The following is a 144179-nucleotide window of genomic DNA, read 5'->3' on the forward strand; positions in this document are numbered from 1 at the left end:
GCAAGTTTGAGGATTGCAGAGCAGTATATCCAAGCCTTCAGTAATATTGCAAAGGAGGTGAAGCACAATTGTTGCATTATATTTGTGTCAGCTGTCATGTGTAAGTTGTTTGCTAACTTTGTTATTTTTTCCGTTTGCTTGTATCAATTTTGAAGGGCACAACACTGTTGCTTCCTACAAATGCTTCTGATCCTGCTAGCATGATGTCTCAAGCTCTTGCCGTATATAAAAACGTAGTGGGAAAGAATCTTGGCACTCAGCTTCCTGTGACCTCTCAATCCAAGTTGACCAAAAACACCAAGCAGAGTGATTCATCTGCAGTAAGCGGCGATGACAGCTCTCTTACTGTACATTCTGCTGATGATGATCATCTGAGTGATCCCATTTTCTCGCTGCAAAGCCACAAAAAGGATGACTGAATTTTCTTAGCTTTGTGGAGTAACTAGCCTTACATGCATCGAATTCCTGAGTAGATAATTTGGCAATGATAAAGAGTGCCTATTCTTTTGGCATAGAGCTCTGACTTGCATGCATCATTTTGGTGATAAACTCTTTTTTCCTGAGGATGGCTGCTGAGTTCCGGATGAGGCTTCTTGGTAAGTAGAAAAATGGTAAAAAATTGAAATGGAAAAAGTGGTAGTTAGTGGGCATTATACTTGATTGACTCTCCTTCAAATTTTGAAGGATGAAGCATTTCCAGAGGTTTATTGTTTTGGAGAACTTCAAAGCGTGTGGGAAACATGTGCTTTTCAGTCGCCACTTTTATATGCTGTTTTTACATACGTTCTTGTGGAGACTCAAACTAATGACAGTAAAATTTCATTGTTCAATAACTTGTTTTGTGCTCCAGGAGACGAACTCATCTTTTTTGAATAAATATAATACCATGAGACGAGCATCTGTTTGTTAAAGAACTCATGCTTTTCAAATGACTTGCGAGTTGGTATCCATCAAAAAGCAAGTATTCAAGAAAGATTATATTTGATGGTAACCTACTTACTACTACTAGAGTAGAGGGAAAATTGACCTTCAAACTAATCTGTATGGTGAAAAAGAATCATGTTATTAATCCCACGAGATTGATTTACAGAATGACCATGTGTTTTAATCCCCCTTGCCCTAAGCATGAACTTTGATAAGGTCTGCCTCATGGGTAACACTTTGAACTTTTTGACCTAGAAGGTTTGCCAATGGGCAAGCTGGGGTTTCAAGGTCAATGGGTGTAATTTCCTACGAGAAGTTGAATCGCTTATCAAGCACATTACCTACTTATTAGAACTGAGATAAACTAGAAAATATTAGCAACCAAAAGTAAGATGCACTGCTCTTCCAAAAGAAAAAGAAAAACAGCCAGTGGAAATACTGAAAATCATAACCCGATTCCCAACTCCTCTCAAGTCTTTGAAGCACCCTTCCCAAAACCAAAAACACAAGCAAAATGAATTTGCTTGACTATAATCCTCCCATTCAGATGCCTGATAATGATCTTGACACCACGTAGTCGTTATAAACTTAAAGAAAATGTTGGGAGTGAAATGAGATCACAATTGGAGTTGAAGTAGAGTTTTGGACTCACTCCTAAGACCTATGCACCAGTATGAATGTCAAAAAATCTACCCAAATCATCGCGATCAAAATGGAGAGGAAGGAGATGGTACAAGGATAGAAGGAAGGCTGAGATAAGGGATCATCAAAAGAGTTGCTATAAGGACAAAGGGAAGGTTGGAGATGAGTACAGGGTTATTCTAGCAGCTGTTATGGTAAGGGAGGTTGTTGGAGGTTGAGGACAGGTTGGGGAGAGAAAAGGGGATAAACCAAGGGGAGGAGGAGAATAAGGAGTAGCCCTAGGGGGTGAGGAAGTATTGGGCTCATGAAAATGGTCACTCTGTTCTTTGTTGCCAACTATCGCTACAAGTAACAGTAAGTCCGCCCAATTAGAGACAGAACGAGAATGGCATCAAGGGCAGAGTAAATCATGAATAACAGACATGTGAAAATGATAAACGAAACAGCAAATATACCTCCAATTTGGGTTCAATGCTTTGTTCCAAACAGACATTCATCATTTTCCAGAGATCTGGATTACATAAGTAGCTTGCTAAATATCACAAAAGTATTTGGTTTGAGCATTTCCCTAGCCAAACATTAGACTACAGTTTGACCTCACACATCAAACAGATCCAAAACAATAGAAAATTCCGGTGCAAAAAGACAGGCAGGTTCTTCAGAAACCTAGCAAGCCAATATCCCATACTTTCCTCAAAGGTTAAAGTCCAAACACACCTATCAGCCATAAGAACTTAAAAGGAGATGTAAAGCTACCGAAGACATGTAGACGACAATCTTATAGCCTCAAGAATCAACTCATCCATCTCCTCATCAAATTTCTCACATATTGAGAATCCTCTTCCTTTCCCTATATCACTGGGGCTCAGTTATATAAATCCTCTATATCTTTGGTCTCTGTTGGGACCAATTCATCTCTTTTATACATCACACATTCATTTCAGGCACTATAAAAGAATTATCGCAGGACTATTAAGGCAATTGGGACGGAAATTTCAAAAATCAAAGAGACAATGATAAGATATATCTAAATCTCCTAAAATTGTATAAAACCAACAAAAAAACAAGAACAAAGTTGAAATCATCTAGCCGTATATTCCCCTCACTACATACAGAAGATACAGGTATGTTATACAAAAAATCATCCTATCAAGTCTAACCCTAAATCAAGTAATCAACGAAACCTGATCGATCATAGCAGCCCAAACAGCCCGACGAAACCAAGTAACACAAGCCAAACAATGTGAATCAACAATAGCGCTTGACCCGTAACCGGAGCAGAACCTCCGTTTCCCACCTCGCAGATCCCTGATTTCACAACACGCACACCAGCACAATGTGCGTCGGGGCAACCACACCAGTACGTCACACCGTTAACGCCGCAGACCGGGTCGGGTCGGAAGCAATTAATAGTGCAGGATTCCGACGGAGACGGCGTCGTAGAGCAAATGTCTTGATTCACTTGTTCGGAAGGCAAAAGAAGCGGGATGATTTCATCTGAATGGACGGTGACCGGGAAGTAGACGACGGAGATGAGCAGGAACACGACTATAGGTTGAAAAGCAGAAATTCTAAGAAATTCCATGGTTGTTATATTTGATTAAATTTTTTTCCGGCGAGCCTTTCTTAGAATAGAGAAGAAAAGCTCGCCTTTCTCTTATAACAGAAAACCTAGTTGAAGAAATCGAAAACCCGAGAATTGAAATTTTGGGGATTTCCGATGATCAAAGGAAAGTATTTTTATTTTTTTGGAAGAGGAAACGAAAGGTAAATTTTCCTTTATTGTTACGACTCCGTTAAATTCGAAGTCTCTAGCGGTTGAAATTGTAGACACACTATTGGTTTGTATCCCACCTGTACTGTTGACCTACCAACAAAAAATAGAGGTCATTTTTAATTACTCGTTTTGTTCATTTTTTTTTGTCACGTTTTCTATTCATAAAAATAGTCAATTTAATTAATTTGTAAAATTAGATTAATGTGATAATAAAGTATTCCAAGTTTACAATTATTTTCATATTAAAATGATGACAAAAATACATTTTAAATTGATCACATTTTATAATAAGGGAAACGTAATAAATAAAAATAAATAAAGCAAGTCAAAGTATTGGGTTATTTTGAGAATGGACCTAACCCACCTAAAGTTAATATTCTTCTAATTTGTTTTTCCTTTTTTTTTTTTGGCTTATTTTCTAACGGCAGATTTGCTACTTTAGATTTCTTTTATTTGATGAGACAAATATTTGTAGCCATTGACAGGGTTGACCAGGCTGGATTATTTTTTTATGCTATATATTATTCTTTTATATTTTAATTATGGCAAAATTTTGAAAGTTAGCATGATTTATTATTTAGACATCTCAATTATATTTTGTACAATTTAAATACCAAAAGTAAGGTCGAATTGTATAATTTCAACAATTTTGTAATTTTCACTTCAAATGAGCGCATAAAATTTCAAAAAATAGATTTTTTTAATTTTTATTTCCTTTTTCTTAATTTCTTTTCTCTTTCTTCTCCACTTTATAAAACCCTCTTTAATGAACATTTTCATGTGATTTTCAATTTTTTGAGGTATTTATATCACATATAAATTACGGATTCAAAATTATAACCTTTTGTTTTAAAAATAACTGCAGCATAATTATTTTAAAAATAAGTAAACCTTTTGAATATGTAAAACTGGCATGAAAATAAATATAGAATATGAATTAAAACAAAATTGTCTAGTTGAAGTACATTTCAATACTATATAGCAATAATACAAATTACAAAATGTATTAAGAAATATTTTGAATCTAAACTCTACATAAAGGAAATTTCCATGAAGGACAATGAAGTTGATTAATAGGAGAAAAAAGAGATGTGAAATGTTAATTTCAAGTTTCAACTAAAGAAGAGGAAGTTAGAAAAGAAAAGCAAGAATTTAGAAAGGAGAACTTTGTTATGGAAGAATACTCTTGAATTGCTTTCAAATTTTGTGTTGGCTTACAAATGACTAAGACGACCCTTATTTATACTTGTGTGGGGATGGTTCCAAATATTACAAGATCTAGACTATTCTATGATTTACTACAAATATCTAACTCTCTAGAATATCTACACATTTCTTACATACATATACAAGAAAGTTCTAGTGTATCTTCTAGCAACTACTCTAGAATATCTAGATATTTCTTCAAGATAATTCTCTATGTTTTCTACACTAGGACGTTCCAGAGAAATCTATATTATTAAAAAAAAAATCAGCTTTTAACTTTTTTCACAATTAAGAATAAAGCTAGGAATGATGATGAGAAGTTTAGATATGAGAATAGAGATCAAAGAAATCACTTTTTTTATCCACAATACACAATACACATATCCTTGAATCACATGCTACTATCTCTTTTGATGGAACCGTTCTCACCTCCACGACTCAATTTGAATTCCATTAACAAGATCCTAATTACTTACTCTTTGCTCAATAGCTCTTGTCAGTCCAATACTGACCTTGGTATCCACAATGTCTAGAAGGCATTTCTATATTTACATAACATTTTTCTTTAGGTATACGTTTAATTTCACATTTATGAACAAAAAACAGCCTAGGCAAATGGAGAGATTAACTAATGTTTGTTTTTGCAGTGCATTTGGAGATGTTGCATTTTTCTCATCAAACGTCAATATTTGTTGTGTGTCAACAGCATGATTGGATGATTGTACATTGAATGACCGCAACTGAGAATTGTTTAATCGATCTGCTCCCATTAGTTACTTCCTCCATTTCAGTTTAAGTGTCAAAAATTTATTTAGTCCGTTTTTAAAAAAAAATGATAAGTTTCTAAATTTGAAAATATTTTAATTTGTACTTTCAATGAGAAATATTTGACAGTCATATATACAAATAATATGGAGTGGTGTATATGAGTGTATAATAAGAAGATAAAATTCAAAAATCTCATGAAATTATGTCATATATATTTCAAAAGTTTATTTTTCCTTCTTAGTGTACATGTGCATGTTTAGTATTTGTCATTCTCTTCATACTAGTATTAGTGTAGTTTTTGTTTTGATATCTCAATTATCGCATTATTTTTGTCATAATTTGAGCTGAGGATCTATCAAAAATAATCTCTCTATCTCCACGAGATAGTGATATAATATGCGTACAATTAATATATTATACCCTCTTCAGACTCCACTTATGTAATTTTAGTGAATATATTGTTATTATGTATGCATGTTTAATCTTTGCTGCATTAATTAGTCGAGGGAGTACTATTTTAAAAACATAGAGTAATATCCAATAAGATATGGGCACCGTCCATGTCCAAACAGAAAATGAAGTGGCAATTATTTTTTTTGTCGAAAAAAAGATATGGACATCGTATTTATCATATTATAAAGATGAAACAAGAAAGTTGTTATAACTTTGATCGATATCTGCCACTTAATTATTGCCATCTCAGCTTTCTCCGTCATGTTACAATGAAATAATATTCAACGCATATATTTGTAACGAACTTTACAACGTCGAGGCCTCCCACTTTCATTTCTTTACAAAATTGTCCACAAACAGGGTGCGCATGTTTCTACGATACACCAATAAATTAGGACATCCTTCCAATTTTTTCTATAAAACCTCTTCATTTCTTTTACTTCAATCATAATATTAAAAAAATAAATAAAAAACAAGCTTCTCTTTGATTCCTTTTAATAATTTTCTCAATCAAATTTTCTTGTCCATCTCCTTTTAGCTCGCTAAATCTCAGACAGTAGTCATGGGAGCCTGTGCGAGCAGACCTAAGGATTTGGATAAAGAGTTCGCCCCTATTCCTGCTGAGGAGCCTGCCACCCCCAAAAAGACCGAGCAGGAGACCCCTGCTCCTGAGGTATGTATTAATTTTCACATTATCATGTCACTTTCACCTTATAAGATAAGATTGCATTTCAAGAAACAATAAAATAAAATGGAACATTAAATGAGGATGTCATTATTTTGCTCTTAGTTGTATTGAAATAAAATTGAATCGAATAGAGCATAACGGGTAGAGAAATTAATGGACCCACTAAACTCTAGAGAAAATAAAAGTGTACTAGTTATAATTTGAAACTAGAAATTTGTTGGTTTTCAAAAGCTAAATTCGACGTTACTTTTAACACAAGAACTAATGTCCATAGTTGAAAGTGTCATATTATAGTGCGTGTCAATAAAAAATACATACCATTGCTCAATTAGGGTCCAAATTCACATGTTTAATTCAATTTATTTAGGATTGAGACGTACACTTTTATTATGAATGTAACATGTTTCAGTTCCCTTACGAAACTTTCGTTTATCTCAGGAGAAGAAGGATGGGGAGGAGACTAAAAAGGAAGAGCCATTGGTAGATGCGTCAGAAGCAGCACCAGAGGCTCCCAAGATTGAGGAAGTAACCGCTGCTGCGGCCACAGAGGAGGTGAAGCCGGCAAAGGAGGAGGAGAAGGCTGAGGAAGTCAAAGTTGAGGCTGTGAAGGAAAAGCCAGAAGAGGAGAAAAAGGAGGTTGAAGAGACCCCCAAAGCTGTTGCCCAATAAACAATAACAAAATATCATAATCCTTAATTTTCTTTTGCATCTAATTTTTGTTATGTCACATATTCAAATGTTTTGCTAGTTTTTTTAAATTTGTTGTGGCTCATGTAGTAAAAGAAACAAAAAAAAAATACTAAAAAATAAATAAGAGATTCTCCAAAGATGTTTGTTCTTTACTTTTTATTTGTTTGTCCAATTTACTGCTATGGATTTATAAGTTCATACATTTGAAAGAGTACTTAATTAGATTCAGTAATCATAGACATCACCCATTAAACATTCACTTTATGACAAAATCATAATTTAACTTCACGTTTCTTATTTTCCTTACTCAAGTTAAAACTGGTCCCGTTAATTATATGTTCAAGAAAATAGACTGTTTTTCACATCGAAATAATTAGAGAATATCAGCATTAACATATTTTATGTAATATTCTACGACAATATATACTTAGGAAAATTTTATAAGGTCTAAAGAGGGTGAAATGTACTACATTAGACCTTACCATTACCACGTAGAGATAGAAAAGTTTTTTGAAAGACCCTAGACACTAAGCGCAACAAATCCCGGACAATAAGAAAATATAGTGAATACTTCCTCCGTTGTTCAACAATGGTTGTCCACTATACTGTTTGGGATGTCCAACAATACTTGTCCACTTTATGAAATCAATGAATAGTTTCACACTTAGTTCCTAATTTACCCTTAGTATTAATTATAGTCATTTCTCTATTACATTTTTCAAGACATTATATTTATTATATTTTAATGATGATATAGCAAAATCATCCTTCTATTTATAGTTTTTTAAGAAGCGTGTAGAGTCAATAGTGGAAATTTTACGGGTTAAGCTCAACCCGCCCCGCACCACCCCATTGCCATCCCTATCCACTAATGGGAAAAATTCTGGTTATATTTGATTGGTTGCCTTTTTATTTCGGCTGATCGGGGTTGTAAAAGAAAAAAATCGATGATTTAGAGTTGCCCATAAAGATCGTGGCAGTGCTTAGAGTATTTAAAGGCAAATGCAATGTCAAAGTGGCAGAAGGAAATGGTGAAAACAACCACTTTGATCTTTGGGATGATAACAATTAAGTGCAATGGAATCGAAAAGGAAACCATGATAGTCTAAGTTCTATTTTCATTTTATCCTTTGAAACTTTTCAAATGATTTTTCATAAATGTAAGGATAAATAATTCACTTGTGATGATTTTGATATGCATTTTTAAAAAGTTTAAGAATAACATATTTGGTATGTTTATTACAAATTTGTTATTTTGGGACAAAGAAAATTATTATGACATAATTGTATTGCATAAAGATCATATGAATTTTGTTTTCAAGTTATAAGATGATATATATAAATTTCATTATTTGATGGATAATACCTATACTTGAAAGTTATTCGAATAATTTGAAATTAAGAGAAATGATAATTTTTGTTAGATCATTTTGTGTTCTTTAAAGATTCAAAACTTTATCTTCTAAATCAATACTAGTGTGTTATAGCATTGGAAGACAATAAACTTGACGACAAGATGATCTATTGATTGTAATTAGACGTCTAGATGAGTTACAAGAGATTATTTGAAACATTCAAAGTGTGGGGGTGCTTGGATTATGATTAATAGTCAATAATATTTGAAGAAGTTTAGTATATAAAGTATTTCTTCAATACCCACAAGATATATCTTTTATATATTTGACATGGTAGTTATATTTACAACTTGACAATTTTAGTGATAGTTAGTTGATTAAACTACTAATGTGATGATCAGGCTATAAGTCTTGACATAAATATTGTGTATTTTCATGAAGTAATATCACTTAAACTGTTGTGACTTTTCATCAAAAAAAGTATTTGTTATAAGATAACTTTTGTATAGATATGACCTTCATACATAAATGAATTGGTGTGTTGGTCTATAAATAATGATGAATCTTTTAGTGATAATGATAAAACTATATAAGTTGGATTTGTAACATGTATGAAGGTGCCCTAAGTTTTGCATCAAAATAGATTTAAATTTTATAGTGGAATAAGAATATATTTAGCATATAAATTCTTGAAAAGAAATGAAATGGTTGAAAAAAAATATGATTTTGATGAAATGTTGTGGCCACAACTGATGCAATCATTATAAGCTATCGAGACAATGATGGTATCTATGATATCCCAATGTGAAAGATTTGTTTATGATTTATATTAATCTTATATAATTTAGTTTCAAAAGATGCAGTATAAATGTGTGAAAGAATAAGGCTAAACTCTTTAAACTAAACACAAATAACGGGAACCCAACTTTGAGTTAGTATATACTCTAACAATACAAGTTCAACGGGTATTAACAAGTTACTTTGTGTTGCTAAAGCACAAATCTTCTCTTTTAAAGTTTTGATTCAAGTGTACTACATACTATTATTTGAGAAGTTGAGGAGTTGTTAAATGCTTGAAATAGCAGGGGATTAATGGCAAACACCATTGTGCAAACTATTACATGGAGGTTGAATTAATTCTTAATGAAATGTGTAAATGTTTATAGTAACAGGGACATAGTAGCTAATTTCACCTATATGTCTATTGAAGTGGTGCCACTTCAAGCAAGATCTAAAGGATTGATCTTGTAAATATTCATGAAATCAGGAGAGCACATGACCATAAACGTACTAAAGCAAATACTGGGATTTCTAAGCTATAAACAATATTATATGTGTGATATTTTTTATTTTTGACACAAGGAGTTGTGGTTCAAATCTTTTAAGATACCAATTACTTCGTCAGAATTTTAAAGTACTTGCACTAACAGAAAATTCAAATCTATTATAAGATACTCTATGGTATGCATTATATCGTGAGAAATATTACAAACTAGTGGAGTAATTGTTGGATATTTTGTAATATATAAATGTCTTAAATTGAATAGACACATTTGTTCATGAAAGAACATGACTGTTATAAAAAGTCATTTGTTCATGAAAGAACATGACATTTATGAAAAATCATATGTTCATAAAAGAACACGACTCTTATAAAAAGTCATATGTTCATGAAAGAACTTGACTCTTATAAAGAGTCATTTCTTAAGTTCTATAAATATAAGAACTCCCTAGAGTAGCCTAAGAAAAAATTATATGTATAAACAAAGGGCTTTGTTATATTCTTGTATAGAATTGTTCATATTTACTCCAATAAATATATATATATATATATATGGACAATAACTCTTTAAAAAAAGTAATTACACACTTCAAAGCCAACTCCTTCTTCAAATTATATTTCCTACTATTTTTTTTCTAACATAAAGTCTATACAATTTCGAGATACTAATTAGAAAACACAATCTTATCATTTCTTTGGGCAAAATATAAGACAAAAAGTACCATGCTAAAGCAAGAGGATAAATTCAACATTTCTAGAGCAAGTAAGAATATATAAAAAAAATTATTGCAAAAAATAATTAAACATACATTAGCAAATAGATTTCACAGTACTAGTATGCTAGAAAGTCTTTGATGCATAGGGTTACTGTTTAGGATAGGTGGATGTGGCGCAATAAATATATGAAGCTCAATCTATCTCATCAACTCATCATCACATCCATCAATAATTAATTTTTTCGAAACTTACGTATAATATCTTTTTTTGTCATAGGTAATCTCGTTGATACTGAACTTGACTTTTACACAATTGATACATTTTTGTTCTAATCATAGGTACAAATTGTGTAATAATCAAACCTATTATTAACAACACTAATTTTTTGTTTAATTTGTGTTCAAATCATTTGGTCAAAAGCTTATTCAGCTATCATTTTTCATACCTACTGTATATTATATTCGTACTAATTGTGTAATATCTTTTTATAAGCTATATTATTTTTAAGTTTACAACAAGATCTGGTAGAAATAATGTTATTAGGGTTATTTCAAATTAATAAATTAGCCATGAATATGTAATACATTACCTTAGATTTTATAATATAAAAAACATATAAATATTTGAGTATTTTATTTCAAGGTCTAAAATATTTTTATCATTAAAAAAAAATAATCTTTCTTTCCTTATTTGTTAGGTGAAATGGTCTAATGGACCCTTGTAGAGTTTGTATTATGGATCCTTCTACTTAAATTTTTGTCAACTGAACCCATTGAAACTTAATATTTTGAACCCTTTTCTCACATGGTGGATAGTGAGTGAAATACAATCCCTACATGTCAAATGCCATCTCATTTTTAACCACCACATAAGAAATAAAATGACAAAATCAAATTAAATCCCCAAAATTTTATCTGAAAATCTTTTTCTCTTTCTTTCACATTTCTCTTCTTTCTCCTTACTCATTCCAAAGGCTTTCACTACGAAAATGCAGTACTTGCAAGATCGACAGTGTGGTGGTGAAACTACCACTCGAAGATGGAGAGGGTAATTGGGCCACATTCGATTTTGAAAAAGCAGTGATGGCCCGAACCACTGTGACACTCACTCTAAAACCCTAAAAGTCACGAACAATCAGTTCTCGTTCAAATTACTCAACCCTCAGATTCTTTTCGTTCATTCCTCCATGTTTGTTTTCCTTCCCTTCTTTGCAATTTTGGATCAATTTAACTTTTTAGTTTTTTATAATTTATTCATTTAAGAAAGGATTTTGTGTTCCGTAGATTTGTAGAAATTGGTGTGGTTGACGGCTCCGACGATGTTGAGTTCGGATGAAACAGGATACTTGTTAAAGAGTAGGATCGATAAGTCCATTTATTTGTTTGGAACAATGAAAGAAATTTGTTACTTGGGGAGATTCTTCTGTAGAGTAATAAAGATTGAATTTGTTCAAGAAATAATGAGTCTTTTGAAGAAGATGAAAGGCAACAATGAAACAATGAAAAAATGGAGAAAGAATTTGGACATAAATATTTGAAGATTAGTAGAAAAGCCCCAAAAAAACTTATATTTGTTCAACAATGGTAAATGAATATGGGGAAGAAGATGAGTCTTAATTAGGTCAAAAAATGACATTTTCTATCTCTTTTGAAGACCTCACGCTCATAAAATATGTGTATCACACACACTTTGAACAAAAATGTCACATAGGATGACGGGTCAAAAAAAAGTTTGAAATACTAAGTTTCAATAGGTTTAGGGGTTCAGTTGGTAAATGATTAAGTAAAAGGGTTCAGAATACAAACTCATACAAGTATAAGGGTTCTTCAGACCATTTCGCCTATTTTTTATAAAGATTTGTGGCTCATGTAGTAAAAGAACTTTTTTTTTTTAAAAAAATAATAATAAATAAGAGATACCAAAGATGTTTGTCCTTTTAAGTACTTCTTATTTGTCTGTCCAATTTAGTACTATGGATTTATAAGTTCATACATTTGAAAGAGTTAAGTAGATTCAGTAATTACAGATATCGCCCATTATGGCATTACATATTACTAATATACGTAACAAATAATTTTAATCATATATATATGATATATGATGTTTTGATAAAAAGGATTGGAATGAACCGCGATTTCCTTAGCTGTGTCCTTTGTCGGATGATACTTTGTTGTATATTCAATCAGAAATGAAATCCCAAGGCCAGTATCACACGTTGCCAAAGTGCACACTCTTCATCAAACTATATATTACACCCAACAATATGGACACTAAAATCAGATTATTGTATAATGTGTATTTTAATTTTTTAGGCATGTTCTTCGATTCATACCACCTAATTATTCTCCCCAATCTGTAGAGGAACCACTAACAAGATGATCGATCAGCCATACAGCGGTAACTTCGATCCTGGGCCTTGTATACAACGCCAGTCCCACTATGGGAGTTAGTCATGTCTTAGTGGGAGTTAGTCATGTCTGAAGTTGTCGGTAAATGGAAAAGCCTTATCCTATAAGAAAAAATGAATAGTGCTGAATTAGAACATTAAAGCAGGACTAAATTGGTCCTACCTGCTCCTAGGGCAGATCAATGGAAGAAGAGAAAAGTCTCGAAGGCGGAAAAGGATATGAAGGAGTGGAGTTTGTTCGAGAAATTTCATTTAATCATTTTATCTTTGTACTGATTCACGTCAACCCAATAATATAACAGTCGCGTTGTGTTCCTCATCAGCGCGGAACAAATTTGTAGAAACTGGTATACGCCAGAAGAATATTGAATTTACCAATGTGTATCGGTTTCTGCATATACTATAATGTTTGGAAGTCGATCTTTTAAGATAGCCGCCCAATGTATTACTAGACTCCAGGAAAGGAAATTGAACAAACAGTTTAAAGCCTATACAATTTGGAGATACTACATAAAAAACAATCTTATCATTTCCTCATTTCTAGAGCATGTAAGAATATTAAAAAATAATAATTAATTACTGGAGAACGAAGGCGATTAGACAAACATTAGCAAAGAAATTTCACTGTGGTTGATAGTCCACAATTTACAGAACAGTTCTTTAAACTCTACTATGGTAAATTATAAATTCTGTAAACTATTCCTTATTGGGGTAGTCCACTGTAGTACTAATGTCGCGGTTTGAAGTAATGGCGACTTCCTTAGTTGCTCCCTCTTCATCTTTGTTGTCATCCTTCACAGCTAATACTACAAGAGCTACCAGTAATGGGAAACTAATGGAGGTTAACGCCCAATTCGCGATAAGCTGGTTTATGAATGGGACATTATGTGAATCGACTTGCCAAGCAACGGCTCCACCTGCACTTTGTACTCCTTTATAGAAGCCACTATACCTGTGAATACAAATAAACAAATCCAATTTTAACCAATACTGATATTCAATTCTGTTTCTCGTAAGCATAAATTGAAATTGAAAATTTACCTGCTGAGAACCTCAGAATCATCTGCCAAGGCTCCTATAACCCAATAGACCATGCTCTGAAACATGGCATCGAGTAATCCATAACTAAAATACAACACGAATGGACCTGCAAATTTAGAACCATCCTTGAAATCCAGTAACACTATGTGATTAGGTACATCATCATGGGAATATGTAAGCTGTTTCGCGAATCCTCCGCCCCAAATTGCTGTTGAAAGCAGACCAACAACAATAATACCAACCAATCCCCTAGCCTTTCTGCTCTTAAAACTGTAGTCCATTATGGACCCGATTAACACCGAACCGATCATCTGTGCACCCCAATAGAACACATTGTTCAAACCCCTTGTCCTCAAATTGAACAACACCCCATTTACATTATTGAACTGATAGGTATAAAAGAAGTTACTAGCCCACGAGGCTGGAACCATCAACAGCATCTTCCAGTTGCCGAACAGTTTGAGAATTTGAATTAATTCCACAGACACACTCGAGTACTTAATATTAGTACACGAAGAACCATCGTTTCTAATGACCTTACTAGGATGCAAAATCGCTAAAGAAAGAAACGTTCCGATGACCATGAAGACCATAAATCCAATATATGTACCATCATTAACAGAGGCCGCGGTAGTTCTATTATAGTTGGACACAAACGGTATAAGACCACCAATAACACCACCCATGTTGAAAATACTCCAAAACATAGAGATATAAGTACCTTTCCTGTCATGTGGCGGGTACGATGTCATAATAGCTCCCTGGGCAGCCCAGAGTAGGCCGGCGCCAACACCAAGGAGGCCGCCGGCCACTACCACAAACGCTTGATGCTTGTGGTGATTGTAGTAAAGAAAAGAACCCGCATACAATATATAAGTTGAACACCCAACAAACAGAGTCTTTTTTGGACCTAAAATGTTGTAAATTCCACCACCCAATATCCCAAAAATAGCGAAAGCTGTGTAGAGTGCGGTGTTGGCGTTGTTAGACGCCGTGTGGTCGACTTGACCAGCACCACCCATTCCAGAGAGCGCATTGAACATCCCTGGACAACAAAAACATACTAATCCAATCAAACAAACCTGAACCAGTGGCGAATTGTACCTGAAAATTGAATTGTTTGGAGGTGAATTAGGTAACCCATTTCCATTTTCTTCATCTGCGTAAGAACCCATAACGCTTTGGCCTGTGATAGTCTCAAATTAAAACGGATCAAAGATGAGAAAAATGGATCCTCAAATTTGGGAATTTGGATTAATTGGGAACTTTGAAAGCAAGGATTAGATGAATTGAAAAACTTGCTGTTTTTGTTGGATGACAAGTTTAATTAACATTCTTTTTATAGTGTGTCATATTCATAAATCATACTACTAACTGCAGGTGTATTTCTTATTTAAAATTAACAACTGGGCCTCGGAACTCGGAAGGATTGATTTCGATGACAATTGGATAAAAATGGGTGCTTTGCTGGCTATATAGTTAATTACGGGTAGTTTAACGTTAACTCTTATAATTAAGTGTAGATAAAACAAATGGTCTCCAATTATCACGGCTAATTTGATTCCGTGTTTCACAATGGTCCCAACCCAGAAGTTCAAGATTCATTATTATTTTTTTGTTTTTTGTCGATGAGTAGCACGATTTTTTCTGAATATAATAATAGCTTTAAAATATCACCTTTGTCGGTATCCTCGTAAAGTAATAGGCAAGAAAATAATTAGAGAGCTATGGTTTGTAAATAGTCAATGTTTTTTTAAAATTATTTTTAAGATTGTTACATTAAGGCAGGCCTGCCAATCTGCATTGGGTCCTGGATTAGATACTAGTATAGTTTTTTATTGGATTAAGTTTTAGGTCATAAAAAAAGTGAGGAAATTCCTTTGAAGACAGAATATTTAATTTTAAGTGTGTAATACGATTTAAAACCAAGTGGATCATATGATAATAAAATGAGTAATGAATGAGAGAATTAGCTCATTTTTATGTTCGCTGCATTATTAAGATTCAAAGGAATCCTAAATGTTCCTTATAATTATAATTTTGAACTTCTTTAACCAAATATTTTACATACGAGATTTAGATTTAGCGTGACTGATTTTTATTGTAAATTTGAACTTAGAATTTTTCAAAAATAAAAGTTATATATTTAAAAACTTCATAGAAATATTATGTCATAATAAAAGTTGGAATAAAAATAAAGTCATAATAAAAAATATTTAAAAAAATATATTCAACTCTCCAAATAATAATAGCATCATATAGATACAAAATTAGGGAGTTTACCACGTCAACTACCCCTAGACTCCTCTCAATGAATAATTAGCTTTCACATTAATTTCGTATTATCTTTTGTTATTCATAGATTAGGACCTGAGAATTAGGACCAACTTAACTATCTTCCCTCTTTTGGCTATTAGGAATCTATAAATAAATCTATATAAAGCCAAATATGAAAACACTGATGTGGCACCTCTCAATGGCCTCTATTAGTATTTATCTATTTTATCATTTTTTTTTAGCTTTTATCTTATTTTTAATTACAAATTAAAAATGCATTCATGATATAAGAAAAATAAATTTAACTTCTATAATTAAAAACTTGTGTAACAACTAAATAAATTAAGATACATCATAAACATAATAATTAAGAAATTGTGTAATGGCTAAATAAATAATGGTACAATTAGGATACATCATAAACATAATTTCTTCAATAAAATTATTAACTAATATTAAAATTAAGTCATTGATTAATTAACTCAATGAAAATGGCAGTTGCTAGAATATGAATGTCAATTTTGCTATTTCAATATAATTGATTGACTAAAAATTTGTACTAATTACGGAAGTTTAATATTTTTTTTCTAATTGCAAAATTAATGAAAAGCTACCCACTTAATTCTTTTAATTACACTTCTTCTTCTCCCTCAATTGTAACTTATATCTCATTCAAACCCATTAAATCCCTTTAATTATTCCCCAATCATTCAACTTAACCATGCATATATTCTGCAATCTTTTTCCACAAATTCAAAACATGGGAAAAAGTAATCATAATGATATGTATTCTTCTTTTTCTGATTATGATTTCAAGGAAGCAAATATAGTTTTATGTCAATACTCAAATTGAGAATAATATTTGGCTTTATTTTATTTTTATTGTTGTTGTTTATTTTGATCATAAATATGTAAATGATATTTCTTTTTGTCAAAATATTACTATCTTATAAAGTTATTTATTTTTTCAATTTTGAAGGTTGTTTCTTCCTCTACAGCATGTTTGTTCACTTCATGAGGTTCCTACAAAGAGGAAGATGAAATTCTTAAACAAAGCAGCATCTACCTAGAGATAAAATTTGGTATTTGTCCGTAAAATTCTTGCTTAATTTTATTATGATACATTGTCTTATTAAAGTTTATACAAGTAAAATTCTAATAGTTCTTTGTTATATATCCATAAAAAATGAAATACTTGACTTGCTAATTTTACAAACTCCTATTTGAATATAATTTTCATGATATATCCATTTAATTTTTGGAAGATATGACTAAAATTAGATGAAAAAGATAAATAAAATTATCTTATTAATGCAAAAATAAGAAGAAGTTAACCTTTTATTTGTTTATTTTATATATATATATATAGACACAGACTCATTGAATAGTTATACATTTAATTTTAGTTTTACATTTTTATTCCTATTTATTCATTGAATTATTTTTAATTATCTAAATTTTAATAAGTTCCACCTATAATATATAATGAGAGATATACTATGAAAATTCTTATATAAATGATTGTACTTAAAAACAAAAATATATATGTTTTAAATAACCCAGATGTATATCTTGGTGTGTGAAATAATGCTAAAAACATGTTCTTTTAGTATTTTTCTTTCATATAAAAAAGAGTGGCATTTTCTAAATTCATTATTAAAGTAAGATATAACTTATAATACACAAGAAAATAGATAGAAGTGAAATCAATATATATTAAAAACAAGTGTATATTTTGATTTATTGCTTAATATTACAGTTTTTAAAATTTTGTATCAATCTAAAAATTACAAATAGAACAATTGATATAACAGTGTTATGATCGGAGTCCCTAGAAAAAAATGTAAAGTTATTTGTTGAAATTACAAAAATTAAAGCAACATATTTTTTTTTCATCTCATCTTATTTATTTTTTGTTAAATTTAAAATCTAAAATACTTTAGTGATATATTTTTTTGACCAAGAACTACAATTATTATTTTCTGGTCTCTATTTTTTCTTCATTTGTGTCTATTTTTTCTTCATTTGTGAGCACTTGAACTCACAAATATCCACAAATAATAATAAAGATAACCTTACTTTCCTAACAATCAAGAAGAAAAAAGTATGTTGATTAACATACTTTTCAAATAGATAGTTGGGTAGACAATTAATCTCTTCCCCAATCAATGTGAAACTTCAACCCACTCTAACAAATACAATTTCGATCAAATATATGTCCATCACCTAATGAAACTTATACTACACAAAAAGTAACAACATATTATCATGGTAGAGTGTCTAATATGAAATGAATATGATTCGCAACAAATGATAGCATATTCTTATCTTTAAGACTCATGGAAAAGGCAAACCAAGCAACGGATGAAGACGTTGAGTTTGTTAACCATTGTTTTTTCTCTTAATACACTATTTTATGAAGGAATCCTTACCAGATCACTATGAAACTTTACAATGACAAAAGAGACTTATTGATAACTAATACATTTGCATTTTCCTCTAGAAAACTTTCAATATGGGAAAGAGGTATGGATATACGAAAAGAACAATAGAAGACGTGGGAACAAAATATTGACAAGTGTTCGAAAGATTGTGCATTCATTTTATATTTTTCTCTTATGTTTTTAGTGATTAAGATCATAAAAATGATGTTGTGTTATTTATTGTAGTTACGTTCTCTCTATCATTTCTCTTTATTTTGTATATTATATAAATTTTTCATTGTTGTCAGTTTATAATTTATGGTTCAAAATAGTAATTTATGACTTTGTTGGGAGTCAACTAACTACTAATTAATACTGAATAAGTATATATTGACATCTTATTGTCTTTCTTAATCGCGCGAAGCGCGAACAAATTCACTAGTTACTAAATAAGTCCTAATCCTTTTCTTTATTTTCTTTTCTATTTGAGCCATCTTTTGTGATATTTTGGTAAATTTGTTATCTATAATTTTTATTTAATGCTTTAAATACCTTTGGAGAGTTAAGTCCTACTTAGTTATTTTCCCTTGTTTGTATACTATGAATTAAGTCCCATTTCTTTTTCATTTTTTCTATTTGTGATCTTTTGGTATATTTGTTACGTCTTTTAATGATCTGATTTTTTTTTGACAGTCAAGACCTACCTCCTATTTATTCATTTGTGCATCTTTTGTAGTAATGTTTTCTTAAATCTGTTGTGTAAATTTAACTCATATTTGGTAAATTCGTAAAGTTTTTTTTGTTCCGTGTTGAAATAGAACCTTAATTCATTACTTATTATTAGATTTTAGATTAGTTAGTGATTATATATATATTAGTATTAGATGAGATTTTACGAATATTTTATTACCTTGAACATTTTATAAAAGGTGTTAGATAAATAACGCCAAAAAAAAGTCAAGAGATCCATACACCACTAGTATTTATTGTTGTATTGACTTGTAGATAAATTTACCAAGCTCCAAAGTCGTTCACGTTATTCTTTTTTCCTTTTTAGTCGTTCAGATTATTCCACAAGTAAAATGAAAAAAGGGACAACTGAGATAATGAGATATATAAAGTCTATTTATTTTAAATTCTAATCAGTTAAACTAATTATATTCATAAACTTGGTGATCAATGTTTGTTTATAAAAATAGTGTATTATTACATAGGGATATAATAAGAGAAAATGAGTAAAAGAATTGCGAGACAATCAATTTTTTGCCAACAAAATGAAAATCTTGATAGTTACTAACTAGTTGAACTACTTCAGATATTTATGTTCAAACATTTGAAAGAAAATAAAAAAAGAGAGGAGGAAATTGAGGGAAGTGAAGGGATGGCTAATCAGAATGCTAAGCTTGCGTTTGGATATATTCCATATTATAATTTAAAATTATGATTTCAAATCTTGGATATGTGATTTGAAATCAACATTTTATATCCCAAATTCGTTCAAGAAAAATATGATTTGAAATTTTAAATCATGATTTCAAAAATTTCAAAATGCAAAACTTAATTCATTAGTTTATATTTTGTAAAAAATGAGGCCATCATTTTAAATTTTGCAAAAAATGACTTATGCTTGACGTGAGAAGAAATTGTTCGTATCATAAAAAAAAGATTATGGTATTAAAAAACAACTAGTTACTATCAGTGGTGGAGCCACCTTATAATTAGGGGTTCATCCGAACCCCCTTCCGCGGAAAATTATATTATATTTACATGGTTAAAATATTTTTTTAGGTATATATAGTAGATGTCGAACCCCCTTCAGCTATTTTATGTGTCTATTTCTTCATATTTTGAATCCCCTTATCGAAAATTCTGGCTCCGCCACTGATTATTATCATTGTTGACTAGTGAATCTTTATAAAATATTAAATATGTATCTGAAAGCTTGTAATCATAAGCATTTATTTATGAAAGGAACATGCAAGCTAGGCAATTTATCAACACGGCACCTTTGGATATTCCAACATCTTATTTATGAACTATGATATACTCATTTAGTAAGATTGTATAAGAATCGGAGAAATTACGAAGAAAAAAAATATAACTTAAAAAATCTCAATTACATATCTAAATACAAATTAATCTAATTTCATAACATGATTTCACGTCACATTCAGAACTACGTATTTTCCAATAGGTCTGGTAAACGTTGTTATCATTTTTAATTGCCACAACTGGCAAATTAAATTTGGTATACAAGAGAAAAGTTATCATGTCATTTTATCGAGAAGGGGATATATATTATTGTGATCAACGACAGAAATCTTCCAGATCAGGTTTTGAACATTTTGCTAGTGGCCGTATTAGGCCAAAACTGAAAAGCCAACTGCCAGCCGGCCGGCCGCTAAGAATTTTCCCCTTACCTCGATGATACGTTAATCAGGAATCGCTTGATAAATTATATAAAAACAATGCTAAATAAAATATATTAATAATGCTTGCACCTAGCAATAAGCATCACAAGAATGCCAGTCTGATGCTAATTAATACATATAACTGACTTTTAGTTGGTTCTAAAAATAAAAAAATAAAAAAATAAAAAAAGATTAATCATAGAGTACTAAATATTTGTTTATGACTCAATGCAGATATTCCTTATGTTTTAAACGCCTGCACCATTTATATTATGGGAATTCTATACAAATAGATTGACTGAGTTATGAATACATCATCTGTGTATTTTAAAATATTACACTCATATCTTTTATATTATGAAAATTGTATACAAATATAGTAAGTTAGTTATAAATTCGAGTCTTTTTAATTTTTGCAAAATGCAAGTTATCTAAGCACCAAGCCAAACATGTCTAGATTTTAGTCCAACTCATTGATTAAGATTTTAAAGTACCAAAATACCACTCTAAGTGGAAAGTAAAGAAATCTGCACACAAAAAAATGAGTTTAATTAGGGTAATTTAAGGGTAGATAATTTATGCCCACCTAAACTGAAAGTGATTATAAATGCTATAACAAAACTTCGTAAGGAAGTATCATGAGAACTCTATGAAAATTAAGTTATGTATCAACAAGCGAATCAAAAATTTACTGCCAATCACAAATTTCAAGTTTGACAAAAGATTTTTTATTTAATTTGACATGCCATGCGGGCTAGGTGTCATTATGTTAATAAAAAAATAATTCAGCCCTTGTTTATTAAAAAAAAAATCATTTACTCATATACTATTATGAAAATCCTACACAAACAAATTATGTGATTCCCTATACCAAAGGAAAGCATACTATCCCCTATATTTTTCGTAAGAAAGTATTGAAAGCCCGTATTATAATCGAGATTCAACGCTAAAATAAAAGATCATCCAACTAAATAAATAAATGAAAATTCAAAGCAGAGAAATAAAATGCAAATAAAAATAAAAATGAATACTTCTTTAAATAAGAAAATATTTATTATATTGTCTAGATAGCTTGATCACCTACTGTATCATCTCCATAGGACTTGTTTGGATATGATTTCAAATTATAATTTGAAATCATGTGGATTTGATGGGCTAAAAATGATATGGGCCGTGGGCTTAAACCATGATCTTCAAGGCCCAATTGGCGTGTCTCAATCTTACTGAAGTCTATCCCGTTTCCCGCAATCTCTCTCCCCGCCACTGGTGCTTTTGTCACTCTCTCTGCAAATCATCTGTTCGAATTATCCATTTTCAAATGCATAATGCTCCTTTCAGTCTCACTGCTTCCCAATTCATCATCGTCATTCGCCACCGTAGCATTTGCTTTCCCAAAAGTTCACGGCGTTTTCAGGCAGTCCATTCGATTTAAGGTCCATGGCTTCCTGAACAAACCACTGGAATCGAGCTCTGGACCGGCCTCCAATCAACCATCGGTAATTCTAGACAGTCTCAGGGTCCTCGAATGGGACAAATTATGCGATTCCGTCGCTGCCTTCGCCGGTACTTCCTTAGGCAAAGAAGCTCTCAAGGTTAACTCTTCGTGTACTTTCCTTTTTTTCACTTTTCCTTCTGTTTGATTGAAGAATGAACTAATTACTTTAGCTCATTATATGTGTGATTTTGTAAATGTGAATGTGTGTCTGTATATGCATGTGTATCGTATATGTATACGGTTGTGTATTTATGTGTATATACTTAAAAATACAGGATTCTCAAAGGAATTGTTGTGGTGCAGGAACAACTAGGTTATTTGAATCAAACATTTGAAGAGAGTCTCGGACTCTTAGAGGAAACCAATGCGGCTGTGGAGATGAATAAGTACGGTGCCATGGTGGATTTTAATGGCATTGATATTGAGCTGGTAGGTCCTTAACTTGGTTTATTGATCCTGTGGTGTGCTGGTTTTGTTTGAAACTTTAGTTTGCTTCTGTGTAAATCTAAATGAATAATCTGGGGAAACTCATTGTTGTTCAAGTTCCTGGTTAAATTGTGAGATGCAGAATGATGTTGTCTGTTTCTCTATCGTTGAAGGTTAAAACTGCCATACGGGTTGCACGCCGAGGTTTTCCTGTCAGTGGGACTGAAGCATTGAATGTTGTAGCACTACTGCAGTTTGTGGAAATGCTGCAGGCAAATGTCAAAGCTGCAGTCAAGCAAGATGCAGAATGGTATCAGCGCTTTATGCCTCTCACAGAAATGGTAATAAAATTCTGGTAACAATGAACTTTTCAGCAATCATATATGGTGCATTTGTTCCAATTATTTTCTATTTTTACTGCAGATTATGGAACTAACCATAAGCAGATCACTAGTGAGGTTCATACAACAACTAGTTGATGGAGATGGCTCTGTCAAGGATTCTGCGGTCTGTCCTCATCTTTTATGAACAGCTTTGATATTTCTGCAGTTTTAACTTTTATTTTAAGCTTCTCAGAGGCCGTAACACAAGTCACTTCCTTACATTTTCTTCTGCATCTTCTATACACATGCATTGACTCTACTATTTGCTGTAGTTATATTCTACTGTATGAGTCTTATTAATATTACTTTATGGTTTTAGAGCTCTGCCTTGAAACAATCTCGTGATCAAGTTCGCCTTCTTGAAAGAAAGGTAGACTTCATTCTTCCTCCTAATTGACTGTTCTTCAGCAAATTTGGTGGTTATTACTTTTCAGAAACTTCTTTCCCTAGAAAATATCTTCTATATATAATTTGTAATTTTTTATCAGCCAGTGTATATTTATGCTCTTTTCCTTCATCTGTTATTCGTCTGTTCATAGGTGTGATCGCGTTGGTCAGAGTAAATTTTAAAATCAAAGGCTAGTTTTTAACTTAATTATCATGTTGTGTGCATCCTCTTAAAATGATGGGCTGAACACTGTTATGTTGTTAATTCTTTAACTGTTACGAAAGAAAGTCAGTAAATCATGTGGTTGCATGTCTGAGCTGACTGCCTTAATATTTGACAGACAATGAAGACACTGAAGGTCATAAATCCGTTTTACCAACAGCCTGTAGGTTGTTACCAAGGCTTATACCTTTTCAAATCTAGAATCCCCTTATTCCAGTTTGAATTGTTATCGAATTCATACAACTTGGCAATATATTTGGCAAACATCCCAAGTTCCCAAATACTAGAAAAAACTAGCATTTGGAAATTTTTAAAAATTACCCCAAACTTTTATGTTTTGTAAGAAACACCCATCATTTATTAATTCCAACTAATATTTATCTACCTCCTCCGGAAAAGTTTGACTTATAAGTTGAGTGACAAGATTGAGAAAAAAAGAACAATTTGTTTTTAATGAGTTATAATTCCAACTGAATCAGTGACAAGTTTGAATATGCGATTAATGTATTGCTCTTGCCCATATTGTTATTTTGTTGTTGTTGATTGTTATCAATTATGTTATAAGGTTATTTTTTAACGGAACATGTTCATTATAAGATAATAATACAAATTTATGGGTATAAATCATATTTTTTGAAATAGTCAAATATTCTTGGGAAAATTTGTGACAAAACACATGGTGAAACTTCACGAAAACTTCACCCAAAAATAACTTACCAAGAATATTTGGAAATTTGTGGCCAAACTCTAGCTTAATACTTCCAAGGTTTTAATCTATTTTCTCTGCGTATGTAGTAGGCACGTTAATAAAGTTTTGTTGTTCTTTGACACGAGAACTTCTAGAAAATGACACAAGAACTGCAGGAATTATCTATTTGGATATCTTTAATTAAAGCAGCACTTCTTACAAATGTCAGGAACCATTTGCCTCTTTGTTGTATTTCTGTTAGGGGAATTCCCACATTGCTGGCTGGGTGTGAGATTGACTATGCTGTTGATGTGTCCTGCACCACACTCCCTGCTTGGACATTAACGCATTGCATTCTCTTGTATCTTCAGTTATACCAGTTGATGGAAAGCATAATCAGGAACGGCATGGAAGAAGCATCTGCTATGGTAATCTGTCCTTTGTCCTATTCATTAGTTTCCAACTGTACAACCTTAAGTCACTTTGATAACCAACTGGTTTTCCACATATTATTAAGAAACTTAAGCTCTGAATGTGGTAATGAAATAAAACAATTTCTCTACCTTTCTGGCTTTATCATAGCACCTTGTGAACCTGATATTCTTTCTCAGGAAGTGAGTGAAATTGATGGCAGATGGTGCATTAGATCAGGATTTAATCAGCGAACGAGCTTTGAGGGGCTACTGTTATCCAGGTGTGTTAATATCTTAAAATCTCCTACTTATTGGGGCTTATGTAAATAACTTTGTATAATGTTTGTACATTTTGTTTTATGTCATTTTCTGTCTCCATCTCGAAAGCTCTATATTGGTAATGAACTTGCTAAGCAGAAGTTTGTGACACCATAAATTAGGAAATGACAAGAATTACTGCTTTGAGTAAATTCCACAATTCATGAGAACTTATCAGAAGCTCTGCTGCTGAAATTGAGTTTGAATTGTTCATTTCTTTCCTGGAATTGGAACAGTTTTTTGGCTTAGTCATTCTACTTTTGTGGTTGATTTTTTTGAAAAATTAAAACAGGTGCTTATAAACAAGACATCTCAAAACCTTCTGGTATGGCATTATCAGAGTGACCAATTCATAAATAGTTCTAATCTTCTGAACTACTGTTTGATAGCTTGTAAGATTTTATTGCACAAAAACTGAATAAATCCCTTTTACAAGTTGAAGACAAACAATTAGGGAACTCTTGGAATGGCATTCAATCAGCTATATAAATTATGATGCTGTTAAAAAAAGTTCACAAATTTGATTGTCTTACGTTCTCCACAAGTGCACCAAAAATAGCATGATATTTCCAGTAGGGGATGCGATACTACTCTTTCATGATCTATTTCTTCCACTCCTAATAGTTGTGGGCTTACTCTTTTTCAAAAGGTAAGTACTATTGATGTAGAAAAAAGATTAAGCAACATAGAACTTGGGAAGCTCGGATTCGGTCAAGATTCGAACAACAATGAGCACGCAACGACTAGTATAAGGGGAGAAAGTTGACTTTGCCCTGACTTTCTTTACAAGTTTCTATGAACCATAACAGGGCCTCATAACCTCATTGATGTAAAAACAAACAGCTCTAAAAAAGTGCGGTGATTATATCCAAAATTGTTGTAGGATTACTTTCTGTAAGATGTGGCCTTGGGACTAACTGAACCCCAGAAGCTAGCTCATGAGGGAGAATTCTGCAAGTCTATTACTAGCGCATTTTCCAATTAATGTGGGACTGTGAATAAGCTATTGTTCCCCTTAGTTAAGCCTAATGTTATACAAGTTTGGTGAAAAGAAAAATATGCTGCTAGATCACCATGGATAAGCTTGACATTATTCAGGTCATTAATGCTTCACCTGTATAGTATTATTCATCACCTCTGAGCTTTCAGTGCTTCAGGTACTGGAAGTGTTGTCGAACCTCTCTCAGCAGTTCCATTGAATGATGCACTCCAGCAAGCTAAGGCATCTGTGTCAAAGGCTGAGGCTGATGTGCTCCTGAAGATAACACAGAAGGTTTGTTTAACTTATGCCCCCTCCCCCCCTTGTGTTGTCATACACGGAAATTAACCAGTTTTTTATTTCTACACAGATGCAAGAAGAAATTGATTACATTGAAAGCATTTTCAGCATGATGGTTAGGCTGGATGTGGTAACTTTCTTGTACCTCTGATTATTTCTTTTCTAATTTTGTTTTCTTTTAATATCTGTATGTTATTTAAAAGACAGGATCCATGTGTTTATTTTTACAATAGATGATAACCAAAATGAGCTTCGCATCGGCGGGAATAGATTTTGAAATGGGTTCATAAGGCTCTGGATCCTACACTACTAACAACTTCAGCTTAAGTGTGTTTATTAGCGAGAATGAGATCTAGTTGGGTGAACAAGTATGGAATACTATAAGTTGTTTAGTGGCTAGCGTTGGGGCACTCAAGAATGATCCTGTTATACCGTACTGATTGGAGTACTAATTGTTGGAGCAGACATGCTATGCCAATTGTGACTGTTGCCATTTCTTTATAAAATGTCATAATATGACTGCTAACATCTGAATAATTAAAAGTTCCCACAAATATTTATCGTTCCACTCTCTTTATCAAAAAAATATTTATTGTTCCGCTTTGTTCATATGTTAGTTTCTCCAACTCAGAGCCTTAACAATTTCAAAATTTGTTCGGCGTTTACCATCTGAGGCCTACTCTAGTTTAATGCTCTTTGATCTATTATGTCAAGTAGAACATTGTTCACAAGTTGACCATTTAGTGGGACTTATTTGATGTCACGTATATTAAGTGTTTATTTTATTTGGTTACTGATGTTCATTTTCATTGTCATTCCCATATCTACAGATCAACGCTAGAGCACGATACAGTCTTGCATTTGGAGGTGCTTGTCCAGATTTATTTTTGCAACAAGAACAGGATAGCTTTGTAGCTACTGATGCTTCATTAGACGCAAGAACCTCAGTGGCATTGCATCCTACACGGAAGAAATGGACAGTGTATCTGCCAAAAGCTTATCATCCTTTATTACTTCAAAAGCATCAGCAGGCTCTACAAAAGGCCATGAAAGATGTCAAGAATGCCAATGCGGTAAGTCACTCTCCATATCACATGCAGATGGAACACGGAAAGCTGTTAGATTCTCCTAGCATTTCAAAATCTCCCTCTTATAGCCTGTCTTTGAGATATGGACAGATTGCAACATAATCTGGTGGGTACTTGCACCAGGCAATCTCTCTTCAGGATGGTTTTTATTTTATCAGAGAAAAAAGATTATCCATAAGTTCCCTATATGAATCTCCTGCCATTTGAGTTGGAAGCTATAAGAGTGCCGAGACTACAGCCGAGTTCCATGAAATATATAAAATTTTCTATTAAAAGATTCAGTTATTTATCATAATTGTGTTTGTGCCGTTGGAGCTCTTTTTGGATTAAATTTGTTACTTGTATGAGTGGTTAAGATCTAGTAAGATCCTGTTGTTATTGCTTCCTCTTTTTTATTTTGTAATCTTTGCAAAAGGTTTTGTGGGTTTCACTTACCTGGTCAGCTCATATGCCTGGAAGTTGAATTACTACTATGTATGGGTGGGGTGTGGTTGTGGATTCTTTTAAGGGTGGGATATGGCTTTTTAGTAAGCCTGTTCAGTATCTATTCCAATTATTATCTTATAGAGCCACCTTACTACCTTCCTTGACCAATTAATGCAACCTGTGAAGTCGATAATGTCTGAGGGTGAGGTTCTCTATCTAAGTGGAAATGTTTTTGTATTCCTCTTCGTTTTATTCGTTTAATAGTTATTGGTTTGATAGAGAACTTTAAGTAAGTTTTGTTGGGACAATAAGTTGTTAGAAACTCTTTACTGCTCTCTTTTGGATGAAACAGTTACTGCTGCTGTTAACATCTGGGAATTTGTTTTTATAGGCCTCAGTAGAATTGTAAATCTAGAGATACCATGACAGTGCATCATAACAGCTTCTAGATGCCATGCTATGTTTGAATAGCCTTTCTTCTCTATTCTATCAGATGCTGGCTCCATTTGTTATATTCTCATAATAATTTTATGGATTCTCATCATCATGATAACTTTGGGGTAATATGCACTTAATTGAATTACTTTGAGTTCACTTAAAAATTCAGTTGGTCTTTTGTGTATAGGAAATTAGGAGGAGGAAGCAGCAGGGAGGAAATATTACTTTGAGAAAAGAAACCAATGTCAATTTACAGTCCTTGGAAGCAAAGGTAATTTTTTTAATGTGATAGCTGGCATTTGATGGTTTATGCAAAATTTCCATTGTAAATGAATGAAGTACTTTTAACCTGTTGACTTCAGGTTGCTAAGTTGAAAGAGGAACCACCTGTTCCTGTTGACATATATGTTGCTCACAACACTCGAGTTTTGGTTATAACTGGCCCCAATACTGGGGGTAAAACCATTTGCTTGAAGACTGTGGGTTTGGCTGCTTTGATGGCAAAATCCGGTCAGCACAAGTACTATATATTTATTTATTATACTTTGTTCATCAAGTCAACCCAGAAAATGAAAACTTTCCTTGTACCTCAATATATCTACTGGACATTATATATTAAAACATCAAAAGTCATCAGTTACCAGTATCCTATGCAAAGAGGTAATTTAGAACCTATCAAAAATTTGAAACATGCTTAAATTTACTTTCCTGACATCCTCATCCATCTTCGTTTCTATGCCTCAAGATTATCTATTGTTGAATTAGGATTCCCGCCAAATTATTATTATCAGCTTTTCCTGGCCATGTTTCTTGTTCCTCCATAAATCATATGCAACTTATACAAACACAAACTCATTCTCCATTAAGACTTGCAACTTCGCAAGTTTTTTTAAAACTTTTTTTGTGAAGATGGTGTCCAAGCCAACTAACACGCCTCGGCCTTTCCACTAAGTACATGCATCCTCCCACTAGTACAAGTTTTGGGTAACCTTGCTAACAAAAAGCTTAGGCAGATGGGAAGAAAAAAACATATGCTATTGGGATCCGACCTTGGTTTTCCATGATCTTCACCTACGCCTCGGCCGTATTTATATTTTGTTGGTAATTAGATGCTGCCCAGACCTATTTAAGATTGTGTTTGAGGTCTCCTCTTGGTTCAAATAGATTGAGGAAATTTGGACTTGGTATTCTTTCACTGCTACCCTGCCGGGCATTTGTTAATTGCTGTGTTATTCCCAACAAGCATATTGGTAGGTAGTATGCTTTCTAAGAACACGAACTCTAGGTTGTGCACAAAAGTACTTATATTTGTGTAATCTTATATTGAAGTGCATAACTTTTAATGTTAGACTAGATTTGCAGGTCTTTATGTGTTAGCATCAGAATCAGTGAAGATCCCTTGGTTTGATTTTGTATTTGCTGATATTGGTGATGAACAATCCTTATCCCAATCACTGTCTACCTTCTCGGGGCATCTGAAACAAATTAGTGTAAGTTAAATGAAGTTCCCTCTGAAATTTCTGGGCCTTTTTACTAGCCTGACATGATGTGGCCAAGTTGACTTTTCACTTCTTACACTTTTCCTTGATGATGAATAGTCGAAGCTATTTATAATCAAGAAATTATCTAGATTATAGTATAAAGGCTCTTGTTTAATTTAAATATCGACCACAATCCTGGTATATGGTTCCTCTAGTGTAGGATCTATATTGCAGCTCTCCAGGAGTAAAGCACATAAATTGTAATAATGCAAAGGAAGTGTCAGCATTAGCTTAAGTACACATGTTACATTACATCAACCTGCTATATTTTATCATGGAACTTTTTGTCAAATCTAGGGGGAAAGAGGAAGGATTTTATTTTGTTTGTTTGAACCTCAGGTAATTGTTAATTATAGACAGTCCCAAGTATGGATAACTGAGGAGGCTTCTGTAATATGTTAACATATGTCAAATTCACTTTTGAACATGAATAGAGAAATTAAACTTTTGCGTGTGTGCTACATTTCATATGGTCTATTAGGTGCTATATGAAAGAAAATTGAGAGGCTAAGTTGTTATCAAGTGAAGAAAAAGGGACAAAAGACATTTTAGGTATTGAAGATAACATTGTACCAAGTAGCAGCATAATAGGCCTTCCGGGCCATTTACGGATATGATAGAGGGACAGTTAATATTGCTGGCCATAGGATGGTGTGATAGGAGCAAAGCAAAAATTTATAGGATCAATATGCGCTAAATTATTCCATATATGAAATATTATACCTGCTATATTACATTGATTCTGGCAGAGATGCTTAGTATTTTGAAAGCAAAAGATTTTGACATGATGAATCTGCTGATTTAAGAGTCAGAATTGACAATGAAGAAAGTGAAGACCCAGTCAAGATAGTACGTCTGGAAGGTAGATTCATATTTGAAATGGTATGAGCTTAATCAAGGAAGGTGTATAGTCCTCCTTTTAGAAAAAGGGATGTTATAGAAATGAATAGGAAGAAACAAAGAGGAGGGTCCAAAGTTACAACAGATATAACTGTACTCCATCTGTTTTGAATTTCCCTTGCACAATTTTATATTTTGAGTTTCAAGATGATTAAACTTGTCAACATTTCCAATATGGTTGTTCAAGGACTTCTCTTTTTTAAGGTAAAGAACACTTCAGAAAGTTATAAATGATCAAACTGTTAATATCAGAATTCAAAATACTGAAAAGTATTTGATAACTTATGGGCATGTTAGTCCGTGAAAGGTATCTAGATTGGATGAACTGGGACAAAAGGTGAAAATATTAGGTAATAACTTCTGCTAAATAGTGAACATCCCTGGATAGAGCTACCAGAGAAAACAGATTATACGTTGACGCCATAAAGAAGATAATGCTTGGCTGAGTGGCATGTGATATTTAAGTTGTAACCATGCAGATTCGAACTGCCTAAGCATTATGTATTGCTACTGGGTATACTTACTGAATCAGTTGGTATAGTTATAAGATACATAATATTATAATAGGTTGTTTCTGCTTCCTAGGAATTCTTTAGCATCCTGCACATGATGCCTGTTGTACAGGCTATCAGCTACCTTGATGGACTGTTTTAGCGGAATTTGGCTTATCAGTACTTCAATGGTTTTATGAATTGCTAGATCTCTTCCCAATATTAGGTTATTTGTTGTCCATGATGCTTGACGATTTTGAAAATATTATCAGGAAATGCTCAACTCCCTTTTCAAATGCTCTTTTGGCTTTTCTTTTACTAAGATCTTCCTTTTCCCAAGGTCAATATTCAAACCAACCTTGTGAATATTTGAGGTTGAATATTTCATGTAAAATGAAGCATAAGGTTAAACTTATTGTTACCATTCTTTATCAAAGACGAATCCAATTCAGTGCATTTATCAATTAGTTGAACTCTTGAATGTGTCTCTAATGATATCATTGACAGTTATTCTCCAGCTACAGTTAATGTCTATGGCTTTAAGGTGTTCCTTTTAGATCCAAATGCAGAAATTTAATATGATTTCTTGTCCAAATCTGCAGAAAATCCGGTCTCACTCAACAGACATGTCACTCGTGCTATTAGATGAAGTATGTACTTCAGCAGTTGTTCATTTGTTCTTCCAGAGACGCATGCTATGAACAAGTGAAATTATGCATGACATGAATGGACATTTTCCTTCATAAAAACCATAGTGTGTATTCTTCATCTTGTAGGTAGGGGCAGGGACAAATCCTCTAGAAGGAGCTGCACTTGGGATGTCATTACTGGAATCTTTTGCACAATCTGGAACTTTGTTGACTATAGCTACAACACATCATGGAGAACTTAAAACCCTTAAATACAGGTGCTCAATGCTAAGATGGAACTTTTATATGAGACAAAAGGCTTACCTCCTCTAACATCATGGTGCTACAATGTACTTGACAGCAATCATGCATTTGAAAATGCATGTATGGAGTTCGATGAAATGAAGTTGAAACCAACTTATAGGATTCTTTGGGGAATACCAGGTTGTCCTTGTATCCATGTGGTAGTTTCTTGATTTGCTTGGAATTTCTTATATGACTGATCATAGGATGTCATGTTCCTTCTTGTGGCAAAAAGAAGAGAAGAAATGATACTTCTTGCTTTGTCTTAAAAAGAAAAAAGATACCTCTTTACTCCCAGATCAAATATTGCAGGGCACAATCTCAATGTCACTGAATATTCTTGAAATGCAGTTTTCCTATTTATCATACTTCTCAAGACCTTTACACTTTCAATCATTACCAGATATTCCTCAGATAACCTTTTTTTAGCTCATCATAGAGATAGTACCAAGTAATAGTGTAAAACCATGGTGTACTCCGTATCAATTTGTACACTATAATTTAGTAAATCACCATGAGTTTTGGGATTGCACAATTCTGTACAAAGTGCAGGCTGTCTATGATAAGTTGTTTATTCTGGTTCAAGTTTACCTTGCATTATCTGATACGCAAATTTCTTATTCCGTTTTCAAAAACTGGACCTACTCAGTAGTTGCGGAGTCGAGAGCTTTCTTGTTTCAGCGTTAATTTTTTTTATTGTTTCTTGTATTTTGGGCTCTAGCATGTGTTTTAAATATCTTCTTATGCAGTTTCCACATCTGCATAATTCAATTTGATAGATATTTGAACCGGGACTGGGTCAAGCGGATGTACTCATTATCCGGTTACCTTTTTACGTGACCGGGCGAAAGGGGCTGGGGTCCAATGACGAGAAATCAAGGATAATTGTATATTATTATCCATTGACAAATTTCAGAGGATATTCTCTCTAAAGATGGCACAATTCAAACTTACTATAGATAGTTTTTGATTCTTTGATGTCTTATCATCATGAGGTGATCGTATCATTGATTTTTTGTTAGCATCTCTGATTTTCAGACTTCTCCAACTGCAGGGAGGTCAAATGCAATCAATATAGCCGAAAGGCTCGGGATGCCTGATGTCATTGTGCACAAGGCTCGTGAACTTTATGGAGCTGCTAGTGCAGAAATCAATGAGGTACTTGCATATGATACCATTAACTTAGGTATTCAGGATGTTGATACTTGTAATTGATAAAAGATTTGCATGGCATGTTAATAGTTAGCCTTATATTGCTACTGAGCATCCTTATGGGAAGCCTCTTACCCCTTAGTATTGTCTAAAGTGAGTCTAATACCTCCTTGAAAATAAAGAACAAGTCTTGTGCTGGGTCATGTTTTGCATGCGAACCATGTGTCAGTTGCTGCTTTATTATATTTTTCACTGCTTTTCCTTCTTTTTCAGCAGCTTATTACACAATGAGTCCAAAGTAAGTGATCTTCTCTTTTACTGCCAAACCTTTCGCCACTGCCAAATTATTTACCACTCAAATTGGAAACAACTTTTAGCTATTTGGATTATCATATGATTTCAAAGGCAGATTAGCTTAAAGATCAAGCCAGAGTCGATCATTTCCTTATCTTGCTTCTTGGTTTCTTAATTTTTTTCAAAAATCAAACTAGATGCAAATTGAGTAGTTATTTTGTATCGTCAGTCTAAAGCTTTGACGGAACCAGAGTCACAGTTACCAGCATAACTGACTGTAATATGGGAACTGGAAAAAGCTCCTGCTTGGGGTTCCGAAACGTACTTAATGTCCTGATATTGGACCCAAAAACTGCCGTTATTTTTCTTGGCACCATAAAACCCAATACTTCAGATCCAAAAAGGATAGAGAACCCATCTCGTCGGAAAAAATGGCACCTGGCTAAAAAGAGTTGCTGCTGGCCAGCGTTTAAAAAGGAGATATATCAGACTGAAGGTGGAAGTGAAACGTGTTGTGTAGTGAAGAGAGTGAGGCGGTAAGGTAGAGGCTGTAATTTTGAAATGGTGGTCACTTCGAGTTTTTTTCTTAAAGAAAGCTGGTATGGGGAAGATGGAAAAAAATAAGAGAGTAAAGAATAAGAAATGATTTTTTTAAAAATAATTAATTTGTATAATATCCAATTGAAAAGCAACACATGTACTTTTTTTGTCCGCTTTTAGTGTTCTTTTTCCTTTCACGTGCGTATAGGAAGGGAAGACAATTTTTTGCCACGTTGATTCTCGGGGTGGTTAATACGTAATACTTAGAGCGGGGTGATAGGTCGCCCGTAAAGTTGAAGTGGGTAAATGACTTTTCTAGACAAGATGAATATAATTTCCTATTTTTATTCAATAGATTGCTTACCAAATCCTTGGATTTATTGCCACTTCATAGAAACATATACACCAAGAAATTTGCTGACCTGTAATTAGCTACTGTTGATTTTAGTTTCATGAGTAATTTCAATTGGTTATCGAAAACAAAAGTTCCTTTCTCTTCATATGCTCTTGATAGAATAATGCGCAAGAAAAGTATTTAATTCAAACACAATAATAAGTCATTATGACATCAAATTTGTGCATCTGAACATGCACGAATCTGATTTTCTTAAGCACTTTGATTTGTATTAATTAGCAGGTGCTTTTCTAAGCCTTTTTGCTAACATTGTACTGCAGGTTATACTTGACATGGAGAGATTTAAGCAGAACTTTCATGAGCAAGTTCGTGAGTCACAACGTCTTCTTAAGTGAGGATCCTATGTTACCTTTGCTGATTCCATATACCCTCAGTAATCACCAAAATAGATCTATCTTCCCTTATGCAGTAGTTTTGGTCGTTGAAACTGTTTCAATAGTGATTTTGTTCCATTATAGATCTCAATCTTCTCTCCGTTGATAGTTTAGCAAAGGGATCTGATCCAACCAAATCAAGAAGCAACAAGTTAAAAATGGAAATAAATAACAGCGCTCTATGGCTATCAAATGCCTCATCCTAGTTACTGAGATAGGCTAATACTAGTTGGCCTCTACCTGAACCTAAGATGCTAGAGAGAGAGAGTGTGTATGGATTGAAAAAAAGAAAAGAAAAGGAAAGATATGGGGTAGTAGAGGGTAGTTGAAATATGGTAACTACAGTAACTCTCACCTGCAAAAGAAGAGAAACAGTGACAAAAGTCTGGCTGGTCTGTGGTTATCAAAAAAAAGTCTGGCTGGTCTGCAGAAGCAGAGAGCAAATCATGAAAGTTATGGTAGTGGGAGGGAGCAGTAGTAATTGGAATGTTCAGACTGGTGGCTGTTTGATGGAACAGATTTCAAGTTGAGTTTGACTTATGATCTATGTTATATATGCTGATGGTGGCTGAAAAATTTAGTGAAAGCAGTTCTAATAAATACTATTACCAGAAATGCTCTTCATAAAAGAAATTACCAGAAGATTTCACATTTCATCTAGGGATTGTTTCTCCCTCGGCTGCCTTTTGCTCTTTTTTCTTGCAGTAAACTAACTATCAAAAATCTCATGTTGTGTGTATTTGTTCTCTGCCTTTTGGTTTAGGCTCACTAAAGGCCTCCATCACAAGTTGCTTATTGCCAGAAAAAATGTGAAAGAACACAGCATTAATCAAAGATTCAGAAAGGAACAGGAAATATCTGAAGCAGTTGCAGTAGCACGATCTTCCATTCAAAGGAGAGCACGACAATATCGTGCAATTTCTAGTCAACCATCCCAGAAATTATTGGGAAGTAATGGACACACATCAACTATGAAGAGTGAAGCTAAAGAGGAAAAAAGTGAAATTTCAGAAGCAACTCCTGCTGTGTTCCCCTCTCCCAGTACATCCAGGCTGCCTGTTTCAGGTAACATAATTTCTTTCTTCTTTCTTTTATGTGATGATCATTATTGCTTGTCAACGGACAATGGCTTGCTAGCATCTATTATATTTTCTTGTTTTACATGGATCAAAATATCCACTATTGGTTGCAATGATCTGTTTTGCCTATATACAGCCAAGAGGAGGAAACTTCCCAATGTTGGTGATTCAGTCCATGTTCCTTCGCTTAACAAGCAAGCTTTAGTCCTGAAAGTCGATCCTTCTAGAGAAGAGCTTTTAGTCCAAGCTGGTAACATGAAGCTTAAGCTTAAATTAACAGATGTATTGGCCTGAAAGGTGCCCGCACCAGGTAGGTTTTTCATATCTCCATCCTGCAGTGAGAAGTGTCCTTGGGAGTCTGGGACTGGCATTTGAAACCGCCTCCTGCCACCTGCAATTGGTATGACGGGACAGTTAAACTTGCTAAACGTGAAGTAGGAATGGTCGATTGGTATATTTCCTTACTATCACGTTTAATAATAAATAAGTGCAATGAGCTCGGGATATATCGTATAGCCTGAGCATATATCCAGTTACCGGGATGCATCTCATGCTATTTGACTAGGTACTCTCACAACTGAGATCTAGCATGCCCATAAGGAATTGTACTCGGTTTTCAGCTGCACCACTTTCACGGTGTTATGGCTTTTTAAGAGGATGCCTCGAAGAGAAGGGTCCATCAGAAAATATGCCCAATGTTGGCAAGCTAGCAATAATTTTCAGTTAAGTGCATGGGGTCATATGCAAGGCAGTGTATCAGGCCAAATACGACGTCTCTTTGAGCTCCGGGCTATACTAAAGTTATGGGGAACTTTTGATTGCTCCTCGTTCAGGTGTACTTGTATTTATTTGAGCTTGCTGGATTTGATTAAAGTCAACTACTAGATTCTGGATGACATCAGTTTATTTTTTTTTTTGAAATCAGTAACTTAGGATGACATCAGTTTATTTGAACTAGGTTGACTAGTTGCCTTGATTGGAGTGTACTTATTACTCTAGTAACTTCGTTGTGTACAAAAACGTACAGATTTTATACTTCTAAATGAAATTTAGATCTAGCTAATTACTTAGTCGCTCTTCCCTAGTTCCACCTTTAATATTCGACTGCAGCCTAAGAGTGTGAAGTCCTCACATGCAATACCTTCGTTCTTTTAAGGTTCATGTAAATGCCTGATATACAACTGTCATTATTAGTATTTAGGATTGCGGCCCGCCAGGCAAAACAAATTTTAAAAAATAAAAACCATAAGTTTATGTCCCTGCCCTGCATCTTCCATAATATGAGATTTGAAGCACATATTATTTCCAAGATTCTGACATTACATCAATAAACATAGAATGCGGAGGCTGCGTTGTTAGCAGGAGTACAGAAGAGATGGACCAAGGCTGCTTCCTTATTAGACATCGAGAAGTATTGAGGAATTCATTCTTTTTCTTCTTGCCAAGCTTAGTTCTTAAAAGAACAAAACATTATTGAAGATGGCATTACAAGGTACGAAAGCAGTTCAATGCAACTTGGATAGAATCTAAACTGCTCTCACTCTTTTTTACTACAACAAGCTAATAGTACACCCCACCCCCATTAATAGGATCATACTAAATACTGTACTGTGATTTGACATGAAGATACCTAAGCCAACAGTACCTAAACTACCTTGTCGTCAAGCAGTCTGCTGGTTGTTTTCATCAGCTGGTGCAACCCATCCAAAATCAGAACTTACATCCAAGAAATAAAGCATGATAACCAGGAAAATGCAGCAGAGAAACATAGGAATAGGTCCAAAGATCCACAAAAATAGTGGAAACGAAAAATAAAATGCACGTAGTCCAAGTGACCAGAAATAGCTGCCTCTATTCACTGTCCTCCCTACATACTCCGCCGTCGCACAATGCCTTGACGAATCCAATTTCTTGTAAGGCACGTTGATGAGTATGCTAGCATGACTATAATACCTAATCGATTGCACATTAAACAAAAACGCCACCATAAAACATACCAATATTGAAAAAAACTTAATTGACAAGCAAAACTCGCTCTTATCCCCATAAACATGAAAACCAACTGAACGACCACTGCTTCCGCCCGTCATTAAGACGGCAATGAGAGAACTAAGCATAATCGCCGTAGATGCTAAAAGCGTCGAAGCCATTATGTTGTTCCTTAGCGTCTGTACTGCTAGAACTCCATTCTGAGATGATTCCTGTTACATTCAATTGATTAATTATTTAGTTAATAAGAAAACTAGTCCGATCCTAATTAATTAATTACCTCCATCCTAGCAAGAACCCATAAGCGACGATTAATGGAATTGATGCCAATGACTGTGTGAGTTGGGTGTTTAAGAATGCGTTGAAGAAGCCATAAGTGATAAGCAACCATGATAAGTAGGCCTAATGGTACCAACACGTAATCCAAAATTTCTTTCTCCATTTTGAAATAGAGTGACGATTTGAAGTTAATGGTCAAAACTCCAATTGTGTATTAGGTCTATAAATTCTACTGCTCCCTACTCCGGCTTTCAAGGCAGGGAGAGGGGGAATTCGGTGGTGCATCGTAATCCCAGTAAAAATTAAAGACATCGTCAGCTAATCGTATATGTATATTACTAGCTTGTACACATTGATAATCTCTTACTCCCGTCCACCTTTACGATACTTGTTTAGTTTAGTATTTTTGTATCTATTTTATCCTTGTTATCAATTTCTAATACATTTTTCAAAGCATTAAATTTAATATATTCAAAATATTACTCTATTATTTATTGTTTCTTAAGGTGTGTGTCAAGTCAATATTGGACAGCTATTTTTGAACAGAGAGAATAATTAATTTTTCACTAAATTTTATTTAGATACTTGAGTTATATAGTACTCCCTTTGTTCCTATTTATGTATTGTCTTTATTAAAAATAGATGATCCTTAATATTTGTCATTTCACAAAAACAATGCATAAATGATATTATTCCTCTTATTTTACCCTTGAGAGTTATTAGTCTTGAAAATATGAATTTAACCAACATAGAAAAACTTAATAAATTAATTATGTTCATTTTTCGGAACATGACTTCAAGAGAATACTAACAAAAGGTACAATGGTAAACTTATATAGTTTCTTAAGGGGCGTAAATCTAAAGTTTAATCCTAAACTGCCGGAAAATTTGGCCAGAAATTTAAAAAATCTATAATATTTTTTTAATTTTAAAATATACTAATCTTTTCCATTTTTTAATTAAAAAATATTTAAGTTAAAAGGGTAAAAATGTTCAAAAAGATAAAATAGCATAAGTAAAATACCATTCTGGCCAAATTTTGATTAAATAAATGAGCACATGGTAAAAGTATTTTTATTAGAATTTTGAAAAGAAATGGTACGTTCTCATATGGCATTAACAATGACTACTTTAGAACATGCACAAAAAAAGTCCAAAATTTGATTTGAAAATATATAATAAAAATGTTTTATCATGTATATGTTCAAGTCCTTAATAGAAAAAGACTAATTTAAATGGTTATCGATGTATAGAGCCTACACGAAACCACAAGAGAACGTTGAGGTGAAAAGAAGAAAGCAGTATATTCTGATTTCTGGCATCTTTATTCTGAGGTAAGTGATTTTAAGAGATTATTATTTTTTGGATATCATTATATTGTCGCCAAAATGAGTAAATCAAAAACCCAACAGCATCACCTTTTACAAAAGTTTTTATACATTGTAATTGCCGAATACATGATTATTCATATTCAAAATAATTATTTCCCTCTTAACTGTTACTTGTCAAATTTGATTTGGCATATTGGAAAACAATTATTGATATAGGTACTTTGTCAAACTATCTCTATTAAATAATATTTTGTATTAAGTCTTGAAAAATGATTTAGAGAAAGAGTATTTAATATTAAGGGTAAAACATAAAAAAATATAATTGTCTTTTCTTGATTTTTCAAAAATGGCAAATAAAAATGAAAATATATTTTAAAAATAAAAGACAAGTAAGAGTAAACGGAGAAAGTAGAATCTGATTTAGTTCTAGCAACAGTAACAAGATTTACAAGCCATGGATAAATTAATACTCATAATATTCGTCACTCAAGTCACTTTTTCATCGGTAAATTAAATAAGCCTGAGTCAAGGTATATTTGGTCTTTTATGTCTTAACTAATTTTCAACCCGCTCATCTGAAATGTTTTCAACTAACATGCACACACATAAAAAGCACACCGGAACTTTCGAATGAGGATTCGATTCTCCACAATTTAAAATTCTTTTAAATATATAAATATTAATTTGAGATTATTTTAGAAATCAAGCAGTTTAATTCAACTTATATTGAATCAAAACTGCTCGATCTCTCACTCTCCCTCCTTATGCAGTCTGCTGCTGAGTCTCCTCATCAGTTGGTGTAACCCACCCAAAATCAGAACTCACATCCAGAAAATACAGCATAAAAACCAGGAAAACACAGGAGAGGAACATAGGTATAGGACCAAAGATCCACAAAAATAGTGGAAATGAAAAGTAAAAAGCACGCAATCCAAGTGACCAGAAATAGCTGCCTCTATTCACCGTCCTCCCTACATACTCCGCCGTAACACAATGTCTCGAATTCGAAGAGTCCAATTTCTTGTAAGGCACGTTGATGAGTATGCTAGCATGACTGCAATACCTGATCGATTGCACATTAAACAAAAACGCCACCATAAAACATACCAATATCGAAAAAAACTTAATTGACAAGCAAAACTCCGTCCTGTTTCCATAAATATGAGTACTTATAGATCCGCCGCCCTTGCTTCCACCGGTCACTAAAACGGCGATGAGCGAACTGAGCATAATCGCTGTAGACGCTAAAAGCGTTGAAGCCATTATGTTGTTCCTTAACGTCTGTACCGCTAAAACTCCATTTTTCGACGGATCCTGTTACATTCATCGATTGCATGCAACAATTAATTAGTTATGAAATTCATCGCTAAATTAATAATCCGTAGGGAACAGAATTACCTCCATCATAGCGCGAACCCAGAACTGACGATTGATTGAATTGATGCCGATGACGGTATGGGAAGGGTGTTTAAGGATGCGATGAAGAAGCCATAAGTGATAAGCAATCATGAAGATGAGGCCTACTGGTACCAACACATAATCCAAAACTTGTTTCTCCATTTCAATGGAGTTTCAATATTAATGTATCAGAGCTGCAAAAGTGAATGTGTTTTGGGGAAAATATATTGGTGTAGTCTGATTTTACACAGCTTGTCCCGTGCCCTTAAATGCAGGAAGGAGAGTCCAATTGTGACACGAGTCCTTCCCCGGGTCGAGTTGTTCGGTGGTGAACCGGTGTCTCGTAATTTGCGTTTATATTTGACTTGATATACTTATTAATAACATCATTAATAAGATTGAAAAGTTTACTATACTATCCTTCGATTACAGTAAATTCAAAACTTTGAAAAAAGTTATTGAGAAATAAATAACTCCATACTTAACAATAAGGGGAAATATGTATAAAATACATAGGTTGCGGTTAATTTTTGAACCTAAACAATAAGATATACATCTATTTTTAATAATAAGGTGAGGAAATAAAAATAAACAAAAACATTAGAAAAAGAGAAGGAAGGTTAAGAAAATTGTAGAAATTTCATTTTTATTACTTATATATTTGATAAAATTGAGGGGAAGGAAGCCTCCTATTGATGGAAGAAAATTTTGTTCAACAAGAAAAAAGTTGCGTTTTGCTACTTGCTAGATGCCTACATGTAACTATATTAATTAAAAAGAATATATAAAAAATAGCTATGTATAATTTAGTCATCTAGAGGGCCCAGGAGAAAGTGAGAAAACAAACAAAAAGTATATTCTTGGATCTCTATTTACGTACACTCAACTAATATATTTGGACTATTATTTTTTTCCATACATTTTGCTAGAAGAAGTTCGACTTGCTTAAACTTATTTCTGTATTAATTTATTTATGTTTTAACATGAAATTTAAGAAAATAAAGAAAAAAAATTAATTTTGTGGTATTAAATTAAAGTTAGGTTCAATGTATCAAAATGTCCTTTAATTTTATGGCCTAAAACATGTCATATGAAAAGTTGAAACTAATAAAATGTTGCCAACAAATAAAATAAGTCATTTTTTTTTAATCGAAAAATAGTATTTAAAGAAGTTGAACAAGTTATAATTATCGATATCGAATCATATAATTTGATATAATAATATCATACTTTTAAATATCGAAATTGAAATTACCAAAAATAAATAAATTAATAGATATCACAACATACCATATACCATGCTCACCTCTAAAAGAAGAATTGTGCAAACTCTGACGATATAAATAGTCTGCAAATCACATAGGGAATGTAACCTGCACTAGATAAACTCTATGCAATTAGTGGTGGACTCAGAATTTTCGTTCAAAGTTCGAAAAATAAAAGTATAAACGTGTAAATAAGCCAACAAAAACAAAATTCAAGAAAGTAGTATATAGTTCTAGTGGCGGATCCTTAATTTTTTTGGATTTAAAATCACTCTTTTAGCATGTTTTATAAAATAAAAAAACTAAAAAAACGTGAAAAACAGAACTGAAACTAAAAAAAAAAAAAACTGAAACTAAAAGGAAGTAGTAGTATATAGTTTTAAAGGCGGACCCTTGAATTTTTTTGGGTTTAAAACCACACTTTTAGCATGTTTTATAAAATAAAAACTAAAAAAAAGGGAACAAAATTTTTTTTATTTAAAAAAAAATAAAAAACTGAAACTAAGAAAGGAAAAAAGAAAAATTCGAAACCTTGACGTTAAGCTTAATATTAAGGGACGTGCCGCTATCAGTTTCTCTTTGTCATTAAGGGGGTTCAAAATATATATATCCACATAAATACAGAAATTTACCTTATATACAAGGTGTAATTTTTTACCGAGGGGGTTCGGGCCCCTGTATGCAACATGCTCGACTCAGAACGTATTGAGGAGGAATCGATCCTGGATCATCCATGTGACCATGTGAATGACCACCCTCCAAACCAACTAAGTTATCCCGAAGGACTATAACAATTCTGATTAACAATTAAACTTTTGTACGATTTCGAAAAATGATAAAAAATTAGATCAATTACGTTTATTAAAAAAAAGTAACAAAAACAAAAATATGATAGCAGAGGACTCTCAAACACATAGTAAATTCAACAAGTGTTAGCTGTTAACAAACAACTAATCTGTATTCCTAATATTTCCTCCGTCTGAAACTAATTAAAAAGAGGTATTTTATTGCTTTATAACATCTTCCCATTTAAATGATCACTCTAATAATATAGTAATTCGAGACGAAGAAAATATTAAACATTGGTAATAATATCCGCAAAATTAGTAAAGGAAGTTTCGTGTAGAAAACTGAACCATAAATCATATAATATAAATTATATGCAATACCCGCTGGGTGTCACTAACCATGGCTTAAAAGAAAATAAACCCAAGCCACTTTTGGCTAATAAAGCAAATTAGTATTGACTATGGTGTCTTAACTTTTTCTTTTCTTAATGCTCCCATTTTAACACCCCACTATTCAACAATGAAAAATGACCAATTCTTATGTCAGTTGTGTTATGCATTACTGGTGCTTTTTCCCATTCTATTTGCAAATTGATCATGAATGACGATAGGCTATTTGTATTATATTATAAAGTAAAGATAAAAAGAACCAACATGGAGAAAGTTCTCAGGTACTAATCTTAGATAGGGAGAAAATCTTGTTGAAAGTGTCACACATTAATGAGCCTTGCAGTTCACTAGAACAAATTTAGTCGGGGTTCCAATATGAACTTTAAACACCGAGTGAGAAATAAAAAAAAGTTAGATGAAAAGAAAGTGATGTATTTGAAGTAGGATTTTGGCTTATGACATAGAAGTTAACTTATAACTTTTTGATTTATTTTTGTTACTTTCGCTTAAAAATAAGCACTTAATAGCATTTTTTATTTTATTCAAATATTAATGAAATGATTAAAAACTATTCCAGCTTAAAAGCGCAAATCCTAATAGATTCTACTATAGTCACTACCCTCTATGATGCTCTCTCTCATATCTATACTAGAGAAAAAGTTGATAGCAATTAAAAGAAAATTTTGCAATTCAATAAAATGGAGGGGATACCAAGGAAGCATCAGAAGAAGATTCCGACAAGGACCAACAATCAATAATAATTACCAAGGAGGCATCGCAAAGAAGTGATTATTTTTTATAATTAAATTCATAATAAATTATTTTTAAATTTATAACTGCACTGAAAATTTTCTATTATATGTCTTAATTCTTAAATATGTTTATACAAATTTTCATTAATAAAATGTGAATGTTTGTGTGCAAGTTACAACGTTTACTTTCAAGTAACTAAAAACAACAAATAAGGAACTAAAGAAAGCTAGCCAAGCAAGGAAAAGGAGAAAAAGGAGTATTTTAGTCATACAAATACTTAAAAGAGGGAAAATGGAAAGAAAAAAGGGATGAAAAAAGTAAGCTCAGTTGCAATATGCATATATTATTAAGTATATACCATTAGTCAAAGACATTATGATTCCTAAAAAGTAGTAAAAAAAAAAAAATTAATGTCATTTGTTAGAGAAGAGTGATGAGCTAATTGAGTAAGAAATTTGTTTTACTCGATAAGATTCGCTTATTAATTGGACTTGTAAGTATGATATTTTGAAGTACTGAAATTACACTCACGAATATCATCGAAAATATTTGTATTTTAAATTTAACTAAACTCAGAGAATCTTTTATACATACATATATAAAAGATTTAGTTTCTCTTTTTCTGCAAAATCTTTTCTACGTTTTCGGGAATATTATCTCCTATATCCGTACTAAACACGAATAAATTTACTAATCTATATATAATATAAAGGAGAAACATAGACAAGGTGATGTGACACCCCTCTATGGCTCCATTCATATTTATCTTTTTTCTCCTTTTTTTGAGATTTTTTTCTTAATTCTTTTCATTAAATACTTTATTTATTAAATAAAAAAACTAATCATATTTACTATTCTAATTATATCTAATGAGTTACAAAAAATCTCCATCTATTCATATTCTCTACTTAAATAACATATCTCTTCAACTTATTCTTATGGATTATTCTATAAATTACAATCATCCATGGAGATGTTGAATATTCATTTTTCATTTTCTCAATCTTTCTTTCTATTAGTGTAGGTTTTTCTCATTCTTTCTTTCTATTAGTGTAATTTTTTTCTCATTCTTTCTTTCTAATAGTGTAGTTTTTTTCTCTTTTTAAAAAAAATAATATATTTTTCATCTTTTCTGAAATCATAGAAAAGATAGTGACATGATATGTTCTTTACTTTGATGAAGATCAAAGATATATTCTTCAAAGATTTATTATAAAGAGATGTTCACATTAATTTAGTTGAAGATCATCAAAATGAAGTTTAATTATGTTGAAAGATTCATCAAGAGAGATGATCATATTAGTATAAAGTTTGAATGTTTCAAATATTTTAAAGATTCATTAATGTATTGTTTTGATTTCAATATTCTAATATTTTGCCATGCTTGAAAGGTATATTATCTATGGTACATTTCTCATAGCTATTACATATTGTTGTACTTAAAAATCTATATATAATATAAGTTAGATGTTAGAGAAGTGAAGTTGCACCTCTCTTTGGCCAAAGATTCTATTTATCTTTTTTTCTCATTTCTTTTGACAATTTTTCATATTTATCTACTTACATATTATTGTACAAAAAATAAATATATCAATTACTACTCCTCTATTTATTGTTATACTTAAATGTCTGAAAAAATACTTACACTCATTATTATTCTTTGTTACAAAAAATTAAAATCTCAATATTTACCACTTTAATATTTCAAATTATTTGTCTCTTTTTTATTGTATTTTTTTTCCTCTTTCAATTTTGTTAAATTCCAAGAGAGAAGAAGTTCATTTGTTTGCTTTCCTAATAAAACTTAAACACCCAACAAATGTTGAATAGTACATGATTATTTTTTTTGGTCTTCATTGTTTTATTTTTTTCCTTCTTTTATTTATTTTAAAATTCTTATCTCCATAACTTATACCTGATTGAACTTTTACTTTAATTAATATTATTAACTCTTTTCTTTAAGTTTTCATATTCATAACCCCCAACTGTTTAATTTCAAAATTTAAGATACCTTATGATATTAATTTCTTCAATTTTGTCTATATAAATTCATATTTTTTGTTTCATTAAATTCCTACGCAAGATTATTATTTTTATTCCATATTTAAAATAGTGATATTCTATATTATTTTTGTAGTATCAAATTTATAATTTAGTTTGACTCCATGAAAAGGCTCTTGGATATGGATAAAAGGGGTGCTTGATAAAAGCTCAAAAATAATTGCATTGATTATCTTATTTTTTGTCATCTTTGTTTTTGTGATTAAGGACTTGACAAAATTGTGTTGTTATTTTTCTCTTTTTACTTACTTTTTCATATGTTCTCTCTCTCTATATTTTTTAATTTAGGTTCTTATAATTTTTTTAATTGTAGTAAATTATATTTTCATTTAGGCTCAAATTATTTATTTGTAATTTTGTCAGAACACAACTAACTACGCCAACAGACGTTACTGCTCAAAAGAAATGCATATTAAGTATTGAAATACGCAATTCTTAGATATTTCTTATGGTGAAGAACCATTTAAATTTGTTCATTTCTTCTACTTCTAAAGAATTACCAGAATTATCTAAGATATATACGAAAAATTAGCAATAGAGGTTTATTTAGATGATAATAAAAAATAGAGAAAAATAATTTTTTCGACAATAATGAATAAGAGAAAAAACAAGGACAAACAAATGATCAAATATCAAAGAAGAAATGAAATAGAAATATCTCTCTCTTTTTCCTCCTATTTTTAATTTCATCATTTATTTTTTCGAATTAAATGAAGATTCATCATATAGTAAATATATCATTTGACAAAAATAAGAAAAATATAAAGTCCTTAAATGTGTTTATCCAAATTTTATGTATTAACATCATAATATATGATTATTTTTTTTAATAAATTAGTCTTTTAATTTTGAAAAAATATTTGACAATAAAAATGTAATTCACTCAAGCTCTAATTCTACAAAATATTTGTATTGTGATTTTATCATTTTTCTTATTTTTATAATTAATTTTTTATTTCTTGTATCATAATTATTTTTTAAAATAAATTTACATATATATTTCTTAACTGCGCTTCGCGCGGCCAAATTCCTTAGTTAAATATAAACATCGTGCTCTTCTACGTTTTGCATTTAGTGGAGTTATTGGTGGTCATATGAATTGGCAGTCACCCATTAATAAATTACCCACTTTAGCGCCACCAAAACATTAAGGAACGCACATTTTTTACACAAAGTTCAATCCTTGAACACTACGCATGATGATTCCCTCTGGTCAATTAAAATTACAACAACAAACATTAATCAAAAGGATATTTGACTAAATTATTTTTCTAGTAATTAATTATTAAATGACTTTTTGAAATACCAAAGATAAAGTTGGGAAGAAAACACCCACTCCCTCTGTCCAACAATAGGGGAGGATAAAAGTAAAATAAACACAAAATGATAAATTATTTATTGATTTTATAAACTGAATAAATATTTTGAATCATGTTTCATTTTTCGGCGCTAAAATAACAGATTTGCTCATTCCCACTAAAGTTAGTATTAGATTCGGTTGTCTTGGGCTAAATCTTAATATCAGTCCATATAGGTCAAAGTCAACTAAAGTCTATTAGTGAAGCAAATTCAATGACTTGGTAAACACTCTCCAAGTCCTAAACAAGTTGTGTATGTAATAAAGAGAGAAGGAAAGAAAAAGAAGAAGCATGGTTTCGGTGCAAATTACATCCGTGTCGAAACAGAAGAACACATTTTGTAGTTGCTAGGAAATTATTACGAGGCGTTTGGTTACAGTATAAGAGGCATGTTATTTATGTATTATTATATTTGGTAAAAGTATTGTAGAACATTGAAAAGTCAAAATGACTATACTATGGTTGATAGGTTCCTAAGTATGGTATAAAAAATTTTCATGTATTAATTTTATACGGTGTTTAAATGCGTTTTTTTGTAATCCTACATAGTTAATACCTACATAACTTATGAAGGAATCTATGTATAAATTATGCAGGATAGAAGGTGAAAATGTTATGTGAGTATTAATTATACATGTATTAAAATGATATGTTACACATTTACACCTACTAATTTATTTAAATCTTTTGTATGAAAACTTTACATAACTATTCTACTTTCCCAACTATTTTTGTTTCTTACTTTCTTTTTGTATACAACCAACTTTTTATTTGTTTTCATTTAAAATCAAAATATAAATATTTTATTAATATTATAAATCGGAATGTATAACTTTGATAGCGCATATGCTGATTATATATTCTCATTATATATTACTAAATATGCCCACATATTTAATTATCATGTATTAATTTTTTTATTTAGAATGTGGATTTATATATAATTTACATATTTGGTATACTCAAATGTATAAACAACACATGCAGCATATTGATAGAAATTTACACAATATACAATAGGATAGTATAATGTACTTGAAATATATTAATAATATTTTATTTTTATAAGCTTTAAACATTAAAAAAAAAATCCTAGTTAACTATAGAGAAAATTCCTTTATTTTTTTTAGGAAGAATTTATACTATTTACTTGCTTATTTACTTGTAAATAATATATAATAATTTTTATTAAATTTAATATTCAATAGTTAATAATTCATATGATGTAATCTTTACATAACTATTAACTAATACCTACATAACTAAACCCCACTCTTAAACCCTACATAATTAAACCATGCATAAATCTAACCAGCAACCAAACAGCCCCTACCACCATAGAGAAGAAAGTGCAGCAACATACCAAGTATGATCCCACAAGTAGGTCTAAGAGGGTAGTGTGCGCAGACTTTATCCTTACAAGGTAGAGTAATAGCCTCTACAGCAAAGAAGAACCATCTAACAATTGTCAGTATGCAACCATATAACTAGTTCTTACAACACTAAATCAAAACACTAGGATACACACCCCAACAAAAAAAAAAAGTAGAATCACATGCAATTCTTCCAAATAACGAGAGGATGTAGAGAAAATTGAACCACCAATCCAAACATTCCTTTCAATCTGCAAATCATCCCAATAATTAAATAGCACAATCACACTGCATTGAGCTTTAATCTACACACAGCACATATGCATATGTTGCTTTTGAATGTAAAAGCAATTGCATATCACATTAGGAAAAACAACCTATTGTAACACCCGTGTCGGATCCTCCAAAAATGCACTAGTTTGGAGGATCTAACTGACCAAATGATTGACAATGTTTGTTTTTTTAAAATGAAATACATCATTTATGCCAGATATCAATGGCTTCAAAGTAGAACCATACATTTTAAGGAAACAAGCATACTAAAATTTTGCATGTTCAATACCCAGATAAAGCATGAGGGTCGTGGTGTATACTGACGACCCATGTGAAAGAGTCTAAACATGGTGAAGCTATGCTGAAAGAAGAGAATTAGGTGTAGTTGATGATTTGAAACAAGGGAAAAGAATCCTCAGAAACCTTTTTCAAATCACACACCCAACATTGGTTGGAGTGTCATTCGGCACTTGCAATATAAGCATTCATCATTGGATTCTAAATAAGTACAACTCTGTTCTAGTGGATTAACCCAACAATACATACAGTGAACTACTACAATTGTAAATGCCCAACGGATTCAAACTAGTAACTAGAAGAATCATCACCAACACTACTAGCAAAATGGCATTCTGCACCACAATAAAGCAGTCACAAACATAACATACGCAAGTGAAAGATTTCCTACTTTTGTTATTGATGGTGTTGTAAGAACCGTTCAGCTACAATACAGCATCATTACACTAAGAATGATTATGAACTCAACAAGATGCACTACCAACCTAAACAAAACAAATTTGATTACTCTAGTTTACCACTTACTTCCCCTCCGTGAAGCTCCCCCCCCCCAAGCTTCCCCACTTTGCTTTCTTAGTGATTGAACCAACAACCTCAAGCTTGGAGCCTGGAGGTGGAAGGTGCTTACCACTCGAGCTTGGAGCCTGGAGGTGGAAGGTGGAAGGTGGAAGGTGGAAGGTGCTTATCACACGAGCTTGTGGAGCCTGACACTGTAAAGCTTATCAAAGCATTTTCACTCATCTGTGTTTAATACCAAAATAACCTAAACTACAACAATATACCAGGTGTAATCACACAAAGTGGTGTCTAAACCGAATGGAACTAAAAGTAGAGAGCAGGAAATAAATAGTCTAGCATGATAATTACGGATTTAAGTGTAGTTGATGATTTGAAACAAGAGAAAAAAAAGAATCCTCAGAAACCTTTTTCAAATCAAACACTCAAACATTGATTGTAGTGTCATTCGGCACTTGCAATATAAGCATTCATCATTGGATTCTGAATAAGTACAACTGCACTGTTCTAGTGGAATCACACCAACAATATATACAGTGAACCAATACAATTGTAAGTCCCCAATTGTAACGCTATAAAGCAAGTGAAAGATTTCATACTTCTGTTAATTACAGCGTTGTAAGAACCGTTCAGCTACAATACAGCATCATTACACTACAAATGAACCCAATAAGATGCATGGCCAAACAAACTAAAACAATTTCGATTACAATTTTTAGACCAAATAGGATTAACAGGAGAGCCCAACCCAAAAGACTAGTTTGATAGTGGGAGAACCTATTTATAGCCTAAAAATCCATTAGCATTTCTCTATTTATTCGATGAGGGACAATTGGCACATAAAGTAATTAAGGATTTAAGTGTAATTGATGATTTCAAACAAGGGAAAAGAATCCTCAGAAACCTTTTTCAAATCACACATCCAACATTGGTTGGAGTGTCATTCGGCACTTGCAATATGAGCATTCATCATTGGATTCTGAATAAGTACAACTGCACTGTTCTAGTCAAATAACCCAATAGTATATACCGCGAACCACTACAATTGTATCCGCCCAACAGATTCAAACTAGTAAGTAAAACAATCATCACCGACACTTGCAAAGTGGCATTCTGCACCACAATAAAGCAGTAACAAACATATACATACACAAGTGGAAGATTGCATACTTATGTTGGTGATAGTGTTGTAAGAACCGTTAAGCTTACACTAAGAAAGAACCCAACAGCCTGTGTTGAAAAGGAAATCTTAGTAGATTAGTTGGTTGACTACCTAAATTTTCAATTTGTTGGTGAGGATTCAATTTCCACCTTGTAATCTCCTCCCTTTTTAAAAAAAAAAAAACTGGTAACTTAATCCCCTCCCCATTTTCCCTTCCCCTACACCAAATTGAAGAAAAAAAAGATGCACTACCAAACAAAATAAAACAAATTTGAGTACTCTAGTTTACCATTTACTTCCCCTTTACAGAGCTTATCCTTTTTTCCTCCCTAGTAGCTCGCCCACTTTGGTCTCTTAGTAACTCGAACTCATAACCTCAAGGTTGGAAGTAAAGCGTGCATACTACTCGAGCTAGCGGAGCCTAACACTATAAAACTTATCAAAGCATTTTCACTCGCCTTTGTTAATTACCAAAATCACCTAAACTACAACAACATACTGGTGTAATCACACAAAGTGAGGTCTGGGGACGATAATGTGTAGGCAGACCTTACCCCTTGTTTCGAATCGACTGAAAAACAACCAAAACTACGATTCTGAAATAACAGATTAATCCAGAACCCTCTACTACATGAACAATGAGGTAAATGCATAACTGCTAGACGCCGACCCCACTACTACCTGATGAACAATAAACTAAATTAGCAATATCAGCTACACATATTTCATTATAGTAAAGAAATATGGTTACACAAGAGAAAACCCAGAATCCAGGAGGGAACAAAGAAGAAATAACAACGAGCTCACCATTTTGGTGTTTAGGGAAGTTGGAAAATGTGAATTGGGAATGCGGCGGAAAAGTAGGGTTTCTGCTGCGGAAAATATATTGCGAATTGTCCAAAATACCCCACCAACTGTAATGAAAATTAAATAATTAAAATACATTCAAATCATGAATATTGCACTAATTTTTCATAATATCCTAAGCTGCAAGCAATAGCTCACATTTTTTCTGAAACAAATAGCTCTCTTAGCTAACAAAATTTTTTATATGAAATAAGTCGAATCGGATATAAGTTTAACAACTTTTACAAATTAAATACTCCCTCCATTCCATATTAGCTTAAGTTTTTAGCTCTTGTTCATTTTTCAAATTAACTTAAGTTTCCAATCTTCAAGAATATTTTTAAAATATTCTTCCAATTTTACCTTTTAAGTTAGTATTGAAATTAGTTATTACAATTAATGTTTAGTTATTTTTGACAATAATTAATAAAGGTAAAAATGAAAAATTATGTTCAATTTATGTCCTAACCTACTTTTCTTAAAAGATGTAAAACACCTCAAAGCTTAAGTTAATATAGAATGGAGGGAGTATAACTTTAATAACAAGCATAAACTCCTCTTGCACTTTAGAAAACACTCATGGCTGACTCATGCAAATGTATCTTATTTAGGTTATTGTTCAAATTGTACGTATTTTATTAAAAGTTCTGTAAATATAAATTTTGAGATTATTATTCCGAATAATGTTAGATTCAATTCAATATTTTCTAATATATTGTTTAACCTTATAGATAGTCTAATATTCGTATAACTTGTAAATTTTTAGTACGAGCTTAAGTATTCTTTTAAAAAATAAATAAACGGGGGATATAACAGTGTCCCAATATAGTGTTTTCTTTTAACATTTTCAATTTGCTTTAAAAAAAAGATTATTCTCCTTTATTTTGAACTGTAATTATCGGTACTTGACGATAAAGTTTGGGGCAACATTCCGACTATAACTACTGATACTCCCTATAGTTTGAAATAATTACATTTTACTTAACTATTTAACAACTCCATACTAGATTTTAAGTTGGATACATGTGAATCACACTATAGATACACTTTATACATATATTTGGTGTGATTCGCATGTATCCAAGATACCAGATACGCGAGCGAGATATGAGAGTGACGAGCAAAATGGTAGGGAAACAAGCGAGATTTTTCTATGTATCTTAGATTCATACGAATCACACTATATACATGTATTTATGATACCAGAAACGCGAGCGAGATATGAGAGTGACAAGCGAGATGAGAGAAAGACAAACAAGATTTGTCTATGTATCTTAGATACATGTGAATCACACTATATACATGTATATGAGATTACAAATATGCGAGCGAGAGATAAGAGTAGCGATGATATGGGAGGGAGGCAAACATGATTTTTGTCTATGTATCCAAATACATGTGAATCCAATTGAATACAATGTATCTTGAACAAATTACACATAATTTTGACCAAGACACATGTATCTTGACGCATCAAAACATGGTAAGATTCATAATATTATAAAGAACAACTTTCACATATGGCAAACAAAAAAATCATATTTGTATGCTATAACAAAGTTTGCATAATTGCGCTCCATATCAAACATATATATGTATAATTCGCTATACATATACAATTGAAAGCTATGCCTATTTCGCTATACATATATACAAAAAAAAGAAATTGTATAATTCGTTGGCTCCTCTTCAGATTTGTATAATTTCGCTAGCAGGCCATTTGTATAAATTGTTGTTAGCCTCTCGTTTGTATAATTCGTTGACAAAAATATTTGTATATAAAAAATCGCTCTCTCTTTCGCTTTATACAAACATAATTTATACATTATACAAACATAAATTATACATTATATTTGTATAATTTGTGTTTGTATAAAACGAGAAAGGCAAAAGAGAACTGGCAAGAGAATATTTGTATTGTATAATTATAAGTCTATAAAACGAATATATATGTATTTGCATGTGTATATACAATTTTCTTTAGCTTTATACAAACATAAATTATACATTATACAAACATAATTGTACATTATATTGTATAATCCGTGTTTGCATAAAACGAGAAAGAGAGAAAAGCAAAAGAGAACTGGGCAGGGGAATATTTTTATTGTATAATTATAAGTGTATAGGACAAATATATATGTATTTGCATGTGTATATATAATTTTCTCTCGCTTTATACAAACAGAAACGCAATTTATATAATTTTGTTGTATAAAGCGAGAGAGGCGAGCATAGAGGGAGCGAGCGAGAAAGGGAGAATAACAAGCGAGAATTTGTAGGGAGAGAGGCGACTGGCAAACGTTTGCTACGGGGCGCAATTAAATCAAACAGTAGCTACTCCATTTATTTTAGATTATGTTTGTCATTCTGTACAATTATCCCTATTAAAAATGTAGTGTGTATCTAAATAATTAGGAAAAATTAGCAATTAAGTCATAATAGCTAACATAATTAGTCAAAATAACAACACTTTAAAATATTTATTTAAAATGGCAGAATGACAATATTTTTATAAAATAACATGTATTCAGATTTTAGTATTTAAAATTAATTTTATTTATGGAAAGAGTCCTATATTGGACCAAATTATATACCAATAACCGTTTAAAGAAAAAAAAATTAAACCAATACACATTAACCTTTTTTCAACTCCATTCACGTTTCTTCCCCACCTTTCATGTTTCAAGTTTATCTTTCTTCAAGGTGCTAAATTGTTGTTCATCAAGAAATCTTCTTTATTGTTAAATGAAATCTATTTATTAATTCAAGCAGATTTATCGATTGACAAGGTAATTTCCATTATCCATTTTGATTTGATGTTTAAATCACCGATTCTATATATTACGGATTTTCAGTCGAATTTTTCAATTTTTATGTGATTTTGTTTAGTTATTCATCAAATAGCTAAGATTTTCAATTTTTTTCAATTTTTTTTGTGATTTTCTTTTAATTTTTCAGATTTTGGAGAATCTAGAAATTCATATGTATGTTTATTCTGTTTGATATTTAATACATTCTAATTTTTGATAATTTCAAAATTCAAATTATCAAAAATTTTGTCTTCATATTTGAGATTTAGTAGATTGTAGTAACTATATTAGTACACATACATCATATATTGTTTGACTTTTTTATACATTCATATTTAATAATTTTGAATTTTGCTTATAGGGTTACTAATACACAAGTGAATACGGATTCAGATTCGGTTTTGATGGGAAAAAAATCGGAAAAAAGAACATAGTAGATGAAGAAGAAGAAAGATAAAGTCAAAGAAGAAGGTTACAAAATTGTATTCATACCACAGCTGTATTCCTATTAATTTTTGTTTGTCAATTGTTTTTCTTTTACTCATCATTTGTATTTTTATTTTAAAACATTGTATTTCTTTTTTAATTTGTAGTAATTTAAATAGGTATATAATGTATTCATCACAATTCTATATCTTATGATTGAATACATAATTTATATAATTGTGACGAATACATTATAAGAAGGGAAATGGAAACTTATTGGTATTCATTTTTTCGTTTGAAATACAAAATCATACTGAAATACAACCTGATATTTGAAATACAAACTTAGTAAGACATATTTTGTATTTTATTTGGCTAAAGCAATATAATTTTATGAATACATAATATATAAAATTGTGCGACGAATACATCACAAGAAGGGGAATACAAAATTATTGGTATTCATTCTGCGTTTGATATACAAAATGATATTGAAATACAACATGATATTTGAAATAAAAACTAAGCTATAAAATACTTTCTGCAAATTTAAAGTGAAATAATAATATAACAAAATTGGATATTGAAATATAAATACAATTTATTTTGAATAAACTTATTCTATGTATTATATATGTATTCATCGCAATTGTATTTTTCAATATCATTTTGATCTACAACTAATTTATATTTTGGTATATACTACACAACTGCCTTTATTTTTGTACTTGAACTAGAATGCCAAAGAGTTGTATTCATAATAAATCAATACCAACATTTTTTGTATTTTAAATTAGTTATACATATCATTAGGTATTCGAATACATTTCGGATGAACACATATTCAAAGAAGTTCAAACATTTAAATATCCAAAACAGAGGGCATTAGAAATTTTCCAACACTTCCACTCATATAAGATATAAAATACAAGCTACTGTTTTTTTTAAAAAAAATGAAATTCTTAAGAACAAAGAAAAAAAGCTAGAAAGAAAAATGGCAACATATGCTTTTTCAAAAACGTAACTGATGTTAAATTTAAAATTTTTTTTACCTTTTTTGAAATTTTTTGTTCCATGATTTTCTCTATTCAGTTATTAATTATTTGTATTCTTTCAAATTAATCAAAATAAAATAAATACATAACTCAATTCTTAACAAACTAAAATATTGACATTTTAAATAAATAGTGAAACTATTGCTAAGGAGTCCCATTAAAAGCTAAAATATTGCTATTTTGAAAATTTTCCCAAATAATTAACTCCTAAACGAATAAAATTTTTGTAAGTTACCCATAAAATTGCTAAGTAATTACCCAAAAACAAGCCCATTTGGAAATAGAATTGGCCCATAAAATGATGGGTAGAAGCCCAATCCTATTACCCACCTATAAGCACGATAAAAACGGATTGTTGGTGAACAATTAAGAGAACGTCCAAACACGTGTCAAGGTGTGGTAGGTCCTTCAAGTCTACTTTTTCTTTTTCCGTAAGTCTACTTTAACGTTACAAACCGACGACCTTGATAAAAAGCTCCCACGAATAAAGGAAAATTATTTTTTTTATTAAAAATAAAAAACCAAAAAGCGTGGGGCACGTGACGGAAGATGCACCTCCCGTTAGAGTCGTGATTGTAACAGTACAAATACGATGTCGTACCCTCATCCACTAAACGGTAAGAAAGTTAAATAAATTACAGAAAATGACAAAATTAAATTTCATTTTAGATAAATTTCATGTGCATTTACATTTACGTCCAACGTCCCACACATGAGAATCGGATCAACACCTTATCCGTGTCCCACTTTTTCTATAAATACTCTTTCATACTCTCCCCATTTATTTGCTTCACTACAGGCATAGCGCTGAAAAAGTCTCAGAGAGAGAAAGCGAGTGAGTGAGAGAGAAGGAGAAAGAGGAGGGAAGAGCTTGTTAGGTGTTCTTCATTTCGGGTTCATCGTAAGTTTCTTATTTTTGCTCTGTTTTTTTAATGATTTTTTGGTGTAGTATTGTTTGATTTTGCCTGAGAATTAGGTAGTTGTTATTTTTATCGCTTTTTTCGATAATTCTGTTGTAGTTCTTCAGATTTGGTTGTAATGCTAACGTAAATGGTTGTGTGAGAGGAAATTCTGTATGTTTGAGCTGAAATTGGATTTTTTTACTGTTCATTTTGCCCTTGTTTGGTCAGTTTTGTACAGGATCTTTTGTTTTAGGTGCAATTTTAGGGATTTTTTTCGGTCGAAATTTTTTTAGGTGGAAAACGAAGGAATTCACCTAACCTAATAAAGAAATTCTTTTATGAAATACTTGTAAACAAACAATATTTCACTTATACGAAACAACAATGTAATTAGATTTGCTCTAGATGTGTAAATCAACAGAGCTAAGATTTGTTGCCAGTTAATTGTTAGTTTTCTGGTGCTGTTGACTGTTAATATACTACACGCCTTTCCCTTTCCATGTGAAGTTCTAACACCCTTCGGGTGAACGACTCCAGCTTGGGGGTGGGGGTAGGAATAGAGTTGGCAATTGGGTAGGTTGGCTCAAATTTGGGTGGGTCAAAACAACAAACGGGTCAAGATCCAATCCAATCTTGGGTTGGGCCAAAATAACAAACGGGTCAAGACATTGGGCTGGGTCCAAACGGGTCAAGTAATGGATCATAACCCAACCCGCACAATTTTTACCAAGTTTTAATTGTTCTTTCTAAAAATTTTAATACATAATAATTTACTTATTTTAATCATGGCTATGTATAATATATCAAATTAAGAATAAAGTCTTCTGAAAATATTTTGACAAGATTTTTCATTAGTCAATTTTGGCTACATATGAACCCAATTTTTAATGGGTCGGGCTGAAATGGGTTAAACTAATAAATGGGCGGGTTATTTGAAGTGGGTTGGTGGATGGGTTGGGTTTAATTTTGCCACCCCCTTAGGTAGGAAGCTTGTTTTGAGTCTCCACTAGCAATTGCTCGAGTACTTTAAAGATAAGCTTTTTTATTTTATGTTTCTTTACTGAGGTTTGCTTAGTCACCTAAATATTGCTGTTCAGTTTCCATAGGAAAATATTTTAAGATGGTTTTAGTCCTTTGAAACAAATAATTATATTCCGTGATCCACCCACCAATCTTGACGGATCTTGTTTGTCAAGTCTGCAGAGCATCCGGGGCAAGGCGAGTGGGGTGTGGATATCTTCTCAAACTCAAGTTTTTTGATTAACTGAACAATGGAGGTACTTGGAAAATCTATGGTAGCAGTGCCTACAAATGTTATATATCTGTCAACTATTCTTGGCCAAGATGGCCCAAACCCTGTTCACAAGTGTGATTGGAAATGTGAAAATGAACATGTGTGTGGGAACATGTTCCGCTGCCGTCTAACTGGGCTGACACACATTTGTGACAAAAACTGTAACCAGCGAATTTTGTATGATAACCATAACTCTCTTTGCAGAGTTAGCAGACAGATTTTCCCTTTAACACAAGTTGAAGTGCAGGCTGTGAAAGGTGTACGGAGGAAGTTTGATGCTGATAGTTCCCCTTCTGATAGCTGCGCCTTTAAGCGCAGAAGGGATGCACATTTCCACCCATCACCATTTGAGAGATCTTTCACTGCTGTTAGTCCCATTTGCAGTCAAGTTGGAGAGGGCATGGACTTGAACTAGATATAATAAATTTCCATGCTTTCGTCTGTTTAATTTTACTTTCTTTTTGGACTGGATTAGGAACAATTTCATAATTTCCATGGCAGACTAGATTGTCTTGCCATTTTGTAGGAGGACTTATATTCTACAATCCTATGGACTGTAGCTCTTTATAACTGTTTAGGAGTAACAATATTATGTCTGCAAACGCTGATATGCGCCTGAGTTGATGTCACATGAAGGCTTTAACTATATATAGTGCAGCATTTTGTATAACCTCTATTTGGTTTCTGTCTAGTCACTTTATACTTAAGTGGTTACAATTATACCTTTTTGGGGTTGTCAAACATCTGTATTGGCTTGCTGGACTTATATGACTCTACTAATCACTGTGATCAACTCTGGGAGGTTTATTGGAATCCAGTCAGTGGAACTTTATACTTTGTTTCCTTTCCTACAGGAACTTGCCCTGTCAGATGAAGAACACACTTTTCAGTGAGCTCATTAAAGCTCACCTACTTTTTATGTCTTTAACTCCCTATTTCTTTGGCAGGTTTTGGAAGAAAGCACAGTTTTATTTCATACTGTTGCACTAGTCTATTCTTAATTCAGTTTGTATTTGCTTTTTGAATTTGTTCATGTAAAGTATCCTAAAATGGTTTTACTTTTGCAGGAACTCAAAAACATTTACAGTCAGGAGAGTTGAGATATAGCTTATTTTGTTGATGTTTAATCATCTGTCTTATTCATTACCAGCAGAATCTTGAGTTTCTAACTAAGTTTGTTCTTTCTTATTCAACAGATCCGCGCTCTTCCACGAGTTCTAGACTTCGAACAAATAGAATCAGCTATAAGCCTTGAACTCTTGAACAGGGATAGGTCTGGGGAAGAATCTAATAGCTGCCAAATCAATTGGTGTTTTGTATATCCACGCTGAAGTGTGCCTACCCTGCAGTAACATTGTGAGTAATACAGTCCAATATCATGTCTGATCATTTGAAAGCAAGGTCCTTTTCTTGGAGTCAGAAATCCGGTGTTTACTTCCACCTAGAAGTATCTGCTTTTTCTGATAGGGTTACCTGAAGAGGAATCTTTAGCAGCCAAATCAAGGGGTGCTGCTAAACCACTTAAAGTTACTAACCTGTTGTTCAATTTGCTCCTCTGTTATTGCAAAAGAAAGGATCCTTTTTTTTTTTTAAAGTGCTTGATGATGACCGAGAGGTGTCAAGACTTTCTGTGTTCTGAAAATTAGCGGCTCTTGTCATTTGTGCCTTGCTGCTGCTCATTTCGACTTCAACAGAAAAGCTACACTTGTTGTATGTTTCCCATTTTCTTTGTGCTTTGAATTCTAAATTGGCGCTCAATGCATCATTTGTTTATATGCCTGCTATCTTGCTACTTTTCAGGATGGCGAATTTTCAAAATGTATGACAATGACAATACAAAGTCAGTTTTACCACTTTCACAGCTTTGCACTTCCCACTGAAATGTCATTCTAGGAGAATGAGACCACTCGGAGAAGACATCTTTGTCAATTGTATATTTGGCAATGGAAGATCCGTTGCAACAAAGCTCCCTTGAAGGCTTCCTTTTTCACTTGGTTAATGAGTGGAAGCATGCCGTCACACAACCTAACCTACAAATAATCCGTGAAGACTTGCTTGTTTTGGAATAATATCATACCCCTTACCAGTCTCCATCGGTTGCTTGCAGTGTAGATTGAAAGAATACAACAGGAATTTATGTAGGCAAAACAAAAAACTTAGCCTTAAACATAGATGCATTTCTTTACTAGTTTTTTTGGTGCAAACTCAACATTGTACATAATGTAGATGCAATGAATGATCGGATTGGGGATTTGCAGTCTGTACCTATCCTTACAAGACTGGCTCACTGCAAACTTGCCATTTATAAGAAATTTCCCGAAAGGAGAATACATCTTTTTTCATATATTAGCTACTTTCTAGATCATCTGGTGATCTTATGCTGCTCTCATGTTTAAACATTTGCTGGTTTTTGATAGTTAAAAAAACAAAATACTCGACAGATGGATAATGGGAGTTCATCTACTATAATTGTGCTAGAGTCGAGATGTTTTGTTTAAGTTTGCTGGTTTTCTAAATTTTTCTCCTCTCTTTCAGTAAATTAGCAATATGTATATTTTTATTTCTGTTGATAGAGATGGTGAGTTGATTATGGTGCCAGTCCAAAACTACCTCCATTATAATTGGCTATTGGAATTTGGAGTTAGTTGGATCTGACAACATCCACTAAGTTACAGTGAAAGCAAAAAGAGAGGCCATTTATTTCAAAATCGAAAAAAATGGGAAAAGTCGTTCCTTCTCAACCTAACACACGAGCTTAGCTCCGTGAAAGCTATTTTCTCATTAAATAAAAGGAAGCTACCGTTGGTAAAGAAAATTAATTAAATAAACGTATAGACCGTGTCTGTGTACTAGCCCTTATGTTGGTTTTATTTTAGTAGGCGAAATGGTCTGATGACATTATACTTGTATGCGTTTGTATTATAAACCATTCACTCAACACTTTGTCATCTAAATTTTAAAATTTGTCTATATTTTAAATCTTTTTCTCATCAAATTACTGTGTGTGTAATCCAACCTCTTACACATATAATTCTATGTCATTTTTAATGACATGTAAGAAATTAAATATTAAAAAATTAATAAAATAGTCTGATCGACCCTTATATTTGTATGGATTTGTATTATGAACCCTCTTACTCTATACTTTGTCAACTGAACCCTTAAACTTATTAAAACACAATATTTGAAACTCATATGACCATTGATCAAACCTATGTGGCATAAATATTGCTGAGTTGGAAAAATATGGACTACACTCACTTAAAAACGCGTCAATACACTACATTCTATTCAAAAACATTATTTTTTTAGAAAAGAGAAAATGGTCAAATGACCCCCCAATCTATAATCGGATTTCCAACTACACACTTATACTTTACGGGGTCCTATTACCCCCCCCCCCCCCCCCCCCCGAGCTATTTTAAAGTGGAATTATTTCCTCCCTGAAATGGCATTACCAGGCATCTGTTTTGTGGTGAAATACACGCACTTGACACGTGTATTTCATCATTTAATGAATTTTTTTTTAAAAAAAAGTCTCCTCCTTCCTCTTTCTTTCTTCCCCAATCATTTCTTCAACCCTAACTATACTAAACACCATTTTTTACCTCAATAAAATTATATATCTCTAACATTTTATAAAAACGAAAATTCAACTCACCTTTTCATCTACTCTGAATCTCTAAAGTCTAGAAGATAGCGATCCTAATTAATCAAATCTTTCATCCAACTTATTCAACAAATTTCCACATTTTTTTACATTTCGTTCGATTTTCTTCCTTGACAATTTCAGATACACATTAAATGGGTCATGAACATTCGAGATCAAATTCATCCCTTAAAGATTTCGCCGACAACTCAAAATAATCGTCGATGAGAAGACCAATTTGTAACACCAATTTGAGAAACCTCTCTCTCTTCCCCATTCTTTATTATTTCTCCCTCTAAAATTTTCATGATTAATTTATAATTTGAGTTTTTGATTTTGATTCTTGATGGATTTTAGGAGAACATGTAGGATCCTTCTTTCAAAATGTAGAAGAAATTGTTTTGTTTTAGTTTCTTTTATTAAGTTTGAAAATATTTTTTAAATATACAATTACTTCACTTTGATTTTGTTACTCTTGAATCCATCACTTTAAAAAAAATTAATTAATGGGCATGTTTTTTTTAAAAAATAAATTTAATTTGTTAGATATGTTCTAAATAAGTTTATTGAAAAATTATTTATTCATTAAATGCATTGTTGTTGATAATTTTTATTTCAAACATCCATTGAAAAAGCTTCAACAATGATAATGATGAAAAATGTTGTATAGATAAATAAGAAGAAAGAGAAAGAAAATTAGAAAAAAACGAAAATTAAAAAAAATAAATAGGTAACTCACTCTCTCAAAGAGAGTGAAATACACTCTTCATGCCAACTCAGCACTTAAGTGTTATTTATTTCAGGGGGTAATAGAATTCTCGTGGAGAATAAGTGTATAGTTGAAAATCCGGTAATAGGTTGGGGGGTCATTTGACAATTTTCTCTTTAGAAAACAATTTTTTTAAAATTAAAAAAAATCATTTCTTCATTAACCCTCCCCCCCCCCCCACCCCCCACCCCAATTTCTCTTCTTTTTCGTCACACTTCCCACCCATAACCCTAAACTTTCTTCTCTTCTTCTTGAACAAAATCACCCACTACATTCGTTACCTTTTATTTCTTTGAAATCACCTGTCATATACTCTTTTTCTTTTTCAACCCACTCCCCTCTTTGCAACAAATCAAATCCCGCCCTTAATTTCTTTTTTTTTCAGCCCCATTTTTCTCATTTTCTAGTGTTTTATTTTAAAAGTTGAAATTATTATTTGTGTTGGATTTAAAGAGAATGTATGATATTGATTAACGTAAAGGGTGATGGTGATATTGAAAATGTTGAAAACTCCATTGATAAGCTTGAGAGAACTAGAAGAACAACAAATAGGTATTATGAATTTGTGAAATTAATTCAAATTTGTGATTGTGGCTCGTAAGATTTGTGTTTATGAACTTCTAGTTGAAATTTCAAGTCAAATAAAGAAGAATTTAAATCCAACGAGCTCCCTTTACAAATTTGAATTAATTTCACAAATTCATAAGACCCATTTGTTATTCTTCAAACTTTTCAAGCTTATCAATGGAGTTTTCAACTTTTTCAATACCCACCATCACCTTTTACGTTAATGCATATCATACCTCCTTTTTGAATCTAACTAACACAAACAATAGTTTCAACTTTTAAAATTAAAAAAATACTGAGAATTTAAAAAAATGGAGCAGAAAAAATAAATTAATGACGGGTTTTGATTTGTTGCAAAGAGGAGAGTGAGTTGAAGAAGAAAAAAAGAGTGTATGACGGATGATTTCGAAGAAAAAAATGGATGTGGTGGTTGATTTTGTAAGAGAAGAAAGTTTAGGGTTAGGGGTGGGAAGAGTGTTGGAGAAGGAGAAATTGGGGTGAGACAGGCAGGCAAGAATGGGGTGGGAAGGGAGAGTGTTAATGAAGAAATAAGTTTTTCCATTAAAAAAATAATATTTGTAAATAAAATATAGTGTATTTACACGCTTGGAAGCAAGTGTATTCACACATTTTTCTAACTCAACAATATTTATGTTTCATAGATTTGGTCAATGGCTAAATGTGTTTCAAATATTGTGTTTTAATAAGTTTAAGGGTCCAGTTGATAAAGTATAAAGTAAAATAGTTCACAATACAAACTCATACGAGTATAAAAGTCTATCAAACCATTTCGCCTTTATTTTACTCCTTTAATAACTCAAACTTATAATCTTAAAATTGAAGGTGAGAAATATTTATCTTTCGAATAACTCTCTAGTTTACTTTTATATGGGTAAAGCTTAAGCTTGACACTTACTAGTTTGTTCCACGCCTAGTATTAAAGGCTAAATATTTATTGCTCCACATATACCAGTTTATATACACTTATGTTTAGCACATTTAGGGCTCGTTTGATAAAGTGTATTAGAAAATATAATGCATGCATTAGATGTGTGTATTAGTAGTACCTTGTTTGATACACTTTTTCATGCCATGTATAACTAATGTTTGTATAACTAATGCAAGCATTAGTTATACACTCTATTGTGTATTACTAATACCAAGGAATTCTAGGTATTAGTAAATACATAACATTTTAACACTTGCATTAGATTAAATAATTACAAAATTACCCTTAAAGTCTTTTTCATTTTCTTTGTTGTTATAAGTTTTTGTTTTTATTTTGGTTTGCTTTTCGGTGTCTTTTAATTTTTTAGTGTCTTAATAAGCTTTATGGCCTCTTAAGTATCTTTTTTTTAAAAAACAAAAAACTAATTTCAATATAATTTAATCCAAAATTTTAATATTGTGACGGTAAATTTGATAAAAAAAATTATTTGCTAACTTTTCACAAAAATATTTTGACGCAATAGTACAACTATTTAATATTATTTATGAAAAAAGAAGAAGAAGAGTTAATGATATTTTAGCAAATAAATCTTTTTTGATGTTTTAGCAAAAAACTTTGTTGCAAAGGAAGTGTACAAATAAATAAAGTGTGAAGGGTATTTTTGTAAACATACATTTTTTAATAGAAATTATGCAAGATTTGTTATTTCTAATACATCAAACCAAACAATGTATAAGAAATAATGCATGTATTACTAATGCACCTTATTTTGCATTGTTCTTGTACACTCTAGAAAAAAATGCCGGTCAGGCTAACTTCTCAAAAGCTTAGTTTACATCCATGTCTCGGTCTATCCAACTCACTTTTAAATTTGGAATTAATTAATTTTACACTTTTTATTTTAAGCTTAGAAGTTTTTAAAACATAAATTTTATGACAAATTTAAGATCACAAGTTTCAAATCACACAAATAAAACATGCCTTTTTACTTTAAGAAAACAGATTTTAAAAATCTTTGTTTTTTTTTTTTCTTAAACTCGCTATCATTCAAGTTAGTGGAATAGCATGCCCCTTTACTGTTGTCGGTAAATTTTTATTTATTTATTTATAATTTATGGGAATCTAGGTACACCTTTTTATATGGTCTAACCTTTTCACGCACTGCAAACAAAACTGATTCATTTCCAAAGATAAAATTAAAAAATGAAGATTTCTAAAGAAAGGAATTACCTCTTATTGGGGCCATCCAAGATAGTAGATACAAAGAAATGCTAAATCCATAGGTGTGGTGTTGTAGCTGATGAATTAGCTAAGCAACTTAACCATATGGATTTTGTATCAAATATGTCAAATTCCTTCCACCTATAAATATGGTAGGGTGGTTCATTTTCGTTAACTTTATTTTTCCCAGAAATATAGGACAAAGACATTAGCTATAAACTAAAGGACCATAATAATATGCTCACCATAACTTCCTGGAAAGAGCTTTCAATTACCTTACTTTTCTGCGCGTTGATTTCTCATTCCTTTGCCTCGACTTTCACCATTACTAACAACTGCCCTTATACAATATGGCCTGGAACATTGTCTGGTTCCTCATCACCTCAACTTTCCACGACGGGCTTTCAATTGAATGCTGGCCAAAGCGTCAGGATTCCAAGTGTCACGGGATGGTCAGGTCGCATTTGGGCAAGGACTGGCTGCATTTTTGATGAGTCTGGTGTTGGCTCTTGTCAAACAGGGGACTGTGGTGGTAAGCTTGAATGTGATGGCCTTGGTGCAACACCACCTGCCTCTCTCTTCGAGATAACTCTAGGGACGGGAGATACCAAAGATTTCTACGATGTCAGCATTGTTGATGGTTATAATCTACCAATGGTTGCAACCCCACAGGGAGTTCCTGGTGGATGCAATGCCACTGGATGTGTTTCCAATCTTAACATGGGTAAGCTTCATATGTAGTTGTTTCCTCCCACCAAGCAAAAGTGCCGGTAACTATGCCCACTACAGCTGAGGCAGACAAGAATAAATCACCTAGCTTTTTTGCCTCTAACTAGAATTTGAACCCTTATCTTCCATACCCTTGGACTCAAATAAGCTTTGAAGCATTTAGCAGAAAAGACTAACAATTTTTTTTCCAAATATCTAACAGGTTGTCCCAAAGAACTTCAAGTGGTGGGTGGAGATGGAGGAGGAAATGTAGTAGCATGCAAGAGTGCATGTGAGGCCTTTGGTTTAGACCAGTACTGTTGTGCTGGAGAGTTTGCCAATCCAACAACTTGTCGTCCATCATTCTATTCCAGCATCTTTAAAAGAGCTTGTCCAAGGGCTTATAGCTATGCATATGATGATGGCACCAGCACTTTTACCTGCAAGGCTTCTGACTACGCGATCATCTTCTGTCCCATGAATGGGTAATGTGTATAAATATATCTCACTATCCAAACACTACATCTTATGTTTTTTTGTTTTCCCCTAATCTACCACTATTGGATTGTGAAACAGGGTGAAGAGGCCCAACGGAGGAGAAAGAACACCTATTGAAGAAAGTAAAATGGAGAAGTTCCCAGGGATGACCTCATCGTCAAACATTCTCCTTCCTTTCCCCATGCTGATTGGGCTGCTAACAGTTTATATCTCTATAAATAAGTCAACAGCATAAATCAGGATATGTTTTGGCATAATGAGAGAACGGAGCAGCATTTGACTGGACATATGACAAAGTTAAGGAATGTTATCTCGAGAAATAGCTGGGCATTCCTAAGGAAACTTACACAGAAAACAATACAAATGGCAACTTATTTACAATATCGACAGTATCTTGTACCACAGCATTATGCCTCTTTATTTGATTTAGTATCACATTCTGCGCACTAACAAAAATATACAAAATTAGATGATTCGTTGGATCAAACCAATGAACCTCTAAATTCACTTCTAACAGGACAAATATAAAGGAAAAGCAAATCACATTCAGATATTGAAGCTCATCGACATTAAAAAATTTTTATGGTAATATGGAGGATAATCATGTGAAAATCTTGCAAATAATACATTTTGTGCGGCCTCTACTAATTATCTAGTTTCCCAAAACTACTTTCGTTAGCTTTAAGAAAAAATTATGATCGGTATAAGTTTACAAAGCACAGAAGAAAATGGGAAAAGAAAATAATGAGAATACATAACAAATGAAAAGAAATATGTACAGTAGTAGCTTATTTTTTGCTCTTGCTTTTCTTCTGCACTTGAGGTTTCTTTTTTACTTTCTTTGGTATCTTGGCTCCCTTCTTGCCCTTCTTTTGTTCCATAGCCTGCACAGCGAGCTTGAATCTCAATTTATGATCTAGAAAGTGAAGCAACTGTTAGTGGTAAACAAAAAGAACAGAGCATACCGAGGCTTTCTTAGCTTTTGCTTTGACATTCCCATTGGTCTGATGATCAACATTCTCATTCTGGTCACCTTGGGAAGCTGGTCGCGTCAAATTTTCAGCCTCCTCATCCGAATCAAATGTGAAGCCATCTAGTGTCCCTATTAATATCAGAAGGAACGATTCAAATGAAGTCAATTCGAATTCGACTGTAAATGGCTTCATACCAAAGTGAAACACAAGGGAGACGGTTGAAACTACTTGCTACAAAAATAGATATATATCAGATAGAACTGCTACCTTCAATCATGGTTTCAGCATCATAAACATTTGATTGTGACTTCAGCTGTATGAAGTCATTCATGATGGCCTCCACCTGATCAGAAGCACAAAATCATCAATTAACAGCATAAATCTTACTCTCTCCGTCCCATATTAGATGGGTACTTACTATTTTACACGGTTATTAAGAAATCATTAATAGATTGATCAACTTTACTATTTTGTCTTTTATTCATATTAATTAGCCTCTTGAAAAAAGAAATTTTGGATCTTTAAAATTTGCTTTAACTTCCAAAGTCATATAAATTGTAGGGGGTAAAATGGGAAAAAATTAGTTAATTCTATCCTGATTTAATAAGTGATCGAGTAATATGGGACAAATACTTTTATAAGATACTCATTCTAAAGCAAAACATCACATCTCCAATTTCCTCACTATGGATAGAGCAGATAAATAAATAAGCAAGACAGAAACAAACCTTTGCTTCTGATGGTCCAAAGCTTACCTAAAAAAGGTAAATTTATGTTAGATCTACATATGAGAAGGTGGGTGGGTGTGTGAGCAAGAGGGGGGATAGGTAAGGAAAGCTAATAATTGCTTGAGAGAAGAGCGTCATACCACACAAAACGTCCTGGAAGGTAATATCGTCGTTTTATATATGGTTCCTGAGATATAGAAGGACTAAGCAGTCATATAAAATTTCATATTAACCATAGTAAATAAGATTGCAAGATTTTGTTTTTTCTGGAAATTGCTAGACTCAATTATCAAACCTAAATCAGAATATGCTAGTGCCTCTATGCTGTAAACATCGGGCTAAAGTAAATATGATAGCATATTGTTTGAAGTTAAGAAATTCTTGCCATGCCAGAATGATAATGATGAGCTATTACATTGTTTGAAACATATTCAAAAGCAACCACGGCCGGGACTTGAAAGAATTTGGTAGATAAACTTTTGAGAAACATGTATGTACCTTTCAAATCGAGAAGCATCTCATGGTTTCCTGATGGACCATCCGAAACGATTATCCTCCCGACAGCACCCACATCACCACTCAGATCTACGGAATCACCTTCACACTCCACAAGTGCCTATATCAAAGTGATGCAAACCTTGACAAAGTTTAGCAGAAAATAACAGAACAGATTTGGTTGGGGGGTGGGGCAAATACAAGTACAAAAGCACTTCCTCTTTGAATGAGTCCTATGCGATGCAAATCCGGATTAGTCAGGGCCCAAATGCAATTACCGGACACCAGGCGAGAAACAAAAGAAAAAGACATCTAATTGATCATAAATCAATAGAAGTGCGAACTAGATGATACCTAAGCACAACTTTTTTATTTATTTTTGACAACATGCTGCTAATTCATGCACATCTCAACTCTTACCAGCACAAATAAGGTAACTCTTCCCAACAAAAGCTTAAGCAGATGGAAAAATTCAACTAGTGTCACCTACATGACTTATTTTGAAAAAAAAACATAGTATGGTGAAACTTTAGATGCCAAACATAAGCCACCATATCCTCTCTCTCTGACATCTTGGAAAAATACTTCTCAGTTTGAAAAAAAACCCGGAAAGGGGGTGCAATCTAGGTATCTCTGAACTAATTGGCTGATTTGAGAAGAACATTTGCTGGAAGGTAAAGAACAAAGAGACAAACAGGCAAACCATAGTAATCACCTCCATGCCAAGAGAGTCACTACTCACTACACTCTGCTTACTTTACCTTTGTCCTCTGTACTTTCTCGGGAAGAACCAAAGGCAGCCTTGAAGATGACAACTATACACAATAATCATAAAAGTGAATCAGTGAACAGTCAACATATCCAAAGATCCATCAAGGATTACTAAAGTTTCTCACATTTGTTCCACTTTGTTTCTCTGGAATATTTTCCTCCATGGCTTCCATGTCTTCCTTCTCTACACCTATTTCAAACAACACATTACAAAGAAAAATAATAAAATGCCTGGAAAATCAACAATTCGACAATATAAAGAGTGCAGAACCATAATTTAAGGTTAAACATACACTTGCTACAAATGTTTTGAGATCCATTCACTTCTAATATATTAATAGCCTATTTGACCAAGATTTTGGGAGGCCAAACATACTTTATTTTTTCAAAAAATGCTTATTTTTTTAAAAAAGTTAGGTGTTTGGCCAAGCTTTGAGGAAAATAAGTGTTGGGAAGTAGCAGAAGCTATTTTCCCGAAGCTAAAAAAATTAGCTTTTCTCCATAAGTACTTTTCTAGAAAGCACTTCTGAGAAAATACACTTAGGGGCACTTATTAAAAGCTCGGGCAAACATTAATTACCGCTCAAAAATGTTTTTCAAATTGATTAAACCAAACACAAACTGCTTCTCACCAAAAAGTAGTTTTTTGTAAAGCACTTTTCAAAATAAGCTGATTTTAGAAGCTTGGCCAAACAGGCCATAAGTCATATGGTTAGAATTCAGAAGCTAGAAACAGACTGCTTACCTTCATTCAGCTGATTCTCTAGTTTTATCTTCTTTTCCTGTTCCTCTTTCTTCATTTTTTTCTTAGGAGATTTTTGCTTAGAGATTACATCATTTTCTTCTTTCTTTGTAGCCTTAGCATCGTGCATAAGCAACTCTTTGTCAAGGACTTCCTCCACTTTCATGGAACTGCCATCATGAGGAGACTCAGAATCCGATGACAACGTACACACTGAATGACTGGGTTCCTGTATGAACCAAATATATGATTGAGATCAAACTAAGATCACTATAGTCAACAATATTTGCATAGTAGTTAACAATGAAGTGTATGGGAGATCCACAGACTCTGAGGATTAAGCCTACATGTCCGTGAACTCCGGGCAACTGATCAAAGGAGAACGAGATGCCTACACCATACTGTGATAATTTTCACAAGGATGGCCAAAGTAAAATCACCACTTGTAGCAATTACCAAAACTAGCGATAACAAGTGGGATTACCATTACTGATACCTAGAATGAGAAAAGTGTTAGTGCAACTCTAACAGATTCATTGGGTAAGGATAGGGATGTGTCAAAAGGTTTTAATCTGATTGATTTTGGACGAGTTAATTGAAGGATGAAAAATCAATTGTCGAAGAACAGATTCTGGGTAGAGTAGCTATTTCAATATATTATAAATTGCCACGTTAAGCAATTTCATCATTCTAGCATACCAAGAGGTTTGAACTACCTCGGCTGTTCCCGAAGCCTAGAACAGTACTTCCAGCCAAACTAAACTGCTAGCTAGTGGACATCTTTTTCTTCATAAGAAGAGAAATACTATCAAGAAACTGATTATGATAAGTTCGAAGTGCAGTTTCGCTGTTTCAGGCAATTTCACAGACATTTTCCACAGTGAATGCTTATAAGAAACTATTTAGAAGAATACCTATTCTATCAGAAAACTATAATAGTACTAATATGTCTAGGGCTCTAGGCTCTTTTATCCATTTACTCTTTAACATCATACCCAGTGAAAGTGGGGTCTGCTTACTCCTACCTCGTGGAGCTAGAGAGGCGGTTTCTGGAGGACCCTCCGTTAGAGTACAACAAATCAAAGTAGGTGTGAAAAGGGAAAACAACCGTGAAAAAAACATAACTAATAAGGAACCAGTAAGAAACAACAAAATAGTGCAATAACCAAAACACCATAAACAACATATTAGAATAGAAATCAACAGTAAGACACTACAAGAATAAGGCTAATACTACGATAGACACCATCAAGCCTAAACCCATTGAAAAGTAAGACAACACTCCACTACCTACTAACCTTTTCTCTTAATCCACAACCTCCACACCCTCCTATCTAAGATCATGTCCTCAGTAAACTAAAATTGCATCATTTCCTATCTAACTCACTTTTTCCCGATACATTTTCGGCCTACCTCTACCTCTCCTCGTACCAACTATATCCAACCTCTCACGCCTCCTCACTGGTTATTTGCGCATCTCCTCTCCACATGCTTGAACCATCTCATCTAGCTTCTCTCATCTTGTCCACCACAAAGGTCACTCCCACATTGGTTGGATATCCTCATTCCTAATTTTATTGCTCTTAATATGCCCACAAATCTATCTCAACATCCTCATTTCCGCAACTTGCATCTTCTGAACATGGGAGTCTTGACTGGCCAACATTCAGCCCTACACAACAAGATCATTCTAACCACCACACTATAAAACTTACCTTTTAAGTTTAGATGGTACCTTTTTGTCACACATGATTCTGTACTCCACTTCATCCACGTTGCACAAATACGATGTGTGACATTGTCAATATCCTATTTCTCTGGATTAAAAACCCAAGATACTTGAAATTATCTCTCTTAGGGATAGCCTATGTGTCAAGCTTCACTTCTATGCCTGCCTCATGCATTGCATCACTAAATTTGAACTCCAAATATTTCATTTTGGTCCTGCTCAACCTAAATCCTTTAAACTCCAGAGTTTGCCTTCACACCTCCAACCAAGCATTAATTCTATTGCATGTCTCATCAAACAATATTAGATCATCTGCAAATAACATATACCAGAGCATTTCATCTTGAATATATCGTGTCAATTCATCCATCACCAAGGCAAATAAGAAGAGGCTAAGTATTGATCCATTGTGCAACCCCATCTCAACCGGAAAGTGTTGAGTCTCCTCCCACCGTTTTAACCCAAATCTGGGCTCCATCATACATGTCCTTCATCGCCCTAATGCAAGTCACCAACACACCTCTACTCTCCAAGCATCAAGAATCTCTAGAGGACTTCAGTTAGGACTATCATAGGCTTCTTCAAGGTCAATGGACACCATATTTAAGTCCCTCTTCCTTTTCCTATATTTCTCCACCAATCTCCTCACAAGATGGATGACTTCTGAAGTAGAAACACACCAGCCTAAATCCAAATTGGTTCTAGGAAATACTCAACTATTTACTATTCATTTACCAAAACTATGACTAAATAGTTAACTGATCACCTTTTGAAGTCACTATTTTCTTGTGCTTGATTGCTGCAAACCCTCTTGAAAAACAAGAGTGCCTTGGGGAACAGGGATATAGATGGTGCATGGTTGTCATCATCTCGTGGCGTAGGTCTGATCTTTCTAGGGGCATATTTGGTATTGCTTCATTGATCACAACTCACTGAAGATTATCAATGGAGCAATCATTGACTGCGGCATCTCGAAAGTATGATTGGTATAGAGCTCGCTAGAGATAGGGGCAAATAATATAAAAGCAAAGATCAAGGGTCTCATTTAAGCTGCATATGAGCAAAAACATAGCGTCAACTGGTACTGTACAGGTGAACGATCTAGTCGCTTCTTTGACATACTTTGAGTACTTAAGTATTTAACCCACTCTCTATATATTCTCAGTCAACGATAAAAGCTGAACTTCCATGACTGATGATAGTTCAGTAAATTAAAAAATAAATACAGATAATAGGAAACTACTTACTTTATCTGTAAAAGGCTTCTCCAATGCTCTTCTCTTCGTTAAAGCCTTGTCAGTGCCTTTTCCTGTATCATTGGAAAGAGAAGATCTTTACTGGGCCCTTCTTTAATTTCGCACTTACAATCTAATGCAGTTGATTCACTCGGTAAAATGGATTAGCTAATACCTTTTTTTTCACTCTGGTTTTCCTTCTTTCTCTTCCTAGTAGGTGTGCGATCTACTTTTTCATTTTTAATCGGAGAATTTACTTCAGATGTCTTTGGGAGTTGAGATCCATGCCCATCCTGACTACTTTTGTCCTCTGAAAGTGATGTTTTATCCTTCTGAAACAGCTTACTCAGATTGATGCTATCCTCATCATCACTTAGATGGTTGTTATTTACAGGAGATTCAGATCCGGATGACAAGGTTATCGCAGCAGGTGCCTGCATCATTTTAACATCAGATTGTCTTGGTCGTTAATAGGAACATGGAACAACAACAGAACAAATAATAACTAAACAATGCCCACTCTTTCAACTAAAGTGTGTGGAGAACCAATTTATATCAAAACAGCAGAACAATGATTTCAACTAAAACTAATTGCCCCAAATTCGCATACCCTAACAGAAATGTGCTCTAAAACTATATACATGTAATTGAATCTACCTCCGCCAAGAAGCACTCTGAACAACAATTTGAATTGATCAAAGTTTAAATCTCGCAGATGAAAGACCAATCAAACTGAAGTTCAAAATCGGTTTAAACTCAATCACATGGTTGTTCAACTAATTAAACATAGATTCAGTGCATAAAACCGATTTTGAGAAGTGCATAGCGAGCAAATTTATGAATTCCGATGAAAACAAAACAGGTATACCTGAAAACTGCGGAGCCAATCTGGAGATTCTTCTCTAGAATCAGCCATTTTCTGAGTTTTGAGGGAATAATTTCAGTGGATACTAAAACCCTTGCCTGCGAGAGAGAAAAAAAGAGTGAGAAATTAAAGTGAAAATATGAGTATGATGTAATATATGTATATCGTTAAAGGCCAGATACTGGAAATTATTTTCCCTCCATTTGATTTCAGATTTTACATAGGAAAAGGCTTGTGAGTAGTGTCTTCATAAATGTAGTCTTAATTTTATATTTTTATAAGAGATTTCAAAATAATAATTTTTTTTTAAAAAGAACTTTTGTGCAATTTGCAAATCATTATATGCATCCATTTCCTCATTTAGATAATGCAAAATCAATATCATAAAGTAATACTATAAAACTCCCTTCATTTTAATTAATTCATGTGAATATATAAATTAATCCATTTATGAAATTGTCCTTTCTATAATTTAAAATAATTCAATTTAATTTTTTTATCCTAGCTTTTATAATTCTAAAAATTAAAATGATTTAATTTTTTTAAATCCTAGTCTTATAATTTTATATATTATAACACGTTTAAAATCTCAAATTTCTAAACTCTTAAAATCGCATAAATATTAGTAGTATACAACAATAATAACATATCAAGAGAAATTTGAGGGGTCCGAGGAGAATAGGATATATAGATTGGAGAGGTTGTTTCCCCAAAGAACTCGCTCAAGTGCAACAAATCTAGGTAAAAAAAGGAGTCAGTGAAGAAAATATAGCAAGTAACAATAAAATAGTGTGATAATCAAAACACACTAGCCAATATATTAGGATAAATTATTGTAAATAATAATAAATTTTTAGAAACATTAAAAACAAGAACTACAATAATATAACTAATACAATGACAAACACCAATCACGCTAAGCAAGACAACATTGCATTATCTACTACTCCCTCCGTCCCTATTTACTTGTCCATATTTCCTTTTTTAGTTGTCCCTATTTAGTTGTCCATTTTCACAAATCAAGAAAGGACAACAAATTTTTTCCTATTATACCCTTATTTAAACTTCTTGAAAATTGTAAAAGTGTATGTTGTTTCCCTCCAATTTATTTCACTTGAATTCAAATAAGTGGTTGTAATTTTGAAGTGAAAAGTTGTCATAAGGGTAAAATTGTAACTTCACTGTGCTAATCATTGTTGCCTTAATCTGTGTGTCATTTCTAAAGTGGACAACTAAAAAGGGACGGAGGGAGTAACATTCTACCCTAATACATGTCATTTATACCCTCTTATTGAAGGTCGTGTCCTCGATAAGTTGAAGCTAGGTCATATCTTGTTTTATCACCCCTCTCTAATGCTTTCTCAGCCCAATGACCTCTCCTTGTACCATGTATAATCAACCTTTCACACCATTCTCACTTGAGGTTGCACCATTCTCACTTGAGTGTCTATGCATTTCCTACAAAATAAACCATTTCAATCTCGCTTTTTTCATCTTATCCATCATAAAAACTCCTCCCACTTTATTATGAATATCTTTATTTCTAATATTATCACTCCTAATATGACTACAGTGCACCTCATATCTGGGTAAACATTAAACCAACATATTTAGAATGGTAAGCTTTAAAGTTTTGTTTCTTTTTTTCTATCTTGTTTTTTGTGATACGATTTCTTTTTGATATGTGTAAACAAAATAATGCATTTTTTTATTTGGACTTGAGAATCAACGCCAAATGGAAGGGATTTCAAACCTTATGACCCAACAACCAAAAGTATGAAAATTGGGAAAAAGAGAATTTAGTCATGACATAACTATGCACGAATTATTTTTTTTACTACATGCCTCACATATTAAAATACTATTGGAACGTTGAAAAGAGAAAGTACTAGTGGAGCAAAAACGAGAAAGCAAAATTGTCTTGGGGAAAAAAGGAAAAAAGAAACAAATTCGGGGGGTGAAATGGGATAAAAGAGTAAAGTATTTTGTCATTTTGCTAAGATAAGGGTTTAAGGGAGAAAATGGGAATAAAGGAGAAATCTCACCTCGTTACGTTATCCACCCAACTCCCCGAAAAACCCCTTTTCTCCATTTGCATACCAAACTTTCATTTCAAACGGAGAGAAAAAGGGGCTGCGTGCGGCTGAAATCTTCTCAATTCCAATGGGTGCAGGAAAGCAAGGAGCTATGGTGGTTGAAATGCCGAATAGCAGCAATCAGAATCCAATAGCTCAGTTGCAGAACAAGTTTAAGGAATTGGAAATCGGCTTCAAAGGGTGGTTATCGAAGCAGTCAATTCCAGTTGAAGCTGCTGTGGTGACAGCAACCAGTGGACTACAGGGTGCTGCTATTGGTGGATTTATGGGAACGCTTACACAGGATGTGTCTTCCTCTATGCCTACTCCTCCTGCTGGTGCTAATCTCAATCCCCAAGCTATGGCCTCTTTTCAACAAGCTCAGGTACTTTTCTTATTAGTATTAGTTTTATCTTTTCTAAGGTATTGCTCAAAAGTATTGTTGATAATTTATCTCTATTTTCGTGTTAGTAGGTTTTTTTCTCTAGAATTTAGGAGTTTATAATATTCTCATTTATTGTGTTTGTCTCGGATTCGCTAGAATTTTCTGCAGTCATGCATATAATCTCTGAACTATCAGAATAGATCATAAAGCTCAAATCTGTTTTATCTAATTTTTTGTCTTGTAAATGCATGTTGTTAAGCCAGAAAGTGAACGTTTAGTACTTCAAGGTGGAATCTTTAAGATTTGACAGAGCTAACTTATGATGGATAAGCAACGTAATTGAAATTTTGGTTCAGGCTCTTGCAGGAGGTCCGTTGGTTCAGGCTCGGAATTTTGCTGTTATGACTGGTGTTAATGCTGGCATATCTTGTGTCTTGAAAAGAATTAGAGGCAAGGAAGATGTGCAGTCCAGGTAAGCCAGTTTTTACTGGATTCCTGATAGTCAAAATTTGCCAGTCAGGTTGATAATCAGGTGTACTATCTACGTAAAGCGTCTTAAGTAGTTAGTTGACCATTTCGATCATAAGTCATTGATTTTGCTTAAGTTTTTGTTTACTTGTTTGGGATTGAGTCATATTCTTGTCTACACATTTTTGCATCCTCTATAGATTAGACATTCAGAATCCAATCCACGTCTGCTATAGTAGTATAAATATGATTAAGAATAGGGATACCGTCTTTCCCTATCCAGAAAGAGGACATGCTTTCCAAATTTGGTTCTCACTTAAGTATTACAGTAGCCTTACTCTTGTTAAAGTTCTTGCATCCATTTCCAATTGCACATTTAGCTTTCCTTCTTGACTAGGTAAAGCGAACCTGGTTTCAATTTACGCCTTTTACTGGAACCTACAAAGTTCTTTTCTGCATACACCTCTATGTTTATAACTTCTTCATTTTAAAACACCTATCAGAGTGGATGTCTTGGATTAACACTTCAATGATAACAAATATCCCAACCGGACATTCTGTTTTCTTTTTGAACCTTAAACTTTCATTTTTCCTTTTTGATCCATTTCCTCCTCCATCCACTCTTTCACAACCTCGTTGAGTTCACATTTGTTGTATCCTGTAGCTGTTGGAGATTAATAATTACTTTTTGCAGTATGGCAGCTGCCTTTGGTTCTGGAGCATTGTTTTCACTAGTTAGCGGCATGGGTGGCCCAAATCCAGTACCCAATGCTTTGACATCTGGGATTTTCTTTGCCCTTGTTCAAGGTGGACTGTTTGAGGTAATGAACATGTTTACCTATGTATAGAAAATTATTTGCATGCAACCCCTGGTTTATGGCAATGTTGTTTTGAGTTCCTTTTGTTTTTCACCTTTTATTTTCTGTTGTAGTTTGGTTCAATCCGGTACTCTCTATTCTCATACCATTCAACTTGTCTGTCTGATATTATGTCAATTCCATAGTCAGATTGACTTGTTGTTTGTCATCCGTCTCAAATTTTGACTTGGTTTATTATTTATTCCAATAATTAAGGTATTCATTTTGTGTTTTTTTTCAGAATATTTCTACATAAATTCCACTAATGAATAACAATAAATTAGCTGTGGTTTAATGCAGTTTCTGTTCATTGTCAGCCATCTTTGTCTTTTGTTTCTAGGAACCTTCTCAGTTAACAGATGTACTCCCTCTATCTCATATTACTTGTCCACATTACTAAAAAAATCTGTTTCAAATTACTTGTCAATTTACAAAACCAAGATATAATTAATTTATTTTTCCCATTTTGCCCTTGAATTTATTCTTTTTGAAAGTATAAATATAGTAAAGTTCCAAAAATGTTCCTCCATTGTTAGTCTTGGTATTGATGGTTAAGGCACAGAAATATAGTGTATTAAAAAGAGTTGAAGCATAAATTAGTAAAAGTACCTTTCTTATTTATGATTTCTTAAGGGGCATGTAAAGGGGTAAGTAGACAAGTAATATGGGACAGAGGGAGTACATCAGAACTGAGAACTAAAATTTGTGATTTCAATGTATTCTATGAACACAGTGGAATTGGATTCCTAAATGTGCAATAAGAATATGTATTTCTTCTTTTTTGATGATTAAACTGTCCGGTTCAGCAATATCGGAATCGTTTCAGTTGTCTCTATGTTATCTCTCTCCCCCCTCTCTCTTTTAAAGGTAGAGTAAAATGGAAAGTTTACAGTTGGCAGGTGTATTAAAGTAGAAACTGTTTTTGAAGGAGTACTTCAAATAAAAGTTCAAGTTAAACCCAATCAGGCCTAGGTTATTTAAGTCCTCTTTTTAAGTCCTCAATAGAGTTTAGGGACCAATCAGACATGTATAACCCTTGTATTACTTTAATGTTGCGTTTGAGGTCCATCAGCTCTGAAGATAGATTGGGAATTATGGTATGAAGAAACTTTTCAGGACCGAGGATAGGAAAAATACCAGTTATCCTTCCCTGTTGGCACCTAGTTTTTGATTGATGTTGAATAGAGTGAATTTCCAACATCGATATCTCATAGTTGTTAAAAGCTTCTCTTGTTGTGTTCATGCAGCTTGGGCGGAAATTTTCGCAACCACCTGCTGAAGATACGCATTATGTCAGAACGAGATCACTATTGTCAAGCCTTGGCCTGCAAAATTATGAAAAGAATTTCAAGAAAGGGTTGTTGACAGACACCACTTTGCCTTTACTCACCGATAGGCAAGATATGTTGCACCATATAACTGTGTACTAATTCTATGCATTTCTCACAATTAAATCTCACTCCATTCTCCTGTTTGCAGTGCTCTTAGAGATGTGAGGATCCCTCCTGGGCCAAGGCTTCTTATTCTTGATCATATACAAAGGTGAAATAATGTTTTACGTGAAGTAACTTTCTGTTTAGTTAACTCTTCAGTGATTAAAATCCTTAAATTGCTTTTTGGGATTATTATTATTTTTGGCTGTAGGGATCCGGAGCTCAGAAAGAAGCGAGGATGAACTCACTACAAAAGATGAAGTTTTCCTTTGTGGGAAAGACCTGTTCTGTAATTTGAGAAGTAGTGACAGTTTCATATTATGTTTTTATAATGTTCCGATGAACTAGGCTATTATGGAACTTCTTTTGAGTGTAAGTTCTTGCCATCAGTTAAGAAGGCAGACATGCTATTTATCAAGTTTTTGAGCTAGAAACATCAGATTTGTCCACTATTTTAAAGAAAAAGAAAAATTGGAGTGTCATTTTTGCTGAACGGACCTTTAGTTGGGGGAATAAAGCTACAACTGTGTTCTCTCTAATGATATAAGTTTTTAGGTGAGATAGTTTCACACTTGGATATAATATTCGAGACTTGGCCACTCATTACCAGAATAAATTTTCACTTGGCCCATAAGAAAAATAACTCAAGCCTGCATTCAATCTGAGGTGGTAGAGAAGAAATCATTTGAATTTGTCATATGCGTGTACCTAAAAATGGTACAAATGGTAATTTGTGAAACGAACGTAATTACTAGTTAAACTAACCGAATTTGTATTGTTTCCTCTAAATTTTATTTTATTTTGACAATGTTAGAGTCCGTTAAAAAAATAATTTAAAATTATCTACTTTTTGTCATAGAATATTTTAGAATTTTAAATTAAATTATACACATTTTTATATTAATAAATAAAATTTTATACAATAACATCCAAAATATTGTATAAAAGTTACATGGCTAACATCTCATCAATCTAAATTAATTATTTCCAATATAAAACTAATAGCAATAATATTACTAGTTAACTTAATGTTTTTTTTTTTTTAAGCATAGTATACTATAAGACATAAGTATAAAAATACAAAAGAATACGTGTCTTTTATTGAAAATTTTAGACCAAATTATTGACAACAAATACATTTTAAAATCAAACTATTAATTAAGTACATTTTATTTAATTTCATATAATTTAATGATATTTTTGATTTTTAAATAAAAATATATATCATTTTTTAAAATTTAACTAATAAACGTAATATCAAAAAAAAATATGGAAAAATTACTTAAATACACAACACTTCTTTACCTATTCTCAATATTTCCCTACTCTTTTATTAAAATACAAAAATCCTTTATTTTCCCCCAATTCAGCTTAACCGGATACTTTATTAGTTTAAGTATCCGCCCGTTATTAATTAAAGTATCCACGCTGCTATATTATGCATCCGCCCGTTAATTAAGTATATGTGCTACTAACAACTTAATAATTTAAGTATCCGCCCGTTATTAATTAAAGTATCCGCGCTGCTATATTATGCATCCGCCCATTAATTAAGTATCCGTGCTGCTAATAACTTAATAATTTAAGTATCCGCCCGTTATTAATTAAAGTATCCGCGCTGCTATATTAAGTATCCACACTACTATATTAAGTATCTGAAAAACACTAAAAAAAAGGGATTTTTGGTAATTAATGAAAAAGTAGGGAAAGAAAATAATTTCTTTCTTATACTATGTCATTTGCCTAATTTTTACAAAAAATATAGATGTGCAACCTATTGTGTGGATGCTCTGCCATCAGCATGTCAAGTTTGCTCTCACATTAGGATTGTTTCAGTGTTGATTTTATTTTGAAAGAAAAAAAAACAAATAACATGTTCTTCGAGTATGTAGAAACGGGAATTTTAGCTTTTGAGTGGATTCATTCATTCAATTTAGATATCCGACATTTCGACGGACGTTTGGTATGTAGATGCAACATTTTTTCTTCTTCTTATTGATGTATTTGCATGTTTTTTTTATGTATATGCATTTTTAAAAATAAAATAAAATATATATATTAATATGTAGGAAGTAGCTGTTTGTTGACATGCTTGCTTTCTAAACAAGGTAAGTTGATAATTTACTAGCTAATTCTACTTTTTACTTTTTGCTTTAATTGTTTGTACGATTTATTTGAAAGTTGTCTGTGTCATTATTTTTTCTTCTAATTCCTGTTATGTTTTTTTGTTGGTTTGGCAGCAGTATTTTTCAAACTCTACCCTTCGTTTGCATCATTTTACAATAAATTCATTGATGCACATCCGTAAATATACTGAAATTTGAGCCTTTATAAAATGTCAAAAAAAGTATCTAAGTGTTGATACCACGATTTACTCGGACCCCACACATTCAGATGTAATGTTTAGCTATTTTGGGCTTTCTTTGTTGTTAGAGTGTGCAGAAAAAATATTATTTCATGTAAAATAAAATTAATTAATAAAATTTAAGATAATAAAGTTATTATTTCATGTAAAATTTTTGGCTGATTCTCGAAATTATATTAATGTCATATAAATTGGGACATCAGAAGTAACATATATTATTTAAAAATTACGTAAAATGTACTTTAAATTACAATAATTAGCAACTTCAAATATTTAAAAGATTATATCAATTTCATATAAATTGGGACATGAGAAGTAACATATATTATTTAAAAATTATGTAAAATGTACTTCAAATTACAATAATTAACAATTTAAATATTTAAAACATAAAAAATAATTAATTGTTAAAATTCTATCGTGCCACATAAAATTTTTATAAATCAGAACAATTAATAACTTAAAATATTTCTGAAAACCATTTGAATAAAAATAATAATATATGTTGGCCAGGGATCCTATATATATATATATATAGGATCCCTGGCCAACATATATTATTATTTGTGATTGTATTGCAGTCCTATAGATGCAAACCTTTTTCGATGTTAGGCTTGTACCGACCCTCCACCATCTATATCAAATTTAAATATCTATAAATATCTATTTTGAGAATTGATAATATATATATTATGGAGAGTGGAATACATATTTTTGATGATTTCATAATCGGTCTAAACATGACTATTGATGAATGGGAGATTTTGAGTGACGATGTTGTGTTATCGATCCTATAACGACACCTCATTATTGGGTGTCAACTATATCAGCATCAAGATTATTGTTTTTCAAGATCAGTACACTTAATTCGTGGTAGTTCTGATGTTTCAGGTTATGTGGGGGTCACTATGCACTATTGGTTATAGATTATGGATATGGTGATATTGTATTGTATCGGATTATTAAAAATTGTTGGAGTGTTGATTGGGGATTTGGTGGTTATATAAGGTTTTTGTTTACTTAGCATGTTTAAAACATATTTTGCTCTGTGTATTATATGTTTTTTCTGTGTGCTTCAATTTTTCTTAAAAGAAAAAATAGTCAAAATGAATTTCTTTGTTCTTGCGGATATTAGAAAAAACTTTCCAAACACAAAGCAATGACTACGTATTGTTTAACGGCAATGTTGATGGAGTGACCAACCTGTCCTACTAAGCAGAAATTGGATAGTGAAGCATTGAAAAATCGAGAATGGTCTCCTCTTCTTACCATCAAGTGACTTTCAAACCTCTCGCAAAAAAATAGATCCTGGAGCAGTGAGATATACAAATACTTTGATACCATAACAGGAAGAAAAAAATAGCATGGTGAGGTTCACAGTTAGTGTGAAGGAAAGTGCTTCTACTTTGTCAGAGCCCAAAACACATCCAGATAATTTTTAGGGAAAAAGGAAAAGGATGAATTAAGTTAAGGAGTTAATTATTGTTCCTTTTTAGATTTCCTATATGATGACTTACCTAGTGGTTTCAATTCTATGCCAACAATTTGCATCTGTGATTTGAACTCCTTTTACTATTATCATTAGATATTTACTGATCATGTTAGAAATTCAACCGTTTACATGAAGAAGAAAACCATTTATGCAAATATGAATTGGAATGTTTTTTTTTTTTGGTGAAGGGAATTGTATTGAACCCCTTATTTGACATGTTGATCAGTTGAGCATAAGCTAATTCGGGTCGATTTTAAAAGAAAATGAACATAACAACAATAAGAAGATCGACACACTTGGTTGCAGGATGCCACAACCGCTCATGTGTATATTAGTATAATGAGTTGGTGTAACTAGTAAAGTTATAATTATAGGATCACAAGTTCAAGCTATAGAAACAGCTTCTTGCAGAAATTCAGGATAGTTTCCTGCAGAATTCTTATAGTTTCTCCGTTCTATTCTCCAAACCATGCACATAATGGGAGAGCTTAGTGCATCACCATCGAACTGGCTGCCTTTTATTTTTTGGTCTAATGAATTAAACTTATGAAAGTCATCTAAGGCATGGAAGCTGACTTTGATCTTCGAAATGTACTGAGGATTGTAAAAGTTCGTTCCAATGGAGATGTTTTTGCTCTCTCCGTTTTCAGGGCACATATTTTAACCCAACACTAAAATTGAAAGATGACCTGATATGGTGTTAATAACCAAACTTGCACATAAAAGTGCAATAAATATGGAGTGAGTACGAAAAATACGTGTATTCAGCCGCATTTATCATTTTCGCAGAATCAGGTTGAATATAAGAATATTGATGAAGAAAGAACATATAAATGTAAATGTACACACAAATTTCCCATTACATCTCCAAAACGAAAGGAGAGAAAGTCAATACACACACCACACTGAGTTCCTAATTAATCTTTCCTCTCGTCATTTACATGGAGCCAAACCAAACCGGCCGCATTCAATACACAACGCGCCAAAATCAAACGGAGAAAGACGAAAAAAATTAAAACTATTCATGTCAATCGGCAAAAGAGGGAGAAAAATCAATGAAAGATCAAACTCTATGAATTGATCATTGAGAATCAGGAATTGTAATTTGACCAGACTGAAGAAGTTTTTGGGCCATCGAAAGCTGATCCATTAAAGTATGGATTCGGGTCCTGTAGATCCGAGCCTGATCCACAGCCTCTGCTTCAAATTCTCCGAGCTGAGAACAGAGGCGCTCCTCCGCCTCCTCCGCTACCCTCAGCCTCTCCCATGTCTTATTCAATTCCTCTTTCATTTTCTCTTCTCTTTCAATGCTCTTCTTCAATTCCTTCTCCAATTCCTCGTTTCTTCTTCTCAGCACCTCGCTCTCCGGCACGGCGGAGGCCTTTGTTTGGGCGGCAGGCACAGCAATGGTGGTAAACATGATGTTGAAAAAAAATGGTGGAAACAAAAAAAAAAGGAGTAACTAGTATTTTTTAAATTTAAAAACAGATATGCAAATGTTGATTTGATTTGTTATGACTATCGTTGAGTTACAGGAGATTTTATAGCGCCAAAATGAGCATTGTCCAGGTTCAATGTATCTATTACCCTCTAGCGTTTGCGTTTCAACTCTATTTGGATCTCTAGTTTTTACTCGTAGGGTTTTTTTTTTTTTTTTTTTTTTTTACCGTGGTTTCCGGGCGTCGCTTTGCGAACCCGACTATACTCGTAGGGTTATTCGTGGTTTAAAGCTAAATTTTATAAAAATTCATAAATTGTTTTTTTAATTTTTTTTTTTTAATATTCGTTCTTATGTAAAGTATATATCTACGGTATATAATAACAATTGTTTTTTCTGATAATATATTTTTCATTTTACTATATAATCAATATATTTAATCTTTTTAGAAGCATTATCTAAAGAGTTCTTTTTTCTTTTAGCGTATATTTGAATTTTATTTCTCTTTTTTGTTTTAATTTTGTGAAACAACGCTATTAATATTTTCTAGTTAACATATTTGAATTCTAATATATAATATAATTAAGAAAATAACATATATTTATATGTAAAATTATTAAAATAAAATAACAACTGTCAAGTGAGAAAGTATAATTCGAAGTTAAAAACAATTAACTCCATTTTAGACGTTGATAATTCTATTTAAAAACTAAATTCTATTACTTGAATTTGCTAACTGTAATACTTGAAATATGAAAAGAACGAAGAAATGTGAAATTTAATTTGTTCTATGCCCTTGTGTTTATTTTTTTAAGAGATTAGATACCTTATTAGGAAAAAAAGCAAAGTAGTACAAACTTAATAACGAGAAAGAAAAAAAAATGAAAGAGAATATAGAATTAAATTACTTAATTATCATCATTTTACCCCAATAAAAATTTGTACTTTATTTTCATTAAGATATTAAATATACTTTGAACAAAAATTAAATGCAAAACCTAAGTATTATTCAACTCTATTTGGAACGGACCGACGCTATTTTATGTTCTAGCGTCGCATGACTTTTTCTACTCATTTTTTTTTCCGCCCCTTACCGTTCTCGCTCAGTCTTTCAACTGCTGGGAAGGCAGTCATAGAAACGAAGCCTATCGCCACGCCGACCATCAAATACGAGACTGAGCCCCTTCTCAAAGATTTGATGGAATGGCCCACCCCACCCAAGAGATCCGATTCTGCCTTAAATTGCTAAAAGAAAAGCGAATCGGCTAGCGCCAAGAAGAGATGTGTATTGGCCTGGGCAAGTGAAAGGCCAGCCGAACCTAAGTATCAAAGGGGATCCTTTCTTAATGCCTTCGTGTCACTCACGTCATTGAATACGAAAAACAATACTCAATAGGTAGCGCTTTCCTTCAAATAAGGCTTTATGCTATATAAATTTGAATTAATCGGACTTCAATATGAATATCGATAAGAAACCAAAATAAATAAAAATAATACTTCGATAGAATATAATAGAGCCATGCTTAGACTTAAATTTGTGGACTAGGTTATTCATATGAGTTGTCAACTGCAATGTTGAGGGTCGGCCACTCTTCTACGTGATTGGTGATGACAGCTTCTTCATATTTCTAAGTCTCCCTTCCACATTTATTTCCCTCCGCTCCTCCGAAGAAGATAAAAGAATTGTTTCCGATAGATACTTAACTCGATAAAACACATAAACATGTTTATATCAGGAACTAAACTTTAAAAGTATTTATCTTTCGTTTTAATCTCTATATCTTATTAAATAAATTTACCTTAAGTACAGAAGTCCTCTTAATTTAATAGGGGAGAGCTTTCATCAAATTTTTGTGCTCGACTTTTTCGACCTATTGCGTCATTTAATTTGATACAGAAACAATTACTCCATAAGTACGTGGTAATGAAGCAATTGATTGCAATATAAAATTTCATATTGCGATGTTGAGTCTTCGCCACTCTATAATATACGACTAGTGAGGGGAAGCGTCTCTTCAAAGTTTTTAAAAAAATAAGTTTAGAGAAAAAGATTTAAAATATCTGAACTTATCCGAAACAAGTTAATTTTATCTTCCATTATATTTTGGCTCAATTTTTTTTTCCTGTTAGTCAACTAACTTAAAAATACTTTTATTACTAACTGTTACTCTAACACCAAAAAAAAAAAAACTTACTCTCGAACTATTTGAAATTAGGAAATTTTGCCCTTGTCCTTTTTAATATGTGACTGGTGAGGGCAAAGTGTCCCTTCAAGTTCAGAATTTATTCTTCAATGAAGTAGAAGAGCTAACAAAAAAAATGAGGAAAAAATGGTAATTTCTAGGAATTTGTCGTCCATTTTGTATCCAACTCAGTTGTGTTTGGTTGACATTTCATTTTAGGTATAAACACTATATATCAATATAATTTTATATTACAATTTTGATATTATATATGGTATATCCAGTTTAATATGGGATAACTCATAAAGCAATAAATGCTACGATACTAAAATATCTGAAAGGCAAATTTGCTGACTCTTACACTAGATAATACATTTTTATTTAACATAATAAAGCAAACTATCGAAAATCATTAGTTAAAGTTATATTAAACTTCTGGTTATGACATTGACGTGATCTTCCTCAAATCCCTATTCTTATTTTAATGAATATTTTGCCGACAATTTTGGGGAATTTTCAAACTGGGATGTCACAATTTATAAATTAATAAAAAAAAATTAATCCAAATAACATGAAAATATTAAAATACCTTGTGTTATGGCCCTAGAGTGTGCCTAAAGGTCGTTCTCTTTTTATCATTACTTAAATTTTTGCTAATATTTTTATATAATTATCCTAGATTTTGTCAATCCATTCCTATATTTTTATTTATTGATTTAGATTAGATAAATTTATATGTTCTATATAATTTGACCAGTTTTAATTTAACTGATGTAATATGTATTGTACCTCTTTTATTAGAATATAAATAGTATGTACTTAACGAAGACAATAATTAACATCTTTTATTGGAAATTTTTGGGCCTTCACAGTAGTCTTTACGGGAAGAATTTAACTTAAATAGTCATTTATCAATTAATTCAAAATAGGGAAAATTATGTGAATTGACAAACATTAGTAATGTATTATTTTATATAGTTATAGTTTCATATAATTATGAATCGCGGCTACTGTTTAATGAAATTTGCTATGAAGATTCACATGTATTTTTATGAACCTTATTTGTATATATTAATTTGTATATACTTCTGTATTTGTATACGCATTAATAATTTTGTATTGTACTGTATATATCTATACATATTTGTGTATATACAAACTTTCATTTCTGGTGTTTAGTTGAATATATTTTTTCTTTTTTTGTTGTATATTTTTTTCCGGTATACCCACAATACTTTATAGAATCAATTGTATATATAATTTCAACACTTATATACAATTACTTATTTATTTATATTAATAGTTTGTATATAATTCAAATAATTATATATAATATGTTACTTGTATAAACCCAATTTGTATAATTTATTTAAAAAACAACGAAATAAACAAACGAAAATTAGCATAGCAAATGGAACTATAGCTATGGAGCGTAATTAGGCAAATTGAGGAGCGTTATTAAGTTTCATCTCTTAGCTATATTTGAAATTTCACCTTTTAAAAATAATGAAAAATGTATAATATATTTATAATTCATGTAAAATATATGTATAATCACATATAATCTATATCTTTCGATTTAAAGTATTATTAATCGGAATGGCCAAGATTAACATATATAGATTATTAATTAAGATAGTTAGCACACTTAATAATCATCATCAAGCAACCAGATGTGATATAATATTGATGTTTTGTACGACAATATATATCATAGTTAAATAACGAAGAATTCTATTGAATTTGAATTTATGGAACTATAATTTTAAGAGGAATATTTAGAAATGATTGTAATTTGGGCCTAATTAAAATCCTCAGTAATAGTTTTAGTATTTGCCATTTATAGCAAGAGAAGAGAGTCGAGTGAGATTGGGAGAAAGAGGAATAGGTGAACGAAATTAGGGGAGAGATGCTAGAGATAGATTGTATCAACGAATTAAGTCTGATACATATATATTGTATTCAATACATATAAGTTGATATATGCTAAAACATATATACGGGGTTAATTCATGTTGTATCACTTGTATTCATTCACTTTTTATAACGACGCTTGTATGCATTTGCAATAAAAAACACAAACTGATGCATGTTGTATTCAGTACATAAAGGAGCTTTTATATCACTTATATTCATTTGAGACATAGAAATATAGATTATATTCAATACATATATATGTTATTCATTCGCGATACAAAAATACATAAATATAAGTTGTATTTAATGCATACATGTTATTCATTCACAAGACAGAAGTATAGAAATACTTGATACATACAATCTAACCTTGGTTGACACACAATTTGATACAAAAATTTATATTGACACAATTGATACATGTATCTTCTTCTTCGTTTTCAATGTATTAATTTACTATATTTGATAGAATACAAAGAGAGGGACAGAGAGAAAGAGGGGTAGAGGGAAAAGAAAAGGAAGCGAGAGAAGATAATATCTCATATACTATGGATAACTCTAGAATTTGAAGCTAATGAGTTCTTATAACAATTTCAACTTAATATATACAATAATAACTAGTTCACTCAATATTGAGAGATCGAAGTTCATTATACAAAACTTCTATATTTAATGACTAATTTACAAACTAGATCACCTAAATATATTAAAATACAAATTATGTAATTATCTCTCATTTTTGTTTACGACGATGGAGAACAAAAATAAAGAAAAATAGTAATTTTCACGTTTATTACCTTTAGAAGTAATCTGATGTGGCAAAAAAAATCCCCCTCGCACCTAAATGAATTTATACTCAGTTTCCATGTTAGGTGGACAATAAGAGTGCACCCGTCATATAAAAATAAAGTTCAAGTTCAGGGAGGTATTTTAACATTGTTATAGTTAAGGTGTTTGCTAAATAAAGAGTTATAAGTTCAGGAGGAGTAATTAGCACTTCTCTCAATCTTATAATTTTAAACTAAAGATATGCAAAATATACCAAAAAATAATTTAACCTTATGATCTTTAATTAAGTATATTATGTGAAAAGTTAAAATTAAATAGTTATCAAAATAAAAATACAAAGATTCTTTTTTAAAATGAATGAAATGAAAAATCTTACAAATAAATTGAAGTAGATGGATTTACTACTAACTAGTGGATGTAGTTGGTATTTCAACAACTTAATCAGAAAAAGTGAACTCGCCAATTCACCATATTAATGATGGGACTTGAGAACTAAGCCAATTAATAGCTAACAGAACTTGGGTGAGAAAAAGATGGCATTAACTATTTCTTCTTTAGCACCAATTATTTCTTCTTTAGCACCAATAACAGAAGTGCCTTTCACAGCTTGAAGTATAATATTATAATGTCCCTACAGTTACATTGTACCTACTTATTATATATAATAATAAAAATAAAATGATAACTTATTTGTAGGGTAAACATGAACAGAGGAAGTATCCATTAATTATATAATTATGTCCTTTAATTTGACACTATTTCAATTCTTCAATTTTGATTGTGCACGTCGGCACTCAAACTTGTGTGAGTCTTATGTGACATAATACATTTAGGGGTCGTTTGGTTGGGAACTAGTTATCTCAGGATTAACTATCATGGGGTTAGTTATTCTGGAATAACTTATCTCACTATGTATATGGATAACTTATCCCATCACTATACTATAAATGGTGGAATAAGTTATCCCAAATATATCAACCAAATAAGACATCTAAATTTTATCCCAGGACTATTTATGTTTATCCCTCACACCAAACGAGCCCTTAGGATCCAACATAGGAGGATGCCACATAGGACATTAGGATGTGTGTATTTATTTGTGCAACTTTATATAAGTTTAAGTGTCTACTTATGTACACCAAAAGGTGAAAGAACATAAATATAAAACGAAGCCAAATTAAAAGATATATTTATATAGGGGAATTTTCGCATATAATCACTCAAAAATAATTTAATTATGCTTTATAGTTATAGTTTGCTAATTACGATTCGTGGCTAGGCGAATTGTATATGTATATTTGTCAAATAATTGTGTATATGTAACTAATATACATATGTATTTGTGTATCTGGCGAGGGAGATTGGGAGAGGGAGAAGAGAGGCGAGCGAGAGAGGGTAGAGAGTGGAGCGAGGCAAACTGTATATGTATATCTGTCAGATAATAGTATATATCTAACTGATATACATATGTATTTGTACATCTGGCGAGAGAGATTGAGAGAGGAAGGAGAGAGGCGAGCGAGATTGGGAGAGAGGAAAGAGGCGAGTGAGAAAGGTCAGAGGGCGGAGAGAAGACTAATTGTATTTGTATATATGACATATAATTGTATATATATGTGTGTGTGTGTGTATAATTTGTATTTGTATATGTATAAAAGATGACAAGTGACATAATTAAAACTAAAATTAAGTTGTGAGCCGTAATTAATTCAAACTATATCTATATTAGCTAATTAACTAGTATGAGTTTGTTTGGAAAACCACCTGGTAATTGGAATTGGTGTAATTGCTATGGTAGTAATTACCAGCCTAGTAATTACACTGATGATATTAAATTAAATATTTAAGATATATATATTTTTTGAAAATATATTAATTAATAAACGTATGTTCTTAACTAATATTATGAAAAATAATTGATTTATATTTTTTCAAATTAATATATTTCAATTGAATTGATCATAAAAACTAAAAGTATGAACATTCTATGAACATCGTGAAATGCATGTTTGATAAAAATATTAATAAATAAATAAAATGTCATAAATTATTAAATGTTTGACAAAAAGATGATCTATTAAGTCTAATTAAAAAATGACTTGCAATGTGAATTCAATATTACTAAAACAAATGAAATTGAAAATATAACATAAGTTAAAAATTCAAAACAAAAAAATTAACATAATACTCTTATAACAAATTTCAACATAGCATACATAAATATGATTTTTTTTTAAAAAAAAACTTAAGTCTATAACCTTAACGATAAATTCTATTTTGATTTAAAAATTAGAATACGAATAAAATTATGCTAATGAGAAAATAAGCATGGCATAAAGAAATATATAATACGAAAAAAATGCATAGAATCACGTGAAGTAAGGTTGAGAACGAGAAAAAAATGAAATATAAAATAAAAAAAGAACTTAAAATAATATAAGTAAAAAAAATAAAAATAAAAATAATAAATAAATAAATAAAATAAATTAAAAAGAAATCAGGTGGTGTAATTACCACACAGAATAGACAGTGTAATTACACTCAATTACACTAAATCAAATTATCAAGGTGTCCTTCCAAACATGCCCTATATGTTTGTTTTTCCGCGTAATTTTCCCATTTAAATATCATGCCTTACTTTTATGTTGTATTTGTTTCCATTGGTATAGACAAATTAAAAGGGAAATGATAGATGAGAACAAGCTATCAAACCACAATATTGAAACTCAACTCCGAAAAATGGAAAACGAGTGTTTCACCCTTCTTAGGCCTACTCGATATATAAATCTTAAGTTAGTCGGATCAATAATTCCAAATACTTCTATATCTCATTTCATTATACAAAAAAAAATAAAAAAAATTGGCAAACCCAATTTCCCCTACAATCATCGGGAATTGGGAACGACAACAGAAGCCGACTCGAGAAGTTTCTGAGCCAAAGAGAGTTGATCCATCAGATTCATAACACGTGTCCTGTAAGCCCGAGCCTGATCAACAGCCTCCGCTTCAAATTCTCCGAGCTGAGAACAGAGCCGCTCCTCTGCCTCCTCCGCCACCCTCAGCCTCTCCCATGTTTTCTGCAATTCCTCTCTCATTTTCTCTTCCCTCTCAAAACTCTTCTTCAATTCCTTCTCCAATTCTTCGTTTCTTCTTCTGAGCACCTCGCTCTCCGGCACGGCGGAGATCTCACGGCGGTGATACGGTTTTGTTTGGGTGGAAGGCACTGCTATAGACGGCGCCATAATAAACGGAATTAGTTGAGAAATTAGTGGAAGCAAATATAGGCTATTAGTTTAATTGAGCGAAAGAAAGAAAAGCTATGAGATTAATTTGTGGTTTAACTGCAAAAAACGGATCTATTTATACTAAGAGGAGTTGTTATGGACCCAATATTGAATATGTCCAGGTTCAATGTATCTAGGTATTACGATTAATTAATTCAAGGCCTCGGAAATTTCTTTTGTAATTCAGGGGATTTATTACGTAATCAGAGAGCAGATAGTTTTTGTCCTCTTCTTATAAGCAACATTTGGACAGTATTCAAAATACAATTTTTTAGAAATTCATTTAACTTACAATCTCTCTAAATTTTATTTGTAAAATTACTTTAAATATATTATTATTTTGATACAAGCATCCTGCATCCATTCACATTATATATGTCCAAAGCTCTAATGTATCATTCTTTCTACGTATAATGTCATTACATATACCAAAATAGTATAATTCTTTGATGTTTTTGTGATATTCTTCTCTTTTCGGCATGCTTTAAAAAATATTACCTTAGTTATTCTATTCATAATAATTTAAAATTTTTCATTTTATTTAACATCGTAATAAACATATTGGAGATCATAAATTTTTTAAAAAGTTCAATGATGCTACGTAAAATGAAACGGAACGAAAGAACAAACAAAAGAGAATTGTAAATGGAGAGTGGGGACAGCTCACAGCCTTAACATGAATTGGTGGACTATGTATAATGTACATTATTGGTGTCAGTTTTGATTTTTTGTGTGTGTACTAATGGACCCAAAGTTTGTGAACAACATTCAGATCTACTTTTCAGTGGGACAAAATAGAAGCTGTAGCAATGGAATGACAGAGATTCTTTCCTATTCAATTGAAAATTTTGAGATTAAACTTTTGAAAAGTAAGAATTAATCCTATGAGAGCTTTGTGTTTAAAAATATATATTATAATGTACGAATTCAAATTTAATTGAGTCTCTATATAGATACAGAATACTAGATGAAAGAAATAAGAGACATTGCTCGATGTATATTAATGGTGATAGTACAACATCTTGATATTGTATAGAGTATAGGTTATTAGGTCGGACTTGTAAATTTTATTTATTTTGAAAATTATTTTTAATAAGTAGTAATTTGTGTTTGACTAATTAATTTTAAAATATTTTATAGTATAGAACTTATAATTTGTATTTGACCTAAGATTTCAAAAATATTTCTACTATCCCTTCTCCGTGTGAAAAAATAGAAAGATGTGTCCCTTTGCAGATTTGGTCCCACCTTTTCTCCAATCTGTCTTGTTCAATAAAGAAGAAAAAATATAAATGGATAATAAAAACAACTAAAATAGCAATTTCTAGGAGATTGGATTTCATTTCAAATCCTTCCCTTTTGTTGTGTTCATTATTATTATTATTATTAATGCTATATATCTTCATTATTTTTATTGGTGGTATTTGTATTATTTTGAAGAAGGATTCGACTTTGGGTTGGGGAAATTATTTACAAGACGTTATTAACTTAGGTGTATTTAAGAATTTATTCAAAATTAAAATTGAATATGAAGTTTATAACCTGCTTTGATAAGAATTAGAAATCTGAGATCTCTTGATGCCTTAATATTTAAGAATATCGATTAGAAGGAAGTCAACATAAAGCTCCTCCTACGTATGAGTAGAGAGATCTTGAATTAATTTTGACGAAAAATAAAGGGACCAAAGATCTTTATGATGAGTGTGGTTAATATATCACTAGGTTGGTGGAAACTCATAGGAAAGGATGACCACTAAATTCACATTAGGAAGAGCGAAGGGGTCACCATTATATTGAGATTTTTGCACCCCTTATATAAGGATTTGCAACTTGAGGAATCCCTTATATATAATGTAAAAGAACTCTTATTTTATTTTTAAGTGAAAAATTATAAAATAAATCATTGTATGTGGACTTTTCAGAGTATTTTATTGTTAAGCATATTTATAAGTATAATTTGAGAGAAGTCGGGTGAATCGAGTCTACCTTATAAGTATTCAGACTAATCAGTTTCGATGAATAGTCAGTCACTTTTAACAATTTGTAGAACCATATGCTTTAGTTATTCGTGCTTGGACACTTCTGACCTCCCATTTTTAACCGAAAAAATATGTATCCTTGAAAAAAGGACTAAGTGATCAAACAGAATTGACTAGGCGATGGATTGTGAATAAGTCCTTAACTCTTTCATATGTTGAACCCTAGCTCCATGAAAACTTGTTTTAAAAATGTAGCAAAGTTCACTTAATTACTTCTTCCATCCCAAAATTAATTGATCATTTTCTATTTTGCATGTTAATTAAAAAATCATAAATAAGAAAATAATTGATATTTGATTAGACTCAATACCTCTAATCATCCTGTCATGCTTTCATTGTCATCATCAAGCCATGTTTTGGATTATTTATACTAATACTAATACTAATACTAATAATGATAGTGATAATGATAGTGATAATAATAATAATAATAATAATAATAATAATAATAATAATATGTATCTTTGAAAAAAGGACTAAGTGATCAAACAGAATTGATTAGGCGATAGATTGTGAATAAGTCCTTAACTCTTTCATAATAATAATAATAATAATAATACATTTGAATGTTTTATCTTCAATGGATGAAACTCTTATCTCTTTTGAAAAGAAACTTTGCTGAAGGAGCATTTGACATCTTCCACATTTGCTGAGTGAATGGCCAGGAATTGCTTATCCCTTTATCCTTTCCAAATTTTTCAATTTTTTTGTGGCCAAACACATATGCAGACCCTTAAACTTTTTCTTAAATTTCATTTTAGCACTCCAACTCAACTTTGTTCCATTTTAATCCTTTTAACTTCAATTTTTATGTTTCATTTTGACATTTCTTTCCAAATAATCAACAAAGTGGGAGGTGTGCACTTTAATTACATGCCATGATATGGCACAAAACCCAATTAAAAACACATACACAACTCCTCTAACTTGCCCCCATTTTCATTTTGTCATGCTAACTTAGCATTGTTCCATTTTAATCCTTCAACTCTATTTTATATAATATCATTTAAACACAAAATACTAAATTTATGATTTATTTATTTTTATTTATGTTCTTTCATTTTAAAAATCAACGTCATATTTTTTTTAAAAAATAATAATAATGGATGAACATCATTTTAAAAAAAAAAAAATTTTTAGAGTTTCTGTACATTATTGTGTGAAAAAATAATCGACGAAAGTGTGTTGGTTTTCTTTTTTAAACAATTAATTAAATTAAATAACACCACATATTTTTTTTTATATCTAGTCTATTTGAACTAACTCAAATATCAGCTTTCTATTTTTTCATTCAACTAAATACGAGTATAAAAAAATCCATGTTCATTGCTAATTAATAACACTACAAAAAAATGTTGAAACTCGATAGACTTTGTTGGGTTGTCATTGATTTTCTCAAGAAAGAAAATTGACGCACTTTCGTCAGTTATTTTTCATGCAAAAATATAAGGAAACTCTTAAAAAGAAATTGTTACTTTTTTTTATAAAAAAAATCAATGATCATCCGTCAATTTTAATTTTTTACAATAACTAACGGATGAACGCCGATTTTTGAAATGCAAAATTGCAGTTGCATAACATATATAGAAATAAAGAAATCATAAAATTAGTATTTTGTGTTAAATGGTACATAAAAAAATAGAGTTGAAGGGTAGTCTTTTATTATTTACTTTTAAAAAATAAAATTTTGTCTTTCACTCTCTTAGAGAAAGTGTGATGTACACACTCTGCCACATCACTTAGAACTACCAAAATGGAACATAAAAATTAAAATTAAAAGGTTAAAATGAAACAAGATTGAATTAAAGTGCTAAAATAAAATTTAAAGATAAGCTTAAGGTCTGCAGTGTTTGGCCATTTTTTTGGTATCAATCAAAACAAAATCACCATAATGAGCATAGCATTTTATCTATCATCACTCACATCCTTCCGACATAACTCATCAAAATGTTTGCACTGATAGGCAATAGTAGCGCATGCACGTCATTAATTTATACGAATACTTATTCTTTTTTAATGTAAATATGTGATAGGACCATAAATAAATTTGACCATCAAAATAATAAATCTAAATTAGTCATTAAAATAAAAAAAATAAAAAAAATATGTTTGAGGAGGATTAAGTATACCCATATGGGAATATATTTATATATATATATATATATATATATATATATATATATATATATATATTTTATTTTATTTTTAAAATACTTAAAAATTAAATTAAAATTATTTTTTCACTTCCGTTAGAGGAAAAGGGTATATGTGAGTCATTTGTATAACAATAGGAGTATATATGAGTCACTTTCCTAATTAGGGATAAATCAACTCTAAATAACAAAATTGAGGTGTATATCAGGTCCTTTTCTCTAAATACTTTTCAATGTCTAATATATTTTCTAGAACATAAATTTAATATATTCAAATACTCAAGTAATATAGTAATATATATTACCCCTAATATTTATTGTTTCTTAAGGTATGTGTCAAATAAATAGTGGATAATTAATTGTTTGATTGAGGGAATGTAAGTTTAAGAAAAAAAAATTAGAGCAATTATTCACACATATACTTTCTTTGTCCTAAAATAAATGTTTGCTGTAACAACAATAAGAAAATATATCTCAAAATAAGTGTCTTCCTAAAAATTCAAAATAAATATCATCATAGAAAATAAAATATATAAAAAAATTTATGATAATTGTCTCATGTAATCTTATATACTTTGTTAAAATGGAGTAAGAATTTATCGGCAACCAATGTTTGTACAAATTACTAGATGAAGAACGTCGTGCTGCCCACGGCCCAACATTTTCATTATATACTCTTTCTTTTCATTTTTACACTTTCATTATTTTAAAATAGATTTTCATTTATATTTGTCACTTTTAATATATCCAAAAAAGATAACTATTATTTTTAATTATTAATCTTAGCATTAATTATTTATTCTCCAACTCATTTTTCAAGATTCAATATTAAACATTACATAGTTAATATGGATAAAATAGTAAAATAGTCATGTTAATTATTATTTTTTAGTGGACATAAATTTATTTTATGTTTCGACTATCGTTTCTAATATAATATAATATTTTTCATTTTATATCTATTAAATTCAATTTTATATTTTCATACTATTAAATTCAATATTATTTTTTCTTATTGAAATTTTATGTTGCACTCAATATGAATTTGAATACTTCCGTACATCAATTTAATTTATTTTTTTAAATTTAGATTATATCACACAATGTTTTTCTAGAGAAGTATTTAGACACTCCTAAATTCGACGTGAATTATTAGTTTCATTCTTGAACTATTGACAATCTTAAAAACACTCATTTATTTGACTATCTGAACTTAAATATACCCAATCTTGCAACACAATTTTCTCACTTGAAATTTGTATTTTCTGAAAAAAGTGTTAAGTTATAATTTTAATGTCCTTTTTTTTTTCTCTCTAACAAAATGTATATTATGATATAATTAATGTAAAACCGCAAATAGAGTTCAACAATTAATCAATTGAACGAAATTTTGGCTAAAAGTGAGTGAGTAATGATAACTCAATTATTTTTATTCTGAAAAAAAACTTAACTTGATAGGTAGAAATAATTTTAGCTTTAGACTTTTGATTTCATTCTTAATATAAGATTGATTTATAGTCACACAAAAATTTATGATCCATTTTAAATTATAACTATCAAGTATTTTTCAAAAAATCTTGTGTCTAGTTAAATATTGTGTCACATAAATTAGCTCGAACTAAATACCAATATTTAACTATGTAATTAATCTAATTTGTGCTATAAAACTAAAAAAGTCAAATTCACAATTCAAATATAAGATTATACGAATAAATATGGATTTAAATTCAATATTGCAAGTTACTTTTTAAAAAGTTAAATTTACTTCGCTAATAAATATAGTAAGTACAGTAAGTATCAATATAAATTTTACATTATAAATGATAATAGCCAAACAAAAATTTAATTTCTTCCCAATATAACAAAAACAATTTTTAATAGCAATAAATATACACATTAATAAAGAGTGTTAAATCTTTTACCGACATTAGTTAATTGTCATTAGATCCAATTTCGCTATAGGTTTTAAGGACACTTACCAAAAAAGCTAATTGTCACTAAAAATATATGTTTAATGGCAATAAACTATTACCGCTAATTAAATATCACTAAAAATTATTTTTTATATAATGTCCATACATTTATGTTAATAAATAGTACATACAACTAAACAATGTTTAGATAAATAAAGACAAAATACATAATTACCCCATTAAAGTAAGACCTATTTTAAAAAAAGGACACTCAAACTTTGCGGGGGTCCTAATACACCCCTAAACTAGTTTAATGTGAAATTATTGAACCATTTTTCGATATTTTATAGAGAGAGTGTATATCACTCACCTGAAGATCGTAGAAACCAAAAAAGAATAAGATTAAACTTTTCTTTTGCAATATTTTTTATTAACTATTTAAATAATCTTTTATTTTACTGTTTAATTTTTTTTTCTTTCTTCTTCTTCGTGAGCTTCACCATTGAAGGAGATGACAACAACTCGAAGTTTTTTTCTTTTTATTTTTCTCTCTTTTCGTTTTTCATTTAGATTGGATTTCGACTGAGAGATTTGATTGTAACTAAGTAACACAAGCTCAGTCCATAAAATAAAATGCCTTTTTAGTCGGCTTTCTTCCATTGATAACGAAAGCAACAACAAAGTTGTTGTTTCATCCTCAGATTTCTTCTCCTCCTTCTTGGCTGGCTGGGGTGAGAAGCTCCAGGGAGATGATGGCGACTTCGAAGATAGAATCGTCGGCGTTATTTCAATTAACCCATGGTCAATTTACGAGGGCTGAAATCCTGTTAAGACCAAGCAAAAATAATCTCATCTGCGTTCGGAGAGAGAATTTTTATTTTTTTTCAAATACAATCTAGGTTGATTTAGAGCAAAAATTAAAGGAAAAATAAACAAAAAAAAAGACTTTGATAGAAATTTTAATTTGAAAAATAATAATTTTGAAAGCAGATTTTATTTCCCAATTTTAATTTTAATTTAGTGTTGTAGCAATGGCGGCCACTCCAGGACGAAGGAGACCAACAGAAGGGTTAAGCGAAGATGAAAGAAAAAATAAAGAATGAAAACTAATAAAAAAAAACATAAATAAAAATTAAGAAATTATATAAAAATTGACACATGGCAAGCAACAATTGGTGCGTGACTTCACCTTCTTTCTTGTAAGTGTGTTTGATCCAAAAATAGGATATTTATATTACTTTCAAATTGTTCAATAAAATATTAGGATCCTTGTAAAGTTTGAATGTCTTTCTAGAAAAAGTGTTATAGTTGAATGTGCTAATTATGTTTTTTCTCATAAATAAATAATGGTAAGTTGAAAGAAATGATGTATGTTGAGTAAAGAAGTGGCAACTGGCAATCAAATTATCCAAAAGAGTGAGACTGGGGCCCACACGAGGGTAGGCTTTTCATTATCACCTTAATAAACACTAACAAATGGCTAAAACGTCTGCCAAGAAGAAATATAATAATCAAAATAACTAAAATACCCTTCAAAATGCCAAGCAGGCATGTTGATACCAAAATCTTCACTGACTCTTCTAATATAGTTAATGTAATTTTATATACTGTCATCACAAAATTATAATTAAATAATACATATTTTTACTTTAATTTATTTCTTAATCAGGATAAATAATAACCCAGGATAACCTTTCGTTTATTCTTTGAGTGCCAGAATTTCACATCTAATATACTCCCTTCATTTTATATTACATGGTGTCTATATAGAAATAGATATTTCATTTTATTTATTTAATTAATAATATTTTATTATAGTTATCTTTTTTATTTTTAATATTAAATAACTATATAAAATAATAATAGCCAAATTTAAAGTTCAAATGTATCAATAATAAAGTTAGTTTTAGTAATATACCTCTAATATCTTTTTTGTAAAAAAGGATTGAGTTAAGTTATCATAGGGCTCAAGTAGTCGATCCTATCAGTATGGCTTGGCGAATTAGTTCTGTTTATAAAAAAGTACAGTTAGTTGTCGATTAATATTCCTCATTTCACAAAATCAATACATATATTATTTTTTCATTTTACTCATTAGTCTTGAAAGTATGAATTTGCTCAAAATAAGAAAATTAAACAATTAATTCATATTCATTAGTCAATTTAATCAATCAAAATAAATTAGAAAAATTTAATTTCAAAATAAAACTAAACAAAGATATAATGATAACCTAAAATGACGATAACTAAATAGGATCAGATGAAGTACCACAGAGCAAGAGCAGAGGAAATAGAAGATCAAAGAAACAAAAACCTCACCAACAATATATTACAATTTACACATAATTTTACAAGCATGTTCCAATTAATCATGTTCTATTGTCTCGTTGATGATTCGAGCCCATAATTTTAAAATTAAAATTGAAGGATATTTACCATCCAAACAACCGTTCTAAGTTCTAACACATCTACACCTAGTTTTAAATCATTGAAAATTAGGGACAGAAATTGAAGCTGACTCGAGAAATTTCTGAGCCAAAGAGAGTTGATCCATCAGATTGATAACACGTGTCCTGTATGCCCGAGCCTGATCAACAGCCTCCGCTTCAAGTTCACCGAGCTGAGAGCAGAGCCGCTCCTCCGCCTCCTCCGCCACCCTCAGCCTCTCCCATGTCTTCTGCAATTCCTCTCTCATTTTCTCTTCCCTTTCAATGCTCTTCTTCAATTCCTTCTCCAATTCCTCGTTTCTTCTCCGTAGCACCTCGCTCTCCGGCACGGCGGAGACTTCCCGCCGATGCGGATTTGCTTTGCCGGAAGGTACAGCAATGGTGGAAAACATGATTAGAGAGTAATTATAAAAATTACAATTGAGCTAAAAAAGAGAAGGTAGGAGATTGATTAATTGATTTGTGATATTACGAAACCGTCGAGAGGGAAGTGTTCTTATAGATCCAAATTGAGCATGTCCAGGTTCAATGTATCTAGTTTTAGTTGATATTTGTACGCTACAATTATTAATTCAAGGAAATTTTTTTAATTTTTTTTTAAAACTAAGGGGTTTATTTTAATCCAATTATAGTGGAGTGTTTTGTCCTTTTTTATACGCACGCAACTGCACTTAGGTATCTCCCGGGCCCCTACGTGTGAATAATTATGTCATTGGATACGAAAATGTAGAGAAAATAACCAAAATGGTCCTAATGTATCATAAAGGTGTTTATTTGGTCTTGAATATATTTTACTTCATTGAAATGATTCATAATGTATAACATAAAGAGTTTATTTTGATCCTTTACACTAAATTTAATATTTTATCTATGTTATTTTACCTTTTTAAACATTTTTACCCTTTTAACTTTAATACCTTTTAACTAAAAAATAGAAAAAAATCAGTTTATTTTAAAATAAAAAAAATATTATAATTTTTTAAAATTTTCTGGCCATTTAGCACTTCCCATACACTAATATTTAAACTAAAATTAATTGTGCTGAAATAAACTAATAAAAGGGTCATAAAACTCTCACCCAAAAGTTAGGTAGTGTGTCATTAATTATTTTGAAATTTTGTGGACCTATATTTGTTTTGAATATGCAATTATGGTTGCACTATAAACCAGAATATACCATTTCGATACCGTTCGATGCTCTTAGACGGCGTTGCTTTCTTTGCAAACTAACCTTTTGTTATTTTATACTCCTATAATGATTATGTCTCAGTCAGTTTACGTATATCTCGATAATATTATTAGATATATGCCATACTAAAAAGAGATCATGTGAAATATGTCCATCAAAATTTAAATACCTGAAAATAAATTAGTTAGTATTTTTTGTTTCCGTGGAAAGTTTATATCTTATATTAAAAAGTTTTAAATCACTTCATTTGCAAAGTTATATTGTTGGTTATGTTTGTCATTGGAGGGCCGGAGGCGAACTCATGGGCAGAGCCAATTGTATCGTTTATATAAAGTTAAAATTAGTATATATATATTTATTTATTTATTTATTTTTTTTAATCTTTTTAACTTTTTGTGTGTTTATTTCTTCATATATTAAATTAAAAATTAAATCCGTCATAGTCATCTCCTTGGCACTGTTGAGAGTTATCACCTTTATCACATCCATCTTGACGTCCCTTGTTATCTCATATTGATAGTAGAAGCGCACATCAAAGTTTTGGGATAATATTGTTTGATTTCGACATCTCCACAAAAGTTTGATGATTCTTTATCTCAAAATATAGTAACAATCACATCAAAATTTCGATTGAAGATACATATAGGCCAATTAGAATTCCTAATATTGCAGTTTCATCCCTCTCATTTATAGTATTATACTAAAATACATAATTAACATAGAATAAAGAGTAAAATTTCATATCTAATCTTATTTAGCAACGAATTAGCAAAAAATAATAATCTTATTTAACGATAAATTAGAGTCAAATACGTTTAACTCACAATCTATACATCCTTCTCAATACTTCTCTCATTTTACGGTCTGTTATCCCTTCCTTTCAATTCTGTTTCTGCCCCTCTTCATTTTTATTAATTGTGTGTAATTAACATTTTCATTTTTATTTTTTATGTTATGCTAAATAATATATTAATAAATAATACAAGAAAATGAATTTGGTTTGAGAATTTGATTCAACAAGTATTCATCATTAGAAAGCCAAACTTATACATAAGTTGGGCTGCATGGACTAAATTCAATCAAGCTGGAGGCCCTTTTAGTACATAAGCCCATATCCATTTATACATTCTCAGTTGATATATTCGATAAATAATACTCTATCTGTTTCATTTTATGTATTTTAGTTTTACTATTCACGAAGATTAAAAAAATAAAAAAATCTTAATTTTACGATCTTAATCTAAAGAAGGCATGTTAGTATTCCTATAAAAAAAAAAGCTGTTACCATGGGCAAAATAAGACTGTTGAAATTTGAAAACTTACCACATATGAAAAATATTTATTTATTTACTTATTAAAAATAACAGAGGAAAATTAAATATACAAATTGAAATGGAGGGAATAACGATGTTTTTAGTTTATTCTCGAAAATGAGCAGATCCAATGTGATCTTTGGGCTGGGTCTCTCAGAGTTAGTAGCGGGCATGGTATTTCACTCTAGAAGAGGGCTAGCCCAACACTGATGGGCTCAGTTGTTAGAATAAGTAGTAGAAACTCTCATCAATGAAATGAATGGTGATTTGCATAAATAACATTACGAGATAGTTTCAAATACATACAATAAAGTAATTGGTTTACAACATATATGGTTGTGTTTTTGCTTACATAAAAAATAGTCAAAAATCATAGAAAGTATACATTGACTATACATTAAGATACACTAAATAAATTGAATATAGCTTGTATATGCATGAGCTATACACTGACTATACGATACACTCAAAAAGCTATATAGAACTTAATTATACATGAATAATACACCGATGATTCAATCTCGATCAACTCAAAATCACCTGTAAACAATCCTACATTTTAGATATGAAATTCTCTCAATATTTTAAATCTTTTGATATATAATTCGCTTGAAATGATTCACGTTTGTGATACGACAAATTTTAAAGAAAAGAGGAAAGCAATGAAGAAGAAGGAAGAGGAGGATGATGGGGATGGAAAGGAGGAGAGATGACGAAGGAGGAGAGAGGTTGCATCAGTCATTTTTTTGGTAAATTATATGGCTGAATGACTATTTTCCCTAATTTATATAAGTTGGGATAAAGAGATGGTAAGTAAACTTTACGTATTGACATGTATAATTATCCATGATATCCTTTTGTTTTGCTATTTAAGCTCATTTTAGTCTCTTTCAGTATGGACTCGCCTTTGTTAAGAAGCACTTTACCTAGGATGGGCGTTCAATAACGGTTTGGGATATTCAAATTTTGAGTTAATAATTCGATAATTGATAGTTAACAATAGATACAAATATCGATTTTTTAATTTTTGATTCGGTAATTCGATAATCTGTAAGTCAAACTCCGATTCGGTACAATATTCGACAATAGTATCTTGAAGTTGTAGCTGATTGTATTACCGAGTTAATATTGTTGTTCCAAATATTTCATTTTTCAATGTGGATGCATAATACAATAGAATATCAACAAGTAAGAAGACATCAAAGAAAAACAATTTGACACAACTAAAAGTCATGTGTATTTGAGTTACTCATGTTCAGTCTTTAACTTTCTGTTTGAACTTGTACTAATGAGTAATGAACCTGTTAATATATGACTTCCATTAAGTTAATAATTCAGTAAAGAATACCAAATGACACTAATTTCTTGTTCCAAACATTAACCCGAATACCATAATTCTAAAATCTTACTCCTGAATACCATATCAAATATCAAATTATCAAAATTTTTGTTTTGATTTGCTAATTCGATTTTTGATATTTTATGTCCAGCCCTAGTTTTACCCCACAATATGGGATGTTCGACGCAAATTCGAATTTAGTTAAACTCCAAAGCGAATAACGAATGAAAAACAGAAGTCATTGTTTAAGAAGTTTGTGCTAATATAACTTTAGTGCTACACATACAGAAGAATGAAAATTTACCCGATAAAGTATAAACTTCATTCTATATACATATCTTTAAATTACGAGATATTTAAGGATAAACTTAACTAATATATGAAAGTAATTTACTTTAATCCTCTTCTCACAATCATCATCATATCATATCATATATTACTATAAGTGGGAAGAGCTTAACCCCAAAGTTGATTTACTGTTTTACCCCTACAATATTAATTAAATATTAATTTGCTGATAATCTCACCCCTAATTTAATTCTCCAGAAACATATAGTTTCTGTTCAACCTCCCTCAATCACTGGAACAATCCATTTTTTCCAATGCTCAAGTTTCGTTGCTTTAATTATCAGCTATTTCAAAACTTTTTCAGATACTTCACTGATCTATATAAATGTCTCCAACAACATGTTATTGTCCCATTAATCTTCTTCTCTTTTCTGTGCCTCAATCAAATACATAATCATTGCCGAGTAAAAAGATTTTCTCCTCATTTATCAAAAGTTGCTCTGTTTTCCCTGTTTACTGTTTATGTTTTTATGTAGCTTATTTTGTTTCATCTATTTGTTGTTTTTAACAAGTTGGATTCATGTACTGTTGTGGTTATATGATAAGACATTATCACTTTGTTGCTGGCTGACCATTGCTGTATGTTTCTGCATGTTGGAAAGCCAAGCAAACTCATTTTGCTTTTCTGGAACTTTATCAGATACTTTTTAATAGTTTCAACTAACTGAATTTTGTATCAGTTGAAGCTGATACATATATTGGCTTGATTGAAAATGCATTGTGGTTTCTAAATTTTCAGATAGCATAAATGGTCAATCAGTTTTAGACTGGTTGAAATAGTTTCAAATTTTGTTATTTCATCATATTAAAGTTGAAATTGAATTTCATTAGGCAATTGATCTATATCTTTATTAGAGGCTTTGCCTTGATAGTTAGTCCACAGTAAGATCAGAGGCATATCTAGGGGGGGTCACTGGGTTCACGTGAACCCATGGTTCCCTCCCGAGATCATATATAGTAGTGTTATAATTTTAAAAATTATTGAAATATAGATGCTTGAATCCACACTTCAAGTATCACATAATGCGATTTTGACTGGGTGCACCTCTCTCCGCAAGGTTAGAAAGTTAAATTTTATATTTATCTTCTCTTATTTTTATTTTAAAAAGTAGATAACACTTCTCTAAGTGGTAATTGTTATATAAGAATTAATTTTAGCCCTATAATTTTAAAATTTTAATGGTTTTCAGTAAAAAAAATCTAAATGTCGAATCTATTAAATTTATATCATAGATCAACCTTTACATAATAGTGCATCCATCATTTCAAAATCCTGAATATGCCTCTGTAAGATCCACATGTTCTTTCAGTTCATTGACATCCTTCAGTCCCAATCATCATTTTGTTCATTATCATCTCCACAATCTTCATTATTAGGACCTTGTTTGTTAGCGCCTCCATTTTGAACATGATCCTGTTCATTAGCATCTCCATCTAGATCAACATTTTGTGAATTACCACCTACATTTTCATTAACATTTTCCTCATTAGCCCCTCTATTGTGATCATAACCCTGTTCATTAACATCTTCATCTACAGTATTAGTTAAATATTAATTTTGCTGCTATATTTTTTCTGTCATTGATAGTTATTATTTTGTTGCGTGGAGCAGAACGTGAAAATAGGATTTAAAGTTAAAGTTCTCTTTTTTATTTTGTTGAGGAGTTGATTTTAATTTGTGAAGTTGATCACATATATGATAGTTACTTGGGCAATGATACCGCAAATTCTTCTCTGTTATGTTATCATCTGTGCACTGCTGTTGTTTTGTCGTTTTAGTGAATGTATGCATAGTGCTCAAGTAGAAAGTTTTATCTAGAATGGGATGAACAACCTGTGATGAAAAACATATATTGGAATTTATGTAGTATCAACTTTTCATTGTAACTTTAGCTAACTGTTTAGAACATAACCAGTAGTCTTAAACAAGACTAGTAGTTTCTAATGAAAAATATGTTTTATACATGTTACATGTAGTCTAGACTTCAGATTTACTCCTTTTTGTTTGTGACTTTGTTCTTTCTCCTTGTTCGATAATTTTCTGGTGATGGCGGGAAGGTGTGAGGTTATTAATTGGTGGCTTGATAAATGATCCGTAAATGAAAATGTACATCAATTGAAAATTTTCGGAGAACTATTTATTTCTTTGCTCATAAGTTTTTTTTTTTTTTTTGTGATAATTAGTAATTCTTGATGTAGTCAAGCGGCTAGGCTGTGTGAACTTCTTTTAACAAGTTGTTTGAATGCGTATGTGAGTATATGGGAATTGCTTTTTTGGCCCAGGCACCATTATTTCATTCTCATTTTCTGACTATTTGTATTACTCATTCCACTTGCAGTTCAATAGTGCCTTGAGTATTAGTAAGCACTTATATCTTGTTATGGTAACATCACCTAATCTTGGCAGAGTTAGTTGTAGTTCACCTAAAGATTTAAAAGTAATGTATTCATAAATATAATGAACTGATTTCAGGAAGTAGTAATCTTCAAAGGAAACAAAAATACAATATAAATTAATTTAATCATCTGTTAGACAATGTGAAATTTCCGACAATTAGACTTGTAGTAATGCACGCACTCATGACAAGACTGCTTTACAAATGTCGAGAGAGAATGATACAACTTAACATGGCTCACACGTGCAACGCACGTGTCCATGACTAACATATTACTAAAAGTGGGAACAAAAAAAGTTAAATGTTGAAATATTGTTTTACCTATACACTAAATAAAAATATTATGAAATAGCTAATCAATTAAATATTAAATAGTAATTATATAATATTATTATTATATTGCACTAAATTCTAAAAGTGGAAAGGTGTTAAAGTAAAAAATTCAAAGAAAAAATATGCATAGAAAATTGTTAGACATTTTTATCCTTTTAAAAAATAAATTAGTTACATTTAAAAAAAATAAAATTGTATTTATTTTTATTTTACTCCTTAAATTTACTTAAATAATCTATATATCAGATATCATATGGTTACTTAATTTGTTAAATATTAACATTTTAATTACTTAATGATATATATGAAGCCCAACAACTATACTTTAATTCTTATGTTATGGCATTATAATTATAATTGATTAGATTAATTAATTTAATTAAAGTAGAAGACAAAACAATGTATGAAACTCTTCCAATTCGGTGACTCTTTGAATTTTGAAATCAAAAATAAAAATTATGTGTCATGATTCAATGTGTCTCATTATTGAAACTCTTCCAATTCAGTGACTCTTTGAATTTTGAAACCAAAAATATAATTTATTTGTAGTGATTCAATGTGTCTCATTATTGAATTTTGGTAGGTGAAAAGACAGTTAAATATCACTATAAATACTAGTAAATTATAGCCACAATTTGCTTGTCCCTAGATCATCATATTTTTTTCTTTTTTGTCATCTACGGTTCTCTAATCTTCTTCCTATATAATGATATAACATATCGTCAAAAAGCTAACTGAGGAGAAGAATAGATGACATCATTTTGAAGTTAGCTTTCTTACAATAGAATAGTTGAAGTTTGAAGTAGGGGTGTACATAGATCGATTTGGTTTGTTTTTTCATTAAAAAAACCTAAACCAATTATGTTGGTTTATTAAATCTAAAAACTAAATCAAACCACATAAAGTCGATTTTTTCGATTTTGGCTTTAGTCGTTTCTTTCGGGTTTTTTTTTCTTCAGTCTTTTGATTTTTTTGGTTTTTTACAACTATACAGTATTTGAAAAAGAGATCAAATATATTTTCACGTACTTGTGTGATAATCTAAACTTAAAAAATGTTAAATGAATAGAAATTTTTGAAAAGACGGTAAAATTCACATGAGTACAAAATATTTTTTTTGAAATATCAACGTTCATTATGTTAAATTAATAAGATTAAAGGCTACAAGCAAACTGAGTACAACACAAAATATTTACAAAGTAAATTGTTGACTTCAAATTTGAAAAACTATAACAATATAATTGTAACTTTGGATCTTAATACAAAATAAAATATTTATAAATTTTACAAGCCCAAATTTGAAATAAAATATATAAACATTGAAAACTATAAATTAACTAAAAATATATTAACAAAGTACATTATAAATAATATTTTTTATCTATAAATAAAATAAAATATATATATATATATATATATGTTCGGTTTGACTTTTTTTCTTTTAATACCAAACCAAGAGTGGTCGGATTTTTTTCAACCGTCAAATCAACCAAACCAAACCATAAATCATTTTTTTTCCGGTTTGATTTGGTTCGTCGGTTCGGTTTGACTTTACGGTTTAGCTTGTACACCCCTAGGTAGAAGTATAAGAGATGAAATCATGAAAATGAGAAGTTTTCTTATAGTAGAATAGTTGAACTTAGAAGTTCAGAAGAGATGACCTATTCCTTGAGATCTTTTGTTTATTAGCTCATAATTTTAAGTTTTCTTTTCCATTTTGGAGTCAAGATATGGTTGTCCAAATTAAATTTGGTATGCAATTCACATTTTTATGCAATTCTTGTATTATTTTACATTGTTGTGGGAATTTATTTTTATTTGTCATTGTGTTATTGTTCTTGTAAGTGTTACTTAATCAACAAAACTTCTATTAATGTATGATGAGTTTAAATATGCTTAGATATCCATATTGTCAATTGCCTAAATTCAAATTAATTTAAATAAAGATTGCTAAAAAATTGTTACTTTGAATGAAAGATTTTAATTGTGTTACTTTATTGTCTATCTAATATATTTTGCGAACACATACATATATTGTTCATTTTCACCTTTTTTGTTTTATTTTTAGTTTTTCTACGATTTGTATGAATGAGATTAACAACTTCATTTTCAAATAAAAATGAGAATTCCATTTATATTTGTGCGACACTAAGCCTAATAATTTTCTTAAATATGAGCAGTCTATATTAATGGTAGTTTTCTGCAGTTTTAAAACTCAAATGGTTGGCGTGATAACAATTTTGCTTTTGGACATTTTGGTTGTAATATTATAAGAATGGAGTAATTAAGCTTCATTTTGTTTAGATTTTAGTAATATAAATCAGTAAGATTATTCAATATTCTACTTGAAGTATATTGTTCAAGAGTAATATTATAGCGTCTTTTGCAATTGTTTTATATTGTTGCAACATATATTTTCACATGAAAAATTGTATTTTCACTTTCAAATTAAAAACACTTACACATGTATGTTGTACTGATATTCATGTCATTTTAGAAAGTTTGAAATACTTGATAGGAATACATGTGCAACACACGTGTTCATAACTAGTTTAAAGGTATGTGTATAGAATGAAATTTGTACTATATGAGGTAAATTCAAGAAACTTATAAGTTATATCAAAAAATTAATGTGGTGATCAAATAATTTATTAGAATTAATTATGTCAATATTAAAAATATATAAATTAGTATGTTGGGTTTTATGCATAACAGAAAACGTGACCGCATATGGTGTTATTTATGCATAATTTAACTCATAATCAATCACCAAACGACATCTGTCGACTTTTGATTTCTTCAATGCTTAATGTCTAGGCTTCTTTTAATTGGAGCATCCAGTCAACGTGGTTCAGATTTTACTGACCCGTATATCAACAAATTAATTTTAACCTATTATAACAATTTATCCAATATTTTGTGGTGTGGATTAGTGCTCAAAAGAGTTAGTTTAAAAATGATAAGGTCACCAAGCGATATCTGACGACTTTTGATTCCTTCAATGCTTAACGTCTAGGTTTCTTTTAATTGGAGCATCCAGTCAACGCGGTTCAGATTTTACTGACTCGTATATCAACAAATTAATTTTGACCTATTATAACAGATTATCCAATATTTTGTGGCGTGGATTAGTGCTCAAAAGTGTTAGTTTAAAAATGATAAGGTATTAAAAATTAGAAAATATTAAGTGATCTTTTTCTATTTGTTCAGGTATTGATGGATAAAATTATTTAATATTTATTTCAATACTAGCTTGCAAATGCGCATAAATGATCCGAACACATATTTTCTTACAACTGATTTTAAGTAATTTAATTGTGTAATAAATATTTTACCGAATAACTCGAGAAAGCTAAACTTTAAGTTAAATCTTTAATAAAAAATACTTTTTTTGCGGTTTTATGTTTATGCAACAAATAATACTCTAATTAGAACTGAGTGAAACATGAAAAGAGAAGAGTAAACCCACAAATATGTATATGCATAATCTTCTCTCGAAAGAATAATTAAAATGTTTCTTAATGTATAAGGATCAAACTATTTTAGTCCGTTATATCCTTAATGTATTTTCACTTTCAAATTGAAAACACTTACACTTGTATGTTGTACTGATATTCATGTCATTTTAGAAAGTTTGAAATACTTGATAGGAATACACGTGTGTTGCACGTATCCATAACTAGTTTAAAGATATGTGTATAGAATGAAATTTGTACTATATGAGGTAAATTCAAGAAACTTATAAGTTATATCAAAAATTTAATGTGGTGATCAAATAATTTATTAGAATTAATTATGTCAATATTAAAAATATATAAATTAGTATGTTAAGTTTTATGCATAACAGAAAACGTGACCGCATATGGTGTTGTTTATGCATAATTTAACTCATATTCAATCACCAAACAACATCTGTCGACTTTTGATCTCTTCAATGCTTAACATCTAGGCTTCTTTTAATTAGAGCATCTGGTCAATGCGGTTCAGATTTTACTGACCCGTATATCAACAAATTAATTTTGACCTATTATAACATATTATCCAATATTTTGTGGTGTGGATTAGTGCTCAAAAGAGTAAGTTTAAAAATGATAAGGTCACCAAGCGACATATGTCGGTTTTTGATTCCTTCAATGCTTAACGTCTAGGCTTCTTTTAATTAGAGCATCCAGTCAACGCGGTTAAGATTTTACTGACTCGTATATCAACAAATTAATTTTGACCTATTATAATAGATTATCCAATATTTTGTGGTGTGGATTAGTGCTCAAAAGTGTTAGTTTAAAAATGATAAGGTATTAAAAATTAGAAAATATTAAGTGATCTTTTTCTATTTGTTCAGGTATTGATGGATAAAATTATTTAATATTTATTTCAATACGAGCTTGCAAATGCGCATAAATGATCCGAACACATATTTTCTTACAACTGATTTTAAGTAATTTAATTGTGTAATAAATATTTTACCGAATAACTTGATAAAGCTAAACTTTAAGTTAAATCTTCAATAAAAAATATTTTTTTTGCGATTTTATGTTTATGCAACAAATAATACTCTAATTAGAACTGAGTGAAACATGAAAAGAGAAGAGTAGACCCACGAATATGTATATGCATAATCTTCTCTCGAGAAAATAATTAAAATGTTTCTTAATGTATAAGGATCAAACTATTTTAGTTCGTTATATCCTTAATGTATTTTCACTTTCAAATTGAAAACACTTACACATGTATGTTGTACTGATATTCATGTCATTTTAGAAAGTTTGAAATACTTGATAGGAATACACGTGCGTTGCACGTATCCATAACTAGTTTAAAGATATGTGTATAGAATGAAATTTGTACTATATGAGGTAAATTCAAGAAACTTATAAGTTATATCAAAAATTTAATGTGGTGATCAAATAATTTATTAGAATTAATTATGTCAATATTAAAAATATATAAATTAGTATGTTGAGTTTTATGCATAACAGAAAACGTGACCGCATATGGTGTTATTTATGCATAATTTAACTCATATTCAATCACCAAACGACATCTGTCGACTTTTGATCTCTTCAATGCTTAACGTCTAGGCTTCTTTTAATTGGAGCATCCGGTCGATGCGGTTCAGATTTTACTGACCCGTATATCAACAAATTAATTTTGACCTATTATAACATATTATCCAATATTTTGTGGTGTGGATTAGTGCTCAAAAGAGTTAGTTTAAAAATGATAAGGTCACCAAGCGACATATGTCGGCTTTTGATTCCTTCAATGCTTAACGTCTAGGCTTCTTTTAATTGGAGCATCCAGTCAACGCGGTTAAGATTTTACTGACTCGTATATCAACAAATTAATTTTGACCTATTATAATAGATTATCCAATATTTTGTGGTGTGGATTAGTGCTCAAAAGTGTTAGTTTAATAATGATAAGGTATTAAAAATTAGAAAATATTAAGTGATCTTTTTCTATTTGTTCAGGTATTGATGAATACTATTTAATATTTATTTCAATACGAACTTGCAAATGCGCATAAATGATCCGAACACATATTTTCTTACAACTGATTTTAAGTAATTTAATTGTGTAATAAATATTTTACTGAATAACTTGATAAAGTTAAACTTTAAGTTAAATCTTCAATAAAAAATATTTTTTTTTGCGGTTTTATGTTTATGCAACAAATAATACTCTAATTAGAACTGAGTGAAACATGAAAAGAGAAGAGTAGACCCACAAATATGTATATGTATAATCTTCTCTCGAGAAAATAATTAAAATATTTCTTAATATATAAGGATCAAACTATTTTAGTCCGTTATATCATATACGTATTATATAGCTGAAATTATAGTTAATGTATGAAAACGTGATTTTAGTTCTTAATAGTATATAGATAGCACATAACTGAAATTGACTTTAATGTATGAAAAAAGTGATCATTTTAGTTTTAAATCTTAAAACAACAATATTAGTAAAAATCTATTAAATATAACCATCAACCCATGTAAGTTGTATAAAAACATAAAGATTTAAAGTGAAAATTTTCGGCTATAACTAACTTTTATATGTTGAAAGGTCAATTTTTGATATTTTTAATGAAAATTCTTGTATCAATAATTAATGTATATTTTTTTCTTTGAAATTATAACTTATACATGTATCTCTTATTGTAAGAACAAAAACTATATTATAAAAAAAACAAGAAAAATGTATATTCTATTATTGCAAACGCACACGATAGTGGTGAGAAAAGAAGAAGAATTTTTATTTTCCTTATGTAAATAATTAGTTAAAGATAATTATTTTTTATTAATTTGCATCGTTACTTTTAAGATTTAGAATTAAAATATTTTTTTATTAAATATATTAATGTCCATTTTTCATTACGTGATATATATGAAAGATTAAAATGATCATTTCGATTAGAGAGAAGTATATTATAAATACCTTCAAACTTGGTGTGAATTATTAGTTTCATCCGCGAACTATTTGACAGCGTTAAAAAAACACCTCTTGATTTGACTGACTGAACTTAAATACATTATCGATTTTACAACATGAGTGAATTACACCCCGAAATTCTCATCAAATTTAGAGGAGTGAATTATACCCCGAAATTCCCCTAAACTTAGGTACACCCCTAATCAGCCTTTTTAAGAGCCTCCATGCTCCTATAAAAGTTTGAGAACACTTGCTATGTCATGTGACAAATTAGAGGTGTACCTAAGTTTAGCTAGTAGATGAGTATTTTTAAAGCTATCAAATAGTTCAGTAACGAAATTAATAATTTGCTCTAAGTTCAGGAATATTTTTAATACTCTCTCTGTCCCTAATTACTTGTTCACTTTTGAATTGACACACATATTAAGAAAACAATTAATGACATAGTGAGTTTACCATTTTACCCCTATTAATTATGAAGTGGATGAAAAGTTCTACATTTTTCAAAGTAATTAGTCATTTAATTGAGGATATAATAGGTAAAAAAAATTGTCCTTTTTTGATTTGTCAAAATGGACAAGTAATTAGGGACAACTATAAAAAAAAAAGTGGACAAGTAATTAAGGACAGAGAGAGTACTTATTTAGGCCTGATCTAATGTGTTTTTAATGCTTCTCTCTTTCGATGATTACGTAGTATTTAGGCCTGATCTAATGTGTTTTTAATACTTCTCTCTTTCGATGATTACGTAGTACATAGTAAGGACTAAAATAGTCCGACCACATAAGTAAAAGGACCATTTTGATCATTTCTCCTTCTTCTCTCTCTGTAGAGCCGGCGAGTCTCGGTGTTCTACGCAATCTCTCTTCTCTTTCGCTTGCTTCAAAGTCTGAGGTTTTCTCTCTTCGTTGCTAATCCCTATATTTTCTTCTCTCAAGTAAGTTTGATCCTTCTTTTCTTAGCTTCATCAAATCTCTTCTCAATTCTCATTACTCAATTTCAATCCAATTCAGTTCAATCGCTTATTTATTTCCAACTAGCAGTCGTTTGAATTTTGGTCCTATTTTTCAACATTATGTTACCTTTTCACTGATGTTAAGATCTGCATCTAAAAAGTTATTAGTAATAATCGATGAAGAAAATTAGTTGATCACACTAAAGTAGTTTTTTTTTTGGGGGAATTTTGAATTTTTTCTGTATGCTCCTGTATATCTTGTTGGATGTAAATGAAGCTGTAGATTTTTTTATTTTTTTTTACACCGTGGTGTCCGGGCTAGCTTTAGCGCAGCTCGACTAATTCCACGGGATACCTGCCACACGTCAGGTAATTCTGTTTGCCCAGGTTAGGACAGATGGAAGAATCACTTATTGTTTTTTTTTTTTTTGGTTTTTCAATGAGTTTTGAACCTGAGACATTAGGGTTCTCACCACTTCATTGAAGCTGTAGAATTACTTATAATTATATCTGAGATATGGGTATTTGACTATTTGTATAAGTTGAGTTACTTTTAGATTTTAATGGGGTGTGTTGTTCTAAACATTGTTTGAAATTTGTTACATATCTGTAGCAGATCATTGCTGTTGTCATGTATGATTTATTGTGGCGTATGGTTGAGAGAATATAAGGTTGATATTTGCTTGGGGGTATATTAAATGGACTTTCAGAGTAACCCACAAGGTGAATATGGAAGGTTTGAACAGATACTTGCTCAATTTCTGCTGAAAACCTTGCATATTGTTATGGACTGTAGAGTTCCTTCTATACGCCCTTGTGGACGTAGTGGGGAAGTGAAAAAGAGTGACAAATGGTTCAATTTGGTGTTGGGAGATCGGCCTGCTGTTCTGGATAATTTGAATTTTTGGCATAGAAATTTGATGGAACCAATGATAATAGACATAATAATTGTTCAAGAGAAACATAGTTCGTTGTTGGAGCATAGTTCAGGTATTGCAGGGGCATATACCGAAACCATTATAGAGAGGTGGGTTGTACAATATGAGTATATGAGGACAATGGTTCCTCAAATTGGTGATTCGTCTTATAAGAAAACATACAAGAAATCAATAATATTGCTCCGCGCCCTTTATTCAATGATGAGGCTCCTTCCTGCATTCAAGGCCTTCAGGAAACTTTCATCAAGCCAGAGTTGTGACTTTGATATCATTTACAAAGTCTCTTCATTTAGTGCTCCATTCTCCAGGGTAGAGGAGGAGTTGATGAAGCACTATACTTTTACTCCAGTTGATGCCCAGCAGGGTCGTCTTTGTATATCTGTTACATATCGTGAAGATCTGTCGAACTTTAACCTGGAGACTGCTGCATCCTTTCCACCTGAGATCATTACAGATTATGTAGGCAGTCCTCTTGCTGACCCGATGAGGTCATTTCCATCCACCTCATCTGATAAGGGTGGACACCCTACATCATTTCCGTCGAGAGGGACACATTCATCTTCTTCATCACCTTTCCAGCGTCCACACAGTTGGACAAGTGGTTTCCTCACGTCTCCTTCTTTACCTCGGACACAGCCATATGTAGGATCTCCACCTTTGTACCGGCCACCACATGAGCTTTCATCTTCACCCAGTGATGTACATGGACACAGGGTTTCACCTAACAACAGATTGCCAATTCACCACAAAGCAACGAGCTTTGATGAATACCAGCTTTCACCTCCATTTTCACCATCTCCATCTCCATCGCCACCAACATATCTGTCAGGTGCAAATCCTGGGCAGACTCGTTTGCGTTCTGGATCTGGCCCCGTCAGTATCCCTCATCCAATGATGGGTACAAGTTCCAGATACCTATCTCCTAATTTGTCTGATCCGAACAGGCATTCTCTTCCTCCAATGTCTCCCAAAAGTATAAAGCATGATTCATCATCCCAAGAATCCCCTTCAGGTATCAGGTCATTCAGGAAAATGGATCCGCTGAGGACTCTTGAATCGAATATCGTCACTACCAGTCCTGGACAAAAGGTGAGCAATTTTTAGTCAGAAAAATGTGTTGTTATTCCATACTTTAGGCATGCTTGTGCACTTCCATGTTCATACTTTTATTACAAACGTTGTACTTAGTTAATCCATTTTTTAACCGTCCCAACTTTTGTTTGGATTCTTCCTTTCCTTTTTTTCTTTTTTTCTTTTTGAGAAGATAACATATTTGGGTGTTGATATATTGATTAGCCAAATCTGTGTAGTCATCCATTATAACAGAGGAGATTGTCAAAACAACAACTCCTATGTCTTCTCAGAAGGAATCTAAAACATCAAAAAATTGTTTCATGATCTTCCAAACATTCTCCTTTACACCAAAATAAAAAAGGACTAAAGACTTCATTTTATCTTCTGGATATGACCTACTTTATCTTCTAAGCATCTATGATTTCTCTCTTCCCAAATTGTCCACCATATGCAAGCCGGGACAACCCTCCATATCTCTTTCCGGCTTGTGTTAATACCTTTTCTGTAATTCCATTCTAGAACATCAACTATGTTCCTTGGTATACTCCACATTATACCCCTTAGGTTGATGAATATCCTCTATAGTTGTACAGTCAGTTTACAGAGCAAAAGAGATGATTGATTGTCTCTGCCTCCTCTCCACATTGGTAGCATCTAGAGCATAACTGATAATCTCTCTTATTCTTCCTTTCCAGATTTCCAGAGATGTTAGAGATGATTCAGGACGGTTCTCTGGTTTGCTATCTTCAAGTGGTTCGCCACGTATATTTTCTAGAAGTTCTAGCAGACTATCTTTTCAAGATGACTTGGATGTCTGTGATTTTTCCTGTCCTTTTATTGTTGATGATGTCGACACTTCCGATTCTCAAGCCAGGTAACTTTGCTACTCTTCTGTATTTTTGGAGAATTCTTCTTGGGAACTGAAACTCTTTACATTAGTGTTGCATGAAGTTCCTCTTGCAGTCTTGTGTCCGTCTTTTAGTAAATTGGCTCTCCTGGGCCAGTGTGTTGGCTTTGTAGCTGTTGTTTAACATGTTAGACATTGTTTAGAAATTGGCTGCTGGTAGGACATAAAGTTGAGCATTTGATGTAAATTAATTGGGATTTTTTTTACATATTGGAGGGTTCACCTAGCTGTTTTATCTTATCTCAAGGGAGACATGTCAGATGCAAAGTATCTAGAAGTTACTTTTTGCCTTCAATAGTTGATATGTAAAAAGATCTTTTAGGGAGAATTCGAGCAGTCTTTTCCTCTTTACTGTATGAAATGATTAATGAATAAGTTGCTAGAAAATCCAAGGTTAAGCTCTTCATTTGTGATTTAAATTAAGTAGATTCAAGTCCATCAAATTTTTCTCTCCAAACTGTTGTAAGATGTACGGTCTAATGAGGCTACTATGAAATATTTACTCATGGGTGGGGCAGAATAGTTGTCCAACTAATAAAGGTGCCAGCAGAACACCTACACAAAAAAGTAATAAATAAAGAGACCAATAGAACCAACTGATGCAATTTTAGCAGCCAGAGAGGAAATTTCATCACAATGAAGATCATATGTTTGGTGTATTCTTTGGCAACAGGTCGAGTTTTAGGTAGCCAACTTTCTGATCTTGTCTCACATTGATTATTCAGTGTTTTCACTAGTCACCACCAACATCCAATTATAGTTTTACCTTGAGATAAAGGAGTTATCTCCTAGATTTTATTTTAAAAAGAGTTATTTCACGGTACCATTATCATGTAAAACAATCAGTTTCCTCAATCATAACGTGACACCAACAAGGATGAGCCATTGCTTCTGCCATAAACTTAGGCAGTGGACAATGGATGTATTTGTAGCACAATATAGTATGGATACCCTTCGGGGTGGCCCAGTGGTTTGGGTTTGGGACTTCCATGTTGGAGGTCTCAAGTTCGAAACCCCTTGCCAGTGAAAGCAAGGGGTTTGCCTCCTGGGTCGACCTCGTCGCACCGGGCTTGCCTAGTGCGGGTTACCTCTCTTATGTGGTTTGCGAGCTATTGCATAGGAGCAGGGTAAAAACCTTGTGCACACCCAAAGGGTAGCGGCTGTTGGTTTCCCTTGTCATCAAAAAAAAATATATATATATTGTATGGATGTGACGATTGGTGATAACTCCAAAAATTATTCATAGGATGAGAGAGCTGTGAGTAGATTGAGTAGTTCACTAGGAACAATGGAAAGATTTGCCTTGGCTCAATAGAGCAAGATATGAAGTTGAAACAGGTAATGAGTCACTGGAAGCAGTCCTTTGACCTGTACTATTAGAAAAACAGCAACTAGGTTAGCAGATGAAGGATTGGAATTTTATTTTGTTTAGTGTAATTGGTGGAACTCCCAATCGCCTTAAGTGTGCCTTTTTTTATTCCTGATGAGTGGCTTTTACAACATGTGATACTTTGATATGCATGATATTGAGATTTACACGAGTTTTTCCAGTCGGCTTAACAGACTTTATCTCGAGTCCCTAATTCTTCTTTACTCTACTAGGTTCTTCATCATCCTTCTAATTGTTCACTATTTTCTATTTCTTTTTCTTTTTCATATGTTTTTTTTTTTTTTTTGATTTGCACCGGGTGTCCGAGTCTCTTTGAGCCCCGACTAATCCCGGGGGTGCACAGGCCCTCGGCAAGGAGTTTCCCGCAAGTGCACCACGGTTAATTCAGGTTTTACCCAGTCCGATGGCCCTCAGAAATTGTTTGCACCTAGTGGGTTTCGAACTTGAGACCTTGAAAGGGAGCAAACCCCAAGGCTCAAGTCAATTGCCAGCAGGCCAACCGCCAAGAGAGCCGGATTTGAGAGTGGGTTCTCAGCCAGGAAACTAAGAGCCTTCAAAACTCGTAGGATTTAAGAGTGTGAAAGGCCAATTATGAAAACCAGCGTTATGTTGGTGTTTGTTTTCATTGGTTTGAAGTTTCTAGTACTCTGTTTAAACTAGATTACTTGAGATGGTGATTTGGGACAGAATCATATAAGATCATTCAGAAATGGGAGATCACCCAAAAATAATTACTTGTATGCCCCGTCGACCTTCTGTACACAAACAAACATAAGCCACAATACTCGCCATTTATAAGAACTTATTCTTCATATCCATTGCAATAACACACTATTGAAGGCCACATATGAATCACATTTGTCATGATCACTTTGAGATACCCCTTTATGCTTTAAAGTTAGTGCACAGTCTTGCCCCTTCATTTTCAATGGAGCAAAGGGAAGACTTGATATTTTTCCTTTAGAAGGTCACTTGTTCGCTATCATAGATTCTATCTGGAGCTTCGAGATCCCATGGATCCTAGGTTTGTGGGAATTGCTGCCTCTATATCCACTAGAACAATTGGTATCTATAGTGTTTTTGTTAGTCGTTTTGGAGGATTATGGGGGATCACGAGAGTACTTTTTGGAGTTGAATATGCAGAAAACAGGAGGCAATTGAAGTTGAAATGAGTACACAGAGAAAATTTTCTGCATTAAAGTTGTTGAGTGAGTGGAGCGAAGCAGGGAGGGAAAGAAAAATGCATCTTTTAGTAATTGCCAAAGACAGCAGGCACAGAATTTGTCATAGTTTGTGTTTCTTCACTTGAGGAAGGGAGGGAGCACTGGATGGAGGAAATGAAAATTCACTGAATTGGCTGGACTTGAGATCCATTTTGAATGAGATTGGCTTTTAAATAGTTGTTATCTGCTTTACTATGTTGCTCAGATCCTTCAAAATCCTTGTTGCACTCATGTCGATCCGACACTATTTGGCCGTGGGTGCTATTTGATTTCGTCAACCTAAATTGAGTGCTTTGACATCTATGACCAAAAACTGGAGGTTGATTGGGCATTTGGTTTAATTTTGAGCTTAGTACACACACATATATATGTAACAGCTTGCTACTATACGGTATAACTTATGAACAAAATTTTGAAGTGAATACAAAAATCAATCATTCTAGCTTTAATTTAATAACATCAATAATTGTTGAAAAATGTGCATAAATATGTCATAATATACTGTTATTTGTTGCATCCTAACATCCATACCCATACTCCTACCCGTATCCCTGCATCTTAAAATTTAGGTGATGGCAAATTCAAGGTCTAGATCCCCATCCTTTTTTTTACCCGCACCTGTGTCCGAGAAACATAGATGTTTTATATCCCTTGGGTTCTGATAATGAATAAAAATGAACCTCTCAGTAACTGCCGAACAGACAGCAGGCACTGAGTTCAGCTTGTGTCTTAATTTCTTATGCGCCATTGGATTTTCAACTCATTTTTTATGTCATTGTTATGCAGTGAGATCCTTGATGGGAGAAAAGGTTCAGAAATCTCTTCTCAGGCATCTGCAACAACCAGAAAATCCCAAGATGCAGCTGTAGGTGCCCTTGTTCACATGCTAAGAACTGCTCCTCCTTTGCGCCAAGATTCTAGCTGTTATACCTCGAATAGCATAAAGACTGAACTGGATGGAGAACTTAGCACTGCATCTGGATTTTTCATTAGTAGAAAGGCATCCGATGCGTTGGAGGAGCTCAAAACTTACAAAGATTTGAAAGATCTACTTCTGTCCAAGAGCGCAACTCGTTCAGTCAGTGAGGGTTGAATTTAAACCTGATGTATCCCACTTACAAAAGTTAGCTCAAAATGGATGAAGGTAGTTGATATTTCTCCCTAATGTTAATGAACAAACTTCTCTATGGAGAATTCCATTGTTCCTCTAGTTTGGAGGGCTAACAAATTCTGTACATAGGTGATGAGAAAAATCACAAACATAGTTGAAACAGTTGCCTGAATGACATAATTTTTTATAAACATTGATGGTTGTGACTTGTGAACAAAAAAAAGAAAAAAAAATCCTAACTTTGGGTGTTATTTGTTTGTTAATTATAAAACCACGTGAATAAAAGCTGTGTGTTTTTCTGTATTCTTGCTATTTTCTAGTGTATCATAACTATTATTAGTTCATTCACATACAATGCTAAATTTTTGTTTTTCTGTTTGTTTTCATGAACTAAAAATAATAGTGGAAGTTTAGTGCATGAGCATCCTTTTTACAACGTGACACTTCATTTTCAATTATATGTGCACATAATTTAAATCATTTTCTTAAATGCAGATACCGAGTTTATGAAATTTATATATATTAGTTTATTTATACACAAAACAACAATTATCTCCATTAAAAACTGAATAACTTTTTTATTGGAGCCTACACTAGAAGTATCTCTTTTGAAGTTCTTGCATAGATTGCCCTCCAATTTTGTGTTGGTCTTCAATTATAATGGTCTTTAATTTTTGCTTCCTTTACTCATTTAACGAAAAATTATGGACCAAAGCACCTTCCTAATTTCATTAGGCAATTCTTACCTTGTACGATATAAGTTTCGTAAGAATAAAGTTATAAATGCGACTTAAGTTATGTAGTATTTCTATAACCTAATTTCGTTAGCATAAATTTGGAGAACTTTACTTTGCTCGGCATACGTTTTGTAGGAATTAAGTTATGCATTTTATGACATAACTTATAGGTTCTAAAATTAAAGTTTTGCCTCAATCGATATGAATTTGGTAGGAACTAAATTATATCTATTAAGGCTAACTTATAGGTTTTGGACTGAACTTTTGTTTCTATCGATATCAATTCTATAGGAATTAAGTGACATAATTCGTGTTATATTATAATATGAAAATATAACTTATGTCGCGTAAAAAATCGATAAATGAAGACAGTTTGTGTAACCTAGAGGAATAATAATAATAATAAAGATAAGCATAATTTATTTTCTTTGTTTTATTTAATTTTCCTTCTAATTTTTGGAGTAGGTTGGATCTTAAATGTCAATGAAGTAAAAAAACACTTGAAATAAGAATTTTATAGCCTATTTGGCATTGCGGTTGGGAGCCTTTTTTTTAATAAAAAAACACTTATTATTAGAAATTAAATGTTTGACAAATTTTTAAAACTGTTTTTGAATGGAAGCAAAAACAATTTTTCTACGGTTGGGAATAAACTAAATATTTCTGTTTAAAAAAAAAAAGAAAAGAACAGAAGCAGAAATAGAATTTTTTTTTTTTTTAAGACTAAAATATCCCTTACATATATACATATTTATCAATATATCCCTTATAAATTAATTAACATATCTCATAAGTTTGGTTGATTTTTATTCAAGAATTTTATTTTTTATTTTATTTATGTTTTATATTATTATTTATATATATTATAGTGTATATATTACTTTATGTATTATTTTACAAAATTAGAAATAAAAGTAACAACGATATTTTTGTAGGATAAAAAAGAGAAAAAATAAAGATTTAGACCCTCAAAAAAAAGTAACAAGTGACAAAAAAAATATTTTCTTAATTTAGGTATTATTTATTTTAATTTTAATTTTTTTAAACTTTAGAGTATTATAACTTTATAAAAAAGGATAATAGCTAAGATTGAATTCAAAAATATAGGTAACAAATAAACACAAAGATTCCTCTTTTCAATATTTCTCAACAATATTTATCTACGTAAAATATCAATTGAAAATTTGAATATGTAAATTTTAAATAATTAAATCAAAAATGTAATTAAAGTTTCTGTATTAGATGTTTAAAATAGTTTCTCTCTATAAAAAATCTTAATATTAAAATCATGTTGATACTTGTCCTTTTTCGTAATTTGACTCTCAAAAACACTTTTTTAAGAAAATTAGTCAAACACAAATTGCTAATAAAAACACTTTTCAAATGAATTTGTCATACACAAATTACTTTTTTTGAAAAACACTTTTCTGAAAGCTATTTTAAAAAAAGTGTTTCTAAAAATAATTAATTTTTAGCAGCAATGTCAAATAAATTCTTAGTATGATTAATTATTATAAGTCAACAAATAAATTGTGTTAGGTATTTGCAATTTTAAAACTGCAACTTTAATTTCATGCAGGTACAATTAATTAATTCAAGAACAATAAAATTAAAACAAGTAGCAACCTATAGTAGTCCTATGGGGCCATGCATGTTTAATACGGATAGCGAAGTCTTCTCTAATATTTTAGTTCGATCTCTGAAAATGAAAAATAATTATTTATCGTGGACTTTTAAATTTTAAGATATTATCAATAATATTTTAAAATCTGAAACTCTATATTAATAATTATTCTTTAATTACAAAAACTGAAAATATCTATTTATGAATTTATAGTAAAAGTCTCCATGCAGCTGGCATGGATGGAGAATGTGCATTAAAAACATAGGGTTTGGAATATGGGGTATTATTTGCAACTTGCAACAATCTAATTTATTGTTGTTTCAACATCGAACAAATCCTATTACTTGTTGAAAATGTTTTTAAAACTATGATTCCGATCGGATAGTTACGTTCTTCTCCTCTCTATATCGGATGGTTAGAAATATCGTGTTTATCAAGATCAAATGGATCTTTGTGAAAAATAAAAAGACCTAATATAATTTCCAGGCTGGATGGAGGATGAGACTTATAAGAAGAGACAAGAGAAACATTTTCACATAGCAATATTGCCAATGAAATTAAAGAAATTAAAACAATACGTCCATGTGAAGATGACCTTATTCATTCCCAAAATATATTCTTCATGTCCCACTTTTAAAGATATAATGATGTAACTTTGAAGGACCACTCCCAAAAAAAAAAAATTTTTTTATTTTATATATATGACATTGTACTTACATCTTGGATTACAATTAGAAAACATGAATTCAGCTATGAAATATGTCGATAATCTTCAACTAATTCATAGCTAATTAAATTTTCGTAATACTTCATTGCTAATTTACAGTTAAATAAAATTAATATGAGATTTTTATTGTTTAGCTATAAAATTTTGTCCGCCATTAATTCCTTATTTTAATTTCTGATAGTGAAATTTTATCCTAGCTAGATACATATATATAATAACTAAATCTGACTTATAAAATCTGATTTGGGAAAAGGATGAGTAAATAGTAATATTATGTACCTAACAGAGATAGACATAATATTTTAGCTATTATTATGTGATTTTGTTTAATTAGTTGTACCAAAAAAGAGGTGTCTGATAAGTTTAATTGTTGATCAACATTGAGGACGACGTAGTCAACTAGCCTAACAAAGGGGACATAATATGTACGCCAGTGGTATTAAATTTGATAATGAAATGTGGGTAGAGCCGTTGAAAATGAACCAAAATTAATAATTCGAATCGAAAAAAGTTACTAATTTATCAGTAATGAGTTATTGGTTTAGCAGTTTTGATAACGGTTTTGATTTTTTTTTTGTTATCGAATTATCGATTTTTAATGGTTTGAAGTTTTTTTTAACGGGTTAACTGATAACCCGACAGTAAATTAAATAATTATATTTATACTATTTTGTATATAAAGTCCTTGACTTAAAATTTGGTTTCCTACTTTTATTTCTGGTTGTCTCAAACTCTTGGTTATTCTACGGTGTAAAAATATTTGCTTTTGAGCAAGATGTAACTTGGGAACTCATTTGCATGATTCATTTGGTTTGTCACCTTGTTTCTAAGTGATTTTCAATGATTTTTTTTGTCAAATCTTAACGGTTAAACTGATAACCGAATTCATAACGAACCAACAAGTCAATATCTTAATGGTTTTATAACGGTTTAGTATCTCTACAAATCGACAACCAATAAGTCAAACCGATAAACTTTAAAATCGAACCGAACCGACCGATACGCAATCCTAAATGTGGGTGGTGCGAATTTATAGCATATTTGATCAAGCTTTATAAATTTATTTATTTTTGAAAATGTTGTAAATTAAGTTATTACTATTATTAATATTATTTATCTATTTTATGAATAATTTGAATAAATACTCATATAAATTACTCATTTTGTCATCCCTAATAACAATTAATTTTGATAACAGTGTATAACTTTAGGTAGAATTGCAATATGTAGAACTGCAACTTTAATTTTAAGTAGGTACAATTAATTCAACCATCAATTAATAAAATTAAAACAAGTAGCAACCTATAGCAGTCCTATAGGGCCGTGATTAATATAGATAGTAATTTAAAAATTATAAAACAATTAGTACTCTACTATTTATTTAAAATTTAAGTGTTCCTTTACCCATGGATAGTCTTTACCCTTTTTTCGAAATTTCATTTTAAAAAAACTGTTTGGACATAAAAAAATTAATAATTATCATGAATTTAAAAACTCCAAACTATTATTTTCTAAATCACTTGCAAAATTCAAAAATAGCTTCAATTTCCAAATATCATTTTCAACTCAAAAATAAATACTTCTTCTAGAAAACTAAATATCTACTAAAACGCTATGATAATGATCATTTTTTCAATGATAGGGATTGAAAAATAACTACTCCCTCCGTCCACTTTTAATTGTCGTATTGCAATTTGAAAATCGTTTTGACTAATTTTTAAAGTAAATTAGATTACATTAATTTGATAGTTTAAACAAAAAATTAGATATTCAAATACTACACAAAAAGTACTATAAATTGCAATTTTGTACATATCAATATGATGAATAAATATATCGTAAATTGTTAATCAAATTTTTTTATCGTTAAACTATAAAAAGAAAACTATGAGTCTATAACAATTAAAAATGGACGAAAAGATTATTTTATGAATTTTATTTTGGAAGTCTCCTTGTAGCTGGATAAGTTAATGTGCATTAAAAGCATAGGGTTTGGCAGATGGGTATTTGTGACGTGCAAGAATATAATTTATTGTTATTTCAACATCCAACTAACTAATCCTATTAATTTTGAACATATTTTAAACTAAATCATTTTACTCCCCGGGGTCCGTTCAATATTACTTATCCACCGTATATATTTGTAGACATTGAAATTTTGAGGATTCTACAAGACGTGTTCAATTCGAATTGAGACTCTAGAAGGTGTGTTCAGTTTCAATTAGAAATCTTGGAGGCTACTCACAACCCTAAACCCTAGTTTATGCCTATATAGAATGTACTAAATTCCCTTAAAAGGCATCTCAAATATCCCATGAACTCCTGGGTATTTTTAAAGATCAAGATCTCAAATAATCCTTAAGTTGATGGAATATTCAGGTCAAATCTAAATCATCCTAGTTCGAGAAATACATCACTAACTGCCCTCAAATCATGGATAAATCTTAGAATCAAGGGAGAAACAAAATTGTATCCGCATATTTATCAATATATTCATGTTTCTTCAGATCTTATTTTATTGTGATTGCAATTTATTTTCTATCACTTTAAAATTTGTTGCAAACAATATTAATAAATAGATGCTCAATTTTATTTATTCAGTTTAAAAATTTAAAAGATAATGACTTAGTTTCTAATTTATTTTTATTATAAATAATAATAATTACTTTTTAAAATATTAAATTTATTATATTCAAAGACTGATAGTAAAATTATCATTCTATATATGTATTGCTTTTTAAAAAATATGTCAATTGTCAAGTCAAAATTAGACAAGTAAAAGTAAATATTTTATTTTATTTAAGACACCCAAACTTATTTTTCATTTTACTCTCATTTTATAAAATCAAGAACGTTTTATAACTTTTTCCCTTAGTATTAAATAATTACATACAATAATCTTAAACATTTTAACAAGATTAAACTAATAAAATATATCTTTAATTAACTTTTTCTTAATTATAAATATGATATATTATATTAAATCAACAGAGACCAAATAATATGAAACTGATTACCTTATAAGTTCACGTAATGGATGGGACTTAAAGGATGAGACAAGAAGAGAACGCTTTCACACAGAGCAGCAAATAAGCCAATAAAATGGAATAAATTAAAATAATACGTTCATGTGAAATTGACCTTCATTTCCAAAATATTATATTATTACTAATTAATGTCCCACTTTTGTTCTCTTATAAAGATGGTAATAACTTTATGAAGGACCACTCCAGAAAATCCACGTAATGATTATATTGTATTTATGAATTATGTTCTAGAATTATTATGTTACGATATCATAATTTTATGGAGGACTTTTTATCCCTGCACTATTTAATAATGTATTTTAAAAGTATATATGTGTTCACATGGACACATTACTATTTATAATAATGCAATATTTATGATATCTACGTGGGCACATATATACCTTTAAAATACACTATTAAATAGTGCAGGGGTAAAAAATCATTTCCAAAGTTCGATATACAACAATTTCGGTCAAAATTCAAATATATTTCAGATTTTTTTCCCTTAATTAAATTAAGATATATCACCCATTGCTAAAGTCGACCATCAATAATGATTAATGATGGCTAATCTGACGAAAAAGAGTAAAAACATTGTACATTAAGGGTGTGTTTGGTATGAAGGAAAACATTTTCCGGAAAATGTTTTCCAATTTTCTCATGTTTGGTTGGGTTAAATATTTTGGAAAATGTTTTCCAAATCAACTCATTTTCCTCAAATTTAAGGAAAATGACTTCCCTTCAAAACTTAAGGAAAACATTTTCCAAAACTCTCTTCCAACTTCCAATTAAAAAAAAATTTGTTGAAAAAATCAATTTATTTTGTCCCTACCCTCAAACCAGCCCCCAACCAACCCCCTCACCCACCCACCCCCTACCGCCCCCCCCTCAAAAAATTTTTTAAGTATGTTTTTAAAAAATATTTTCAACTTCAAAATTTCATTTTTTCACCTTACCTTGACCCCCCCCCCCTCACGCACCTCCTACCCAGCCCCCACGCACTCCACCCCTATCACCCCCCCCCCCCCCAAAAAAAAAATAATAATTTAAGTTTGTTTTTAAAATATATTTTCAACTTCAAAATTTCATTTTTTCACCCCTACCCTTGACCCCCCCACCCACCTCCTACCCAGCTCCCCACCCCCAAAAAAAAAAATTAAGTTTGTTTTTAAAAATATTTTCAATTTCAAAATTTCATTTTTTCACCCCTACCCTCGACCCCCACCCACCCACGCCCTACCAGCCCCCCCCCCCTCCAAAAAAAATAAAAAATTTAAGTTTGTTTTTAAAAAATATTTTCAATTTCAAAATTTCATTTTTTCACCCCTACCCCCATCCCCAAAAAAAAAATTAAAGTTTGTTTTTAAAAAATATTTTCAACTTCAAAAATTCAATTTTTCACCCCTACCCTCAACCCACCCCCTACCACCCCCCCACCCCACCCCCAAAAAATTTAAGTTTGTTTTTAAAAAATATTTTCAATTTCAAAAATTATTTTCTACCCTAGTAAAAATAAAAGATATTTCTCAAAAAAAAAAAATCATTCATAAATCAAACACTAAAAATCTTTTCCGGAAAATATTTTCTACTCACCAACCAAACATGAGAAAATAAGTCAAAAATCAACTTGTTTTCCAGGAAAACATTTTCTAGGAAAACATTTTCCATGGAAAACATTTTCCTTCATACCAAACACACCCTAAGAGATATAAATATTTATGCCATTGTTATGTGATTTTTTTTTATGAGTCGCACCAATAAAGATGTTTATGGCGACTTAGATTGGTTGGTAATTAGTTGATCAAACAATAACAACGAAATGTTGGAAATCGTCAACTAACCTAAGATAACGTATTTGATTTCTCTCTTTATTTTTGATTGTTCAATATTAAATTAACACATTTTAAAAAAAAGAAGTAATAAATAGTATGATAGTTTTATTATATGAAATAATATTTTAATAAATATTTATTTTTAAGATAGTAAACAAATAAAAATAACAGGAAAACAGATTAATACGCACGCAAAGTGGTATTAGCATTGATGATGAAATGTGAGTGCATTTGATGGTGAAACTTTGGAGTTTACATTTTCATCTCATCATTAATTAATGTTAATTTAATAATATATAGAGAGCTACAAGAAGATAAGGACCCATATCCATTGAAAATGTCACAACATTAATCTTATTGATATATTGCACTAATTAATATTTCATTTGAAGTTGTTGGCTCCTACATTTGCTGAAAGAATTGTTCTGGGAAGATCTAATTTTATGACTTAATTTTGAGATTATGTTATGTTTTTAAATGATATATATAAAAAAAAATTAGATCCATTAATCTATATTATTGTGTTTTTCAATGTTCAACCATATGCATGGATATATTTATATGATAGGCACCTGAATTCAATAATATTTGTCTAGTCCATAAATTCTATATATATTGAGAAATTTGCAAAATATATGTAAATATTTTATTTTTTTTGCAGGATAACTTTATGTTGAGTTAAGTTCCGATGAATTTTGTCAAAAATTTCAATCATCATCCTTCCTATATAAAACATCTATGGATGCTACTGAATTTTACGCTTCGCACGAACTAAACTATTAACTTATTTCCTTTATTAATTTTTTTGTAATAAGTGATAATTTAATTTGAGTTGTTTTAAAGCTTTCTAAACAAAGAAAAAGAGTCTTAAATAAGAATTATAGTGTAAGTAAGGTGGTAGCTAAAATAGCACTTGAAATGTTTATAAATTTATGGGATCCAACTCTTGCCATGTGTTATGTTTTTCTTGCTCCAATACGAGTTAAGTACTACTCTATATTTTATTAGCAAACTACTTATTTTAATATATTTTTTATAATAAAGTCACTATGTAAATTACTTATATTAAAAATAAAAACTTTTAAAATAAAGTCAGTATCTTCCACCCAAGTAGTAAAGGTTCCTTTTTCCCCTCTGTCCTTTTATCTGGAAAAGAAAAAAACGACAAATTAAATTTGTGGTTCAGTATTTCTCACTTTATTGGCTATGGCATAATTATTTGAGAAGAAAAAAACAATGAAAATAAGATGCCAGAAAGATTTACATACTCCCAAGCCCCAATGTTAATTTATTTGATCTAATTTTTTTTCCATTTAAAATATATATATATATATTAACAATTTTAAATTTTTTATATGATATATTTAAGATTACAAAATTAATGAACATCTTAATATATTTAACATATTTTTTAAATTTAAAATTATATATATATATTTATTTTTTAAATTTTTTTTTTAAAACTCCACAACATATTAAAATAAATCAAAACAAAACCACATCAATTTAACGCCGTACTTTTCTCAACCTTAGGTTAGAGAAAAGTAGAAATATAAACACGTGCATCACGAGATTTTATTGTGATGTTGAGAGCTGGGAAGTGTGAACTGTGAAGTACTTGTTTCGTTTTAAATGCCGTTGCATTATTTAATTTATTATAAAAAATTAAATAAAAATAATTTTTTTTTGAAATTCATGATTTTAATTAAATATTATATATTTGTGTGATAGTAAAAATCTTATGACCTATAATTTTAAGAATTTTATTTTTTTATTTTTACTCAATAAATTTTTATTTTATTTTACGTTAGACTTAAATATTTTGGGATGAGCTAATATAAATAAATAAATAAAATATTAAAAATAAATAAAATGATTAAATTATTAAATTTGAGTTGAGAGTATTTTTAGATTAAAAGGTGAAAGCAGAGAATCGTTTGAATTAAAAATAAAGATGAAGGATATTTTTAGTCTAAATAGTTAAATGAGCGTATTTATGAGTCATTTTTAACCATTTAAATGTATTCTCAACCTTTTTTCTCTTTTTTATAAAAAAAAGAAGAAAAAAAAAATGTGTCACATAAACTCAGACGAACTTGAGAAGGTGAGGTCCCTTTAAATATGGTCTTCAACAACTTTCAGTTTTAACTTAATTTAGTACTAAGTCTCTTTATATATGGCATTTCACAAAATAATTTTTACGACTATTTCTTTTGAAGTTGAGAGGTAGAGTGTACTAAGTCTCTTTATATATGGCATTTCACATAATAATTTTTACGACTATTTCTTTTGAAGTTGAGAGGTAGATAAAGACTCAACTCTTTGCAGATAAGTCTATAGTCCACTCTCTCTGTGTAACATCATCTGCCTCAACTGGCTCATGATTTCAAGAAAATAAATAAATATAATATATGTTGTGATCTGCTACTTGCATTCAGTGCCTCAATAATATCTTCTTCCTTTTTCTTTCTATTTATAGTAAGACCATAAAAAGTGAAGGTTAGAGGGGTTGAAGAATGGAGGTAGTAGATTGGAAATGGGAGCAAAATGAGATGGAAGTTGAAGAAGGAGGAGGGGGTCTTCAAGTAAGAAGCTCTAAGGTTACTAAAGAAGTGACAAATGGGAAAATTGAGACAAATGGGCATGTAAATTCTACCCTAAAGATGACTAATGGAACAGAAAAATCTGATCTTGGTGATGAACAAGAAAGGTCAGAGGAGGAGAAGCTTTCAGATTCCATTAATGGGGTTGAAGATGAAGAGGGAACTGAGCCAAAAGATAAGTTATTTGAACATATTGTAGTTTCAATTATTGGGGTTGAGGAAAAATCTGATCTTGATGATGAACAAGAAAGGTCAGAGGAGCATAATTCAGATTTCAATAATGGGGTTGAAGAGGGAACAGAAAAATCTGATCTTGATGATGAACTGGAGAGGTCAGAGGAGGAGCATATTTCAGATTCCTATAATGGGGTTGAAGTTGAAGAGGAAACAAAACCCAAAGAAGAGTCTGTTCAGCATATTTTACTTTCAAATAATGGGGTTGAAGTTGAAGTTCAAGGGGAAACAAAACCAAAAGAGGAGTCAGTTCAGCTGATTGTAGCTTCAAATAATGGGGTTGAAGAGGGAACTGAACCCAAAGAAGAGTCAGTTCAGAAGATTGTGGCTATTAATGGGGTTGAAGAGAGAACTGAACCAAAAGAAGAGTCAGTTCAGAAGATCGTGGCTTCAAACAATGGGGTTGAAGAAGGAACTGAACCAAAAGAAGAGTTAACACAGCATCTTGTGACTTCTACTAATGGGGTTGAAGTTGAAGAGGGAACAGAAGCTGAAGAAGATTCAGTTCAGCAGATTGTAGTAGTTTCAAATAATGGGGTTGAAGAGGGAACTGAAGCTAAAGAAGAGTCAAAACAGCATCTTGTGTCTTTTACTAATGGGGTTGAAGTTGAAGAGGGAGCTGAAGAGTCAATTCAGCATATTGTAGTTTCAAATAATGGGGTTGAAGAGGGAACTGAAGCTAAAGAAGAGTCAAAACAGCATCTTGTGACTTTTACTAATGGGGTTGAAGTTGAAGAGGGAAGTGAAGAGTCAATTCAGCATATTGTAATTTCAAATAATGGGGTTGAAGAGGGAACTGAACCTAAAAAAGAGTCAAAGCAGCATTTTGTGACTTCTACTAATGGGGTTGAAGAGGGAACAGAAGCTGAAGAAGGGCCCTTCAGATCAGGCCATTCTGTCTATTATGACAAAGATGAAGGTATATATTACATTACATCAACTGTTTTTGACCATTTTTTTGTACTTAAAATCCTTCTGAAATTCTCTCTTGATTCTTCTCTCTTAAATCTGTATATTTACATGTCTTCTTCATTGGGTTTGTAGGGTAAAGTATACAGTATTCAGGGGAGTGGTAGAAAAACTCTTTTGAACCCCACTCCTTCCATGTCTTACCCTACTTGTCTGAAACTATTTCTTCTTTATTTGATTGATTCAGTTCAAAAAAAATAAAAAATTCTTCTGTACTGCAAAGGGACCCTTTGATTAATACAGATCTTTGTTTGTTTGTTTGTGTATGCATATATACATCATAAAGGTTTGTGGTTTGCATAAATATGTCACTGTTCTGAAGTTTATGGCAATGGGGTGAAATTTCTCAAGGATAACTCTGCTTAGAAATTTGAGGATGTGCATATTTCGTTTCTTGATTCTCTTCTTGCTTCTTACTTGAGGTGAGGAACTTGTTTCCTTTGCATTTATGGAGTTGAGAACTTTATTGCTTAGTCTTAGGCTTAATTCTTCTGTGGGACAGTTGTTCCTTTGTATCTTTAATTTTTTGCCATATGTTGTCTAATCTTCAACATTTGTGGTGAGGAATCTTTCTGAGATTAACTCTCTTCTAGATCCCTTAGAAAGGACAAACTTTTCTGGGAAATTTGAAGATTCACTATTCATTAAAATGAATTAATCCCTTTGTGATCAAGATGTTCGACTCAACTGATATTTTTTCTCTCTCCATTTCAAATTAATCGAATTATTGAGGTGTTTCATACCCTTTAAGAAAAGAAGATTAAGACATAAATTAGGCATAATTTTCCATTTTTACCCTTATTAATTATTGTCAAATTTATGATTACAATAACTAAACATTACTTAATAACTAATTCCAATATTGACTAATAAAGGGTAAAATTGGAAGAACATTTTAAAAGTAGTTTTGAAAATTGAACAATTAAGTTAATTTGAAAAATGAAAAAAAATGTCTCAACAATTCAATTAATTTGAAATGGAGGGAGTATAAAAGAATAGTAGATTAGGTGTGATAGTGTGTAGAATTAGCTAGTCCATGTTGGGTAAAGTTTGATAGCTATTCATTTGGGGTAGTTCCGTTGAGAGCAGAAGATCATAGGTTAATGCCTCCAGAGAAGCTAACCCCCACAAGGACTCGTGTTGAAGATCCATGTCCATAGTGACTGCTAATGAGTAAGACCTTCAAACATTCAGACTATAGCTGAACAAAGTTTACACTTAAATGGAATCTCTGCAGACACTTGCAGTCTGGGTGCTTGAGTGAAGTGTGAGTAAGCATTGAACTCTCTTTAACTATGAGATCCTTCAATGACATAGTATTTAGATTCAGTTTTTTCCTAATAAGATATTGACTTGGTATTAGAAGTACTGCCACTGCTTGTGTTCATCTGCTGGCAAGAACTGGATGCTATTTTCAAGTGACTGATTATGTATATTCTAGTAGTAGATATAGAGATCCACCAGTAGTCCCCTACAAAATGTTTTAAAATAACATCTATGCCTTGCTTTTTGAACCACTTAGATGAATCAACCTCGTTTTCTCATGCATTAGGCACAACATGCAATTTTTGCAATCATTCTTTCTGTTTGATTGAAGGAATATGGAAGTGTCGAACCTGCAGTTGGACTTTGCAAGGCAAAAGCCTAGATATTGGTTGGTCAAAGATTCCTAGGGGCTACTTGGATAAGCTGATTAATTACCCAATGTTAGATCAGAGGGGAAGCAAAGGTCAGTTGATACTTTGATTTTAACAAAACAACCATGACTGGTAGAAAAGTGATGTTGTCAATTAACAGAACAGTTTCTATGGATATTTAAGGAGTAGCACAATCGCAGAATCTACTTTCAATGTGATGAATGGTTCTAACATCTGCAGATGCTACATAATAGGCTGCAAGCAAATATTTTAAGTGTGTCCTTTTTCTCCTTGCTCCTTATGGTTTCAGGCTATTTTGCCTGTACATTTGCATCGTGAAAGCCATTTCTTTAGTAATTTTTAGCGGCGCCTTTAACAATGAGAGAAGACGATACCGAAGAGAATAACTCAAGGGCACTGACTACTCCATCAACTCAATTTCGCTGCGTAAGTGAGGATGCCAGTCATCATAGTCTGAACTTGAAACCTTATGTAGGCTTATCTCGTCGATTGGCATTCCGATCCTGGTCATTCGTAGATAGTCGGCGTTTTTAGTAATTGTCTATCACCCATTCCTGATAGCCGCAGCTCTGCCTGTTCCCTTTCCCATTAAAGAATGAATGGAGATTGATCATCATCTCTATCTCCCTAATCAATCCTCCTAGGTCTATGAATTTCTCTATCTATTCCACTACATTATCTCTTTACATGGGGCAGCAGAGTTATTGTTTCAATTCTAAGGTCCTCGGTCTTCATGTGTTCTGTTTTTTCCTGTATTATGATTTATCCTATATGACTATAATCTTACCCAGTCTATTGATTGATTGTGATATCGGTTTTCAGCTAAGCAAATTTGGTGAACTTCAGTTAAAACTTCGATGTTATAACTAGCATTCTCTTGTGAATGGCAGAAAATTTTAAAGTTCTTGTCCTGATTAATTGTTTGAACATGTTTTTCAAGTTGAGTTTCAGATTCACGTTTGTGCTTCTGTCTAGATTTTGAGAGTGGAAAAGTCATTTGAAGTGAAGAGTTGAATTATTTCATATGCATGCAGATAGTAACTTCATTTCTACACCTTCCATAAAGGAGAAGATCTATAAAATTCCAGGAGATGAAGGAGTTCAGGAGAGTGCTACTCTAGACATTCACCTTAATGGATATTTGAAGAGTTACAACTTATCAAGTTCCAGTGTTCAGTTTTCCAAAAATCTTTCAGAAGATCACAGCATTGTTCATAAGTCCACGGCCATTGATGAAATAGAAAGTGCAGACCCTGACCTGATAGATGACAGTGACACTGATGTAAAAGATTTTGATGTTGAGAATGTACTTCAGAAGCAGAATACACATGATCTTTATTGCCCTAATTGCAAGTCATGCATTACTAAGAGGGTTATTCTTCGTAAAAGAAAACGTAAAATTCGGGTTTCTGGTGATGATGTCAAACGTGTCAAACCTGAAGTTGTAGTTGATTCCAAAGTGGATGCTAGTCATGCACAGGCAGCTGATGATGAAGTACGTGATGGAGCCGACTGTTCTCTTGATGGTACTCCACCATTGGCAGTGGATGACTACCAGCCTGATAGAGAGCCAGAGCTATTCAGATGCTTATCATGCTTCAGTTTTTTTATTCCAGCAGGTACAAACCTTTGCATTACCTTGAAAGTCAACATAAAATCTGGTTGCCGCTTGTCATCGCAATGCAGTTTATGGTGAACTATTTCATGTGCAATGACATGAATATACCTTGCTCAAATATCTGTGTGTATTGTTATTTCAGAGTTATCCATTGTTTGGTAATCTAGCAGGCCCAATAGAAGCTAAAATAGGTCGATAAGTTATTACTTTTGCTTATAGCTACATAATGGAATGACTTCATCTTCTTTCCTTCAGGACTCATGAAAGTCGGTCAAAACTTCTCTTTTTGGGGGAAGAAGAGTGAAAAATGAACAAAAACTAAAGAAAAGAAATTGGCCTTCAATATTTGGCTTGGGATTAGCTGATATAATGTTTAAAATGAATCATACTCTTCTTTTACTTGAAGAGTTCCAGACACTTGTGATCATGTTTTATAATAGCATATACTATATCATCGCGAGATCTTTGAATTACATATGATGTTGGTGTTAATTTTTTTCTTTTAAGTGGAACCGGAATTGTTTTTCTTAGATGTAGATTGTATAGAAAGAAGTGGTTCTTCTCCTTAATCCATGTGCATTCTGTTGGGGACAGACTGTGGTTGGTACTCAGCAAATACACTCAAACAAATTCAATAATTAGTCAAGATTGCATGCAATTTTTGTTTTTGGTGACTGAGATTAACTTAGAAATGACCCTTTTTTCAAACTTTCAGGGAGTGGATTCAAACTGTTCCGATTTTTTGGAGACAAAGGTGCTAAAGAAAATGTCAAAGGTGAACAGACACCTACAAAGAACAAAAAATGGTTCTCCCCTATCTTTGGATTAGATAAGGGAAAAGCACCAGTTGAGCAAGGTACTGAGTTTTCCACTTCTATTTTTTTTTTTTCCAATTGTGTTTACCTAACGAGCATTATAAATTCCAACTCTACACAAAGTAGCATCTATCTACAAATTTCTTTCAGAAAAAAGAAAAAGAAGGACCTCAAAATGTGTTTAGTCATTCATAAAAAATGGGATTTTGTGTGAAGTATGAACTGCAAAATGCATTGAGATGCTTTTCATACTAGTCTGGTACGTTTTAGAGCTGTAGTTGATTGATCGTAAAGCAATACCTTGATATTGGAGACATTTCAATTGTTTAGTTCAGATGTTTTTACAGTTTAAAGTATTGGGGGAAAGGGGATGATGTAAATGACATAGAGTCAATGATGGATTCTTCAAATGGGCTAGAGATATAGCAAAAGAGAGTCTATCTTATTTTTGTTTACTCTTTGTTCCAACAGCACCTTCTTGGTACTTGTTTCCTTTTTTTTTTTTTAAATACTCCCCCTGATTCAATTTGTTTGTTTTAGTTCGGAGTATGGGGGTCAAACTAACTACTGTTAGGTGCGTATTCGGCCATAGAACCTTCCATTTTTTTCAAAACAAAATTTACATATTTAGAAACTAAATAAAAAGTACAATAAAGCTCAATAGTTAACAATTCAAAATATTTAGAAAGTATTTGAAAAAATTGTGGTCAAAGAAAATATCCTTGGACTGTCCAGATAGAAACTAAGACAAACATATTGAAATGGAGAGAGTAATACATACCTTATTAAGAAAACGACCATTGTAAGTGAGGTACTTTTATAGCTGGTAACTCTACTTCTGCCATGTTGTTGAAATAAATATGTGGAGTTGACAATGAAAAAGTTATGAAGCTGGATTTTAGTTCGGTATGACATGTTGCAAATCCAATAGAAGCTAAAACTCCTTGCTAGAAAGAGGTTCCCAAATGACATTCTCTGTGTAAAGCAATAGGATGAACTTATGGCCAGTTCTGGTCATTGCATTGCTTAACGTAGTGAAAATTTAAAGATTATCATGCTGTTTAAATTGATGGCCTTTCGCATGCAGGAAGTGGTATTGGAGCAAGTGCAGTGAAAAATGATTCTGGAGTACTTATGCCCTCAGCCCCACCTGCATATTCCAACAGTGAAATCACTCAGGAAGCTGGAGGGAAAATTTTAGGATCAAAGAACCAAGATGCAAATATGAAAGGGAAAATGGTGATTGATACAATGGGTAAATTAGAGAATGCCACAAAGAGTCGAGAAGGTACAGTAAAGATGTTCACCTTTGTTTTTTGAAGGGAAAACAAATATATCTTGTTACTGTGACTTCATTGAAAACCTTTTTGAGCCATATCCATCTATGCATTGATTTTAGCTATTATTGTGCATGTTTTATGCAGCTATGCTTCTATAGCTTGAATATATAATACACTACCCATGCTCCTTAAGGCTTTCTTTTAAAGGGAATGCCAAATTCCCATGCTTGTATCTCTTTGTCAGTGCTATATTATTTTCCAGAAAATATTAAAATGAAGAATCTGTAAACTAAGTACACAATTCAGGTTTAACACAGGCCCTACTGAAATTTATGTGAACATCATGGTAAAGAAAAAGAAGCATTTCTTATTAGAATGACATATTTGATAACCACAAAGAAGTTACCAATAAGAAATGTTTCTTGTGTTTCTTTTCCATGTGGTTGAATGAAATAGCTGATGTAAAGTAAAATCGTGTCGGACTGTGAGTACTTAAAATGAGGGAGTGTAAGGATTTAAATCTTTTGCTTGTCACAGATAGTTAAAGAAATAGCCTTTGCTTGTGATCACGTCAAAAAGCATCCATAACATGGATGAGTAGATAAGTTTAGTGATCCGATTTTGCATTATGTCTAATTACTTATTTGCCATCAGATCTTTCTGCTCCTTGGTACATTTTCCTGCACTTTTTTCTTTACGATTTTGTTTTCTCTTGTGCAGCAGGTTCTGTCCTTGACATCTTTGATTCAGAGACCTATAATCAGCCAAGCGTCTCAGCTTCTTCTAATGAAGTTCAAGGAAATGATAAGAATGATGAGCTGTTAAGAAACACTGGCAGAATTCAAGTTAGCAATGGAAATCTTGTGCAGGAAAGTCTGCCAGCACCTAGTGATAAGAAGGATGAGCTGTTGAGACCCGGTGGAAAAATTCAATCTAGTAATGGAAATCTTGTGCAGGAAAGTCTGCCAGCATCTCAACAAAATGAACTAAAGCTTCTGATAACTTCAACAAAGGAGGAGTCTCTAACTATTGAGAAATCAGAGACGGACTTAAAATCTGATGTGGCAATACTAAATAAAGATCCAGGTATTGTTTCTAGTATGAAATTTACTCTATTAAGAAGATTTTACTGAAAAAACAATGTCTGCTCATGCTAATTTCAATTCAGAACATGTAATGTGTTGCCCTTTTTGAACATTCTACCTCAACCTTGCGAAAAAAAGAAAAAGAAATGGATTTGCCTCAACTTCCCTCAACTATTTCAGTGGTCAGTCAATGGTAATAGAAATGTTATCTTCTCATGTAGCTGTTGTGCTGAGAATCTGAGATGCATATAGCAAGTAGTTGTACTACTCATTGCACTCTCTGGGTGCTACTCTTAGCATAAAATTTCATTACATTTTTTTGAAAAGAAATGTTATTTTTACTCAATGTGCATTACTTTAGGGGCAATTTTCAATTTTCACATGCCCCACCAAGAAAAAAGTGTTTTCTCTTTATTTTATATTTGAAAAAAGAAAAAGATCCTTTTTGCTTTGTTGGATGTAATCACAATGACCTGTCTATTATATAATACTCCAATAATCATAATTGGATTCAGCTCCTACTTGGCTTCATGTGAATAAACAAATAATGAGTCCTTTCTGTCTTCAGCAACCACAGCTTTTGCACTCAACGGCTATGGAAATGGGAAACCCAATTTTTTGACAGAAATCCCTCAAGAACATGTGCAACATATTGAAGCCATGCTTTCCTCTGAATCTCTGGTGGCAAACAATGACAATAAGTTTCAACTTAGTAGTGAAGGTATGTCACTAAACCTCCTCTTAGTTCTCTGGTTACAAGTTCATAATTACTTGCATATTTGTCAATACTGAGCTAAAAATTGTTGTAAGATGCTAACAGAGTGTTAAGTATAGCAAAATCCTGAATGGTTTGCCTGAAATAGGTTATCTCTTAAATAAGTGTTTCCCTGTCACCTGAAGCTTTAATTTCCAATTTAGTTCGTAGGAATTTAGGCACTTAATGTTTTGTATTCGTGTAATTGTTTGCGCTAAAAAGAGCAATTCCATTCATCTGCTAAATGTTGGTTCGCAATGAAGTATTTTTGTTGCACTCTCATCAACTTGTCATCTGCGGTAAAGTGGTGTTAGCTTGAGAAAAGTTTTTTGCCTTTATGCTGCCTTACTAGTGTTTGATTTGATTGCTTTGCTGCCAATTACTATGTCTCCCTTTCATTGACAGACGGTGCCCATCACTATGAAGTTTCTCAGCATACCATCACAAAGACAAATATAGAGATCCACTCAAAGCAGCCTTTAAACGTTGATGAGCATGACTTGATTTCATCGGTTAAGGATGCTTTATCAATTCAAGATAAACCGGATAACATCCCCAACATTTCTGTGGTAGCAGCTGCAAATAACATTGCAGGTAAGAACTGGACATATTTCATTGTAATACTTTATGGTGACTGTACATAAATCTGGTTGCAATTAGGGATCAGAGATTATTGAGAAAGTCTTTTTCATTAGCTTCTCACCACTTGTAAGCTTCCTAGTAAGCTCTCTCCTAAAGCTGTGAGTCGATGAAAAAGTATGTCCAAAGAGTTGAAGCACTGTTATCCATGGAATCATTACACTTGTTGATGTATAAAGTTGATTGATTTTGAAAATGGAAGAATCCATAATCTGATGTATCATCTTCTACCATACTATCAATCCAAATGCTTGGACTGCCAAGCACAGCCTATACTTAGTGGCTAGTGCTGAACCTCCGCTATCAGTATCTTTCGTAAAAGAAGAACTAGGCTAGTAGGATTGTTGTGTTTTTATGTTGAATAAATTATGTGATTATGCTGAAGAGAGGTTGAATAAAGATGATAGTGCATATTCTCAGCACTACTACTTTGTAAAATGGAGTTTTATGTAGCTTAGATTTCTTGACTCAATTGTGTAGCAGGCAACGATACTATTATAACTGTGGAAGCAGGGCATGAAACTAGAGAAACAGCTTCAGCAAATCTAGATACTCAAATCCATTCTGTTGAAGGACAAGCAACTGATGGTGCAGATGGTTACAAAATTGAGATCGTTAAAAGCATTATATTTGGGGGTTTAGCTGAGTCAATTACAAGCTTAAGCGTTGTTGCGTCTGCTACCGGTGGTGACACGACTACATGTAAGAGATATGTAGTATTATCATGTTTCAATCATCCATAACATAGTTCAATTACTCAACTGATGCTTTATCTGAATTTTCACAAGTATTTATTCATTTACCCTCACTGGTGTGGGAATAGTGCCTCTGACAAACTTAGCCAAGAAATAAATATTGTTTATATGGATTAGTAGTACAATTTGACTTTAGGCTAATTAAAAAACTTGTAAGTGATTTTCTTGGTCAATTACAATTTGATTTTGCTATGGATGTATTCCATCTTCTTGAACATCTAAAATTTATTTGAGAAAAAAAAAACCACTTCTATGAAAGGCTCTGGCTCCCTACTTTGTCTTTTAAATTTTCTTCTGGTTTTGATGGTATCTTCATGTCTTACTGCAGTGAACATTTTAGTTCTAGCAATGGCTAATCTGTTTGGTGGACTTTTCATCATTTTCCACAATGTAAGTTGGCTTTAGCATTTTACCATGATTTCTTCACTTCCGATTATGTTTTTCCATCTGCTTTAATATGCTTTTCCTGGAGCCGAGGGTATTAGAAACAACCTCTCTACCTCCCATGATAGGGATAAATGTTTGCCTACACTCTACCCTCCCCAAACCCAACTTGTGGGATTACATTGAGTATGTTGTTGTTGTTGGATTTCTTATGAACGAATTATTTACCTAGGGGAGACGAGCACTCTCCAACAAAAATTAGGTCGTAGCTGCACCCAAGGGTGTGGCCTAGTGGTCAATGAAGTGGGTTGAGCACCATGAAGTCTTAGGTTCAATTCTCAGCAAAGACAAAACGCTAGGTGATTTATTCTCATGTTCAATTCCCAGCAGAGACAAACACTAGGTGATTTATTCCCATTTGTTTTTAACCTT

The 144179-nt window shown here is 31.7% G+C and overlaps 16 protein-coding genes across 18 annotated transcripts in view; 8 read left to right on the forward strand and 8 right to left on the reverse strand.

Moving 5' to 3' along the window:
• LOC125813874 (uncharacterized) overlaps positions 1 to 777 on the forward strand; it is a 7242-nt gene extending 6465 nt beyond the window's left edge. The window contains exons 8-9 of the mRNA XM_049493348.1: positions 1 to 57; positions 156 to 777. The exon at positions 1 to 57 is cut by the window's left edge and continues 3 nt beyond it. Of these exons, the coding sequence (XP_049349305.1) occupies positions 1 to 57; positions 156 to 419 (321 nt within the window). The 3' untranslated portion in view covers positions 420 to 777. The remainder of the gene's footprint in view (positions 58 to 155) is intronic.
• A 1842-nt stretch (positions 778 to 2619) lies between these two features.
• Positions 2620 to 3307, reverse strand: LOC125813885 (uncharacterized). The gene has a single exon (XM_049493363.1). The coding sequence runs from the start codon at positions 3149 to 3151 to the stop codon at positions 2759 to 2761; it is 393 nt and encodes a 130-aa protein (XP_049349320.1). The 5' UTR covers positions 3152 to 3307; the 3' UTR covers positions 2620 to 2758.
• Positions 3308 to 6234: 2927 nt separating this feature from the next.
• Positions 6235 to 7208, forward strand: LOC125813886 (fruit protein pKIWI501-like). Its single transcript, XM_049493364.1, has 2 exons — positions 6235 to 6443; positions 6897 to 7208. Exons 1-2 carry the CDS (start codon positions 6333 to 6335, stop codon positions 7125 to 7127), a joined length of 342 nt encoding a protein of 113 aa, XP_049349321.1. The 5' UTR covers positions 6235 to 6332; the 3' UTR covers positions 7128 to 7208.
• Positions 7209 to 13485: 6277 nt separating this feature from the next.
• On the reverse strand, positions 13486 to 15288 carry LOC125813925 (UNC93-like protein 1). Its single transcript, XM_049493403.1, has 2 exons — positions 13951 to 15288; positions 13486 to 13861 (listed from the first exon to the last, which is right to left on the reverse strand). The coding sequence occupies exons 1-2, from the start codon at positions 15123 to 15125 to the stop codon at positions 13606 to 13608; spliced, it is 1431 nt and encodes a 476-aa protein (XP_049349360.1). The 5' UTR covers positions 15126 to 15288; the 3' UTR covers positions 13486 to 13605.
• A 6991-nt stretch (positions 15289 to 22279) lies between these two features.
• LOC125813796 (uncharacterized) lies at positions 22280 to 36973 on the forward strand. The gene is made up of 20 exons (XM_049493262.1): positions 22280 to 22653; positions 22860 to 22985; positions 23156 to 23323; positions 23406 to 23489; positions 23685 to 23735; positions 25035 to 25091; positions 25275 to 25357; positions 26544 to 26667; positions 26744 to 26803; positions 27504 to 27746; positions 28813 to 28896; positions 28988 to 29135; positions 29988 to 30115; positions 32160 to 32207; positions 32334 to 32464; positions 32548 to 32630; positions 33544 to 33647; positions 35151 to 35221; positions 36028 to 36329; positions 36480 to 36973. The coding sequence occupies exons 1-20, from the start codon at positions 22387 to 22389 to the stop codon at positions 36635 to 36637; spliced, it is 2520 nt and encodes an 839-aa protein (XP_049349219.1). The 5' UTR covers positions 22280 to 22386; the 3' UTR covers positions 36638 to 36973.
• Positions 36974 to 37930: 957 nt separating this feature from the next.
• LOC125813798 (uncharacterized) lies at positions 37931 to 38774 on the reverse strand. The gene is made up of 2 exons (XM_049493264.1): positions 38613 to 38774; positions 37931 to 38544 (listed from the first exon to the last, which is right to left on the reverse strand). Exons 1-2 carry the CDS (start codon positions 38772 to 38774, stop codon positions 38005 to 38007), a joined length of 702 nt encoding a protein of 233 aa, XP_049349221.1. The 3' UTR covers positions 37931 to 38004.
• A 1928-nt stretch (positions 38775 to 40702) lies between these two features.
• On the reverse strand, positions 40703 to 41579 carry LOC125813797 (uncharacterized). The gene is made up of 2 exons (XM_049493263.1): positions 41341 to 41579; positions 40703 to 41256 (listed from the first exon to the last, which is right to left on the reverse strand). The coding sequence occupies exons 1-2, from the start codon at positions 41500 to 41502 to the stop codon at positions 40705 to 40707; spliced, it is 714 nt and encodes a 237-aa protein (XP_049349220.1). The 5' UTR covers positions 41503 to 41579; the 3' UTR covers positions 40703 to 40704.
• A 15926-nt stretch (positions 41580 to 57505) lies between these two features.
• On the forward strand, positions 57506 to 59617 carry LOC125813953 (uncharacterized). Of its 2 annotated transcripts, none has more exons than XM_049493433.1 (2): positions 57506 to 57617; positions 58822 to 59617. In XM_049493433.1, the coding sequence occupies exon 2, from the start codon at positions 58890 to 58892 to the stop codon at positions 59325 to 59327; it is 438 nt and encodes a 145-aa protein (XP_049349390.1). In that variant the 5' UTR covers positions 57506 to 57617; positions 58822 to 58889; the 3' UTR covers positions 59328 to 59617. The 2 variants fall into 2 exon arrangements, with proteins under 2 accessions (XP_049349390.1, XP_049349391.1); XM_049493434.1 differs by having other exon boundaries at positions 57533 to 57617; positions 58815 to 59617.
• A 6613-nt stretch (positions 59618 to 66230) lies between these two features.
• On the forward strand, positions 66231 to 67508 carry LOC125813999 (pathogenesis-related thaumatin-like protein 3.5). The gene is made up of 3 exons (XM_049493478.1): positions 66231 to 66791; positions 66999 to 67260; positions 67352 to 67508. The coding sequence occupies exons 1-3, from the start codon at positions 66305 to 66307 to the stop codon at positions 67506 to 67508; spliced, it is 906 nt and encodes a 301-aa protein (XP_049349435.1). The 5' UTR covers positions 66231 to 66304.
• Positions 67509 to 67850: 342 nt separating this feature from the next.
• Positions 67851 to 75054, reverse strand: LOC125813945 (DNA-binding protein BIN4). Its single transcript, XM_049493426.1, has 12 exons — positions 74816 to 75054; positions 74123 to 74381; positions 73960 to 74021; positions 70987 to 71212; positions 70367 to 70431; positions 70232 to 70285; positions 69474 to 69591; positions 69116 to 69162; positions 68976 to 69002; positions 68515 to 68590; positions 68239 to 68375; positions 67851 to 68157 (listed from the first exon to the last, which is right to left on the reverse strand). The coding sequence occupies exons 1-12, from the start codon at positions 74861 to 74863 to the stop codon at positions 68062 to 68064; spliced, it is 1215 nt and encodes a 404-aa protein (XP_049349383.1). The 5' UTR covers positions 74864 to 75054; the 3' UTR covers positions 67851 to 68061.
• Positions 75055 to 76860: 1806 nt separating this feature from the next.
• Positions 76861 to 80514, forward strand: LOC125813963 (chloroplastic import inner membrane translocase subunit HP30-2). Its single transcript, XM_049493444.1, has 6 exons — positions 76861 to 77272; positions 77629 to 77744; positions 78435 to 78561; positions 79845 to 79993; positions 80077 to 80139; positions 80242 to 80514. The coding sequence occupies exons 1-6, from the start codon at positions 76976 to 76978 to the stop codon at positions 80270 to 80272; spliced, it is 783 nt and encodes a 260-aa protein (XP_049349401.1). The 5' UTR covers positions 76861 to 76975; the 3' UTR covers positions 80273 to 80514.
• A 4454-nt stretch (positions 80515 to 84968) lies between these two features.
• Positions 84969 to 85332, reverse strand: LOC125813960 (protein RESPONSE TO LOW SULFUR 3-like). The gene has a single exon (XM_049493440.1). It carries the CDS (start codon positions 85305 to 85307, stop codon positions 84969 to 84971), a length of 339 nt encoding a protein of 112 aa, XP_049349397.1. The 5' UTR covers positions 85308 to 85332.
• Positions 85333 to 93099: 7767 nt separating this feature from the next.
• On the reverse strand, positions 93100 to 93524 carry LOC125813956 (protein RESPONSE TO LOW SULFUR 3-like). Its single transcript, XM_049493437.1, has one exon. It carries the CDS (start codon positions 93454 to 93456, stop codon positions 93100 to 93102), a length of 357 nt encoding a protein of 118 aa, XP_049349394.1. The 5' UTR covers positions 93457 to 93524.
• Positions 93525 to 102073: 8549 nt separating this feature from the next.
• Positions 102074 to 102461, reverse strand: LOC125813957 (protein RESPONSE TO LOW SULFUR 3-like). The gene has a single exon (XM_049493438.1). It carries the CDS (start codon positions 102440 to 102442, stop codon positions 102089 to 102091), a length of 354 nt encoding a protein of 117 aa, XP_049349395.1. The 5' UTR covers positions 102443 to 102461; the 3' UTR covers positions 102074 to 102088.
• Positions 102462 to 116170: 13709 nt separating this feature from the next.
• LOC125813934 (autophagy-related protein 13a) lies at positions 116171 to 123192 on the forward strand. 2 transcript variants are annotated; one of them, XM_049493415.1, is made up of 4 exons: positions 116171 to 116343; positions 116975 to 118388; positions 119069 to 119247; positions 122680 to 123192. In XM_049493415.1, the coding sequence occupies exons 2-4, from the start codon at positions 117060 to 117062 to the stop codon at positions 122984 to 122986; spliced, it is 1815 nt and encodes a 604-aa protein (XP_049349372.1). In that variant the 5' UTR covers positions 116171 to 116343; positions 116975 to 117059; the 3' UTR covers positions 122987 to 123192. The 2 variants fall into 2 exon arrangements, with proteins under 2 accessions (XP_049349372.1, XP_049349371.1); XM_049493414.1 differs by having other exon boundaries at positions 116180 to 116343; positions 116978 to 118388.
• Positions 123193 to 133332: 10140 nt separating this feature from the next.
• LOC125813961 (uncharacterized) overlaps positions 133333 to 144179 on the forward strand; it is an 11825-nt gene continuing 978 nt past the window's right edge. The window contains exons 1-11 of the mRNA XM_049493441.1: positions 133333 to 134469; positions 134593 to 134709; positions 136357 to 136488; positions 137452 to 138036; positions 138751 to 138891; positions 139938 to 140138; positions 140851 to 141216; positions 141784 to 141936; positions 142375 to 142563; positions 143092 to 143310; positions 143692 to 143753. Of these exons, the coding sequence (XP_049349398.1) occupies positions 133470 to 134469; positions 134593 to 134709; positions 136357 to 136488; positions 137452 to 138036; positions 138751 to 138891; positions 139938 to 140138; positions 140851 to 141216; positions 141784 to 141936; positions 142375 to 142563; positions 143092 to 143310; positions 143692 to 143753 (3165 nt within the window). The 5' untranslated portion in view covers positions 133333 to 133469. The remainder of the gene's footprint in view (positions 134470 to 134592; positions 134710 to 136356; positions 136489 to 137451; positions 138037 to 138750; positions 138892 to 139937; positions 140139 to 140850; positions 141217 to 141783; positions 141937 to 142374; positions 142564 to 143091; positions 143311 to 143691; positions 143754 to 144179) is intronic.

The sequence above is a fragment of the Solanum verrucosum genome, unplaced genomic scaffold (genome assembly GCF_900185275.1).
Source record: "Solanum verrucosum unplaced genomic scaffold, falcon-dt-bn FXZP01000205.1, whole genome shotgun sequence".
Lineage (NCBI taxonomy): Eukaryota > Viridiplantae > Streptophyta > Magnoliopsida > Solanales > Solanaceae > Solanum > Solanum verrucosum.

What these genes read in the sequence shown, in the direction of transcription:
- LOC125813796 (XM_049493262.1), top strand. Translation starts at nt 22,387, where the DNA reads ATGCTCCTTTCAGTCTCACTGCTTCCCAATTCATCATCGTCATTCGCC. An exon ending in TGCTTTGATGGCAAAATCCG is followed by an intron (nt 29,136 to 29,987) that starts GTCAGCACAAGT and finishes CTAGATTTGCAG; the next exon opens with GTCTTTATGTGTTAGCATCA. An exon ending in GAGTCACAACGTCTTCTTAA is followed by an intron (nt 35,222 to 36,027) that starts GTGAGGATCCTA and finishes CTTTTGGTTTAG; the next exon opens with GCTCACTAAAGGCCTCCATC.
- LOC125813886 (XM_049493364.1), top strand. Translation starts at nt 6,333, where the DNA reads ATGGGAGCCTGTGCGAGCAGACCTAAGGATTTGGATAAAGAGTTCGCC. An exon ending in AGGAGACCCCTGCTCCTGAG is followed by an intron (nt 6,444 to 6,896) that starts GTATGTATTAAT and finishes CGTTTATCTCAG; the next exon opens with GAGAAGAAGGATGGGGAGGA.
- LOC125813798 (XM_049493264.1), bottom strand. Translation starts at nt 38,774, where the DNA reads ATGGAGAAAGAAATTTTGGATTACGTGTTGGTACCATTAGGCCTACTT. An exon ending in GGGTTCTTGCTAGGATGGAG is followed by an intron (nt 38,545 to 38,612) that starts GTAATTAATTAA and finishes TGAATGTAACAG; the next exon opens with GAATCATCTCAGAATGGAGT.
- LOC125813925 (XM_049493403.1), bottom strand. Translation starts at nt 15,125, where the DNA reads ATGGGTTCTTACGCAGATGAAGAAAATGGAAATGGGTTACCTAATTCA. An exon ending in GATTCTGAGGTTCTCAGCAG is followed by an intron (nt 13,862 to 13,950) that starts GTAAATTTTCAA and finishes TTGTATTCACAG; the next exon opens with GTATAGTGGCTTCTATAAAG.
- LOC125813957 (XM_049493438.1), bottom strand. Translation starts at nt 102,442, where the DNA reads ATGTTTTCCACCATTGCTGTACCTTCCGGCAAAGCAAATCCGCATCGG.
- LOC125813960 (XM_049493440.1), bottom strand. Translation starts at nt 85,307, where the DNA reads ATGTTTACCACCATTGCTGTGCCTGCCGCCCAAACAAAGGCCTCCGCC.
- LOC125813963 (XM_049493444.1), top strand. Translation starts at nt 76,976, where the DNA reads ATGGGTGCAGGAAAGCAAGGAGCTATGGTGGTTGAAATGCCGAATAGC. An exon ending in AAGGAAGATGTGCAGTCCAG is followed by an intron (nt 77,745 to 78,434) that starts GTAAGCCAGTTT and finishes TACTTTTTGCAG; the next exon opens with TATGGCAGCTGCCTTTGGTT. An exon ending in TTGCCTTTACTCACCGATAG is followed by an intron (nt 79,994 to 80,076) that starts GCAAGATATGTT and finishes TCCTGTTTGCAG; the next exon opens with TGCTCTTAGAGATGTGAGGA.
- LOC125813945 (XM_049493426.1), bottom strand. Translation starts at nt 74,863, where the DNA reads ATGGCTGATTCTAGAGAAGAATCTCCAGATTGGCTCCGCAGTTTTCAG. An exon ending in AGAAACAAAGTGGAACAAAT is followed by an intron (nt 70,286 to 70,366) that starts GTGAGAAACTTT and finishes TATTGTGTATAG; the next exon opens with TTGTCATCTTCAAGGCTGCC. An exon ending in CAAAAGCTAAGAAAGCCTCG is followed by an intron (nt 68,158 to 68,238) that starts GTATGCTCTGTT and finishes CTCGCTGTGCAG; the next exon opens with GCTATGGAACAAAAGAAGGG.
- LOC125813953 (XM_049493433.1), top strand. Translation starts at nt 58,890, where the DNA reads ATGGAGGTACTTGGAAAATCTATGGTAGCAGTGCCTACAAATGTTATA.
- LOC125813999 (XM_049493478.1), top strand. Translation starts at nt 66,305, where the DNA reads ATGCTCACCATAACTTCCTGGAAAGAGCTTTCAATTACCTTACTTTTC. An exon ending in TGTTTCCAATCTTAACATGG is followed by an intron (nt 66,792 to 66,998) that starts GTAAGCTTCATA and finishes AATATCTAACAG; the next exon opens with GTTGTCCCAAAGAACTTCAA. An exon ending in ATCTTCTGTCCCATGAATGG is followed by an intron (nt 67,261 to 67,351) that starts GTAATGTGTATA and finishes ATTGTGAAACAG; the next exon opens with GGTGAAGAGGCCCAACGGAG.
- LOC125813797 (XM_049493263.1), bottom strand. Translation starts at nt 41,502, where the DNA reads ATGGAGAAACAAGTTTTGGATTATGTGTTGGTACCAGTAGGCCTCATC. An exon ending in GGGTTCGCGCTATGATGGAG is followed by an intron (nt 41,257 to 41,340) that starts GTAATTCTGTTC and finishes TGAATGTAACAG; the next exon opens with GATCCGTCGAAAAATGGAGT.
- LOC125813934 (XM_049493415.1), top strand. Translation starts at nt 117,060, where the DNA reads ATGGACTTTCAGAGTAACCCACAAGGTGAATATGGAAGGTTTGAACAG. An exon ending in CTACCAGTCCTGGACAAAAG is followed by an intron (nt 118,389 to 119,068) that starts GTGAGCAATTTT and finishes CTTCCTTTCCAG; the next exon opens with ATTTCCAGAGATGTTAGAGA. An exon ending in ACTTCCGATTCTCAAGCCAG is followed by an intron (nt 119,248 to 122,679) that starts GTAACTTTGCTA and finishes ATTGTTATGCAG; the next exon opens with TGAGATCCTTGATGGGAGAA.
- LOC125813956 (XM_049493437.1), bottom strand. Translation starts at nt 93,456, where the DNA reads ATGGCGCCGTCTATAGCAGTGCCTTCCACCCAAACAAAACCGTATCAC.
- LOC125813885 (XM_049493363.1), bottom strand. Translation starts at nt 3,151, where the DNA reads ATGGAATTTCTTAGAATTTCTGCTTTTCAACCTATAGTCGTGTTCCTG.